This window comes from Pavona decussata, unplaced genomic scaffold, assembly GCF_977016875.1.
Source record: "Pavona decussata unplaced genomic scaffold, jaPavDecu1.1 SCAFFOLD_207, whole genome shotgun sequence".
Lineage (NCBI taxonomy): Eukaryota > Metazoa > Cnidaria > Anthozoa > Scleractinia > Agariciidae > Pavona > Pavona decussata.
Window position 1 is genome coordinate 2,597,588 of NW_028145612.1, and position 143,210 is coordinate 2,740,797.

Below are 143,210 nucleotides of genomic sequence, written 5' to 3' on the forward strand. Positions count from 1 at the left end.
CGATCTCAAAGAAAAAGGGACTGACAGGGATTGTTGCATAGGTGCACAACGAAGACTACAATAGGGAAAGCGATATCTAAAGACTGATTACCGAGTCCACTCCACCGAAGAGAGCTCACCTTGCAAAGACTACTGCCGAAAATTTCCCTTGAGTGACCCAGTAGAGAAGGATTTTAAAGAGGAATGTGATCATGGGTATCATTTGAGATGTAACATGTGTGGAGACCTTAAAGATGTAATGAACGTTGTAAAGCACCAGATTCTTGAATCATCTGACTCTAGTTACAGCAAACAATACCAAGAGGATCTCCTGTATGACTTTGAACAGGCGAGAACTAATATTCTTCAGTGGAAAGCCCACATTTTGCGATCGGCGAATCAAGACAAAGCAAAGCAAGACATTATAACAAATCGGGGGGTAACTGTATCCGTGTGTGCCGTCGACGAGACAAAGAAAAATCTAAAGGTCAACAATATTGATGGCTAAAGCAAACTACATAATTTCAAGTACGGTGACAAAGGCCTTCGCGTTTGGAAAGCGTATGACATAGGACCAGGAAAAATGATCCCTTTAGATGACTTAGTTGTAAAGCAGCAAGACGCAACAGGGTTTATTGTTCTTGAGAGTGGCGACCTTTTTACGGTGAGAAATACACGCCGTTTGCGTTTCAGCACCCCAGAAAGTATACTGACACGAAAGAACCGACTGAAGAAGGGCGACTATTTGAATGTCCAGAACCTGGATGCCAGAGAGTTTTTTAGAGCTTCTGTGAGCTTGAAATACCTTCTGAAATCGGAAATCACGGAAATAGGTCTTTGTCCGAAAGCTTTTAAGACGGCATGAGGAGACAATGGGCCGAGTGTTTTTCCACAGTTGATCCCGTACAAGATCATGGTTCAAGCGTCAGCTGCCTTCGCAGCTCAGAAGAAACGGCAGATGCGTCGCCTTCAGATCTGAGCCAAGGCTGGGCTCTTTCGAAGCCACGTATTGCAACGCGTCAGTTTTACTCTACAGTTTCAGGCATATTTGAATGCAAAGTTTGAACTTGGTGAGAAAACAGAATTGAAAGCAGACCCCAATCAATTTCTTCAGACATAAGGAACGCTCGAGATAAAGAGCACAACCGTCGCTTTTCCAGAGAGGAGTGGCTTTCAAAAAATCAGATTAACAGCGCTTCTGCGAGGAGGAAAGGACAAGAAACGGATGAGGTAGATGACCAGGCAGAACGTGAGGACATAATTGGCGAGGAAGAAGTAAACAGTAGGCAACAAGTAATAAACAACATTAGTATATACCACAAAAGTGAATAGTGCCTTTCGCGCGCGCTGATTGGCTAGCTCGGAGGCGATTAGCCAAGTACTATTCACCTCCGAGCAGCCGAAGAGAAACAAGATGGCTTCCCGTTTCGCCACGGTCACTAAAGAGGAATTTATTTGGATAAACGAGGTAGCTGTTACAAAAAATACAAAAATGGCAACAAAGTTTAGATTGACGGGATTAAATGATAACTTATTTAATCTTTCCAACCTCGTATTCTAAGGCGAAAAATGAAACTACAATGCCTTGTTTACGAAAACTGCCGAGCACTATAATAACAATATAAACAATGAAACATCTAATGTTTTGCAGCATGGCAAATTTCACACAACAATTGAAGAAATGACACCTTAGCAACTAAAAAGGTGCCTCGAAAAGTTTTCTAATTGTTCGCAAGAAGCGAGACGGAACCGTTTCTTCAACAAGAAATCGCTTACGGCGCGGGGCGCGAGATTTTAAAATTTCCCACCATTTGTCGGTATACTGTCAAAAAAAGGAATTTTTTGGTCCGCTAGTTATTCAGCTTGTGTGGTATATACTAAAACAATTATTCACCTTAGTGTCGGTGAAAGTGGTGGATATTTACCACCACTTTGGTGAATAATTGTTAATTATTGAAGAGATTGGTCTTCGCCATCCAATTTTCTACGACGTGTACGACTTTTGCGAGTACCATAAGGGCAGCAAACTGTCAAACTTCATTGTTGTGATGTTGAAAGCCATCCTGAAAAACTTTGATATTTTATTTAAATCATAGGACAGAAAAAATATTTGGTAGAACACTTTTAGCTGCTTTTGCGCAGAAATGTCTTTGGTTTGGAGGGCCTGGGTAAACCCTCATTTCCTTCTAAATAAGCCATATCGATAGTGTAAATATGGCTGATGCCCATAAGCGTAGACATGCAGTTGCGCATTTCAGTTCTGGTAAAAGCTTATGTGAGAAGCCAGCACTTTTTTACTCTCTATAAGCAGCTTAGGCAATGTATCAGACGGCAAAAACTACTAAAAGTTTATTGTTCTTTGACTGAGACTGGCCTGAGGAGAAAAATAAAATAGATCAATCCAGAAAAAAGTGTATTTAAAGATCATTTGACTGATTTAGAAACTGCAATTTTGATCAGTTGTGTTACATTTCAAGCAAAACAATATTACACCGATTTGAGCCTGATTTTATCTGTCCACTTTCGACGATATCTCTGACTTCCCTTTGGAGATAGAAGTTAGCATTTTCCAGTTAGCATTTTTCAGACTAATTATGGATTGAGTATTCCTATTTATAACAACTTTATTTAAGAAGTAATAAGAATGAATGACGAGGCCTTAGTTCTGCCATATTTTATTTATATTAAAGTTTATTTTGGCAATTACAATGCATTACAGAACTTGCAACACTAGTGTGGCTACAATGACATGTGAATTATTTACAATGTTGCTTACCAATATTTATAAATAATTATATAACAAAACAAACTCCAACACAAAGCACCACATGCCTCCATAAATTCTGCGAGCGTACTATTTGTTATCACACTAAATCACAGAATGATGAGGCAAACTTCTAGAATCGTTCGAAAGCCTGGTAACCATTGCATATATACTTTTTGCATAGATGTATTATTTGACGATTAAAAGTGTACAGTTGAACACTGGCTTATTATTATTATTATTATTATTATTATTATTATTATTATTATTGTTATTATTATTACTATTTTTTTAATTTTTTTATCTGTTATGTAAACCGTGCAAATGTAAATTTTCGTTTTCCGAAGATGTTGACTGTTTGTGGAACATGATGTGCCACCAATGAGAAAAACAGTTCCAAGGAAATGGGCATTTTGCGTTAACTGGTCACGTGGTACAAAATCCGCCATACTGGATGGCAAAAGAATGTGGTATATTCGAACACAAAGGAATTCCAACCTGTAAAGCTTGACTCTCCTTTGTTCTCGATGTCCCAGTGGAGGATGCCACGCCTTTTGCCATCCAGTATGGCGGATTTTTCAGTTAATGCAAAAGGCCCATTCTGCACAAGGACTCCTTAAAGTGATCAGCATGTGGTTCAATGACTGACCTCCAGAGTCACATGGGAAAAAGTATCACCGCTGGTGAGACCAGCGCGACACAAAAGGGACTGTGCAGGGAGAACATTATCACTGATTTTTGAACTGAAACATTATAAAGCTTTTATATTTCAACACTCGGAAAGGGAGCAAGTAAACATCGTGGATACTTTCAGTCTTTGGCAAACCTTGACGGTTGACGTTGAATAGCTTTTGCCAAAACTGAAGTATGGCCACCTAAGCTGAAAGTATGGCCACCTAAGCTACTTCAGTGGAAGGAAGTTAATGAAATGAGTTAGTAGTGACAGAGATGCAGTATTGTTATCTATCACTTTCAATACGAGTGAATGCTTTTTATTTACTGGGATGGCTTTGATTATCCTTCAATATATGGTAAGTCTATTTATTGTAAGCGACCTTTTGTAAAGAAGTGGGCATGAGAACGAAAATGGGCTGACATCCTGGAATTCCAACAATATACCAAAAATGTCCTGACTTTTCCGCCCATGATAGTGTTACACCATATATGGACTGTCGAAAGCAGCCCTGCCAGCAAACACTCCTCCATCCGCATGTTTTGTTGTTTTTGTCCTAACTAGGTAACCACCCTCTTTGTTCAGTAGTATTTCATCTCCACGGCTGAAAATCAAGGATGCTTACATCTTAGGTTTACGAGATTTTATCAAAAAACGTGAAATCTGAATTGCTAATCACGTGAACATATGCTCACCCCACCCACTCCTCTCCGTTAAGCCTTCTCGTGTCGACTGAAGGTTTATGGTCGAAGACCAACACACTTAGCGTGAGTATCAAATCTAGAAGTGCTGAAATGCAATTTTTAGTACTTCTTCTTTGATATTTTTTTCAAAAATCAGTCTCGATCAAGTGTACAATAGCCGCTTCATTGCTTACAAGTCAACACTATTTATACTCGCTCTCGCTGCTGGTATCACACTTCCTTCCTGTTCCCTACCGTTGCTACGGCCAAGTGGAGTGTTGGAGGAGCATTCGGATAGGTTAAAACTATGGTTAAAAAAGCAGTATCAAATCCTCTAATTCGTAATAAGGTTGCTATAAATGTACGAGAAAAGCTAAATTGAGCGAAAGACGGAGGGGAACCCGGCGGCCAACATGGAGCGGGAGTCGTGCAGGACTTGCAACCAGTTTTTAATCACTGCACCTGATGGCTGTTACTCAATATACGCGACGATGGAAATCACGACTTCAACAGGGCCGGTTTGGTTTTCTACGAACTCACCTTTAAAATATGTTATATATATATTTGAAGAATTGTTGTTGACACACATTTAATTTAAAACAAATTTCCCTCTGGAATCATTTCTATTTTTCAGTAAATTCGTTAAACTTTTCGAGACGCAATTGTAAACTCTATTTGGGAATTATTTTTTGGCTAGCAATATATATATTTCGGGATAAAACTTAGGTGAGGCAAGTTGCTCGTCTCTCCTGCTCATGCAGGCTACAGCTCTGTCTGGCCGATCTTTTATTGCTGATCCATTCCCTGACGCTTCGTGTAGGCTTACCTGATAAAAATACCCATAATTCCAAGCTCAGGAATGACGTCACTAGTTTGAATATTTGTGAGCTCATGGCGCACTATAAAGTTTTTGGAGATTTCGGGTCGGATACGATCCATTAGTATATACTGCGATCTGCTCTCTCGGTTGCCAAGTAACGTGTGACGAATGTCTTGCCCAAAGATGTTATTACCTACAAACGAAATCACAACATATTTTAATGACAATCTCTTTGTGCTTAGATATTACAATGATTTGGTATCATTTTTATGCCACTATGATCGGTGCATTTAGTTCACGCTATCGTTTACGTTTTCAGAAGTAAGAATACTGATAAAAGATATGGTAATCTCCATTGCTGCTTATTGATGTCACGTACGAGAAAGTTGTTTTTCATTCGCCGAATGATTGGAGTGACCGCACGCTAAGTTATAGTAAACTTCACCGATCCATGTACACATATAAACACATATTTTCAAGCATTCACTAAGATTCAACGCAACTAGTATTTGAATTTATAGTCTGGATTTTTGGCAAAGCAAATTCACTCATATCGTGGTTTATTTTTTTAAAAGATATTTCTTTGGAACGACGAAGAACGTTCCCCTCTTTGATTACAACTAACACATAACACAGTTTCGGAGCCATCTGTTTAAAAAAAATGTCATCTATTTTCAAATAATTTTCTATTATTGTAACCGAAAATTGAAATAAATAGTTTTTGCTCATAAAGGAGTATAGTGGATGTGAAATCCAATTGCAATATTAATCTATGGTGGTTTACTAATTTTATTAAAGTAGTCTGTTAAATGGAAGTCCTCTAAAACCCAGCAAAGGTCACAGATTTAAACTCTGGTCGAAAAGAATCAATGGTGTTCGGAAGAACCAGCAATAAAGTTTGATTACGGAAAGAGGACGGGGGATCAGATCTATTGTTTTGTATGTCCGGTATTTTCACCTTAAATTTTTTAAGTACTAAAGGCTTCACATACCTCCGCCTTCCCTTTGAGGCTTCAGCACGCAGTTTTCGACCGTTTTCAGGCAACATTCCATGTTTTGGTCTCCTTCCGGGCCCTATAATCAACAGGAATGAGATTATTGCTTGTCACCTTTTTATCGTCGCTAATATCATGGTCTGCTTAGCATCACCTGTGCTGCCGAAGACGAGTCTAATAAACTATAAGAGTAGGCACAGATTCCGACTTCCACAAAAAATATACCAGGTAAACATAAGGCCACGAATAACATAGCTCTTTATCCGTCAGGCCAATAAGGGACTTCGCAATTGAAAACATAATAAATATCACTTAATTTATTTATAATGTCACTACATAGTACCACTGTTCACTTTTCTTTCTATTTCCTTGTTTTAATCATTGCTGTTTGTCTAAAATCCTGCACAAACATTACCTTTGTTAAATTTAAAGGTTTCCAAAGTTCTGAGTGTCGAAAGTAATTCCGCATTTGCTTCGGTTTTGCTTTACTGCACTACCTGATTAATTGGTTAGAAAAACTCGCGCCATGTTCTTAACCAATGAAAAACATTGGCGCCAGTAAATTGTATTGGCTTCGAATTCTTTATATTGGTTCATTGTGTTGTTCACGTCTGTTGCAGTTGGTTAAGTGACCAGTTTGGTTTTGGTGTTACGACACTCAGTGAAAACGCTCCAAATCAAGTTGTTTTGTTGTTGTTCCCAACGCCTTTTTCTTTCTCTATTGTGGTTTATTGATGGCTACCTTTCAAATTACGCGAAGTTAAAAATAAAAAATTTTCTTAATTTAAAAGTGGGTTGTCCGTGTAGTTACCAGATCAAGTGTATACAATCCAGTGAAAGTTTTCCTCACTCTGTCCACTGAATCCTTGTCTGGTAGGAACCTAAAAATGAAATGTTATGCGGTTTTCACACTATACACTAAAATGACGGCTATGGGTTTCATCGTTCTCCTCTCAGTTAGCAATAAACTTAACATTATAAGTTCAAAAAAGGAGAGGCACACTGGCCTATCAGTTTTATTCCATATACGCTAAAAGTTGAGGTAATGCAGTGAAAAAAATGGTGTCCTTGTACATGAAAACGTTCGTGTAAATGTCACAGGAATTTAGTTTGTAAAAAATGGACACAGTCTTAAGTAACTTGGCAGAATTTTCTTATTCATTCATACCTTTCCAAAATTCCAGGACCAGCTAACACTTGCTGCATCTTCTTTGTTCCCACCAACTGATGCGCCACTGTTGGGCATTTAATGCAACGGGATAATTCTAGTGTTAAACGAGCTGACCATTCCTACGGCAGAAGAAAAAGTGGCAAGGCCGCCTCTGTTAAAATCAAAACGTAATATTCGGACTTGACATTGCAGTCAAATCCAACCCGAAACGGTAATCGATCGATCGATCGATCGATCAATCAATCAATCAATCAATCAATCAATCAATCAATCAATCAATCAATCAATCAACAAAATGGGGAGAAAGAGAGCTAGTGGGTTACTGAGTTTGATCATGTGATCATTTCTACCCTTCCTCTATTGAGCTTCCCTTAAGGTATAAATAAGTCAGCAAGCCCTTTATCTCTATCATCCTCCCCTCCTCCCCGCTTCCAGCTTGTTTTGTCCATATTAGCAACAGACCTGCCGCCTGATATTGCGTGCACAATCGTTATCTCACAACGCCGAGTAGCTTATAGGCGTACGTCACGTGCAAAGAAAACGAGACGCTATTCATGAAAAATAAAATCCTGAACACTCTTGTTAGTTATTAAAGTAGTGCTCCTTGTTATGTCTATTCATGTTTCAGAATAGTTTTAAAATAGACTCCTTCCCCAAATCAAGGCACTCCCCCCCCCCTTCCACCTACAGTAAGTACTAAAATTAATAAGCTCACAAGGGAGGAAATACGGTAATTATAGATCTACAAAGAACATTTGAAAGTATGTAGGTCCTAAGACAATTTGTATTAAAGTTGCTAATTGAGCTATATCCACCCCCTTCTCCGCACAGATCGGAGGCACTAACTCTGACTGAGTTACAGGAATCAGCAATGTCTCAAGCGTCCATTTTTGGCGACAGTCGGTTGAACAAGTATCGGCACAAAATTCTATTCAAAACAGGAGAGGCTATGATTCGTATTAGCTCATCAGACGGCAGTACGAAAGTTTGCCGGCGTGGTTCATAGTGGGAGCGGATAGCAGCATTGTAAAATCCCAGCGGGAGATTCTCCTACCTTCTTAAAGTTTATGAAAACATTAATGATTTAGTTAAAAAGTTGTGTTCGCTGGCGAGAGGGGTGAGGCTTTTAGAGACTGGAGCATTTTTTATTTTTTATTTTTTGCTTCATTTCAAAGTAAAGGAATAAGTACTTAGCTATTGTCAAGCCAACTTTGATATCAATACCTAAGAGGCACTGATCTGGCAGTGAAGCATGCAAAGAGCTATCAAAATTTGTTTTCTTCGGAAGGAGGATAAACTTGTTGGCGACTTGACGAACAATAACGCTTATTGTCTGGCAATAATAACTAAGGAAAACATTCAACTTTTTTCTCGAAAACCAAATCAATATTGTCATTTTTATTGCAGTGCTAAAAATGAGTTGTGTTTACAACTTCTTCACCGCAACGCCAGTAAAAAAAGAAAGAAAAAAACATGAGCGGATTTTTAATATATACTTACTAGCTTACGTGAAGTTTTCGTTTAACGCAATACCACAACAGTCCATGGAATACACTCAACGGATAACATATCACCACGACATAGATGGTAAATCGACCGTGAGGGGACAATAGTATCATGCAATATCATGGCTGACTCAAGTGTCTAGAAGTCGATATGGGTTCGACTTCCTCCAACGATTCGTAAGTTATTGATTTCAAGCATCGCTAAAGGTTAGCGAGAGTAAAATGTGCGAAAATTAGTCAACGAGAAAGGACGTTTGTAAAACGTTTACTCCTTTGATGGTCACGATACACTGCAGAATAAGTTACGGAGAGCTTTTTGGATTAAAAGTTTGATATAACGACGACAACGTTCCTGATGATAATGATGATGATGATGAAGGAAAGTTACTGCTACTTGAAAACAGCAAATCAGATTCATACTCATTGACATACCTTTTCAGTTGGGTAGTGTCTCGGATCATAGCCTGCTCTAAAGTAAGCCACGGCAACTTCCATTCCATCTCTGTTTCCGGAGAATAAATTTGCATGGCAAATTGGTCATTAGATACATACATCGCTTAATTAGTTAAACAATACCTTGGCGAAAGTGCTTTCAGACTACCGAATAAGTATTCAATGTAACTCGTTTCGCTATTAGCATATCTAGGAGTACGATTCCCAGCCCAGCGTACCCCATTCCCTTCGGGAAAAAATGCCACGAAGTGTGTCCACTCCTCTGGCCAGCTGTACTACAAGTATGGTCAAGTTACTCAAGGTAAAAATGTGTTAAATTTAAATTAAATTTAATGTACGCGCATAACCATCCAAAGCAACAGTAGTAGATATTTCCCATTTTCTGGGTATTGATATCCACTCAAGAAATATATAAAATACATGATTTTCTGTTAAGTTTAAGCTAAATGTTTGGGGCAAAAGCTCAAAGCCAGACCAAACATAACATAAGGGGAACACTGAAGGGCAAGTTTTATCAAAGACGGATTTTCAACTTACAGAAACAGACACTTATCTTGGTCTGTTTCACTGCTGTTAAAAATATCAGTAAGGCTTCGCCTGATCACTCTCACTGCAGAGTTTCTGTAAAAGCCAAAACAAAAACAAGAAAACAAAGCGGAAGTAAAAAAAAAATCAGGTTTACTCAGAAACTACTTACAATAAAAAGCGATTTCAGATGTTGGCCATTATAAAGGGACCCAAATTTGAGCCTATAATTAAACTCCTTAATTAACAAACCTATCAACGATTTCGAAGTAAAATTCGGTTATAAGCACCACCAGTCTCTAGTAACCTTAACTGTCAAAAACTATTTCATGGTCATGTTAAAAAAAATGACGGGTGTAAATATTGGATAATAGGTACCAAAAAGTTGAGTTATCGAATAACACATCATAAATCATAGAAATTGAAACCGGCCGGGCAAATTTAAATAGAGGTGCAATTTGTATATAATCCTGGATATCCGTGTCCAAAAATATCGTTCAGCTTAGATAATGCACGTCACTGATCCTCCACGGAAAAACGAATGAAGCTTATTTAACGAAGCGAAGGTGGAATACATAGCCCAACAAATATTTCAAATAAAACATAACATGGATAAGAATCCGAACCGGGAGGACGCAGACCAGCTGGCTTTTTACAAGCGCAGCCGAGGAGTTGAAATCGGGGCTACCGAGAGAAACAGCTTCGTCTAGCGGGACTTGAACTAGGGACCCGGCTAAGGATTACAAGTTCAACGCCCTAAATTCTCGACTACCCTGCCACCTGTTCGTTCTGGCGTTCACCACGAAATAGAACTTATAACCCATCACTTCATTGGACTGAAATTGTATTTTGAATCAAATGATTGTTGTCTGAAACAACAACAACAACAACAACAACAACAACAACAACAGAAGCAGCAAAACAGGGATCATTTTATCCAGCTGGTTACCTTTCTTTAACGCGATGTTCCAGCATCCTTTGGTCAAAGATATTTACTTCATCAGGCTCAACAACAAACATAACGACAGCACTGGAATAAAAGTAAGTGTTGTTTGGTTGCCGACAAAGCAAGAAAATTAAACAAAAAAAACAACAACAAATAAACAAACAAACAAACACAAACAAAGCAACAAATACAACTGGGCCATGGTAACCTTTCTGATCCATATAGTTCCCAGGCCCTAATGAGCCCGTCAGCTGCCTCATCGAATGCATGGTTTGGGGGTATCTAAAAACGCAAAAATAGTCAAGTTAGCCAGTTTGCAGTTGAGCGGAAAAGGCGATATTTTTACGAAGCTCCCGGATCAATAACGACAACAAGATATGTTAAAGCAAACATACCTTGCTTTCTTGTCGACCGATCAACTGTAAGAGATATCTAGATTGCAAAGAAGGAATTTAGTTACATTGAATTAGTTTACAAGGGATTGTTTACGCGATATGCAATTAAAAGTCTTTTGCTACGTTCTCGTTAGAACGTATTGAATTTACGGTTGATCATTAACCGCATAATATGACAATTTCAATTCTGGTTCAGGTCCATACGATTTTCCACCGGTAAAAAGGTGCACGTGGCTGTCTTTGTGGCACGATATCTCTACTTACAACAACTTAAAGTTTTAGCCTGTACAGTGTGTGAAAAGAGAGCAGTATTTTTATGGTAGTCATTAAACTAAGACTCTCAGAATACTGAGTTAAAAAATCACAAACTCTTTCAAGCTCTGATAATTTACGATTTTCGTCAGCGAATTGTGAAGTTATTCCAACGTCATTTCAGCCTCCGCGGTGTCATTCCGTCTTCATTCTGACAGCATTCTGATACCCTTCCGAATTATTCGCATCTTCCCTATTACCAGAAATTACCGTAGGATTTGTCGGTCGCCCAAATCGTGCAAAATTGGCTTGTTGTATCAATTAAACATATCAACATAGTTTATCGCCGAGACATGTACAGGCACCAAAAGCAAACCTCTATAGACTAACTGTGGGGTTCATCAGTACCCTTTATTTTTTTGTGGTATGCAAGCGAGAAAGCACTATCTGTAGCTTAAATTTCGTGGGTTGGAGTACTGGTGAGGGCAGCGGGGAGGGATGAAGTGGGTTGGAAGGAAAGCTCTCTGAACTACAGATCTCATTCTGGTATTGCTGATATATGGTATTTCTACGGATGATATATTGACATACACTGTCTTGCAGCGCTTTGTGGCGCTAGATTGGTAACATGTATAGGGAAAATCATATATTGTAGGTGTGTTGCTACTATCAGTTCCAAACTGCACACCACAGCCAGGAATTGCTTAAACTCGGGAAAAAGGAGAACGAATTCCTGTTGTTTTTTTGTTTATTGAGCAAATCACGGATAATCTAGCCTAATCTTTCTATAATCCGGAGGCGACGAATTACCGCTTAACATAGAAATGCCACAGTAGAAACGTATAAATACGCATGGCTATGACATCATAAGTTTTTTAATAAAACAAATTTCAAGAAATTGATGTCAAATTGTTTAACTTGATGATCGATAACTATCGGCTCTATTTTCAATGATCAAAAGGCACGCCGTTTGTTGTCATGTGACCTACCAAACAGGTTGTAACTACAAAATCTTGAAAACCCTTTTTTATTGGCACTGACGTGGCCGAACAGCTTCTTAGCAGGTTTCTAAGAAATGATTGTAATAAAGTGTTTCTAACAACGATTTGGTAGTAAAGAAGCTCCCTCCTTTATTTGTTGCTACTTATTAGCAATATGCAAAAAAACCATGCGACAGTTTACTAAAATCATTAAAGTAACTCCAACCCCCATTTCGAATTCCACCCAATTTCGACCTCATTGAAATTAAATTCAATGTTACCTGTGCATTAACGGAACAAGGCAGGAGAATGTAATACCACCAAGAGATATGGTGTTCATTTCAACCTGCTTGATGTAGATAGGACTAGCATCATCTTTTAAAGCAGGTTGATTACCACAACTGCAGCATTCATCGTTTAACCCACCAGTTGTGTCAATTAAATAATCTGAACGAAAGATGCCCAATGAGATAGGCTGAAAGAAAGATTGAGAAATGTAAGATACGAAAATGCTCGGTAGGTATAGACCCTCAAAAGTGGAGCGCAATATAAATAGAGCGTTTTCTTTAGAATGCCTATCCTCACATTCATAATGCCTTGCGATAAAGACGTCACAAACTACAACTATTATTAAATGGTAAATATACTCAGCGAATGAATTAATCTATACAATTAATCTGTCAGTAAGTAGTGTAGACTCCTGCCTCCATGAAGGAACTTCCATTAAGTGGGATTGTCTTTCTACAACTGTTCCTGTGCTCGGAAAGATCTTCTCACGCTCTAGAACGACTTCCCAGTAATCCATAATACCGTTTAAGAAAATGCTCTAGAACACTTACAGCTAGAGTATAAGCCATAATTTACTGAAACTGCGCTCTCTAAGAAAGAAATTCCCGGCTCACTCCTGTTCAAGCTAGAATCCATGTTGTAAATGGTTTGAACCCAGGGGTCATGTCATAAGTACGTAAATTATGATCATCCGTGTGAGTGTAGTCCTGAGAAGGACTGTTTGTGGTGCCTTTGACTGATGTTTCGACAACCTGAGCGGAAGTCATCTTCAGCGTCAAGTGAATTGTGGAACGTCAGTAGGTGGTATATACGTCTCTGGTTGTTAACCTGATTGGTCAACGAAGTCCAGATGTTATTGGTCGTTTGTCAGTAAGCTGTGATGTTATTGGCTGTGAAGACTGTAAAAAGTGATTGGTGCGTTTCGATCCGTCTTTTGCTAGTCAAAAAAGTCCATGGGTCTATTGTTAGTAAAATGTCTATTGTTTTTCTGTTTCGTTGTTGTTGTCAATAAGTCGTTTGTATGGTGCAGGTAGTTGTAGGAAACGGTTGAGTGGCGTTTGTTCTAAGTTAGTAAACCAGCTTTCCAGAGTGAGTCTTTGATAGTAATTTGTACTGTAGGTAATGCACTTGGCAGAGTCCCAGTCGATTCTGTGGCTCGTTTGTAAATAGTGCTCAGGAATGTGATTGTTGATATCACCATTTCTAGTTGCTTGTTTGTGTTCAGTCAGTCGTACGTTTAAATTTCGGCCGGTCTCACCAATAAAAGTGGCCTGGCAGTCGCAGCATTTGATCTTGTAAACTGCCCCCTGTCTGCGGTTCGGTTTGTCTTTATCCTTTACCTTCGTCAGTAGTTGTCGTAAAGTGGTTATAGGTTTGTGAGCTATTCGGACATTGTAGGGTTGTAGAATCCGTGCGATAGTCTCAGAAGTGCCCCCTTACGTAAGGTATAATTACAGTAGTTACGGGAGTCGCGTCGTTGTTTGTGACGTTAGGTTCAGTGTTCTTGTAAGTGTTACGTCTAACAAAGTCCTTGTTATAGTTGTTCTTGTTGAAAACGTTGTCTAAGTAGTTGTTTTCGTCTGCGAGTCTGTCTGTCAAGAACTGAAGTGGGACGAAAAAGGAGTAAGCACGATGATGTGACGCACAAAGTAACGAAAACCTACCTGAGCGTTGCCTTGTTTCCAAACCTTGTCATAAATGTCAAATAGTTTTGATGTGAAAGGGTCAGCGGCGATTGTACTACGGTCAGATAAAATAGAAACAACTACATTATGGTTAATTTAAACTAAAAGAAATCTGCTATAGCAAGGTCTTTGCAACTGCCAAGATCTTTCGCTTATGAAGAGGATTCTCGAGCACTGTGATTTGTTACCATAAAAAGCCAAATATTCGGGGAGGATTTATTTACAAGGGTGAAGACAGGCTTATTATAGAGAGGAATTCTGCCTTTCAAAATTGATTGGGTGAAAGAAGAATTGAATAGTTAGTTTGTCATGATTTTAGCGAAATATCATGATAGATAGTGAAGTGGTAGTTTTCTGTTCTTTGGTATGTGGTGTGGACAATTCAATCTCTTTCCCCTCCCCCCCCCCCCCCAACCAAATTCACTCCACCTACATAGACTAATGTAGTTAATACCTCAACAATGCATTCTTGGTAAAGTGATAGTCCTGGCTGACTTTGTGAACTAAAAGGTTAAAATCCATCTGCACTTCTTTCGCAGCTGCAAAAAGCTTCTGTGGAAACGGTGAAGGATGCAGCGTGAAGGGAATATGTTGAACATTTCCCTGAGAATCCTTATAAAGCATGCCGTGACAAAGGCAGTAATCCCTTCCTTCTGACTCAAGATATTTGACTTCATCTTGGCGAATCCCAACATCACTGATGAGTGAAAGAGCCATTGTCGTGAGATAGGAGGTGTTACATGCACCTGATTTATAGATATCCCTTAAAAATAGAATACACAAAAATTAGAAAATACACAAAAAATGTCAGTTGGTTCTGCATTGTATAAAGCCGTGTGAATATTTGGTGGGCAATAAGCAATTAGCCAAACAGTTCAGCGCACATTTAAAAACGAGTCTCCTGTAGCTCAGTAATAAAGCATCCGAACAAGTAATCGGAAGGATGTAGGTTCGACTCAAGTTGGGAGGGCTCGGATTTCCTTTTCCTCTCTATGTCTGTGTCACTGCCTGAATAATACATCATTCTCATTTTATTACCAGGCTTAAAACATACCACCACGTCTATTTCATTGCGCAAATGCGCATGAAGCTGAAATGTGGGTAGAGGCAAGCCTATTAAATAAACAGAGGTGAGAGGTGATTTCATGTAGACTGGGACGCCAAACATGCTTCGTAGCAAACATATCGGTTCACGAGTGAAGATGTCTCTCTGGCCCTTCTGCGGATGGATTTCAGGACCTACCAAGGCAATTTGGGCAAGTTTTGACGGGTAAATGAAATTTCAATCGATGCGATACTTTGCTTGAAGGACTGAGTGGCCCAACACTAAATCTATAAAATGGGAATCAGAGGAGTTTCATGCTCGCGGTATTGCGCATACCCCGGCCATGAACGAGGCAACTTGAGATACACGACCCTGGCCCTCATCAAATGGTCGAAGCACGAGCGGCAAAAAAAGTGAGAAGCAAATTTCCAGCCAAATACCAAGATCTGGCCTTGATGTGTGCTATTAACGTATACTTTGATTTCTGAACAAGCGTTTATCTTAAAAAGCTGACGACAAAGAAGTGTACTTTTTAGTGTTGCTGTTGGAGCTAAAAAACGGACTCTTGGGATTGTTACCAAACGAACGGCTTAATGCCGTGGAAATCGGAAATCATGGTCGGACTTTTAGGCTGCGATAAGTGTTATACTAACCAGTTGGCACTATAAACACACTATCATAACGTTTTAGAAAAATTTCAGTAAGAAGGAAATGTTAAATGATGTTTTGGTATTTTTGTCACAAATATGTGTCGTTGGACTTTAAAGGGTTAATGACTTCATTTATTAAATATGTCAAGGATCTTTCCAAATGCAGTCTTTGTTTGATAAAATTATTTTCTTGTCTGGCATTTTCAAGCTTTTTGTTCCAGTCAGTTGTTTAGTCTGCTTTTCTTCCGAAATAAATGCTACAACAGCTGCATTCCGAATGAGTTGAGTTGGGCAGACTTCAACTCGTGAATCCAACATGGCTGGCCTCCATGTGTTTACCTTATTTGCATGCATTTGGCAATTTGACGCAAGTTTGCCAAATTCGTGACATTTGCCCAAATCGCCAAATCGGCCAACATGGCAGGCTTCCATGTGTTTAGCTAATTTGCATTTATTTGGGAATTTGACGAAATCTTGCCAAATTCGTCACCGTTATGACTGTGGCAAGATTTCGTCAAAATTGCCAAATTCGCCATTACCTGCATTTCTGGACATAAGTGGAGTCGTTATGAAAAAGGGCCATATGATGATCAGAAACATTACACGCAACGATTCACAAATCAAATAAACTTTAATCGGTTGTCTTGCGGTACGTTAAGTTGTGTTCTAGGAAGGAGGACGCTTTCTAATTGCATGGGTGGGGCTCCAGATCACAATCATAATGTCTTTTTTCTTTTATTTTCAGTCACAAAATACCATAAAGTTTTCCACGGCATGTCAAGTTTGCATTTTTTTACATCAAAAGTAGGGAAAGGAAAAAGAAAACGAGACCGGCGGGTTTCCTCAAACCAAATTCATAAAATTAAACTAAAACAGTGCCGTCTCTCGTTTATTTCTGTCGACAAATTAGTAAGACAAAATTAGATGTTTCAAAGGCTTTTAGAGACATTTAAAAATGTCAATGTAACGTAACATATCCATATAAACTATAAATGGAATAGAAAATAAAAACGTTGCTAGGGAAATTGATTTTGTTTCAGCAACGGTGCTTCAACTCTTAACTGTGAAACGGTACGTTGCAAGATTTTTACATGAAGAACAAAAAGATTCCCTTTTGTATTTCTAAAATGAATTTTGTATTTCCTATTGTATATATTTTCCATCCGTGGTGTTGATTTTTTCTTAATACCGTCTTCCGTTGGCAAATAGCAAGTGACTTGATCGCCCCACTGCATAAGTGCTCGAGGCAGACAAATTCCCGCTTTCTTTATTCTTTGCGATACCTTAACTGACATTATTCGCTGTGATTGGTTCCGAGGTCTTCGACCGAAAATGGTGCACTTGGCGTTTGACAAAACCCAGTTGCAATCGGTGCTGGCCGATCGATTTTCCAGCAAGCACAAAAAAATGGAAGTGATTGAAATGCTGCACAAATCTGGGTCCTTCATACCTCTAGCTGTCACCCAGTATCTTCACGAAATGCAATTGATGAACGGTACCTGTTAGTCACAATTGTCTGTTCAAAAAGTTACCTGCCCTATCAAACCGGGTAAAACTACCCAAGAATATTGCATAACATTTTCAGTTAAGGTCCAGTAGATTTTACGATCACCAGGGTGGGGTTCCAGATGTTTAGAGTCATATTGGCGTTATTTATATTGCTATTACAAACTCAGTACCACAACGCTAAGTTTGTAGTCTTACACATCAAAACAGTAGAATGGAAAAGTACGATAAGATCACTGAGCTATCTATCCTCAATTTCATAAACTTAATTAAGACAATAGTTTCCATTCCTCGTTGATTTTTGTCGGCAAATAAATAATACAACATTACAAGTCGTAAAGGCTTAGATTTCACGTAATGATATACATACAAGCTACAAATGCAATAGAAAATAGGAATGGTGCTATAGTTATGAAATCAACCCTTAACTTAACTGTTAAATTACACGATTAAACTGGTTGTTATGTTGCAAGGCCCTTATTTCCTAGTGCTCATTACTTTTTTCCTTTTTTTCCGGTAAAAGGTTTAAAGGTTAGAAACCGACAAATAAAAGTTATTTTACATAAATTCCGCCTTAGCAAATTCATCCTTGCGGCATCGTAACACTAGACTCCATATAGTCAAGCGCATTCATACGTTGAACACAAGAATATTACGATACAATAACAAACAGACAAGCGAAAGCACTATAAAAATTGTAACGTCTTTTTCCCCACGGCCAATCTAAAAAATATCCTGAAGAAGCATTTCAAAATATTGGGAAAATATATTTATCTGGCCATAAAATTAGCCTTGCTCTGTTTAGATTACAATTTATATTATTCACAATTTGTTAATTTGTTGTGATTACATCCTTTAGTACAGGATATGTTACTTTTATTTTGTCGCGGTTGTCCTTCCAAACAAAGTGCCTTTTTTTACTGAATTAACACGAAGACAACTTTTTACAGCGAAAAAAATATTAACGAGTAAAGCATTCACTAAATTTAACACGATGAATTTAACACGGATGATATTCGCATTCATTAAACTATGTCTTACCAGTTTAGATATGAGCCGTTATACGTTCTCTAGAAGATGACTGTTGTTATAAGCTTATTACCTTGTGCAATTCTTGTTTCAAGAATATTCAGTTTCCCACAGTCGACTGACAGAGCTTTCTAGCGGGAATGACTCTCCAGGGCTTGCAATGGGCTGTTCAACGAATAAACCCTCTTGTCGCGCTACAACTTCGAATTATAACGAAATGGAAGTTTGCCTTGATTGGTGTCGTGGATGCTTGTTGCAAATTATACCGACGTAACGTCGCTAAATATTCACATGCAGCTTTCTATATAGGGATAACACTTTTAACCGAGTTAACGCTTTTCTTGGTCGATTCGCTAAGGTTTCAACGCTTAGACTAAAAACAAGTTTGGTGGTTAATTAATTATTACACAATGTCAGAAAGTCGCAATACAACTGGTTTCCTGAAGAGGATTCTCTTCAGATGGTCATAAGGCGTAGCAAAAAAACAATTGTCCCTCGTTTCTTTCAGGGACGTTCGAGAGGACCCGCGAGGAGACGCGTGGATAGATTTTCGAAAGTGTCCGCGACGTTTGTTCGATCGCTCTGCTATCCTTGTAAGAAATAAGAGTCATAGCCATAGCCTAAGGAAGGCGGTGTTTCACTGTTACATCATTTTCATAGGATTGGGAAGAAAAAATTAGTGTCGTGGAAATTCTTCGTCAAGCTCTGTTATTAACGGACTCCAACAGATGCGGACTCCCAAACAGTGGATTCTGGGACAAGCATGTAATAAGGTAATCTGGCCACCAGAATGATATTCGAGTGCTTACTCTTCGAGCGTTAACTCTTCGTCCCCAGTGATTCGCTCCAGGGCGATTCGCCCCCGAATCCAGAGCAATTCGCCCTGAGGACGGGCGAACACTATACTGGTGTAAGCATCCAGTTGCCAAAATAATTACCTTATCAGTAGGCCATTTCCGAGATGCTTTGCACTTCATTATGAAAGCGAGGCAAAGTGCAAAGTTTTTATTGTGGAAATTAGTTTTCATTCACTTTCAAACAAAACTAATTTTCATATGAAAACTTTGCACTTAGCCTCGCTTTCATAGTGAGGTTCACAGTAACTCGGAAATGGCCTATTCTGGTGATAAAGTTGTAACTCTGTAAGCCACACGGTAAGGTACAAAAGCAATACTTTTAACATGGCTGTAGTGTAGGATGCATTTTGAGCAGCTCGGTGTTAGTGAAGTGACCATCTGAGCAGATGTTTCTTGAATTAGGTTAGCGAAAGAGCGTCGTGACTGAAGGGTTTTCCGAAGGGGAATTTGTTCGTGTTGCTGCTCAGGGAAACTGTATTTTAGGACTGTGGTGACACTTCATCTCTTTGCCACAATTTATAAACAAAACAGCTTTAGTGGAGAATCAAGGTTAACTTTCATTTCGGTCACATAGCGATTTGACATATAGTTTTTGAAGACTCGTTCTCCATCATACCGGTATTGTTTTTTTTTTCTCCTGTGAAGTTTCTGCAGTGACTACGTACTGTTCCTGTGTTTACGGTTATAGTGATCACAAGTCCACGTTTTTTGTGCTTAAATAATTCTGACTTAAAAATTAAAAGGACTTCTGCAAAAACAAAATGTATTTGCTTTATCTATCCTGGCGAATTTCAAGGTTCAAGGCCGTGTTTTGGGGAGAATTTGCCTATCGGCTCTTGTGACTTCTATCCCGCGTCCGCAAAATTTCACGTGTTCAGACGTGAGCCCGTGTCTCGACTCGGGTACCGCGGTATATACCATTGAGAATAGATATTTATGTAAGGCGCACAAAACTATCGTGACTGCTTGTTACGCCTTCATACGAAATGAAAGAAATGAGATAGACGATAAATAAGTTCATCCAGTTCGGTGAGATTAATTAGCAGGGAAAGGAACAAGGCAAAAGCAGCAACTCGTGTGTAAGGTATAGTTTTATTGTTAATTTCGCTTTAGAAACCTCAGTATGTCGTGATTACTTACTACTTAACTCGTCTTCTGTAATTATGTAAAAAGGGATCGGTCTGACTTCATCTAAGGAGAACTGGCCTCCTGTAAAAGGTTTTGAATACAGCGTTTGACTAAAAACAGATTGAAACGGTGGTCACTCAACGGGGACTATTTATGACACAGTAAACCGACAGTAATTTGCATCGCGCTGAAACATCTTGTTATTGCGAAGTTTACAAGCTCAGTGAAAGCGAAAGTTGAAAATGCGGATAATTTCAACGCTAGTCTTTGATAAGATTTTCTTTAAACTGCCTCAAAACTCCAAAAGCCGAATTGAATCTTGATGGACAGGATTCTGTGTGAAGGAAGACGGTTCTGAACATTTACAGCAACAAAATAGATTTGATTTATTGTCTATTCTAATCATGTCACGCAATCTAAACACACATTAAAATTCTGAGTTGCAACCACTACATGGGACCTTCGTGACAAAAACTCATAAACCAAATGTAGTAAACTAAATTGCTATCAACTATACCAGTTCTTTCACATTGAAAGTTTTCGTCACTTCACTTGTTTGAAGCAGAGTATGCAGTTTTAAAATTTGCCCTCTTTTCAGGCTTATGTGAATAAATTTGTCGGATGAGGTTGTTTATGAAGTCATTTCTGGTCGATGTAAAGCTTCTTCGCATCCACTTTAATTCAAAACGACAAGGGATTCCAGACCACAGGAGCCTATTTATAGGCCCGTTTCAAACACTGTTCCACTAATGCGCCGAACCTGACCCAACTAATTCGCCAAACCTTGCAGAAAAGAAGTAAACAGTTTTCACCGAGTCGCATAATCAGGAATTCTGTAAAAATTATGAGCCTGGTCTTTTTTAGTTATCGCTATAAATAGCCATACAATAAGAGAAAATTAAACTTTATCACTGGGTGATTTTGCATGACTTTTTCTGAACATTTTTGTTTCGTTCCCCTCGCTCGCTCTCCTTCGCGTCTCTCGAGGGGCCTGGAACAGGCTATCTAAATTAAGCACACTGAAATCTTAGCGACTTGAAAAACAGAAGAAGAGTTTCGCGGGGATCAAGCGATGGTCACGTTTGGCATTATTTCACGGTTAAAACTTCAGGCTGAGGGATTTTGAGTCAATTGCAAGCCCGCAAAACAATGAGTAAGGCACATGACAGGAGCGGCGTATGAATCACTTCCGCTCCGGTGTCGAATCAGATCGGTCGGGCAGACATTGTCGAACTCAACGACGTTTGCCGAAGAAAATTAAAACTGTCACACCATACTGATTCAGTCGTCGTTCGTTCCCGAACTTAGTTCACCAGTCAGGTTCGGCACATAAGATTGCAGCGGCGTCCCGGCGGATCAAACTTCTTATTCCCTTTGGTTCATTTTAAAGGGTTCAGTATGCCCCGGTTGAAATACTGTAATAATGAGTTGTGTGTTGGTGGTATCGAAAACGAACTGAGCACTCGAAAACGAAGACCGAAGCACGAAGCACCCCAAAACTCGAAAACGAAGCACCCAAGGTCGAAAACGAAGCACCCTAGGTCGAAAACGAAGCACCTTAAAACTCGAAAACGAAGTACTCTAGGTCGAAAACGAAGCACCCTATTTTCAATCAATTACAATCACATCAACAGAGGCGACAAACCAAGTTTATGTTGATTGGATAGATAGATAGATTGTTGTTAAAGAACTAAAAAGCTTTTGCAGAAGAAAAATATCAACAAAAGGTAAAGCTTGACATGCTTTATTCACGTGGAAAGCAGGAAATGCCACTTTGAAGTGTTTACTTTTAATTCTGTCAGGGCTGCGGAAATTCATTTTCAACAACTCGCAGTTGAATAGTTTTGCGCAGCACTCTATCCGTTATCGCGCTTGATTCGTGACTAAATTTCGACCCTGAATAAAACAAACAAAACCCTAACTGTGAGTCGGCCTTAAAAACTGAGTGCTTCGTTTTCGAGTTTAAGGGTGCTTCGTTTTCGACTTAGGGTGCTTCGTTTTCGAGTTTTGGGGTGCTACGTGCTTCGGTCTTCGTTTTCGATACTACCGGCGTTGTGTGTTAGTGTGTTCATTGACCTTTGCATTTCATTAAGAGAATTGAGATAAATTGCGTAGTGTTAGTCACTGAGAATTATTAAGTAAGCTTAAGCCTTGTTAGCCCGGGACTTCCTGCAATCGTCCAGATTACCTTTCTAAATACATTTTCTAACTATTGCGATCGAAACTGCGTAAGATATCTCTCGTTTATGGAATAAATATGATGGCATATTTCAAGCCTGGTGAATCAATGAGAATGATGTATTATTCTAGATACATCATTCTGTAATGATACATCATTCTCATTAATTCACCAGGCTTGAAATATACCAACACATTTATTTCATATACCACACGTTCAACATTCAAATCCTAGCAGTATGCAGGATATTTTTCCCATGAACCTAGTTTAATGGCATCAGCTCCCTTAGCTCTTAGTAAGTAAGTAAGTAATTTATTTAGTGTCAAATACACAGGGGGTGGTCTCCCAGTCCCCCGAGCCACAGGCTCATGATATAAGTGTTTGACAGTATAAAAAAAAAGATAATAACTACTAATTAAATTAAAAAGTAACATCTAAATATAAATAAATAAAAATAAATCGGGTCAGAGGCAATTGCTGCATTGACAGCCGTTAAAATTTAACTTAGTTAAAAGTCTCCGAAAGGATGATGCATTAGGTGCGTTTTTTACAGCAGATGGCAACTGGTTCCAGATGTGTGAGATCATGTACGCATGTGAGCCATGAAGGAATCTACTATTGTATGAAGTTTGTACAACATTTAGACCATTGCTTCTAAGATTATATGGTGTAACTCGGGATTTGAATAAATTGGCTACATAGCCTGGACCATTCTCCTTGAAACATTTAAAAAATATCATCAAAGATTGTTCTATGCGTCTATGTTCCAATGTATTCATGTCTGCCATCCTAAGAATTGATTCATGCCTCTTTCTTCCACCCTACAATTTACGAATTGTCCCATGGTCCTTAATAAATTGTGATCGCCTTGATACGCTTTTATTCAATCCTATCGAGCGGCCTGAATTATGCAATCCACTCTCTTGCTATGTTGACCCTGATTCAAATTTTGCTGCTCGTCCTCCATCTAGTAAATACGTTTTCGCGGAAGAACTCAATAAAGAAACTGACACTGCAAATAACACAGCCAGCTCCATTATCCATTTAAATGCTCGCAGTTTGACCAGTTTGCTCTGAATAGTAAACGCAAACCATTCTCTGTTGTTGGTGTGTCGGAAACTTGGCTAAATGACGCCACTTCAGAGCTGGTAAACATCACTGGTTACAATTTTGTCTCTAGCCATCGTAATTCTAAATCCGGCGGAGGTGTCGGTATTTATTTACAAAATGACCTTGATTACAAACTTCGCCCTGAATGTAATTTCTCAAATCCTGAATTAATTGAATCACTTTTTGTGGAAATAACTCAATAACTGTTCCCCAAGAGAAAAATATCATTGTCGGCTCAGTTTTCTTGACCACCGAATTATAAGGTAGCCTTATTTCTGGACAATTTAATGGAATTCTCTCTAATATATCCAAAGATAACAAACAATGCCACGTGATGGGTGATTTTAATTTAGATTTTCTTCAACCAATCGTCACTCGGCCACCAAGGAATTCGTCGATAGTTTATTTTTACACCCATTTATACCACTTATTTCGACGCGCAACACCTCTCACTCCGCGCTATATTCACAACCTGTTTTTCAAGAAATGTTTTAAGCGGCATTGTTATAAACGATTTATCTGACCACTTTCCGGTATTTACGTATTTTCGCGATGAAGATCTTCCACGTAGTAGTTTCTGAAGCGCATAATTATGGCACCAGAACAGCCAACCACTATCGATCGCATTCTTGTCGAAAAAATCTTAAGCAATTTACAGTCCTTTACCAAGGTCCCAAAATCTGGAACTCTCTCCCAATATCAATCACTTCTTCATCTATTTTTTTCACCTTTAATTTCACCTTTAATTTCTTCCAACCGAAGCTTTGTAAGTTCCGTCATTGTGGGTTATGAAGCCAGTGCATGGCAATTGAACTTCTTTGTTATATGTTTTTGTTAGCATTTTGACCTTGATCGGCACAAACCACATGATAGATTTTGAAATGTGTTGGAGCAACTGACCAATAGAAACGTGGCTGTTAAAATATTCAGGTGTATTGTGAACGTTAAAACAAAGGATTATGCACGGTCGCGGTCGCCTTCCAACATAAATTGCAGCTCCATTGTTTTCATGGCAAGCTGGTTGCCAATCAGTAACAACAATGGATTTTGTGAGGTTTTGACTTTCAGGTAGCCTCTTGCCAGGAATTGCCTGGAAATAATCCATTTACCCATTTTTGATAATTGTGGTGTAATTCCTCTGTTTTTCAAACCGTATTTACAAGAACACCAAGTACCACTTGTTTGTTACCTTGAATTACTTTTACCTTCCTTCTATAACTTAGAAAACTAACTAGTGTAATTTAATTCAAAGGAATGATTGTCGAACGAAAACCTATTGTGTATCAGTACGTAAGGTGGCTTCGACGGCTGTAAACACTTTCCATTGCGTATAATTTATGACAGTAGGCGTGGTCTTAAATCCAGCCCTTCTTGTTGGATAGAAACCATTTGTTGAGAGAGTGGAGAAAGCTCCTTCGCAACGACTTTTTAACTTAGATTTTCATCCGCTTTTATTAAGTTTTTATATTGCTCTCGTAGCGGTGTTATACCAATTGTTTCACATAGTATAACACAACCTGAGTTGCTCACAAGGAAGGAAGGAAGGAAGGAAGGAAGGAAGGAAGGAAGGAAGGAAGGAAGGAAGGAAGGAAGGAAGGAAGGAAGGAAAGAAGGAAGGAAGGAAGGAAGGAAGGAAGGAAGGAAGGAAGGAAGGAAGGAAGGAAGGAAGGAAGGGAGGGAGGGAGGGAGGGAGGGAAGGAAGGAAGGAACGTTTAGTCTTCTGCTTCTTATCCCTTTGTAAACTTTTGTTTTGTTCTCACTTTTAAGACCTAAAGAAATTTAGAAGACCGGCTTTGCCAACGCAGTATTTACACTTCAAACGCAATGAAATCTAGCGTAAAAAAGCTGCGTAGTACGTTTCGGCGAAAATATGCTTTGTATTGCAAATAAGGTTCAAAATAATACAACTCCAACGCTGCTTCTAGCAATCCGATCGTTGAGAAACTGCTCAATGTCCACCAAACAATCCCCTCTATTTTAGACCAACTGATTTTCTTTTCTTTTCAGATTTTCAAGGACTCTACAAATCAGGCACACGACAATGGCTCTTTCACATATCAGCGATGTTAGTATTTCCCAAGATGAAGTCAAATATCTTGAGTCAGAAGGAAGGGATTACTGCCTTTGTCACGGCATGGTTTATAAGGATTCCCAGGGAAATGTTCAACATATTCCCTTCACTCTGTATCCTTCACCGTTTCCACAGAAGCTTTTTGCAGCTGCGAAAGAAGTGCAGATGGATTATAACCTTTTAGTTCACAAAGTCAGCCAAGATTACGACTTTACCAAGAATGCGCTGTCAAGGTATCAACAGTACTATGTGATTGGGGGAGAGGGTAACTGTACTTTGTGATTCGGGGAGGGGGTAACTTTTACTATGTGATTGGAGGATGGGGTGGGGGAGTATAGAGGGGTCCACACCATGCTTCACAGAACATAGAATAATCATTTCACATAAATCATTCGCAACATTTCTCTGCGTAGAGACGTCACATTTTTCAGCATAAAAAATAATTTAAAGACCCATGTTCACCCAATAGGCCTTTCGCGCGTTTGTTATTATCTACAAACGCTTCTATTGCTCAGTATTTCGAACTGATTGGTTTACCAAAATATTCACGCTGGGGTGAAAATCCTGGCGTATTCAAAATATAACAGACCAGGCAAATCGGACTGATTGATTTTGCTCCAGTCGCTCCGATTTATTTAAATCTCTGCGCCAACAAAATATGTTTACTCCCCAAAGCGCTGGAGTTATCCGTAGTTCTTTGCTTAAAGTCTCGGCGAACGAAAGTCGATGGTCTGCGTTCCTTTGATCGATGCGACGGAGCACTCGAACAGTTAAAGCCCTCAATATTGTATAGTTTTAGTACGTAAATTTGATCCTATTACTGTACAATCTTAAGGGTACTTATTGGTCATTATAGAAGTTGGCATAAAAAGGAATTAACAGTGTTTGGCGCGATGGTAGCTCATTTAATGTCGCTTTCCAAATAGCGCTGATCCGGTCTATCGCACTACAGGTATCGATCATGACGTTATCTCTACCTTTGGTGGTATACCAATGATATGATATTCTTAATTCGACCGTTTGTGAACCTGCAGCTTACTTGGCAGATGAGTATTTTAATTCAGTTGCCTTTGCCACGAGGAACAAACGAAGGAAACCTTCCTGGAAAACCATTCAGTTTATTAAATATCTGTTCGCTACTCTATTTACATCAATCGGGCGAATAAAATCAAATCGAACTGATCAAACTTACGTGCAAAGGTCAGATTATCGTAGAAATCAGGAACATCGCTGCAACAAATGCATGGAATGAGACAACAAATCCTCCCGCTTCTTTTTTTCAGAGTGACAGCTATACGAAGAGTCAGAGTATATGCTTTCCCGATAACAAAAAATGTACATTTCTCAACTGTGAAATGTCAGTTAAAAGCGACTAAAACGTCTTGTTTTGCCCGCGCAAATAAAAAATTTAATTCAAACTAACAATAATCTGAAATGAAAGAATAATTTCCTACAAGATTACGAATTGAAAAATTATCTTCAAGATGGCCACAGAGTAAACGGAGCGGGACGCCTTGTTGGACATCCGATTTTCCTTTCCTTACGAATGACCCTTCGTAGAAAATATCCTTAGAAATGAAATGAGAGGATGTTACACAAAGCTTGATGTCACGAAAAAAAAGGCGCTACTCGAGGAAATAAGCTCAATGGACGTTGATTATTTTCGCTATCTGGTGCTCGCTGGCGATTTTCGGATTTTTCGTCTGTGTCCGAAAATCAGCTCGGCGCGCAATGGCGCGTAATCGGTGAACATGGTTCTTCCTTACGCCAAAAGGAACTACTCAGAATAGTAAGAACTAAACGGGATGAGTAGTTACAAAGTTATCATGCTTTATCTTCGATTATCTAGGTTGTAACAAACGAGAAAGAAAAACAAGAAACAAACAAGTAGATAAGTAAAGAAATAATAATTAAGATAGGAAATGAAAAAAAGAAAAAAAAAAGGAAAAAGTACCTGATAATGAGTGAATCAATATTTGTACAAAGGTGTATTAGAAGCCAAAAGGAAATTAGCACAATAAGAGTTGTGGCATAGGTATTTCCCCAGATAACCGGGCCATAGGTTAGGAAGGGATAAACTCTATAGCTGAGTTAGTATATCACAAGTAACAAGGTGTCTAACTCTAGAAATAATGCCAATACTATAAACAAAATTCTATTTTTAGACGACATTACGGCTTTATATTGACGGCTACTTAGGAGAAAATATATTCCGGAGCCCAATACAGAATATATTTTCTCCAACGTAAGAATAATAGCATGAACTGTTGAATGATTCGAGCGAAATCCAAACTGTTTGTCAAAGAAAATAGATGATTTCTCAAAATACTTAATAAAGCTGTTGTTCATTAGCCTGCTCTCAAGAATATTATCAGTACGTCTAGATAACAATGAGATGGGACGATATATGGATACAAGAATTTCTTCTAGTTTCAACCTTTTTTATTCTTTCACTTCTTCAAATTAACCACATTGTGTTTGTTTTTCTTTGTTCTCACCATAGTACAATTGCCGCTGATCCCTTCACATCAAAACTCTTTGATATTTATGACAAGGTTTGGAAACAAGGCAATGCTCAGGTAGGTGGTCTTTACTTTGTGTGTCAGTTCATCGTGTCTACTCCTTTCTCATATCAGTTCTGCTTTCATTCGGTCTGTCTTGAATCCCACAACCCAAGGAAGTATTAGCGATGTAATCTGAAGATTTAACCACTGTTTCAGTTGGGCAGTAGGGAGATTACCAAGACTGATATCCTGAAAGGATCGTGGCCTTGAACTAGAAGGAAGTTATCAGACAATCGTTCTTCTCAGTTATATATAGTTTTAAACTGAGCACTCCGCTGTGTTCTAATTGTACATCGCACCTAACTTCTGGTTTGAACCAGGGTGGTTCCCGGGATTCAATCAAGTCAGGGCCATTTTTAATTGCGACAATAAACTCAGATATGGATCAGTAATCCGACGTCTGATGTAGGATTGTTGCTAACAAATAGGGAACGCTAGAAGATCTATTGCAGGAAGCGGTTAAAGACAAGTAATACCGGCCATTCGAAGTTGTTTTATGGGACTAGTATTAACTCAGGAAACGAAGGTTTCGTTGAAAACAGTACAATGCATGATAAGTGTCTCAGTTGCCGCAGCGATTTAGAACGCCTTGAGAACAGGAATTGTTTATTAATAGTGAAGGCATTGTATGATGTAACCCATAGCGCGGGTAAACCCTTTAAAATCGGTTATGGTTTCAGATGCTTTTATCCCAAGGCAGTAAATTTGAAGGTAGGCAATCCAGAGAAAACATTAAAGGTGTGTATATTGCACTCCATTTTTAAGGCTTATACTGAACAAACATTTCGTACGTGACCTTTCTCTGATTTTCTTTCAGCCTATCTCACTGGGCCTCTTTCGTTCAGATTATTTGATTGACACAGCCGGTGGGTTGCGTCCTGAATGTTGCACTAGTTCTGCGGAAAAAGATGGTCCAATCTACATCAAGCAGGTTGAAATGAACACCATATCTATTGGTGGTATTACGTTCTCCTGTCTTGTACCCGGCATGCACAGGTAGCTTTGAGAGTTTTCAAGGTTTTCTGGTTGTGACCATATCTAACTGAACTCAGGAGAACACAACAGGAAAAATCCAAAACACAAACGGCGTGCCCTTTTAGTTATCAAAAACAGTGTTGTTCAATAAAACAATCCTAGCAATATCCGCAGCCACAAGATTATCGGATTTTGTATGGTGTGCCACAGGACATTCTGTAAAAATTGGAAGGTTTATGGGCGGCAATGAACATTCAAATTCTTTGTAATGTCCTGTATTTGAACGTCTGGCATTTGAAAATTTCTCTGGAAAACGTTCCAAAAAAGACGCGTTAACTGAAAAAAAAAAACTCCACTTCCACTTTGGAAGTAAGAAATTCATCGCTTTTCACTGTCAAAAAATAAGGGAAATTTAGTTGGGAACTCTGAAATCGCGCTGGCGATGTTCAATACTGACATGTAAATTTCAAAACTCCGTTGATATTTCAGGAATACTGGTCACAAGTCATGTAGATTGACTGTAACTGTTTCTTGTATTGCAATCTAGATATCTCTTAAAGTTGACCGGCCGACAAGAAAGCAAGGTATGTTTGCGTAAATGTATCTTGTTGTCGTTCTTTAAAAGCCAGGGACTAAAGATAAAATAAATAAACAGATAAATAAAAAATTACATATACCGAACTTATGGTTCAGTTTGCATCTTAGGTTCCGCCAAACCATGCATTAGATGAGGCAGCTGACGGGCTTATTAGAGCCTGGGAACTGTATGGATCAGAAAGGTTGTTATGGTCCACTTGTCCTTGTTGCTCCATTGTTTGATTTTCTTGCTTTTTTAACAACTAACATGCGCTTACGTCTATCCATTTCAGTGCTGTCATTATGTTTGTTGTTGAGCCTGACGAAATAAATATCTTTGACCAAAAGATGCTGGAATATCGTGTTAAAGAAAGGTAATCAGATAACTGAGCGATTCCCTGCTTATTTTCTGTTGGCTTAAACAACAATCATCTGATTTTAAGCAAAATTTCAGTACAATCTGATCGGCTATGGCAAACAGGCAGAAAAAGAAAATCATTCCAATCTCTTGGGTTATTCATGCCGCCTCGTTAATTTAGTAACGTTGATTTTTTTTCCTTTTATTTATTTCATTTCACTTTACTTCCTTCATTTCCATAATGGTTCCTGAAACGTTTGTCTGTAAAGAAGAGAGAGGGAGAGGTTCATTCCAGTTTGTCACTGTTCGCTGATTAAATTGTTTCAGGAGGAATGCTTTTCCTACTCAACGATGCTTCTGGACACTCACGCCAAAGATTCCTCTACAAATCGTGTAACATGTTTACCTTAGCCTAGCCTCCCACGCTGTCGTTTTTAGGGGACTCGTATGGGGAGGAAGTAATACGAGTCCCCTAAAAACGATTGCGTGAGAGGCTACTATTAGCCTTGAGGAAATAATTAAAAGTTTTATGATTTGATTATGTGCCGTTCAGTTCCGAATTATTTGGGAATCGTTTTCTACATTTTTAAACACATTTTTCTATTCTGGCTCTGGAATGAGTCTAAGTTAACAGAAAAACGTTATAGAAAGAGGCGGGTTTATTATTATATTGTTTTTCAGTTGGCTCGACTTTCTTTGTTCTATTCGGGGGAATATATTTTTAATTAATATTTCCTGGCAGTCTGAGAAGGTGGTGGCGGCTTTGATAGTTGATAATAACAGCAGTACAATTCAATGCATATTCCTCTCGACTTAGTTCGCTACGAAGGCCCTTCAATAAATAAAAACGAATAGTAATAAATGGACTTTCGATGTGTTTATTTAATACATTTCTAATGTTTTTTTTTTTTTGCAGAAACTCTACCGTGAGAGTGATCAGGCGAAGCCTTACTGACATTTTTAACAACAGTGAAAAAAACGATAAGTGTCTTTTTGTGTAAGTTGTTCTTCGTTCTTTGTTAAGTCTCGCCCTTAAGTTTTGTCCCCTTTTTATGTTTGTTCTTCGTTGACAGGCATAAGGTGTAGCAAACAAAAGATTATCCTTAACATTCCAACAAATCACATTTTAACTTTATACATGCATGTTTGCAGTAGAAGAGCGCGCACGAGCTGAAAAAATGCTCACAAAATTGGCGACTGTCTGTGACATTAATCCCCCCTCCCCTCCTTTGTACCTTGGATATCTTGTACGCATTTGCGTACATTATTCTTTCATTAATTTAACTTACTTTGAATAACTTGACAAGGTGGCTCAACTCTCGTAGGATTGAAACTTGTGGTGCACCTGGCCTCGGGAGTGAATCCACTGCTTGTTTAGTTTTGTTTGTTTGTTTCTTGTTGTTGCTGTTGCACTTGTTTTTTGTTTTGTTTTGTTTGTTTTTTGTTAAATTTTTTTTTTTTTGCAAGGAGGGAGGGGGAAGCGCTGCGCTGGACATCATGCTCCTAGATTCGAACTTCGAACGGTTTCCCTTTTTTCAGTAACAATGGGCTATTTTCTTGGGATCTCCTATGCTAGTATATAGCCTAATCTGAATATGTAATCAAGAGTTTCTTTCACAAAGGTAAACTCTCAATAATTTACGATGCATATATCTGATGACTAATTTGCCGTGCAAACTGATCACACCAATATATCTATCTAAAAATTCATTTTTCATGCAAACTTTTTCGTCAACAGAGATGGTCTGGAAGTTGCTGTGGCCTACTTTCGAGCAGGCTTTGCGCCAAAACACTTCCCAACGGAAAAGGTAGGTCAGATGAGCATGACTAGAAATGATTCTCTTTTTGCCATAAACACAAATTATTTTTCTCTATGCAGTTTTCAGTGGTGGTTCATCTAATTGCCATTATGTAATAAGCTGAATTCTACACGTATTTTGATTGGTACTTACTTATGATCTATTGGAGGACAGACGCATAGATGACGTCACCATACAAAACTTTTGCTTCTTTATTATATAAAACAAATAGATTCCATGTTGCCGTGAGTCTGTTCAGTAATAGATCACAGAAGGCGTCAAAATGTGGTAAAAACATCAGTGACACACGAGGCGCAATTTTTGTGTTCTTACATGTATTTGTTTTAGGTATGTTTACATTTAAGTTCACGACAAGCGTGCCAACTATGGACTCATAAAATCGCAAAATCGCAATTTTTTTCTTTCAAATGTCGTTTAGGAAAGTTTTGACACTTTTCCTTCTGCAATAGGAATGGTCAGCTCGTTTAACACTAGAGTTATCCCGTTGCATTAAATGCCCAACAGTGGCGCATCAATTGGTGGGAACAAAGAAGATGCAGCAAGTGTTAGCTGGTCCTGGAATTTTGGAAAGGTATGACTAAATAAACGAATTCTGTCCAGCAAGCAAGCAATTACGTTTTTGTACTACATTTCCGTGAAATTCCCAAGGATACATTTATGGAAGCTGATGAAGGAATAGGCCATTTCACAATTGTGTGCTAAGTGACCTGGCCTTGGATTGTAAGCGAGGCTGGCGGTGACCTTGTTTTGATACAAACCTCACTACTTTTCATATGTTAAACTAGTTAGCATAAAAACGGCGTGATCTACACGTGGAAACCGGTGTGTTTGTATCAAAACAAAGTCACGTGCAGTCTTGTTTACAATCCAAGGCCAGGTCACTTAGCACACAACTGTAAAATGGGCTATTTTATATCATTCATGAATAGTTTTCTTTTGTATTTGTAGCGGTTTGAACTCAATTGCTTAGTAGCCAGTATCTTTGTATAAACCAGGTGATATTTCATTTTCCAGGTTCCTTCCCGACAAAGATTCAGTGGACAGAGTTAGAAAAACTTTTACTGGACTGTATACTCTCGACCTGGTAATTATGGCAATAACTAGTGAGAGCGGTTTTCAATTGTAAGGCAAAAGTAATTAACGTACGTTCCCTTTGGTTTAAATTAAAGCTTTGCTTTTTTGGCTAAAATAAGCTAAAAACAAAAACACAAAAAATTCGCGCTACTTTCTAAAGCAAGGGGAGGCAAAACCAATCGTCCAATCCTGACTTACTCGCGCTCAATTCCCCTCACTTGACGCTGGCTACGTGTATTCCTTCGAGTTCTGATTGGTTCATTGCAATGTTTGCATCTTTTGCGATTGAACAGAGTTAGAGAGTTAGTATTTCTTTTTTTTTTTTTTTTCGGTCTTCGTTTCACGCCACTCAATTGTAAATCGCTCGAACTCTGGTGAAGTTTTAAAGTGGCTGGATAGAAATATATAACGTCAAGCAGTTTCTTGTCTTAGGAAACACACCGGCAAAATTACGCGATCAGCCCTGTACCTCTTCCAATCTTTTTAGATCTTCAATTTTCTGAATTGATCGGCAGATCGAAAAGGAGTCCAACTTACCACCCTGTAGACCCAGAATCCCCCACTAGAGTAGTATATGTAAATGTTTACGCCCCTGGATGAATACCTTAGAGCGTGTACCTTTAACAGGTTGAACTTCAAAATGTAGGCCGAGGACGCTTTTGCTACATTTATACATTTTCATGGGAGTTCCCCTCCAAGGGATTTTCTTATCAATTTATACGGTCCTTGCTGTCAACAGCCACTTTCTTGACTCAAGCGACCAGCACACTACAGAAAGGTTGACATGGAGATGATGACTTTTCTACGCTTCAGAGGGAAGCTTCGTGTAAAACAAGGTCAGAGACTGTGGTCTCTTTCGCGAGATGCCCAATGATACCGTCCAAGAGGGATGATAAACTTGCCACGAGCGACACCTCATACTTTAAAGAGTTGTTGTTGGCTTTCTAGGGGAAGGGGAAGGAAGGGGGGGGGGGGGAGGGGTGGTTTCAATCCCTGCCCCAGCCCCCAAAAAAAGAAAATTGGTTACACGTCCAGATTGAAAGAAAACGCACACGGTCCCGGCCTGTGATGTTGGCAAGAAGCGCGAAGCGAAAATAACGAAGGTCTCTCTGGAAAAAAATCAACGCGGAAAATGTCTCGCACACAACAGGCACAACAATGCTATTTACTCGGTCGTTCCTCTCGTAATACATTCATTTTTTAAGACCCCTTGTGAAATGGAGAACTCCGAGGACCGAAATTACACAGTACTTCATTAAAGTCGAGGACAATATCACTCAAAAACATCACAAAAACCACACAAGCTCACTAAAAGTGATCAAAATTGAACGAAAAACACCAGACGACTGCGTCTTGCACACCTGCTGGTTGTCCCCTTGGCTAGCTTTTGATCCAGTCTCGATCACTCCCTTTCTTTAGTACTTGCTTGATGGTATGTAGATCATGAAATTAGTGACGATCACTGAGAAAATGCCGTGAAATAATCTTAATCCTGTTGATTGAAGGGGCCAGAAGGAGACCACAACATGAAATGCTGCCTTAAAAGGGTAGACAAATGCGTGCTGAAGCCTCAGAGAGAAGGCGGAGGTAAGAATCATCTTTAGAGAGATTTAGCATCGCGTTTACGTGAAACGACAAGCATCATCTTGCCGTTTCACGTTTCATGTAAAATAGCGTGAACCTTTTGACTTTAGATGTAATATATCAAACACGAGGAAGAGTGTTTCATCCGATATCCAAACACCGAGAAGTAGGTTGGAAAAACGAGGCGCAGCCGAGTTTTTTTAACCAACTTCAAGGTGTTTGGAAATAGGAGGAAACACTCTTTCTAGTGTTTGATATAGCTTTTCAAACTATTAATAATTCTTGGAGAAATTCGAAGCAAAAGTTCACCAAATTTTATGATGATTAAGATCACATTTCCAAACCTCCTTCACGGTAGTGATTTGCCTTGTTTTGTCTTAACTCCAGAATCTTATTTAGGCAAAAAGTCAACGAACATTTTTATTTGTAATTTTTTATAGTAGCGCTTTTTACTGCTGTGTTTTCTGCTTGCACACTTTACATTTTTAGTTTTTACAGGACCCCTTTGATAACAATACTGTTTGTACTGATGGGTTTATCATGCAAGAGTATTACATTTAGCTGTCGAAACATTGAAAGCCGCGATTGAACAGACGAGTATAAACATCACAACCTCCGGCAAGAATTTTGATATTTTTATCACAGTGAGTTCAAAATTCCTTCAGTCATTGAAATCTACGTTCTATTTACTTTTAAATCACGTATGTAGTTAAGAGATTCGTTCGATGAAACGCGAGAAATAAATCTTTTTTCATGCAAGAGTCTTACATTTAGCTGTCAAAACCGCGATTGAACAGACGAGTATAAACATCACAACCTTGGCACGAGTTTTGATATTTTTATCCCACTGAGTTCAAATCCCTTTGGTCATTGAAATCTACATTTAGCTTTCTAATCACGCATGTAGCCAAGAGATTCTTTAAAAAAAAGGCGAGAAACAAATCTTAGCTTTTATATGCAAGAGTGTTACATTATATTTGAATTGAAGCCGCGATTGAACAGACGAGTATAAAGATCACAACTGCGGCACGAACATTTTGATATTTTTGTCACAGTGACTTTAAAATCTCTTCGGACATTCAAATCTACATTCTATTAGCTTTCAAATCACGTGTATTTCTTAGAGATTCGTTGGAAGTAACGCGAGAAAAAAATTCTTTTATGGAAGTGTATGATTGTGATTAGCCGTTGTGAAATTAAAAACGGTGAAAGACACGTAACGCGCGAGGTAACATTATCCGTGAGAAAATCGATACCGCCTAAAAATAACTTCAGAGGGATTACGATGGGAATAGGGCCTATATGGGGGATTACCTCTCTTACCTTCATCCTCTCTTGGTTTATCCTGTTTAAATATTCGTCTATTATTATTATTATTATTATTATTATTATTATTATTATTATTATTATTACTATCACTTGGATTAGAACATTGCTTTCTTTTGAGATTTTAAAGTCGGTACACACATGCGTACGAGGCTCCAGGACACCTTTTCACAAAATTCCATTTGGGGATTTCATTGATGACTGCCGCTTAAACGCTAGCCAAGCGTGTCTCCGCTAATTTTAGAAAGTGAATGATGGCGTGACGTTGTAAATTAGTATTTTAGGATCTTTTTAACAACTTTTTTATTTCATCAAAATTTTAGTCTTACTATTGTTAAAAAATTGTGCTTGAAAATAGCTCTGTTGTACTTGGAAATAGTCGCTTTTTTTTTAATCGAAATGAATTTTAAATATTGAATTGTAAATAGGTTTTAATAGCTCTTTTTTTCTACTTTTAACTTGTAAATATCAATTTTGCTTGGAATATTATAATAAAGAAAGATTATATTTTATTATTATTATTATTATTATTATTATTATTATTATTATGAATTTTTAATGAGTTTGAGAATTAATTTTGAAAGTTTCGATGTAGTGAGTTCATGAAGAAAAGTGCGGTAAGGAGTGACTTATGAAGGACTTTTAAACATGAAACTTAATTTGCCCTAGTATGACTTGCCGGAAAAATTATTGTTGTACTTGTTTTCAACAATAACTACTTATTTGTATAAGAAAAAAAAGGAAGAAATACTTACGTAGTTGTCACGTAGATAGAAAACGCGAAATAGCCTGTTTTCACGCAGAAACGGCAACTGGCAACCAGCAAACGCGTAAAATAGCGGGAATATCGTGGTCACGTGGTCATTTTTGCCGTTCGCGTTTCACGTATACGCGATCCTAAATCTCTGTATTCCCTAAGTTGCTCTCGATATTTCAATGCTCTATCGTTTTATACCCTTCTGGCAGCCTTTGCGAAGGTTTTGTAGGATACCCAACTACTACTAAAGAAAGGAATAGAACCTGCTAGGACTGGGCAGTACATATGGGTTAGAGACTGTTGAGAGTGTTTTGTTTACAAATACACGCACGCGCTGACCGTACAATGAACGAGGAATTTTCAATACTGCACGAGGCCTTCTTAGGCCGAGTGCAGTATTGAAAATTTCGAGTTCATTGTACAGTCAGCAAGTGCGTGTATTTGTAAACAAAACACGAACTAACAGTCTCTAACCCTTTTAATATACGATCTGAGTTCACTGTACGCGATACACGTTAAAGGGAAAACATAAAACGATAACAATAATTATGACAAGACAATTTTAATAAATAAAAAATCCGAAAAATAAGTACAGGTTTATTTCAATGAAAAACAAATTACAATTCACAAATACCCTGTACACAAGCTTAGTTATGTTCAATAGCTATAAAAATTGGAAACTACAGTCGGCGAGAAGCCTGTTGACTGTTTAAAGCGATTGTCAATCCCTTTTCTTTGTGACGTTATACGTCTACGCAAAATTACAGTTTTCAAATTTTGCATCAGTTCCCAAAGTCGACAAATTTGGGCGAACTTGTAGTAGTTGCGAACATGTTTTGTACGTTATTTCATTTCTATTGCTGTGCTCTATCTGCTGTGTTGGTTTTGTCGCCAATACCGTCGAAGCAACTGGTGCCGCTAAAATTTCAGAACATTGTTTTTGTTGTTGTAGCGTTTGTCGTTCACAGTACACTTTTACGCTTCCCTCGTTTCTATGGCCGGACACTTGCATTATACGATGGACAGGAACTCCTGCTCTTAATCTAACAATGTCACTGAAGTCGCTCTTATACCATGGTTTGGATAAACTTGGCTTAGGTTTGCTACTATTGATATTTCTTTCATCATGTTTCCTAAACTGTTCACGCCGAGCGGCGCTCTGTCAAACCAGATTTCATCGCTAGCACAGAATTTTCTTTTCGGCCTCTGAAACAGTGCCTTTTCACCTGGATTAAGAACCTGAATTAACTTTTTTAGGAACTGAACTCGACAGTTGGCTTCACCAGTAGAAAACATTTTAGGATCCGCTTCGTCGGCCTTGTCACTGAGCCCGCCAGGATGATTTTTAGTTTTTTATTGCTCGGCCATTTCAACATATTCAACTTCACTTGCGTCTTCCTTGGAAACAAAACTATTTTTTGTCAATCTTCGTTGGTTTTCTCGACCTCTTCCGAGAAATACAGGTTTATATTAAACCAATTCACCCTTAGTAACGAAAAAGGCGAATCGCCAGCGAAAACACCGCTTTCGATTCGAAGCATTTTTGTATGTCCTCGGGCTGAATGCTAACATGATGTTTGACTTTAGACGTACCACTTTCCCTTTCGTATTCAAGGACTTGTTTGCCGTTTTGAAAATCGGATATGTTATAATAGAAAATGTCTTTCCAACTGTTTCTGAAGTCAAGTAACGGTTAATTCCCGCTCTTATTGCTACATGAGCTGAACGGCTGTAGTCCTTTCCTTCGTCTTGTTTTAGTTCTTGGTAAAACTTACTCAGTCGCTCGGCCAATATTACTGCACTCAAGTTCTCCAACTCTCCAGACCGATATCTCAGTTGCAGCCATTCTAGATAGTCGCGAAAAGAAAAACAGTAATTTTACTACCAATTCATTCAGCTTTTTAAGGTTCTTTTTTAGAAGCTTACGCTTCAGAAAGCCCGAATGGCGAAATCACCTGTTTTTCGCAAACGACAAATAAGTTTTACAGAAAAGCACAGACAAAATTTCAGTTCTTTTGTTTCACTTTTACCTTTAAAAATGGGAACACTCCAGGCTGTTTGTCTCTTGGTGTTCGTTGAAATCGAGTCACTGATGATTTGAGGGATTTCCTGTTCTCCAACCTGTGCAAACCTCGAAGCCATTTGCAATAACGCACGATTTTCATGAGTTATCGCCAACACTGCACTTTCTGAATGTGGTTTCGTGACGTAAATGAAAATCACGTGATCGATTTTAACCAATGGGCGCGCGCGTATTTTGATAGAGAACTCAGATCGTATAGTAATACATGATAACGTGCGGATATTTTATAAAAACAATAAATTGGCATGCACACATTTTTTTATAATTCCAAATAGCAAATCTACTAAATTGATACAAATACGAGTTCCTCGCGATTTACACCTCAACAACTGTAACAAAAATATCAAACAGTAAATCTACTAAAGGATGTGCGGTACAAGTATGAGCTCCTCGCGGTTTGCACCTCAGAATAGCAATAAAATTAACTTCAAACAGTAAATCTACTGGGGGATACAAGCATGAGTTCCTCGCGATTTGCACGTCAGAATTACAATAACATTAACTTCAAACAGTAATTCACTGAATGATTTCTAGTATGAGCTCTTCGTGATTGGAAACTACAGTAGCTCCAATAATTTCAAACATTATATCTACTGAATGGATACAATTATGAGTTCTTCGCCGTGGTTGTACCTCTCTCCTACTTAAGAAAGCCTAATTTTGCATAATCGAAACTTATATTTTTTGTAGTTTTAACTTGAACCATAAAATAAATCCTATATTGGCCAAGCTTGTTCAGGCTTGTAATCATGTGTATCATTCTTGCAAGTCAAACTGTTTCAGAGAACGTTAAAGAAGCCTGAACTACATCGTTTCTCACACTCAAGCGTTAGGAAGTAACATCATTTTAATTTCTCAGGTTTTTTCGGACTAATTAAAATCTGGGCACGAGATAGCTCATCCTCTCTTGATCTGGGTCATTAGATAATGAAACTTCAAAGTTTTAATTGGCTCAGCGGCCATATGATATCAGCCATCACACCATGCCAGATTTTTCTTGCAAAATGACATTCCGTATAATTAATTGAAAAAAGTTATTTTACTCGCGGAATATTTTTTACTGCAGGTAATAACATTTATGGGGAAGACATTCGTCACACGTTACTTGGCAACCCCGAGAGCAGATCACAGTACATACTAATGGATCGTATCCAGCCCGAAATCTCCAAAAATTTTATGGTGCGTCAAGAACTCACAAATATCCAATCCAGTGACGTCATTCCTGAGCTTGGAATTGTGGGTATTTTTATCAGGTAAGCCTGCCGGTGTGGCAGGAAATGGGTTTTTAAGCGATAAGCCCTGTGGGAAACAGGTTATTTTGTCTTCTCGAATCTCGCTGCTTCCTGCGGGGCCAGTAATCCCAACTCAAATATGAATGAACAACAACAACAACAACAACATGCGTGTTGTCGTGGCATTGAATAAAACAGAAAAAACCTCGCTGCTTCGTTTGGTTAGCCCAAATTTTAAAGTTTAATGATCTAACCATTTGCGAGTCTGAAGTTTAAGTTGTTTTTCCCGTAGGGGGTTCCCCTTGGGAGTTTTGTTCTCACTGTTGAATCCGAAACAAAAACGAATATTTAAGTTTTTTTCCATGTTCTTTGGGGTTTCTAAAAACGTGCTATTCGTGTCCATTGAATTCCGATTTAACACAAAATAAGCGTACGGGTTCTTTAGCATTTTCGTTTTCAACGATCAAGCTTCCTTCAGAACACTCGCACGCGCAGTTTGTAGGTTTCCGGATGTCAGCAATGTCACGTTTCATGGTGACTTACGTTTCTGGTTGGTTTGTCGTTACTAACTCAAATGGCTTATTTTGCACAATGTTTGCACTTCTTTTAGAAAGGTGATCATGATTATGAAAACTTTTATCAATACAGGAGCACCAGTTGCAATTGTAGAGAGCAAAATCGCGACCTTTTTCCAATGGAGTGAACATACATCCCATGATCTCTCCTTTTCTTTAATATTCTAAGAGTACATCTTTGATTTTCAGCCGTGGAGATGAAGTGCTGCTGAACAAAGAGGGAGGTTACCTAGTGAGGACAAAGACAACTGAGCATGCGGACGGAGGAGTGTTTGCTGGTAGAGCTGCTTTCGACAGTCCATATATGGTATGACGCGGTTGTATAACCCACCTTTTGGCCACGTTTGCCTGAAATATCAGGATATCAGCCCATACTTGACATCACAATCACTTCTTTACAATATTTCACGTACAATAGATTGATAGAGCCTAGAAAACGTCATCAGATGACAATATCTTATTTTTTTCTTCAGACTGATGTAGAGCCAATGTAAGTTAAGAACGCGTCTGGAACTTAAGTCTGGTATCGTCATAGTTATAATGATAGAGCGGTTTCTTATTGGGTGTCGTAAAACGAAAACCAAAGTAATTACTCTGGCCAATCGCAGCGGATGCAACCAACACAACGAGCCAATCAGAATTCGAAGCAAATACGTGTAACTGGCGCCAAGCGAGGAAAACGCGTGCGGCAAAAACACGATTGGTTTTGGTTTGCATTCCTATTAGTTGAGAAAGTGGCGCGGGTTTCGTCAACCAATCACAGAGCGTAGTAATGCAAAACCAAAGCAAACGAGAAAGTACTTTCGTCACTCAACTGAAAACTGTTCTATAGTCAGCCAACAGCTGTTTATTAATTTAGAGGTGTTTAATTTCAATGATTTACAACATGATCTTCAACTTTGGCTAAAAGCAATTCAAGCTCTAGCTAGTTAAATGACAGTAAGACACTGAAAACTGTTCTATCCATCGAAATGTTTGCAGGTGATTTGGAAATTGTAAACATTTGAAGAACTATATCTGCACTTAAATAAAAGTGGAAACGTGTACTCAGCATAAACCTTTGAATAAAACCATTGCAATATAATTGGATTAAGATAATTGACCTACACTTTTTTTTTTTGACCTTGAGACGACAAACTTTCTGTTGTTTTGTTTTGTTTTGGTTGTGGTGTTTTCTTTCTTTTTTTTTTTTAGCTCCTGAGCCTAACGTGGGGTGGGGGTGACGGGGAGCGAGAGTTTCACTATGAAACCCAGCGGGCAAATGGTACGTCCGATGTTACATGGATTGGCGTCATTAATTATTGACTTTCGCCGTCTTGGAGTTCTCAATTCCTGTAAAGGCGGCTTCACAAGGCGACAAACACGAATTGAAAAGTCTTAGTTGGGAAACTCCTGCTTTCGCATATTGCAACATGGCATTTCATTCGAGCGTCTTGTCGCAAGGCATGCACATGTAAAATAATCAACATTTGGGGACGTAAAGATGAGGTCAATCAGATCAGCTGTTATGACTTCCCCCGCTTTCTTTCCTGACGCTTTGAAGAATTACTTTTTACCACTCGATTTCTTACTTTTCTTTTCGCATGACTTGTTCATCTCAAGTAGTTTAAGACCTGGGTTAAGGCCGGGGAAAAATGGTTTATTCAAGATATCGTTAACCCTATGTAGACCAGACTTTTTTGGCTTTTAGGGCCCAGGGGAGGGGGCGTTCGCCTCTCCCCTCAGAAACTTCGTGAGTATAAAAGGTATGACAATGAGAATTAGTGGATAGAGAGAACTTTGAATGGTGTTTCATTTCTGGTCCACAATGGGAAGTGATGCGGCCATCTTGTATCCGCCATCTTGGATTTCTTGATTTCTCTCAAACCTCAGAAAACTACTGGAATGGACCGAAATGCAATCAAAATGAAACGAAAAAAAAGGAAATGATATAAAACATGAAATTCACTTTACTTCAATTTAATTTCATCTATTCTAACCCTTACCTTTACCTACCAGACCAAATTGTTTCCAGTCAAGTGTCTGAAAGGTCACGAAGTTTCGTGACATAACACAAATTAAAGGGTTAACAACGCGAATAACATTGAATCAAAAATTGTTGGATAGAAAGGTCTCGTGATCCTTAATATTTCTAAGCACAATAATCTTTCAAGTCACATACGAGGTGATCGTTTTCCTGGAAACAGCAAATATTTGACGATTTCTCGAAAAACATCAAACAAATACGCTTTCCTAATGAAGATTAAATATCCCAACTCCTTCACGACTAATTGTCCACTGTTCCCTTAAAATAATTTATTAGGACAAAAGTCATTTCTCAGTCCATGGTGCTTTAAAAGCATTATCATTTAAAAGCAAGACGCCTGGAGGTGTTTGCGCAGGATGTTTTGGTACTCGGTCGATGTAAGCATTAGCTTTTATAATTTCAATGGCTATCCACAGTCACAATCTGTTTAAACGTGCAAATATACAAAAATGCAATTGTAAACACCCATTTCAGTATTAAAAACAGTGTTACTTGTACTGCCTCCAAATAAATGGTAACAGAAAGGGGTTGGTAGAAAGAGTAACACTTCTTTACTGTTGCGTCAAATTGCACAAAAATGACTCACTCCGTTCTAATATACCCACTCGACTCAAGACCGCCAAAAGGACTCTTACTTTACATGCAGCTTTATATCACTGTCGGGGATAAACTAGTTATTGCTTTGTGGCTAAGTGCCAACGTATGAATATTTGAAGAGGAGAAACCACACAAACTAAACTCAACAAAATTATTTTCCAGCTATATAAATTGAACAGTAACAACAACAAACTCAACTGATATAGCATGGACCATATTCATATCAAGTTTTGGCTGGAAAATTCCGTCGAGCCAGTGATGATTTGTGATCGCTTTGCGATGTCGTCGAAGCGTAATTTCTTCGCCGTGAATTCTTGAATCTCCGCTGTTCAATTTGTCGAGTACTCCTTAGAAGTAATTCTTTCGAATGGTTTGTTTTCTTTCTGAAAATGTCATATTAGAGGCTTGAAAATTTACTCGTAAACAAGAATGTCCGCCATTTTGATATTTATTTATGGACGTCTGGGCCATAGGTGAGACAAAAACTTTACTTTCTAGTCCCCACTAAGACCTACAGACGATAGATTCTGATTGATCAGTCTTTGTTTAAGACAATTGGAACAAACATATCTCTTCTGACTGGAGAAGAGGGTTTAGTCCAGGCTTTAGGAATAAATTCGTATCCAATTTTTGTCTTATATGAAAAATGAACACGACCGAAACCTCAATACTTTGTTTAAAAAAGAAACGGTGTAGTCTTACTTAGAAGCCAGCCACCCCCCTCCCCCCCCTCCCTTTAACCCTATCTAGACCGTTAAAGAGTGGGGGAAGGAGGGAGAGGGTTGATTCTGCCCGCGGCGGCTTTAAACCTGAATGACTTTTTCAGTAGTGTTTGCGCTTACATCATAATACTAAGGGGATTTTTAAACAATTTATCTGGGAACAATTTAATGTGGTCGGCTAGTGTTCATTGACTGATGTTACCATGGCTATCAATTTTGACAGGCCGGTATTTTAGAAAATGAAAATCCCATTCTCAAATGACGAAAAATTACTTTTCGTACGGTGACTGTTTAATTTTTAGCACATATTAGTGTTGCTGTAGTAGTTTTGATTACTTTTCGGGCAATTTAGGGCTTTCCTGAAGTTTTGGGGAAATCCAGAAATCCAAGATGGCGGATTCAAGATGGCCACCATCATTTATCACGTGTCATTGACATAGCCTTAATATTCGCGAAGTCGGGGGAAATGGGGGGGGGGGGGGGGGGGAGGTTTCGGAATCCCCGTTCCCCGTTTCCCAGCCCGGTCTAGATAGGGTTGAGAACGGTGTACTATGGTTCCATGTAATTTTTAACACTGCTCGGTTGGATTCAGTTTCCAGTGATCAACCACAGCAGGCCACGAACCGATTTGAATCTCCTCTCCCACCACAGAACTCAATTTTGCATTGAACCCTCAAACATATTAGTAACAATGGCTCCTCTATTCCTCTGACATAAGTATCGTCAGCTCGCATTATGTTCAGTAGCGACGGAAACTGTCTGCGCAAACAGGCGGAAATAGTATAGAAGACTTGACTTTGTTAGCTCTTTGTTGGGAAAAAAGAGTAACGAAAAACGTAAAAAAACGAAACAATATTCAAAAATTTTTTTTTTTTTTTGGTGGGGGGGGTGGGGGGGGGGGGGCTAGGCAAGTCCTCCTCGTAGGATAATTGCAAATGGCGTGATAGCTATTCCCACAAATTTATCACTGATTTCCCCACCATTCCCCCAAAAACCAACGCGAAATGATCGCCCAGTTATTTAATATATTGCATTAGATAACGAAAACGTGTGAGCGATGGAAAACTGCCTGTTAAAAACAAAATGTCTATCACCGTCTCTGTAAGGCAAAAGAGCCCACCATGAACATTTCACAGGGTAAAAATGAGCTTACCAATTATCCTACATACAGCAAATAAACACAAGTCAATAGTTCTCACCACGAAGCTATGCATTATTGAAGGTAGTTCCAAGTTCCTTTTGAAGTTGTAGACATTTCGATCTGTAGTAATCTCTTTGCTTGAGAACCTTTTCTAGCTCCACTTTTGTAGTAGATACCTCCTGCTCCAAGGTCACATTTTCTTCCGCCATTTTAGCTTTTTTCTCGGTGCATTTCAATCGACATTTTAAAGCATATTTGCGATTCTTGAGAATTCGTCTCCTTTTCTTGATCTTTTCAGCTTGTGATTTTGAAATGCCTTGAATATGGTTGTTGAGCTCTTTAGTGGTCATCTTTTCCAGTTTCTTGTCGCTCAAAGCAGGAAAACATTCTGAATCAGAGAGATGGCAAGTCTTGTTATGACATCGTTTGGACGCTGACTTTCGCTTTGGTTTGCTTCCGGCTTTTATGCGCGACAGTACATTTTTCTTGAATTTACCAAGGTCTTTCAGAGTCTCCGAGCCTTTAACATTTTTTTCGTCAAACAGTCGCAAGGTGTTATCGAACGACAGCGAAGGACTAGTATGTACTGGGAAGTTGAGAGGTAGATCCTCTTCTGTAGAGAAAATATAATCATCACACGCCATATCTGAGAACCTTGCAGATGGTAATGTTTCGAAAGTGAAAGCTTTTCTTTGAATAATTAGGTCAAAGATCGCGGAGCTTTTGAAAAGGGGGAACCCCCACACTTTGAATTGAATGGATCCGTATGACGTCATTTTTCAAGATAAACGAGCCGCTGTTGTGTCTGACGTTATAGAAAGGATATTAATATTAATGCTGTCATTGATAGCTCTACCCTTGTGAACTTCAGCAACAAGGCTTTTCGAAGTTTTTAAATATCTCAGAGTCATACAAATGTGTAACATGCTTTACTGCATGATATTGCACTTGGCGTCGATATTACTGACCCTTACTGTGCTACAACGAGAACTTCGAAATCTAAACGCACTGAAGCTTATAGCAAGTAGCTAGACTTCAGTCTATTAAACAGTACCTTATATGAATGAAGATGAGTGTTGGCGAACCACTCAAACATCGATCGAAGGGAGTTAAAGAATGAGAATTGTCGTTGCTTTTCGTATTTGAAAACGTAATGTATTTATGCGCCAAGAAAGCGAGGAGTCATTACTGCCAACAATCAACTCATCGAACTTCCTAATGGTGTTTGGAGATAATAGTATATCAATAAAAATACCACTGTACGATGGAGAGCGATAGAGGATTTTTGAGTGCAAGAAAAAACCGGCTTAAACGTTGATGCCTGAAGGAACAAAAGATTTAGGAACCCCATTTTGAGATATTTCGCTTCATGAAGTTAGAAACAGAAGCCTGGTTCCTCAGCGAAGTTGCGAGTAAGCACTTCTCCGCGTTTAATTCGTTTTAAGTTACATCACCGCTATCATTTGAGCTTGTTTCTTGAGTTTTAGGAATAATTTATTGATCTTAGGTACTATTATTACTGAGCTTGCTAACCGCTAACCCTCCCCTCGTGGGTTTCCCTCAATTCCCGGCGGTCACGGGCGGTAATGTAGCCAGTGAGTTTCCTCCTTCTCATCAGGATTTGATAGGCTTCATTGATAGACGTCTTACATAGCCAGGTGAAATTCGATTTCGAAGATCGCTTGGGAAATTGACAGCAACCTATATTTGTGGTTTCACTTTCCAGTGCCCGGGCGTGGCTCATACACCAGTTTCAGAGCTTCTCACTGATGACAAAACATGCGGTCTACATTTCTCATAACACTAAAGTTGGTGAAAGTATTGTATATTTTCTATAGCAATGAAAGTTTAAACGGCAAGACCTTCACGAAATAGCTACTAATGATAAGCATTAGCTACAACAAGCAATTGTTTGACAATTTATGCTTCTTTGCTTGATACCCTAGTGAAGCAGCTACTGTAGTAACGAAAGAGTCTCTCAGATAGTTCGCTGATGAAACAAAACTGTTATGACTTCAAAGAAGTCCTTTGACGCAGTCTTGGCGATCTTATCTTAGCTAAGATAAACTAAAATGTACAGGGATTTCACAACAACCATGCAGAGCTTCGTTCACAATTCATGGTAATCTGTTCCACTGTGGGTCTCCCTAAGAAACGTAGGTTGTACAGTATGCCGGAACGATTTGCCATAAAGTGGATCACACAAAATATAGTAGAATACTTTAAGAAGCAAAATGACCTGATTCCAGGGAGAAGTCTTTAGGCACCAAGTGTTCCAGCGTGAATTGGGCCCTTTTGCATTCAGATCGCAGCTGAAGGTATTTGCGCTTGTAGGTATCTCTCTCCTTTGTAATTTTTCCCAGTTTCTGTCTGTTTTCGTCCAGTTGCCTCCTTAGAATGTTAGTTTCGTTTATAAGATCCTCCTGCAACTGCATTCGTCGCTTGCGGCAGGTCAAAGCGTAGCCTCTATTTTTCAGGTTACGTCGCCTTCGTCGTATCTTTGCAGCTTCATCGTGCGACATGCAGCGGAGAATTTTATTGAGCTCCTGAACTCGAAGATTCTTTATTTCTTCGTCGCGGATTTCTTCAATACACAGTGGAGTGCCTGGATTGGAAATGGTCTCTTCGTCAAAGCCCTCGTCGTCCTTCGCCCTTCCGTTGAAAAGATCTGTTACATCTTCGTTCGAATCATTTAAGAATTCACCAAACAGTAAATTATCGCCTAACCATGGTGTATCGGCGATATTTACTTTTTCAAAGAAATCGTGATCATTTAAGAAATCATCATCCATACCTGTTTCGAGGAAAAGTAACAAAGTAAAGCACCTTATAACACGCGTAGGTGTCGGAGAGTAGAAGAAGTGAATGTCTTTGATGGAAAACAATCCAAATTGCATTTAATCCGAGCTTAGCAATGCAAGGGAAAAATCCCTTCCGACGGGGAAACCCCAGTAACCAAACACGCTGGATTATTGGATATTGGAACTCATTGACGTTATGTCACCTGTCCTTTTCTGAGAAATCAGCTGTCAAAACATGGCTTTGACGGCCTTTCAATTTCAAAATAGCACCTAGTAAGGTGAATTCCAAAAGGTTTTAATCCGCTTCTTTCCACGGTCTTCGTCGTTACTTGTCATAAAGCTCTGAAGTTTCATGGTGCTTGCACAAATATATTAAAAATATTATTGAGATGCAAAGTCGCCGCGGGCAGAATTCCCCCGCCCCCCTCCCCCTCTGGTTGTGTCTCGAGGCAAAGATGAGTGGAACCTGCCCTAATAAAGCCTGATTATAAGGCTTTTCTAAGACGAAGGGGGAGGGGAGGGAAGAAAAGGAGTTCATACCCCGCTCAGCCCCTCGAAATGCGGCCTGTCCCGAAAACGACTGGTAGTTACATTAAACAGAAACTTTTAGGCAAACCGAAGACTACTACAAAGTTCAATAAGGTGACCCAAAGATAGACTTCCACAAGATAAACTTCAATTTAACCTAGACCGGGGGAGGGGGTGGGGTGGGGGCGGAATCTGCCCAGCGACTTTGCACCTTAATAACTTATTTAATATTTGAGCAAATGCCATAATAATAATAATAATAATAATAATAATAATAATAATAATAATAATAATAATAATAATAATAATAATAATAATAATAATCGAATATTTATACAGGATAACCCTTTAGTATAGAATACTGTTATCAACGGGGTCCTGTTGACTAAGAATTAAAAACTTACAAATAAGAATAACTAAAATATGTAAAAGCAAAACATGCACTAATTTAGAACTACAGTAAAAATTTACAGGTAAAAATCGTCAAGGCTTTCCTGAATAAAAATGTTTCTCAAACTTAAACGCAAAGAATTAAATATCAAGGCACGATGAAACTTCAGAACTTTATCAGAAATTTATCTGGGAATAATTTCTTCATGTGGTCGGTTTGTGTTTGCGTTGACTGTAACGTTACCATGGCATGTTTTATAGGCAGTTTTTTCAGAAAATGAAAAATCTCTTTTTAAAATGAAGAAAAATTACGTTAATTGTCACGTCACATGACGTCATCAATTACCGCTGTGGACCTCAAATGAAACATGATTGAACGTACTATCAATAATCAAGTCTCACTGTCATAACTTTGATGGTTGTGAAGTTATGTAGGGGGTCGGAATCCGGGTCGGATATCTGACTTAATTTTACAACAGCATCTTTATTACCACTTTGAAACTTTCGATAGTGTGTTCGGAAACATAGCATAAGGAACTAACTTAAGTTTTATTGACACACAAGGGCAACTGGGGGTAAAGTCATTTAGAGCCAAAAAAAAAAAAAAATTAGCAAGGCGTATAGAAAGCATTAATAACTACACCGAAAAACATCTTTTAAACATAAAATATGTATCACCAAGAAACGAATGACAGATTATGTTGGTTTATTTATTTATCATATTTTCTCTGAGTCATAAGTTAAGAATATTGTCCTATTCTGTACATTTACTGTAATTTCCATCTTATTCTTGCTTTTTCTTTCCATATAATATTTTAAGGTTTTTTATCTATCTACCTTTAATTTGCCTCCATCAAAATTGATGATTCTTGCAAATCGGTCAGCGGTAATAAAACATCCTGAGTTATTGATTCTTTAGCTTGCTGCATAGGATGAGTCAAAAATTGTATAATTTAGCACTATTTTTAGGGTAAAAAAATTATAATCTAGCACTCCTTGCATTTACGCTAAGTATTGGAGCTGTATATCCCATGCATCAGGAATTTAGCAGTAAACAACACGTATACATGTTTAGCCTTGACTGTGTGGTGAGAGAAGGGCTCGTATTGGAGTCCACTTTGTTCAGATTTCATCACCTCTCCGTCAACTATGTATCTCAACAACATCTCTATACATCTGTAGACAACAGTTGGTGCGTTTTTAATTCGAGAAGAACAAGTTCTCTTCATTCCTTTGTAATGGATAGCAAATCAGACAGTGGTTGAAGCGAGTAACAGAAAAGTTAAGTAAAGGAAGTAAGATTCATTTAAAATTCAAAGGCCTTTATCATGATGATTTTCCCCCTTTGGGTTCAAAACTGGGCTAGTATTAAAAGATAGTACCTTTCCTCGTAACCAACATGCTTCTACACCACCAAATTAGCTGATGCTATTCCGATGTTTCCTGACTACTCATAAAGAATCTAATAAAGTATTTTTCCACAAATTTTACACATTGTCTTTGGTTTTCTTCTGATTAGTGGACTGTCATTTGTGCTTAAAGTAATACTAATAATAGAGACATTTAGCACCAGGCTTTTCGGCAAAAACCTCAGACGGCGAACGGCTAGAGATCACGTGACAAGGCTCTGGCGTTACGTTTTCGGGTTTCAAGGTGCGTTTTAAACGTGCAGAGGTAGGTTTTCACGTAAGTCATTTACCCCAGCGATTTGTGTCGTTAGGTACTTTTCAATTTTCTGAAACGTAAAAATGTCAGATTTGTATGTAGCAAGTCTTTATGTTGATGTTTAGGTGTAAACTAACGCGAAAGAGCGAACATGGAGCTTTATGTTGCTGTATGAAAAACAGCACTACTGCTGTTCGCAAATTCAATATGGCGGCCACTTCAAGTGATCGGTGTAGCTAAAGCGGTAGACGCCATAAACGTCAAACGCCAAACGCCTAACCTGAAACTGCCGTTTCCAGTTTGCCGTGAACGCAAAACCCTGGTGCTAAATTTTTCTAATAACTGCCCTCGACTTAGAAAGAACGCACTCCTAATGCAGATCAGACTCGAGATTGTATAGGACAACGTATGAATGCATCTTGGGAAACGTATCTGGCGTTCCCCCCGGATATTTGAAGGGGCGGATGACATCATCGCCAACTTGGCAAAGGAGAGAGAGAGGCGGGGATCGAGATCATCGAACACACTACCTAATCTTTGATTATTACTAGTACTAATAATAGGTGGCGTAGCCTCATTAACATAACAGCAAAAGCCAACGCTTTCTCGCTCAGATAGCACCTACACTGTAGACTTGATGCTGTAGACATAGAGGTAGGGGTTATTTAGAGAGATCTAATTATAAAGCAGGTTATTTTTTAATGCTCAACTCCAACACGCAGACTGCGTTATACTGATGTAGAAGTATTTTGTTTGTTTTTCCTGTTGTAGTTTGTTACGGAAAGTCTTGTCAGCAAACACTTCCTCTCTGTATTGTTCCTGCTTTTATGGTTTCCGTTCCTTCGGGAATCCTTCATTTTGCTTTTCTAAATAACAAAATAAAATAGAAGATATAACCCAGAAGCCGTAAGGAAGCAGAAGCAAGCTTATAGAGATACAATCATATGCCATTGTTTACCATGGTGTTTATTGTGGGTTCAGTTTAAAACCTGTGGGTCATGAAAAGTTTTCACTGTTCAAACTTTAGCTAGCCAGCATGACTTTACCACTTTCACTATACCATACCGCAAAAGATAGTTAACACTTTTGCGAATACAAATGATCTCCTTCACCAACAGACAAAGATGTCTCCGATTATTCAAGGTTTGTTTCTTACCTTTTCGTTTTTTAGGCTTGACTCAATAGAATAACGATTCTTTACTGCCTTGATTGATCCCCGCACCTGAAAGAACAGCATACACATTAGCAGATCATTGTTCACACTAGTCGGTAATGACATGACCGGTGACACGAAACTAGCGCCATTGTTGCAATCTATGTCACTGAATAAACAACCACCTTCAATTTTCATGTTAAAGTCGATATGAGAAAATTTACTGTGAATCATGTAAACGTGAACAGTAAATCTCACCTCGCTACTTCCAATACATTGGAACAGAAAAATAAAAGCACCCTGTCAATGCAAAAATATATAATAAGGAACTGCACTGAATTTGAAAATTCATAACTTTTACTCTTCTCAATACAAGTATTATTTTCTAATATAAAAGTTTCAAGCTTCAAAATTTCGAAATATTTTTGGCCAACCAGATGTCAAGGATATTTCGGCGAACTTTCTTTCCTTTCATATGGTGAAGATCTTCCAACATTCAGGTAACAGAAGTCAATTTAATGTGAAATTTTGGCGAGGAAAAATAAAAAAAAAACTCCATTTCGACAATGAGAAATGGGAGCGTTGAACATGCCGTTAATGGAACATTAGCCGATCATCTCAATGATTTAGTCTTAACTCCAGCTGGCGTCGTGTAGTTTTTTGTGCATTGTGTAAGGTAGCATTGATTTATTGTGTAGCGTAGACAGTGTAGTGATTAACTGCGTGGTTTTTTTTTTTTTGTTTGTTTGTTTGTTTTTTTAACAAGTGAAACAGCTTCGGTAGTTGTTCTCGGGAGATTCAACTCTTTCCCATCTGTTTCTGACTAAATTATTAAAATGTATAAGTGAATTACATACCTGAAGGGAGGAAAGCACTACAAAAGCGTACAGAAATGGACGGTTTTTTGTTACTACTGCCAGTAAACCAAAAACCCAGCACAGGCCAAGAAGCGGAAACAGCACTATCACTGTTTTGAGAGCGGCACTAGGAGAAAAAATCAATTTAAGGACGGTGCCTCCTAATACATATATATTTTTGCACAGTTTATGACTGTGCGGGAAAAGCAGATCTTAGCATGGGCTACTGGAATCCAGAAAGAAAATTCGGGGTTGCGGGGCGTTTCTGAGAGATAAGTAAGCAACAATTATTCTATAAGGCAGTAAAATACAAAGCAATGTATGGCGGTTTTATTTTCTAAATTGAAGCTTTATTACCCCTGAAAATGCATGGTTACCCCCAATTTTCTTTTTGGATACCAAGAGCACTTGCTAAGTTCTGCTTTCTCTGCATAGATTTAAACAGCGGTCCCGTATTAGTAGGCACCACCTATAGGAAACACGAGTGTCTCCAGATGCACAGAACGTATTCGCAGTAACAAAAGTAGGCACCATCATTAAGTTTCTTATTACACTCGTCTTGCCTATATATCTGCGGTTCATTTCACACAAAACGTTACTGGTAAAAAAAACATGTAAATATTGTTAGGAAAGGTCAATAATATTTCTGCCGGACACTGCTTTTCATCTGGATAAACTTTTTGCTGGGAACACAACACACATTTAATTTCAGCCGCGTCGAACATGGAATTCAAAGTCCAAAACGTTTGGTTTTTTGACATTCATCTCTCTGATTTTTTGCTAGTTTTCCTGGGTTCCGAATTAAATTCAATAGAACTGAAATATATGACATAAATTGGGCCCATGAAAGGAAACAAAGCAAAAACAAGAACAAAAGAAAACAAAAACAAAGAAGAGAAGCAATATTTTCACATTTCTATGCTTCAAATTAAGAGAAAAAATGCAGCAAATCTATTCATAGAAAGATAACTTCCCTTTTTTTTTTCAATTATAAAAATTAACTCCACAAAAGTCCACATAATACGTGCGTTATGCGACCTGCACCTACTGTGTAAACACCACAATTCATGATATATGAATGAGGTCAGCTTAGTATAGACAGTACAAAAGTGATCATGAGAAATAAAACACGTATCAATAATAAGCGAAAGGAATAATTATCATTTTTTTTTAATTTAGTGATGGATGGTTGTTATTCATGAAGATAATTAAAGCGAAGTATTTCTCGCCATTTCACTCACGCGAATTTTTTGTTTTCCCTTGGTGTCAGCGGATTTCCCTTTAAAGAGACACGAACAACTACAACAGCTATCAAAACTGCAAGGTTGATCTAAAATGAAGAGAAACAAAAAGTAAATATAGCAATTTCATTCCATTGTGCTTTTCCTAATGGTCTTTATTGCATGGCTGAAAAGACCGGTAAAACGGATCTAATATTAAAGAGACCCAGCATACACCAAGTTACTTGTAAGAATCAAAAATAAAACCTAGCGATAGCTAAGTTGGTTTGTGTACCATTTACCTAGGCATGATAGTGGTACAGTCCATTTCCACGAATCTGCTTCCGTTTATGAGTGAGTTGAAATTCAAATCAAAAATATAATTACTTTGGTGATCGTTTTAGTTGGCGACTTCAGAAAGCCATCTGGGTCTCAATGGAAGCGACTTTGTTTAAATACAAGCCTCTCTGCTTTTTATATGTAAACGAAAACTAGTTACCATAAGAACGTCATAATCTACATATGAAAAGCAGTGAGGTTTGTATAAAAGAAAAAGAGTCACCCCAGCCTCGCTTACAATCCAGGGCCAGGTCACTAAGCCTGGCACAGCAACACAAGATTATCACAATGATTATCACGTGGACACCATTTCTTGGTATAAATTACGCATCCGACGCTTAGCCATCCTGCGTTTTTATTTGCATGTTCCCTATACCATAGAGTGTTAATTAATTTTATTAGTTCTTTATCCGGCCTTACCAAAGCTATGATTATGACAGGTGAAATGAATGCCCAAATGAAATCTCCTTCGAGACTCAGCCAGCATCTAGAAATTGAGACAGGAAAAGGTTAGAGCAACATGATACACAAATTTACACGGTTGTTGTTGCTGTTATTACTTTTTTTCAAGGTAAAAAATAAGGCGATAAAACATAGTGACTTCAAATTCTTTCCCTGGCACCATGTTCAACAATAAAAAGGTGATATGTTAATTATTGTTATATAGGTCAAATACAGTTGCATGTAAGTTAAATTCTTTGAGAGCCAATGAAAAAAAGAAACAAAGAAACAAAGGTTTTCATATTTCATTGTAAACATCAGCTAGTTGTTTGGTATTACATTTTACTTAAATGCAGTGAATGTAATCCCTTACAAGTAGACTCCTTGAGTTAAAGACTCCAAGATGTATTATGTGCTGGAAATAAAACGTTCTACATATGCATGTTAGTGACTGATTAAACAGGAAGGATCCCTAGCCACCTAAACGTATAGTGTCTATTCAGTTATCCTAGAGAAGGCAAGGAAAAACAAAAAGGTTTTTCCTATTACTAACGACCAAAAGAATAGCTAAAACTCACAACAATTTAAACTGTGAGTTTTGCATTCACCAGGTAATCCAATCAAACCATGTTGAAAAACCTAATGGTAATAAAGAAAATAAAAGATAAAACAAAGAAACCATACAAAAGCCTAAGTACATACAGTTCTGATCCGGTGTATCCATTTAAGTGGACGCTCACTGATATTATCACTATGACAGCTGGTATTCCTGTCATAAAAACAGAAAACGATGATTAGCATAATTGCGTCTTAGAAGTGAATATCCAGCGTATTGACTCATTTGTTTGTTTGCTTCTGATCCTCAAAAATTTAGTAAAACTGAAATGGCAACTAGGCAAAACAAACGAAAAACGTTTGAGATATATATTTCGCTGTAATTTGGCCATTACATCATGGCTGACCATTTTTAGAGTATGAAGCTGCAATAACCATGGGAAGATTATTATTTCTTGTGTAAACTACGGGCTCGTAAGTGGGGTGAAATCGTCCATACCCAACGTAACCTTTCCTATTCTGTGCAGGGAGAGGGAGAGTCCTGCCGAACTAGTTCATTTGTGGACACAATGAATTCAGTATTGGCCGTTTTGAAGGGACTGGCCGTAGTTTACAGATTGTTCGAATTGCGTCATATCACAAAATTAACCCCATCACCAAAAAGATCACATAGACATTAATAAGTTTACCTAGTTTGGTTATGTTTCATTGCGATGTAACCAGGCCGTCGCCTGTCAAAAGTCGCCCAAATCCATACAAAGTCTAATTTTTCCAATTTTTGAAAGCCTATATACATGGAAAACCATACATGGTTGCAATTAAACGACAGGACCTCAAACTTGATAAACTGACTAATTTTAATGTGATCTTTATTGTGATGGACTCCAATATCTGGTTAAATAAAAATTTCAAAACTCGTCCCCAGCAGGAGCCCAGTCTCCGTTTGAACTTTGGAACGGGCAATCCAGTTTATCGAGGCTGAATTTTTATTGTATTAAATAGTATTGAAGAAAACAAATAAGTTGAAACATACCCCATCCTAGTGCAAAGTAATGAAGCATTCGAATACGTTGCGCACTGAACACGGAGACAATTTTCGTGAACAAGTGAAACGCTTCCATGCACATCCAGGAGAATGATGCTGTGAAAAAGTAGTGCAGCATAATAGCTACAGCTATGCAGACATTCTAAAAAGGAAAATCAAAAGTAAAGTGAGTTCAGGCGTGTGGAGACGTTAGATTTTTGTAGACAAGTTATTTAAAAAGATCACTCTTAGACGGGTTATCCAGACATTGGGTAATTCATTCGTTCGTTCGAATGTTCGTTCAATCGTTCGTTCGTTCGCTCGCTCGTTCGTTCGTTCGTTCGTTCGTTCGTTCATTCATTCATTCATTCAACCAATGTTCCATTTGACTACCCATTCTTTGTCTCCTTTTTTTGTTTATTTTCTTTTCCAGTAAGCTGTTGTAATCATAACCAAATGTCAAAAATACAGTCCTTAAAACGATATCCGATGTCATGAAATCCAAGTACTAAAAGTCAACGTTACAAATTAAGTAATGAAAAATGTACATATGAAACATGTAATGAAACATGAATTCATCAACCCAGTCACTTACACTACATATAGTCGTACGCATTTTTCCATAACAGAGGGTATTTGAAGTTTAAGTATAATTTCTAACATTAGAAATACTACTACTGATTAGTATAACAAAGTATGCAATTCTCACCTTAATGTAGGTTGCCTCAATACCAGCAATAAATACTAATTGTGCAGCGGCTAACGCAATACATAGATTTAGATGGATTCGGTATCGCACTGCCGATAAACTCCTGTAAACAAAGGCAACAAACAAAGGGAAACTGGAAACTTGCTTGTAATGTGCAAAATACCTGTAAAATACCTGTAAACTAGCTGGTGAGCCTAGCTTGCTGGTCTCACAAAAGCTAAGCGTATTTTCACAATAAACTGCTTTCAAACTGCTATCGTAATGCACATGTGTGTATCGTGCAGAAAATGACTGACTTACTCACAGACGGGAGAAAGTGAGTTGTTGATAACAAAACTGCCGCGCTTGTTATTGACAACTAAAGTAGTTTTTGCTTTTGAAAAGGAAAACTACAGTCGAACCTGTATATAACGGCCCTGTATTAAGCGGCCAGTTTTCAAAGTCCCGATTGTTTGCTCATATAAAAGCTGCATTTGTTACCTGTATTAGGAGGCCGGCCGCGGCCACCCTGTAGCAGTCCTATGTTTGTCTTTCTTTGTTATTTTTACCTGTATTAAGCGGCCACCCTTGAATGGAAACTAGGCCATATGTTATTTTATGCGGTATTTTATTGTGTTTAAAATGCGATCCAGCATCACTATAAAGAATAACACGTACAAAGCTACTGTAAGCTGCTGCTCGGCCGTTTAATATCGTTAACGCTTTTCAGATATCCACAATGTGTTAAAGTACAGTACCATACCACGAACGCTAAAAGAAATTTGCTTTGAATATGGTTCACTCTTTAGCAAGAAATTCCTCTTTAATTAGCTTGTTCTTCAGCCATGTAACATTTAAAATTGAGCGTAACAACTATGAAATGACTGAATGAGATATTTTGTTGTGAACTGTAAGTCATAGAAATAGAGCACTGTCTACCGTATTAGAGTAGAGGACAATTTTTTGCATAGTACTTTTACACAATGTCACGTACATTATACCGTTAAGTTACAAGTTGGCACTGAACTTTTTTTAAAATATTGGTCCCTTGAAAGAGTGTTGATTGTCCTATTGTTTCCTTGCATGAACTGTTTTTGTACGATATGCCATTAATATTGACATTAGGCAACGCTCAGTGAGTATTTTTAGTGATCCTGTATTAAGCGGCCACCTGTATTAAGTCCCGAGGGTGGCCGTTATATGCAGGTTCGACTGTACTTTGTTGATGTTTTGTCATTGACAACCAAAGAGTTATCGGAAAGAGCTTCCGTCGTCTGCGGAAGCCCTAAATTTCACAATAAAGAGTTCTGCAAATGAATTCTCTGAAACACTTTATCCACAATGACTGAAGCATTCGGTTATCAGGAGCTAAGGATGACACAAAACAAATGAAATTTAGTTTTGTTTTTATTTTGTAAACTGTTACAAACCTGACACACGCGAAGGTAAATATACATGCGGCAAGACAGACGAGAGTAACACCACAACCAATTTTAGTAATGAGGTCCAATGCTATCCTTTCACCCTTGGATAACTAAAGAACAAAATCGTCATACAGTTGAATTAGGTTCTGCATTAGTTTTTTTCACACGCTTTGTATGCTAATCTAAATCTAATTGAAAAATAAAAAATAATTGAAAACGATATTTCTCGAAGATTCAAACGCAAAACTGTGAACGTATGAATTTAGAAGACAGGGAGACTTCTGTCAGAAACTTCATTTTTTGTTCTTTTAAAAGTATGTTTAGTTCAACAAATGAACAATAGTACTCAGTCGAAATCAGCTAAAAAGAATTGACCTTCCAGGTGCCCTCCATAGCTCAGTGTTAGCGCATTACACTGACTAGTGGTGGGTTTGGGGCAATGTGACAGATGTCTGACATTCATTTTTCGTTTTGTTGCTGGCAACGTTTGGTGACCATAACTTGTTTATATAAGAACCTCACCAACTTCCATCTATCGTAAAAACTCCTCCATTTTATATTAAACTACATTTATGTTGTTATTTTATTGGCACGGAAATTATTCGTACCTGATTACGAAGTGAATCTTTCTGGTAATCAATAAGAACAGCAAAACTTGTGAAGTGGTCTGTTAAACAAGTTGTGTAATGTTTCTTATGACCTTGTACTAACGTCATCCCTTTACTAGACCAGGTTGGACGGTTGGAGCTGCGTGGAAAAGACCAACAAAGCAACCTTTCTGTTAACTAACTCATTCAAATTAAGCAGCTAGCATCAAGAGCCGATAAGAAAAAGAAACAAAGAAACAAAGGTTTTCATATTTCATTGTAAACATCAACTATTTGTTTGATATTACATTTACTGAAATACAGTGAATTTAATCCCTTACAAGTAGACTCCTTTAGTTAAAGACTCCAAGATGCTTTATGTGCTGGAAATAAAACGTTCTACATATGCATGCTAGTGACTGATTAAGCAGGAAGGATCCCAAGCACCTAATAATTAATAATTTCAAGTTGGCGTCCAGGAGCCTTTTGGCATTTTTTTCGTCGGCAAAATTTATCCGCGATCTTGAATAACCGTAAACATGATTGCCTAATTTATCAACATCGCATACGTAGCAGTTTGGCGTCGCTAAGAATTCATCTCATCTCGAGATAGGCATTCTTCTACAACATGAAACGCAAGAAAGAGAAAACTTAGATAAAACTTAGCCTCACCTAGACCGGGCTTACTTTTTACTTTATGGCGGATGCCGACCCCAACTACACAGCCCCCTCCATAACTTCGCAACCAATAGAAGCTATGATATTAAGGCTTATGACCTCGCTTGGAGTCCTGGAACTCTAGCTACGTCTCGCATTATGGAGTACCTGTGAGCTATTTTCCTTCAATTATCGGTTGTTAGCCATCACCCGTAATTACAACTACCAGCCTTGTAATCATTTCCGTCTTGTACGCATAATTGCGTAAAATTGCGTAAAATTGTGTCCCTTTTCATTTGCCCAGCCACTTGTTAGTACTCAATTTAGCGTTAAGTGTTGCTGTTGTGATTGATTGATTGATTGATTGATTGATTTAGTTATTTAATTGTCTTTATCCAAATCTGGGGGGAGGATTCTGCCCGTGCTTAACTTATTAAATATTTGCGCAAACGCCATGAAACTTGAGGACGTTTTCAAAAATTTAACAGGCTAAACTATGATGTGGTCGAGTACTGTTCATTTACTTTGATTTTGCCATGGAAACCAATTTTTGACAGGCGAGTTTTTTCAGAAATCGGAAAATCCCTTTTGTAAATGAAGAATAGTTATTTTTCTTACTGTAACCTTTGTGTTTTTAGCTCATGTTAGTGTTGATTTTATTGGTTTTTTTATTACTCTTCGTTTAATTTCGGCGCATTCCTAAAGTTTTGGGGAAAATCCAGAAATGCAAGATGGCGGATCCAAGATGGCTGCGATTTGACAGTCATTGCGTAATTGTTACATCATGCTACGTCACCACTTTCACGTTGCGGACCTCAAAGGAAACTTATTGGACGTATCTATCTATCCCCTGAAACTATTCTCTCCTAATTTTCATAGCTTCTATAGTTGCAAAGTTGAGGAGGGACACCTCTTCCCCCCGGTCCCAAAAGACAAAAAAAACAACAACAACACGGTCTACATGGGGTTAAAGGGACACAGTCACCTGGTGCACATGCGCATTAGATACCATTTCTTAGCTGATTTGCATATCACACTTCATCACAAGTCTCGCGCTGAGAAGCGCATCCTTTGAAAAATATAAACAAACCTTGTCGAGTCGACGAAGTATTTGCCAGTCAAAATTATTAATGTGATTATAGACCTAATGTCATTTTAAAACGCTCATTTTCTTGATACCATGGAGAATTTACTGATGGACTTGTCCCGGGAAAGTCACGTCAACGAATACCTCTGAAGTCGAAGAATCATTTAATCGTTTATTTCGGTATCCGGTCGGGTGAAACATTATCTTAGCTGTTTCTACGTTTCACAGTGTTTGCATGAGAAGCAAATTGAGTTCAAATATTAGAGAATATGTCAATTTTAAAACGTAGCGAATCGACTGAACTGCAGTGTAGCGAAACGACTTTGTAGCGAAACTACCGGTAAGCTTCATTTCTGCTTTCAATCATATATTTTGCTTTCACTATAATTTCGTTTCCACAACTTCTCCGTTATCTAAATTTAGGAACCAAACGCATGTCGTTGCAAGAACGCTTCCTCGACCCGTAGAAAACAAGGTTCTACTGGAGGTTTTCCTTGTCGAAGAGATAATCGACTGTGTACCGAAGCTTGTCTTCGTCTGAGCTCAAAACCAAGCAGCCCTGACGCGTAGTTCGAATCGTTTACGAAGATTCCCACCGCACGAACCTTTCGCCAGGTTGAGAAAATGTAATTTTCCAAATATATATGATGGTGATTTGTTCTCCAATGTTTTTGATTGATTTCTCTCGTTATTTTAGTCAACGCAGGCGATTTCTTCCGCCCGGTGCCTTCACGTTTCCCACCTCTTCTTTTCATGTTCCGTTGGAGACGCGATCCATACTGTTTTTAACCAAATATGATAAAATAGTATCATAGGATGAGCAAAAGCATACTCGGAAACAGTTTTCCAGTAAAAGATTGAAAATCCAATAAAACACTGGGAAGATTGAAGCGGATTTCTAGATGCCGACGCGTACTTTTGATTTCGGGTTGAGGTGGACGCTTTTCAAAATTGACAAAAACTAGCGTCCAGGTCAGCGCGGTCACAAAGGTGACTGTGTCCCTTTAAGGCGTCATCGAAAAACATGCACCACTTCTATTTATAAGTGTCATTAGCATGGCACAGATAAGCTGCAGGGGTTTCCCCGAAAATCATTGACACCTGCGCTTAGACCAGGAGAAGCCCAAGAATAAGACAAATGTCTCAAGTCTCAAGCGAGCGAATTGGGTGTGTGGAGCAACAGTGTTAGTCAACTTTTTCGTGATCGCGATTTCATAAGACCGACTGCGCAGGTTTAACATTTTTTTTTTCCTGGAAGGCTTTTATACGGTGATCTGCAGTGTTAAATCAAAAACCATGTGACCCACATGCCTCAAATACTTTTTATTTTCATGCCATTTTTAAATAATAGTTGCGCAGAAGACACTTACCTAGAGGAGCGGTTTAGGAACACGCACTTTGTCGATGATGGGTCGGCACTCTAGAGAAATTTTCGAAAAGTTATAGTTATCGAAGTGAATGTATGAAGTAATCATAAATATTTGTCCAATGAAAGTCTGACAGCAAAGTGATGTTAGCAACTTAAACAGCTGCGTAGAAGCCCGGGACAAAAAGAGGTTTCGTGGAATGGGATTCCAACACTGGTTGGTATTATCTTATGTGTGGGAATAACAAGCCTTTTGCCAAATGCCGTTCTCATGGGGAAATTCAGGAAGTTAGGGAAAAGTAAATTATCAGTCACATCGCAGGTTTAATTCAGCTGGTTGTATAAGGGCTCTTTTGCGTTCAGCAAAAATACAATCAATGCGTCAAACCCGTCAATTATACCTTTGAAAGGTATTCAAATCCGATATAGGGTGATACCAAGTAATGGGAAATCTTATGTTTTCAACAATGATACCGCCAAGAAGCATAATCAGTACAGTAATTTACCATAATTCGAAAGCTTATAGTTGCGTTGTCTTGAAGAGCATTTATGTTTCCCTCCGTGTTCATAGCTACCACGGAAACTATCGGAGATTGCAATGACGAAGACCTAAAATTAAAAAAAAAAATTAACGAGAAAAAATACATCAGCCAATAAACGAGAAAGCGAGAAGAAACATTTATGAACAATCCTTGTTCTCATTGTCCGCCCTAGACTTCTTCGGAGTAAATGTCCAACTCGTCGCTTACGCTTCTCAACTTGGCTGAAGAGTTGAACTCTTGTTTAGTCTATGCCTTGCCAAACGAAACTTTCTTTACATAAATTATTGGTGTAACAAACGACTGTGTGAATGTAATGAAAAGTATTTAAACAATTATTTATTATATGCGTAAACTTTCAATGAGCTCTATTTGACGAGATCACGTGTTAATGTGAACAGTGTGAAGACATGTGAGAGAAAATAATGGCGTTATATTTGCTTTATATTAAACTCTTAAAGCGGTTTCCAATAGGCCATGTCCGAGTTACTGTGAACCTCACTATGAAAGTGAGGCTAAGTGCAAAACTTTTCATATGGAAATTAGTTTTGTTTGCATATGAATGAAAACTTATTTTCATGACAAAATCTTTGCACGTAGCCTCGCTTTCATAATGAGGTTCAAAGCAACTCGGAAATGGTCTATTGAGTGTAGTAAAACCAAAACCAAAGTAATAATTCTGGCCAATCGCAGCAGATGTCAACAAACCAGCGAGCCAATCAGAATTCGAAGCAAATACATGTAACTGGCGCCAAGCGCGGGAAAACGCATGCGGCGAAAACACGATTGGTTTTGGTTTGGATTCCAATGGTTGAGAAAGTGGCGCAAGTTTTGTTAAGTAAAGCAAAACCAAAGCGAACGCGAAATTACTTTCGAAACTCAATTGAAAACCGCTCTATAGTCCTAAGACTGACCCATTTGAGTTTGATGTATCCAAATGTAATCCTTCTGTTCTATTGCAGAGACGCTCGAACATAAACACGTATGTGAATATCCCCAGTCGGCCTACAAAATAAAACAGAAAAAATGTTGTGAGCCTTTCTACTAAAATATACTCGCTTGCATAAAATGCCCGTGAAACTTTCTTGTGAATTAATGTCCAAAGAACTCTACTAAAATTGGTATGCACCACAGAGACATAAACCATGGTGTAATCACAACTGATATATTTTTGTTGTTGTTGATTTTTGTTTGTTTTTTTTAGTAAAAATTCAGTTTCATCACCTTATTTTCATGACACTAGCACAAATTCTACATTTTTTGTAGCAGGCATTTCACTTCGTTTGTTTGTTTGTTTGTTTTGGGGACAAAAGTGGAAGCCCTGTATTCCCCAGGGAGTGCTTTGAAGGACTGACGATTGATGCTGAGACTTTTTGGGAGTAAATATTTTTGCATTAATATTTCTCAAGTGCCCTTTCACATAGACTTTTTCTTTTCCTGTAGCTTATGCAACTATTCAATTCTATTCATTTTAAAAATCAAATCTGATAAAACGTATTCACACGTATCAAACTGCAATCGATTGCAGAACCTACCATTTGAAAGATCAATAGAGCCAGGTAATAAACTGACAGATCCTTGTGACCCATCATCTTGTTCTGGAACTGTTATCGTTTTGTTGAAGTCTGCTGTGGCTACTACATGGAACTCTAAATTAGAACGGAGACAAACAAAGTCATTTAGACGTATGAGAATTAATATTCAAGACACGCATAAATTTGATTTCCTGTTAGCATCATTTCTAAAACTACATACAAAATGAAGTAGATATGATTTTTTTTTAACCAATTTTGTTAGAACACGTTGTTGTTATTTTTTTTTTTAAATTCATTCCACTAAAATCGAAAGCCTAGGTTAAGTGAAAAATCATGGCTTGTATTTAGAAAGCACGAAGGAAAAGCCCTGCCCCAGTAAATCAATCAATCCATCCATCATTCAATCAATCAATCAATCAATCAATCAATCAATCAATCAGTCATATCATATCAAATCATATCAAATCATATCATATCATATCATATCATATCATATCATATCATATCATATCATATCATATCATATCATTTCATCTTATTTACATGTTGTTGTTGTTTTTCCGGGAAATATGAATCAAATATGAAGTAACAGCCACTCCGAGTGAACTGGAATAATTTTCCAACAGAAAAGCAGTATTTACCCCAGCATTCATTTCGAAAAATCAAAAAAGAAAGGTTCCAAAGTAAGGTGTTAGTAATATATTGCTCCTGATAACTTGAATAAGAAATGTTTTAGACTCCCCTAAAAAGGCAATATCATGCGGTCAGTATATTATAGGTGGATTCTTTTTTATTTACTTTTGGAAGGTAACCATCAGCTGTGAGAATAAAATGGATACCAGGAAGCCTTGAAGCTGAGGAGCTGTAGCTCAAAAAGTGTGTAACAGCACTTTACTCGTAAAACAAAATTACCTATAAAATCTAGACGATACGAGAGTGATAGCCTTCCAGTGTTGCTTGCTTTAAGAATTGTTCTCAGCAATGGATGCACCAAGTCGTCTATGTTCACAAGTAACTTTTGAATCTGTTGAATAGACCACTGTTCTACAGACACAATTTGTAAGTTATTATCTAGTTATTTATTAATTAATTAATTTATTTATTTTACTTGATTCATTCATTCATATATGACTTGTTTATACATTCGTGGAAATTCCTATTACTTTAGATAACTTCATTTTAAAGCAATATTCTGCAAGGCGCATGTAGCTTAGGCTACTAGGCTAGGTGGCGGGTTACAAGTTAGGATAATAATAAATTAGTGAGAAGTGAAAAGAATAGGTAACATCTGTATACATAAATAAACGAAATGACTAAAAGGGAAAGAAAAATAATGGGTTTTCCCTTAACCAAATGGTTTTTCTCAAAGTTAAACAGATTTAATAAAAGTGGCCATAACTAAGCAAAACGTTGGCATAATGACAAGAGGGCGTAACTGAAATCATCATCATGCAGCATCATCATAATCATTCTCTTCTTGGTCTCCTTCCTCCACCTTATCCTGGCCTTTATTGTCAACGTCACCATCGCTGTTGTCATTATCATCGTCATTATCGACCATTGCCCGTGCCATGCCACACACGCGGGAATTATATTTTTTGTGTAAAACCCTCCGCGGATGAGAGACGTCTTGTTGCAAGGGGCACAGAAGTTTGACAATCATCAATCAATATGAAAGGTAATTTACAATATGTACAACTCACCGAGGAAGCTGTGCAGTTAAAAAGGCTTGTTTGCTCGTTCACTCTTTTGCCCTGAGGATAAAAGCAACAATAAGCAAAATGCTATAGGTAATATAACAAATAAATATAGCTATAATTTGTTTATCTACATAATTATACTAGTTATACTTCTATTTCTTTCTGTCTTTGTTTTTTTTAAATGTGTTTTCGCTGAACATGTCAAACAACGGGAGCACATCCAACAAAATTAGATATAAATAAAACAAATTATATTCGGATGACAAAAAATCTTATTTCAATAATCCTTATGTCAGCACTAAACAGTCTATTGATTGAGAAAAGGGGGAGAGAAAGGGGGGCAAGGGAGGTGGGGGGGGGGGGGGGTTACCACCGCCAAGCTTCTGATTTTTGCAGAAATTTACCGAGGAGCAATTTGGTATGATTTGGAGATTTCTATTTGCTATATAGAGAAAAACTGAGTTTGTTTTCGTCTTTTCCTAAGACGTTCTTTGACATTCGGTGTATTCCGGGTTTGAAGTAGAAAATCGATCGCGGGTGCCAAGGAAAGTTCTTTTACATTTCTATCGGTAAGTTACTGACTAGGTTGTCACGCCGGTGTAAATTGGAAAGGGAAAACCCTAACCGTAAATCACTCTTTTTCACCCTTCCCACTTGTCCCCCACGCCACTGTTTTGTCGTATCCAGTCTTAGTAGTTTTATCTACTTTTGACCTCCATTGACCGAGATTTCCCATTATCTGGAAGAAAAATGACTTGGTATTCATTATCAATTTTTTTTTATGAAAAACCGCTGATCCGACCTGATGATTCATTGACTCATGACTCATGACTCATGACTCATTGACTCATTTGACTCATAAAACATCCGTTCTCTTTATTTGAAGTGTTTGTGATCAATTTTAATCAATTGAATGTTTTCTGTACGGAAAGAGAATTATGGAAATCCAAGATGGACCTTGAACGGTGTAGAACTAGTAAAGTCATGCCGATCCTTTGTGTCAGCGTCGTCCCATTTTGCGGACCTAAAAGGAACAGGCACTATATGCCTTCCGTTTTTAAACTGTCCCAACCTTAAAGTGTTCACCACCCCACCCTTAATCTTCGTTCTCAGAAACTCAAGAAAAGTCCTGGCTCAATAGGACAAGGCATGTTTGTCTTTAGTGACATATTTAAGTGTATCTCACACGAAGCAATTTCGCGCGTAGGGGCAGTCATTGCTAAAAGGGTAAGACCAAAATAGCCTCCTACCCCGATCTCACTCTGCAGAAATGTTCGACCTGACATGCAGTGGAAGATATGGGTATGAGATAAGGACCAAAATTCATAAAACTTTATTTTTCTTGTTGATACAAATTACTGTTTATGCCCATAGTTAGTTAAGTAGGTAGATGATTCAGATATAGTAACGTGAAGTTAGTTTAAACTTACAAGAGCTTTCAACGTTTTGTTTACTGAAGACAAATTATCCACTTCTCCTGTGTCTGTAGACCCTGACAAGAAATAAAGTGGCTATCGCATTAGCTTTCACTGAAAGCACTGAATATTATCACCTTAACTCAAATACTTTCAAGCTCACCAGACCAATTTAATGTCGCGATGAAAGCTATAAAATTCACTGCACTTCTGGTAGCGCTGACTGTGTACGTCTCCTGATTACTCAGATTTTTTCGATAAAGCTTTGGTAACATAAGCCTTTCAGGTGAGACGTCCATATGGAATAGCATTTTAGGACTAAATTTGACAGAGTTTTGTGTATCTAGCTACATGGTCGTATATAACTGCCATGAAAATTGAAGATGGAAACCTTGCGAGCTCTAATACTCAAATATGAAATAACGAAATTTTTCAAAGTTATTGGCGTTTTCTTTTGTAAAAATGGGGCATTAAAATATATTCTAATTCATCAAACTCTTGCGCCGCTGTAACAGCTGGTAAATTTTTTAAAATTCAAATTTTCGTTAGTTAGGGCGCCAAAAATAAAAAAAAGTCAATTAATTACATCTAGCAGACAGGACTGTTTTTGTCATCACAACTCCGCGATGTTAGACTCGTTTCCTACAAAGACAATAAACTTTTTGATTCTTTCATATGAGGCCCAAACGTATCAGATTGTATTGTACATGTTGAGTTAGGTGCAACTTCATGATTGTAGGGTACATATAAACACTAATAATCTGAAATTGACGTTTTAAAGTTATATCGATGTAGTGAAATGACGAAACTCATCTGAACAGAGTCTGCTTACCAGGTGGAAGTGATGTCATAATGGACTGGTTGCCTTGTGTAATTAGTTTTTCAGTGGAGAGATTTGTTGGTTTTTTTGTGCTAGGATTTCCAGGTTTGGTTGGTGCTGCTGTGCTGTAGTTTCCAGGCTTAGTTGTCGGCTGTGTTGTGCTGTAATTTTTAGGTCTGCTAAAGTTTTCGCTACTGGTCTTTGTTGTTACAGTTGAATATCGGTGGCTCTTGGGAGTAGTTTTGATCTGATATCCAGTTGTAAGGTGCGGGCTAGCCACAGTGCTTCTTTCAGGAATTGACGTTGTGTTCCCATTTTCTGAAGAAGGGTGGGTTTCTGTTGATGAAGTAATTGTAGAGTATAAACAGTTTCTTGTTACAGAAGGATTTTTTTGCATTTATTTACTTTTCTGCTTTAAATTGGAAAGGAAAGACGTTTTTATATACTATATACTTCTCAAATTTCACATTCATAGCTTTATTGTTCTTTCGTACATCGAGGAATAGCACCTGCGTAATGGACAATGTCGTACATACCAGTGCAATTTTGAAGATGAGAGCGGTTGTTTGGAGTATTACAGTCGGCATAATAAGTTGCTGTCTTATGACGTACAACATCGGCTGTTTCTTCCAATTTAGGTAAGATACGCAGAGAAGCTTGTTTCCAATGGCAGTCCCAGACTCGAATCGTGTCATTATCGAATCTTGTAGAAATTAGCAAACAGGATGCTGCAACAGATGAACATATGCTAGTTGAAAATAAGCAAAGAGAACTAAACCTAGGTAGGCAGCTTTTATTGTGCAAATGTGTGCACTCTGTCGGCGTGGTCACACTCCATCTTGATTTCGCATTGAAATTGCCCTGATATTCCCAAAAATTGGCCAAAAAATCACCGCAAAAGGGAACATGCGTTACCCCGACATTGGAAAAAGTTTGCACCAGAGTAGTATAAACCGCGTTGGTGCCTAGGTAAGTGCCTAGGTAAATCATTAAAATGCAGAATAATGTTATAAAGTTGTTTTTAGTAAAACAAACGGTACAAACTGGGAAGCTGGTAACTAAATGTATTCTGCGGTACCTGCTGCCTGCCTGAAAGCGTGCAAAACATTTGTCTCGCTTGCTTTGAACAACACATACACAATACTTTCAAAATCCTAAGTTATCGTCCTTCACAAGCAACGTGTACGTTAGGAGAGGGGCAAAGGACAAAAAGGTTGAAAGACATTGAGACTGGAAAAACGGGAAAAAGGGATTATGGTTGTGGATAGGAATTGAGCAAGGCGCTCTCAAAACATGGGAAGCAGTTGCAATTGTGCTTGTGTTCGCCCTCTCTTCCCCGTTGCCGGCTTCTCCCAACTGTAACTGCTCTTCCCAAAGTCTTTCCCTTTTTCATTCAGAGCTGTCTGTGGGACATCATGCAAATAAATGTAATACCTGGTCCTACTGTAGGTGTGGAGTTTCCCTTCTTAGTGATAGCTTCACAACACATTCTAGCCGTTTCTGATGCCTCATCTATTTCTTCAAATCGTTTGCAAGTAAGGTTAATGTAGACTTGCGTTGAAGAGCTCGCGCAATTCCATGAAATGCTTCCTTGCAGCGACTGAGTTATCCTTCGTAACGTAGTGTTTCTCTTTTCCGTGCACATTACTGCCGGAAGAGAAGATTAACAAGTGAGTGGTTATGGCAGGTTTGGTGATGACAATTTTAGTTTCCCCATTACCCCCGGTGCATATATCATGGAAGTTAAAAAGCACCTACAAAACTGCTCTTGCTAAGCTTCGAAATCAAATAAAGTTTTCAACGACTAATATCAATCGCTACAACAAAGATGCCAAAAGGAAGGCTATGGGGACAGTCTTGCTCCGAACTCGCTTTTCTTTTATACTGCTACACTTCCATTAAAGATAATGATACGGTTTAAAGGTAAACATTTTTGTTAAAAAAAATAATAATAATAAAATAGAATAAAACATGGACGATCGGGCCCAGACTTAGATCTTCAACCACTCTTCTACTTAAAACGACATGATTAAATAATGCCTTAAGACAAATGGCATGCTATTTACTTAATATTGAAAAAAAGGTGTAATGTTTTAAGATTGATGAATAAATGATAGATGTACTTTTCTTTTCGACAGAAACAGGGGAATACTCGGGTAAAAGAAAACACGAGTTCTCCCAGCAGGAGTCGAACTTATTTTCCGATAACTAGTTCGAATGCTCTACCACTGGGCTACAGCATCCTAACAGTATACAGGTTTTTTGTCACATGAACCTAATTAAATGGCCTTATCTTAAGGTTTTCCCCAACAAAACATTTTATTCTTATTTTGAAAACACCTTGACAGCTTAATGGCTAATTCTCCTATAGCTAATATTCTCTATAATTTGCCTTTTATTTATTTTTAACAAACACAGCTGTTCTGATCAAATGTGGATGCAATCATGATTAAAAGTTTGCTGCTGCGAGATCGCTTTAATTATGGAAATTTATATTGCTCAAGAAAAGGAATGGCTTAACAAGTTATGCTTCCAATTAATTTGCATATTTTAATTATGAAATGTTCACCAATACAAAAACTGAGTGATTGTTTTTTGTTGTTAATTATTAAAGACAAAACCCAGCATGTTTTTAAAGTATTATATTAATGAAAAGATATAAGTTCTTGCGTTGAACATTCGATTGACTAATTTCATAGTTCAAGCGCTAAGTTGTTGATCAAGAGAATCGTAATCAAACACACTTGTGGCAAATCCTTTGCTTCCATATTCATGATCGTGACAGGTGAAGACTTCTGGAAATTACACGAAGCGTAGCATAAACTGATGAGTCTGTTTCTGGAAAACATCATCTGTTTTCTTTTGCTAAAAGGTTTTTGCGGATTGTATGCAAATTTTGTAATGTGTTCGATTGAAAATTATTTCTGTCAAAACAAATTTACAGCTTGTTTTGAAAAGTACAAAATATATTTTTTTTGTAGGATACAAATATTTCTATAAAAAGCCAAATAAATTTATCAAGTGTTGTATAAAAATATAGTATCATATATATATTTTTTTGTTTCTTCTTAACAGACATTACATCATAGCTTAACGAAGCGTATTTCGTCTTTAATAGAATTGCACTTTGAATATTTTCAAAGAAAACCCGCGCCTTTACGAAAATTTTGAATAAAGTGCGATATTACTCGAAAAGAAGTGTAAAGGACAGTTTTAGTACAACAGACAGAGCTAAAGTAAGTACAGCCTTAAGTTTTGCAGGATCGCAAAGCATCCGGGTAAGAGATAGCTTAGTTTACAACGCCATTTTTACTCGAAATCCGTAAGATTTTACAAATGGAACGAGACGGATTTGTGAAGATGGAATCAGATGAGTTTACTTGTTACAGGATGGCTTTCATACGGGAATAATTTCTGGTCAGTTAAAGCACAAGGACTGAACGTGAGGTGTCTAGCCAAGCCTGTGAATATTAAACGATGTATTTTTTTTTGTTTATGTCCGCGAGGTCAAAAAATTAGTCAGCTCTAATGGATCTTAAATATTCCCTCCGGTAAGCAATGTCATTCGACGGGTTTAGAGGGAGTGTCAGTTGATTTTAATCTGTTGGTGCTTTGTTTTAATTCAGTCTTTGGTAGAAATATTTCACACCGTGAATTTTGTTTATGCTTGAAGAATTATATTTAAAGGTCCCGGTTGCTAAGAACACGAATGTCTTAAATTTATCTTAACTTTATAAGTAGAAATTATTTTATATTCATACCCACACATTTGACTCGGATATATTAAATTAATCGAAGGTGACGATTTTTCTCTGCTCTTGTCGGAAAACCGTCGAGCAATAATGTCCCATAGCAAGAAAAACCAAAATCATTTATTAAACTCACCTGTGTGCAAAGAGCACTTTTTCTGTTGCGGCAAACTTGGCTAGACGTAAGGAGAAGGATAAATTTGAATTAGCTGAATTGAGATGATAATATGAACTGATACAAAAATACAACGAACCTTTCCGCATAGCAATATGACTAAAGCCAAAAGCCCGCTTTTCTTGATGATGGTAGTTTTCATCTTTCTACAGCAAGCAAAACCATCGCTGTCATTGAGATAAAAGAGTGTTCTAAACGTTCCCCGTTGTTTGGTCTCATTTCCATTCGGACAGCGGCGCTTGCACGTCACCGATAATGCATTCGTGACATTTTAATTCATCGCAATCACTCTTGTTATCGCGTTAATTGGACCCATGTCATGATCACCAAATGATCATAAATTTGAACCGGATAGGATTTTAACATGATATAGGACAAATGTTGTACTTTAAGGGAAATACGAAAACTGTAGATCCAAGACTAGGATTCGTTGTAAAAATAAGTAAAAAAAAACATTCTCTGGTTAAAACACTTAAGGTTGAGGTCTCAGAAACCCGACTACTGTCTTCAACGGAAAAAATTTAAAAATCAGATGAAGACAACAGTCATGGTTGACAAAAGCTTACAGTTAGGAATATCAAAGGTCTTCAGAAGGGAAAAGGGTTTTTATTATATCTGAGATATGAAAAAAAAAACTTGGAAAAATGAATAGCAGGATGGATAGTAATGGCATTTGCATTTAGTTAGTCCAACTGGAATTTAAAAAAATTCTGGCTACACTGATTATTTTCCACTGGAATCCAACCTTCGGAGATTGGATAGTGATATGTCTTGAACATATGAAAATTCTAAGGCAATTTTAGACCAGGAAGTGAAACACACAACATAACCATGGGTCGCACTTAGGCAAAGTTTAAAACTCCGCAAAAAACTGAAAACGGCTGACCGGAAAAGAACATTTTAAGTCAAACTGAGTGGGGTCGCGCTTGTGGGAGGTAAATGTCTAAAATCTCGGCCCACAAGCTGATCAACCTTTTTCTCTTGATTGGTCGGCCATTTCTCGTAAGGCCGCTTTGGCTCCTCAAGCTCAGGAGAAGTTGACGAGGGCAAACTCTGCGAAGTGCTCGCCTGGGCTTCACTCGTTGCCTTACTGTAAATGTGGTCGCCACTTAGCACCCGAAGGTATATAAATTGCCAGTATTCGGCGCCGAAAAAAGCGGGGAATTGCCAGGGATTTGTAGTGGTTAGAAAATCCACGTCCGTCCATGACAAAGAAAGAGCGCGAACTGGAGCAAATCCCGTGCTTTTTTTCAACTTTATTTCAAATGTTCTGTTTTATATTTTAAGCGTTTACAGCTGTGATCCCTATTGTTCAACTCGATTTTCGGACAATCTGCCTGCCCCCAAGCACTAGGGCGTCTTTGACGTTTTTACCGATTTTAACAGACTTTTGTAAACTGGAAAAGTAAAGGTCGCACTGTGGTGTCTTTTGTTGAGAGCTTTTAAACGCAAAGTTAAGCCTGGTTTACACTGCGACATAAGCATAAGCACAAGCATAAACATAAGCATAACGAACGTTCACATTTGTTGCATAAGCATAAGGAAAGCGACATACGCAAGCGCAAAGAGCTCCAGAATGAAGCGGCGGGAGTATGGGACGATTCACGTTTTCAAAATGGCGGACGAAGAAGAAATTCTGCTGCTGCTATTGCCGCTCCGCAGACAAAGAAGAGAACAAGGACGTGTAACCAGAAAGAGGTCCTGTTGGTGAGATCCTCTGAGGATTTGTCGTAGAGATTTGTCGCGAACTGCCTCAGCAAATTTCTCGTAGAAAACAGTATTCTCAGACGCCAGACATGACGGAGTAGCATTGGACACTATTAACGTAAATATCCGCTGGCATAAAACACAGCTGCTTCCTTGGGATTATGCTTATGCTTACGTTACACACGGTTTACACACTTATTTTAGCGACATAAGCATAAGCATAAGCGCAAGCATAAGAAAATAGAAACGATTCCTTTTTCGTATGCTTATGCTTATTTCACTCCCGGTTTACACTGCTTATGCTTATGTCGCAATGTAAACCACGCTTAATCACAGTCTCGCAAAAAAAACAAAAATTGCCAAGTGCGACCCATGGTGCCTTCCCCAGCCAGATATCCAAGTTAAATTTTCAAGACCTTTTGAAAAGATTTGAATTCACTTAACAAGCGAAGATGAGTTTTAGTTGTGAAAGTAATGAGTTGCGTCCTAGTAAAAATGCGTTAATGAACGAAGTAGATTACTGTTACAAAAAAATTGTAGAATTTCAAAGTTGGCTGGGAATTTTTTTGATAGTTCAGGGTTCAGGTTGCAGATTTCTTTAAGGACACCATCATCATTCATCACTTACAAGGATTGACTCTATTATGGCTTGCATGGTTTTGTTCCTTCTCCCTTGCTGGGTTCTATTTGCCTGATGAAAGCCGTTATCACCTAAAGAGTCAAAGTTATCCTCATCTTATTATTTTGACACTGTCAGTCCTAAGATGGATAATTATACCCTTCTCTTAAATTAATAACTCTACGTTATATTTTGCCATGCTTTGTCCTATAGCGGGACTTTTCCATTCGTCTGGAACAAACTATCAAATTCGAGGCTGGAAAAAGTTACCTGAGAAAAACAAGAATGTGCTTTAATAGTTTGATTTGAATTGTTATGTTGGGTGCTTTCTTAAAATCGAATTGACGTCACGCATAGGACGATAGACTTACACTCTTTTCTTTTATAAGAATCTTTTTTTATAAGAACGTTGAGGCTGAGATTACTTAAAATTTAAGAACATACTTAGAACATTACTCAGGCTGAGAGTTAGACTAGTTATAAACATTTTTATTTTGACAACATGTTTTTTAAAATGAACAGTATAAATACGGATAAAATAATACATGTAAAACGTCAGTCTATATTGTCCAATTAGCCCAAAAAACAACGAGAACGAGAACAGAGAACATCTTAAGAACTTTTCAGGCTCAAATTGCCAAAACAAATAAGAACGTTCAGCCTCAGCCTCAAAATTAGACGTTCTTATAAAAAAAGAGTGTATTTAATATTTGCAGATTGACGTTTCCAAGAATTCGGACTCCCACAGAAGACTTATGACAATTCTTATGCGGACCAAAATTTTCGTAGCAATAGTGATCTAAATGGTATCTGAAAATAACCCGAACTGTGAAACTGATGTGACATATGGGCCCCATATTGGCAGCCTGTTCCAGGCTCGTAGAGAGACGCGCGAAGGAGAGCACGAGGGGACGAAAACGAGGGGGGATATTGGGAGCTCCGAATTGTGGTCTCCTGGTTACGCCAAATACATAAACGACATAGACAATTAACACAGAAGGCAATCTTAAAAACAAGCACCACTTACAGTTACGTTTCAGCTTATGTAATTGTATGGATCGTCCATGGTCAATGAGTAGACACATTTGATCCCATCGGCAGGTGAACGTTTCATTTGAAAGCGATTCCTCTCCACAGCCTGTCAAATTCATTCCGCAGTGTATTCCAGGAAGTAAAATAAGTGAACCTACGGAAAATAATTTTGTGAGAATGATTTACGGTTGTTGTTGCCATCGGTGAGAAGCTCTACACATTGATCTACCCTGAGGTTAAGGGGGGACTAAGCCACACGTGAGGAGAGGCGTTCTGTACTTCCCTTGTCCCATGCCACTTTCTTTTCTTTTCTTTTTCTGTGGAGTGGTGGGGGGTTAGCTTATTACTCTCAGGTATCCACTTAATTCCCAAATTTGATACTGAGTATCCCGGATTCTCTGTCGTTAATATCCCCTAAATGTGTAGAAATGGCTAAGTATTTTAAATCCTGTACTATGGGAAGTGTATCGTAAAGAATAAGGTCATAACGTTTTTAAAGAGCACAGAACGTTGTGTTAAAACGTGCTCAAGCCGGGCATTTAGATATTTTACCTTCAGGACCCGGTTGCGCGCATTCATTGTTTTGGCATAAACCCCATGAAACATATATTCTTTTAAGCTTAATAATCCTAGGCAAAGGTACGAAAAGAACCTTTGCATATCTGACACTTTTCTCACGCTGTTATCCGGTGGACTAACTACTATGAGAAGACTAGTACGACTAAGGTACTGTCGCATCGTTTGCATTGACAGATCGAGCATTGCGTCGACGAATAAGAGAATTTTTGGCATTTTCTCCGGGTAACGTAGCTTTGGTTAAATAGTTTTTATCTAAAAGAGACCTTTTTCATAATTTTATACAACTAACTGCTGAAGACTGCACTAGTTCGTTCGAAATTCACTTAATGTTCAACAACGTTGTAATAGACACAGTTTCACGATTGGTCTCTTCAGCACACTCTTTCCTACTTGGACATCAGCAACTCTGGTCTTTCCCAGGGAATACCTGGAAAATTCGCCCTAGGTGCTATTTTCCTCTCGGAGTGTAAGGAGACATGACAATGACCTCATCACCAACTTTCAGGTCAGCTTGGTTGCTACGCCACTTCTTCCTTGCGCTTAGTCCTGGGATCCACTCCCGTAAACACCTATGAAAAAAGTGTCAAACAACACGGCGCCATCTCTTCCTTGAATTAAACGCCACAACATCAACACAGTCAGGTGCAAACCTTCCTCCTCATTGGCCGTGAAGGAAATGGTTTGGCGTAAGTGGGGTCAGCTCAGTTGGGTAATGGTCGATTGATATGTCAGTGGCCGAGAATTAATTAAGTCTTCTGCACCAACGACTGCGCTTAATATTTCCTCATTTGTGATGTCTGCAGAGCCCAAGATAGCGTTCCCACTGACAGGGCCACTCGCCTGCATCAATACAATGATTGAATAGCAAAAGCTTGCATTTCTCCGACTCGATTGGACACAAATGGCTGGAACCTTCGGCTCTGTCCACGAATCCAGTAAAGTGCGTCCAGGTTATCGGACCAGAAGACCCTTACTCGTCTCTCAATTCCAAGTGCACTGCCGATTGATTCACTGAGTTTGATTCCTATGACTGCCGCCATTAGTTCCAATCGAGGTATGCTTACAGCTTGGAGCGGTGCAATACGAGACGATAACTGACAGTCTCATCCTTGTAGAGGTGCTTTGTGTAACAAGCCGCACCATATGCCTCTTGGAACACATCCACCGAATGCGTGCAAAGTTACCTCCTTGACTGCTGCTTCGGCTGCTGCTTGGTAGGGCTAACAGTTCATTAAACCACCGCACAGCCTTCATCGAAAGGTCTCCACCAACCGGTTCATCCCAGTCAACAACGCTTACCCACATCTCTTGAAGCAGAACCTTACGGTGTATGGTGACAGCAGAACAAGAGGGTCGAACTATGTCGCTATCGACTTGAGGAAGCTGCGTTTTGTAAGGTCATGTTTCTTTGTAGGCTGGTTAACCTGAAACTTAAATACATCTTCCACTGGACACCACAGGAACAATTCCAAGGTTTTAAACAGGAAGTTCCAGTATAAAAGGGGCCTGGCCTGGCCATTCTCACCTTCAGATGCCAATCAACCGCCAGTGCGAAAACGACTACAAACAAAATGTGCCTTTTTCTTCGGCTTTAACAGATAAAATCGGCCTAGTTTTCAGAATAACCCTTGTTAAACATATTAGATTTGATATATTATACTGCTGTACTGATATTATAATGTTTCGAGGCATATTTTTCATTGTGAGTCAACAAGTTGCCACGACTTTACAGCGTCTAAATTTGCATCTCACGCCCGCAAAGGAGTGAAATGAAGGAGGGGCTTGCCCTTTTATAGCGGAACTTCTTGTTTAACAGGAGGTAGTTCATCACGGTCAAGATCAACCTCTGTGGCACAGTCTGAAGATCGTACATTCCGCAACACTTCAGGTTCATTTTATAACCACTTTCTGGATTACATTCTGGCAGATACCCAGAGCTGTGACAGCTGTCTGTAGAGTTTGACTGCGGTCTTCTTCACATCAGGTAAGGAATCCATGTAGTCATCCATATAGATACTTATCAAGACAGTTTTGGCAGCTAGTGGGAACTCTGACTAACGTTTCCTTGCATGTTCTTGGGCAACAAACTGGGCATGAAAAGGAGAGGAATTCACACCAAACACAACTCGGTGTCACAAAAATTCCTATTATTCAAGTTTTCGTTGTTTTCATTTTATGCGTTCCTTTTGCATGAAGAAATTTAATCGTTTCTTTTTATTATCTAAATTCGTTAGGGATATTGTTAATTATTTGTAGTCTTAATTCGTCGTATTTTTATCTGTAAAAAAATGTCACTAGTATATTAGTAGCTATTGTCTTAGGAAATTGTGTGTAGTATTGTAAATTTAAATGTACTCTAATTTACTATTATTATTCTCATCACCGCGTAATCAGCATTTATTGTACATTTTGCAGTTAGCGTTTTCTAGAATCTTCTTTGTAATGTCGTAATTGTGTAAGAGATAAAATAAAAAATAAAATAAAATAAAATAAAATAAATGGGAATTTCAGTGGAATCCACGGGGTGGCTCTTCTCTCCACTGTTTCCAGGTCGAATTGGAATTTGGAAATGTTGGTTTTTGTGGAGGGAGGAAAACTGGCGTACCCGGAGAAAAACCCTCGGAGCAGGGACGAGAACCAACAACAAACTCAACCCACATATGACGCCGAGTCCGGGAATCGAACCTGGGCCACATTGGTGGGAGGCGAGTGCTCTCACCACTGCGCCATCCCTGCTCCCACTCCCAAGAGTATTTAAATAGAGGTCATGTTGTTGTTTGTTGTTGGTTATCAATCTTGGCAAGGATTGGGCGAAGAAGTAAGGAGAGAAGGCGCGACACTGTTGATCGACATTAGCAGGGAGCTGGTCAAAACCTCGGTAAAACTCATTTGCCGGTGGCTAACTCTAGCCTTGTGTTGTGGTGAACCAGAGAAAGAAGCGCAAGCAAGCAGATGAAAGAACGTGGCAGATGAAGTGCAGACGAAGAAAGTAGCTAAAGAAACGCTGTCGTTCTAGAAGTAAGTTTGGATCTTAGAATGTGTAGCAAAGCGAAGAATTTTTTGGGATTGTCGTGGAGTGGAGAATTTTGTTTGGCGTACGCGAAGAACAACCGCAAAGGAACTGAACATTGTTTGTGAGTTAATAATTCGGCGTCGAATCGAACATTTATTCTCTTTTGTGTTGAACCGGGAAGAATAACCGCGAAGGAACTGAACTGTATAATTAATTTAGTTTAAGGTAATTAATTAGGTTTAGGATTAGTTTTTTACGTTACAGTTTATTTGTGTGATAATTCGTTTATGCATTCTAAATTAATTAAACTTGTTGTATTACTAAGTCTTTTAGTGTGTTGTGGGTTTTCGGGAAGGGTTTTGTACAGTCGCTTGTTTAATCGTGTCGTACAAGGGAAAGATCCACGTCACACTCGGGCAAACTCGAAAACATCAGGTTCTCGGTCAGTCTCAATGTTACGCCACAAGAAGCGATGATAGGGTTGATCTTCGGGTTATAACTTGATCTACAAGTACATTTCTTTGATATCACACATCAGTGCAACAGGGGCGCGCCGGAATCGGAGCAATATTGCGAATAAGTCATTTTGTAATTTTGGTTCTTCGATAAACAATGTCATTTAAAGAAGTACCATTGCATTTAGCAGAGGCATCAAAGAAAATTCGAGTTTTGGTTGTTGACTTGTTAGGCCTAGCTTAACGCTGGAAAGTGCAGCAGGAACCAGACTTGATCAGGTTTCTTCTCTTGACAAGGGACCTTGTGAATGTACCCTTTTTCTTCATAGGTCTGCAATACTTCCTTGTAGGCTGTACCCCATCAGGAGATCTCAACAACTTCTTTTCCGTATTTTGTAAGAGGTGTAAAGCCCTGCTGTAATTGTCGGGCAAGGAACACTTGCAAGGCATACCAACAGTGTAACCTGACTATCAACAAATCTCAAGGAATTAGCTACTGTGTTTCTTGCAAATTTGTCGTCTAGATTGACAACCTCAGTTTCTGGGGGTTTATTTATGTCCCAGTAGCGGTGAACAAGGTTGTCTAACTTGTCTGAGTCGTTGAGAAAAAACGTAAAATTGGTCTGGCCTCTCTTTGCATCCATCTCTAGGGTTCCAATTCTTTGAAAAGGTCATGTACAACCGCTTAGTCGAATTTGCCGAAACAAACGAAACGTTCTTTCTCTGTCAATTTGGTTTTCGTAAAAATCATTCGACATCACACGCGCTAATTCATTTGCTTAATAAAATCTCGTCTGCAATTGACCAACAACAAACTACCGTAGGTATCTTTCTGGATCTTTCTAAAGCGTTTGATACCATCGATCATGAAATCCTACTCACTAAGCTGCAACACGATGGTATCCGTGATACGGCCCTACAGTGGATAAAAACCTACTTTTCTTATCGCTATCAATTTGTTCAATTCAATCAAACTTGTTCTCCGATGCAGGCCATAAAATGTGGTGTACCGCAAGGTTCCATTCTTGGCCCTTTATTTTTCATACTTTACATAAACGATCTCCCAAATGCCTCAGAATTGGTAGAGCTCCTGCTCCCTTGGTGGCCAACGTTTAACACAAACCAACGCTACTAAATTTCTTGGGGTATATGTTGATGAGCACCTTACTTCGAAAGATCACATCAGCTATTTATGTAAACAAATCTCTAAATCAATTGGAATGTTATTCAGGTCCCACTTCTATCTATCCTCAAAAACTAAACTCACTTTGTACTACTCGCTAATTTATCCTTGTATCCCCTTCTGTAACTATACATGGTCACCTACATACGTAACTAACTTAAATAGAATTTATTGTTTGCAAAAACGGGCTGGCGAGCTATTACCAATTCAGACTATAGAGCACATTCTGCTCCTTTATTCTCCAAATTAAAAATTTTAGACATTTATCAAATCAACACGTTTCAAATAGCGAAATTTATGTACTGTTATCATAACAACCTCTTGCCTCCTTTGCTTTTCAACTTGTTTTTGACAAACAGTCAAATTCATGGCTATAGCACCAGAACTGCCAACAACTATCGCGTGCATCATTGTCGAACTAATCTGAAAAAATTCACAATTTTTTACCAAGGTCCAAAGATCTGGAATTCCCTTCCTGTTACAATCACTTCTCTGACAAGTTTTCCCAACTTTAAGAATAAACTGCTAGAGGTTTTAGTAAAATAATTACTGAATTGGCAAAGCCGCGCACTTGTTGCACAAACTATTGTTAGGTACGAGGTGGCCTCAACTATAAGCCTGGTGGTTTCTAGAGTCCACCTCGCCATACATTAAACAATGGATTAATTGTAAATATATTAGGAAAAAGGCAAATAAACGTCAATTGTCAATGTCCATCCCAAAGGGGTACGTCTAGCCATAGGCTCTCCAGGCCCTCCTATCACATCTTCCAAAGAGTACAATAAGTCAGCCTGGTTCACTCTAATAAGTAGGTCTACTATGGGTCTGGGTCCTACTCCAGAAAAGTAAACGTGCTGAACGACAACCAAGAGAGGCTTGACACCAAAATTGTGGAATTCACAATTAGCAGTTTGCATAGAAAAGTGTGTAAATCGGCCTATGCCTATACAACCGAGAGAGTGACAGGGAACATGTAAGTGGTAGATTGGAGTAAGGTGAACACCAAGTGAGAGCACTTGAAAAACATCACGTTTGAGCTGACGAGGTCTCCCCACGAGTCCGAGTTAAGCTGCAATGTCACTGTTTAGATAACTTCTACTGCTGGCATCATCCAGGAGATCATATACTTTCAATCTTTGTTTTCCACTGGTCTAGTACACTGGAACAGTTCTCAATGCCACAAAATCAGAAGACACCGTTGATTTCCCTCCAGTTGTGTTTGTGAGTGTTCGCTGATTTGACTCTCCTTCTCCAACCACTTGTTGACGCACTTGGTGAATTCAAGGCGCTTTCTTCTACAGAATTCGCTTCTGCTGCTGAGTTTTCATGAAGCATCCGATGATGGTGAGAACGACAGCCAGCTATTTCACAGACTCTACTCTTGAAACAGGTTTCCTCACGGTGTCCATCCCTGAGACATCTAAAGCACAGTTTGTAGTTTGTAGCTACCTTTCATCTCTCACTCACTGTCATTTCCTTGAAGCGTTGGCAAGACCACAGACCATGGGCTTGGTCACATACCTTGCACTTCTTTACATGTTTTTTCCTTCTTCCTTGATAAAGAAAAGTTCTTTCTTTCTTTTTTCACTCCCTCTTTAGTAACACCAGTTATCGTCTCAGAAGCTGTGGAACTCTGCCTCTCGGTCAATGAACTCCCTTAATGTTTTTACACTCTCAGTCCTATGGTTATCGCAAACCCATTGTTTGTATTTTGCAAGAAGAGTCTTGTTGGACTTGCATCGGTGAGGTTCACAACTATAGCATCCAGGAGCTCAGAAAAACTCTCTAAACCCCTCTCGTGTCCTTCTCTCAGCTGTTTAAAGGCGAAAGGCGAAATGTAAGCGCTCTGCGTTTTCCTCCATACTTCCTTTCCAGCCGCGCCATATGCCGCTGCAGAATGGCGCAAATTTTCTGTAACTTTGAGGGGTTCACCCTGGAGACACTCGCGCAGACGCAACAATTTGTATTCAGGTGTAACTCTGGCTTTGTCAACACATGAGTAGAATAATGCTTCTTATTTCCAGTAAAATTGGAAATGCTCGCTCTGTCAAGCACAGCTGAAGAATCAACATTGAGCTGTTCTTTAGAGGAACGACGGGGTTGGCTAATATCAGGGGTCCCAAACTGAACTTGGCTGCCACTTGACAAGGGCTGTGATAAGGTATGCGTTGTCACTGGCGGTACATAAAAGTTCAGAGGAGGTACAATCGATGGAGGTGCGTATAAGGCTAAAGAATAAACTGGGATGGGATGGGCCAAATCCTTAGGTGTATTCAAGGATTGGTGTTGAGAATTGAAGGCTTGCTCCACCATTGTTGACACCTGAGGCACTGAGGTTTGAGGAACAAATGGAGTTGATGACAAGATAAGCCCACTTAACAGTGAGGACGATGAGGCTAGTACCAGAAGTTGACATGCATAACTCTGAGGCTAACGTACAAGACTTCGATGGCAACAATCCCGGCGGGGGGAGGGGAGGGGGGGGGGGCTGTCCGAATTCCTGCGGAAGCACTGCAATCAGTTAACGGTTGTTCCGACATTGGCACAATGCCAACGTTCTCTCTTTGTCCTTCAGGTTTTGTCACTTGATTACTTGCTTTACTCTCAGCAGACTGCAAACTTTCCTGACCATGTTCCTTCAGTATTTGCTCTTTGCCAAGTTTCCGCTCCCGCTCTCTCTAGCACCCCTGATGGGTTTTCTCGAGCTCTTCAGCAACTTCACTGAGTTCCTTTTCTCGTCAGCTAATTTCATCCTTGAGTCTTTCCGAGTGTTCCCTAATTGACGATTGTCCGGTGGGCGTTGCTCTGGAAACACTTAAAGTCCCACTTTTGATCGGGCTGCTGTTCAGATTTCTGTTCAGCTCCACAGAAATCGTCCTCAAGACCTTCCAGTTTACTCGCTACGGCACAAAGTTTCACTGAGTCGCCCACAGTCTCCGAATAGATTTCTAAATTTCCGACTGCACGAGCCACATCCTCAAAAGCGGTAGGAAGAAGGTCAAAACTTTTCATTACCTGTATGCTGTATATCAGTTTGGTTCCTGTTCTTGTGTAGGCGCCTTTGTATTTCGCTTTATCTCGCTTAAGTCATTCAGCCATTTCGAATTAATAACTTTCCCAAATTTGCTGCTAAATCCTGATAAAATTAGTTCAAATCTTCAAAAATAGAACCTCGCTCTGCTACCAGATGTTTGTCAGGATTTTGGTCGGTTCATTGTCAACAATAACATCCAAGGCAGTTCCAACTTTAAGGTTTAATCTCATAAGCTTTTCATTCGTTCACAAAACATGGCGGACCTAAAATACTTCGTGCTTTCTCTTCAGCATACCGCACATACGCATACTATTACGTCAGCCTAATTGTACAGGAATACCACTTAAGTCTATGTTCTTCTGAAACAGAAAGTGAGGTTAAGTGCAAAGCTTTTCATATGGAAATAAATTTAATTTGCATCTGAATGAAAAGTAATTTTCATAATAAAAACTTTGCACTTCGGTCTTGCTTTCACAATGAGGTTCAGAACAACACGAAAATGGCCTATTTCCATCCGTTTATCCAAACGATCCCATACTCCCTTACTTGTACCAGTCTCCCCATAGTTTCTGATAACAAAGATGGAAAAATCTTTTGGAAGCAATAACCCCGCGCTGCAAAAATAAAATACTTCTCTGGAGTGTTTTTTCTTTTCTTTTTTTTTTTTTTACAAACAGAAAGTTTGGCTTAAAAATGAGCGCTTGAGGGAAAGATGATTAATTTAACCGTTACTTGTAACTACTAAACCAAACTTCCTTACTTTTCTCAGATTCTCCTTTCTCGCCCAAAGAGATTAATGCTGCTTCGCAGTTAATGCTATCTGCTGTCTTGTATGTGTCAATTCTTGAACAACTCAAATTCAATCTTCCGAAACTTCCTCCGCAAATCCATGAAATTTGTCCAGTTGAACCAGATAGGTGGACAAATCCGTTTCCCAGACACATTCCTAAAGAGATAAACACTTCGGTTAGGTATGACGAAAGAGGAGCGTGCGTGCTGTGTGCAGTCTGTGTTTTATCTCCATCCAACCCTCCCTTCCCCCCTCCTCCCCCTACCGACTTTGGAAAGACAAGGAACTAAATAAAGAAAAACAATTCCTATTTTTATTAACTTTTTATTTTGTAGTTCATTTAGCGCGTTCTTCGATATATTGTTTTGATAAAAGTTCAGTCAGTTTTGGGTTCACTTGTTTAATGCGTTTTGGGGAAAATCCAAAAACAAGAGATGGCGGATCCAGGACGGCTGCCGTTTGGTAATCATGACGCAGTTCTAGTTCTCACGACATATGACGGCATTACTTCCTGTTGCGGACCTAAGATGAAATATATTTGGACGTACTACTAATTCTCATCCCTGAAGTGTCATCGTCATACCCTCGGAGTTATAGAAACAGAATCTTCCCGCACTCAAGCAGAACATACTAAAAAGCACGGTTTGTATGCCGAAATTGCATAAATTAGGCGGAAGAGGAAGACACAAGGGATTAATTTTACTTAATTACAAAACAAAGGAGAAGCAAATTCTTCCTCTTAGTTTTTCGAGAAACTGCTAGCGACTATAATTTAAATGTAAAGCAACTTTGTGACATTTTTAAAAAAAATGATGAGCCACCCTCTGGCAGCCCCTACCCATCACCCCCACCTCCTCCTTTTAAAAGTCTTGTGAAGTCGATATTCAGCGAAAAGATTTTTAATCCATGCATACATACCTACATACATATTTAATAAACCTAGCAGTTGGACGACGACGTGTTAAAAATTGTTATTGAGTAACATAGTGCACAAACAACCTTAAACCACACATCGGCAACACATCGTAGGATTTTTATATGTTTTCAAACATGTGCCATGCTTTGCCACATTAACACAAAAATATTGTGTTAAAATGTCGAATAAAAAATCGTTCGTAAATATTCTCTCGTATATTGTATTACCAGAATCGCGTTTAAACAACAACAACTCACAAAAAAAAAAAAAACAAGCCAAGGCTAAGTGTTAAACCTGAAATCGTCTTATTTTAAGCCTACATGGCGGTGTTTCTTGTTAAAATGTAACAACAATATTTAAAACTTTCCTCACCTGTGTAAACATCACTACAGTTGTTATGATTCTGCGGGAAACTTGAGATCTGAAGGAAGGCATTGAATAGTCTCTAACTAATGTAAATTCAGTTTATATGTGTCATAAACACAAAATTTAAAAGGCTGGGTAAAAAAAAAAAATAACGTTTGACTTACGCATGCTGTCAGCGAAATAAGAAAGAGAAAATACTGTCCTTCCATATTATCGTTTGAAGTACTGAAGCCAACCTGGGTGTAAAGAATTGTGTTGATTAATGAGTCATCAATACACTAGCCATGCAATTAACAAATTGATGACTTTTCTCATATTATGAATATACATAAAATTACCTCTGTATTTCAATCATTTTATATGTCTGGCATTCACAGGATTAATTACCAACCGAGAATTTTCTTTGAAATTCTGACTGATGTCACAATGGACAGACCACGGTTTGGATGAATGTTTTAACGTTAAATTGATCCGATGCTTTGACAATAGTGTTCGCGTTAAAACAGGCAAGTTTGTTGTTTATGTAGGTTCATTTTATTTTATTGAAAAGTAATTTTTTCTGTAACTAAGCAATAAAGTCTTAAAAATTCGGATGCGATATGAAAGTCATATGTCACCCAGAGGATATTAAAACTCTTTATTAAGAACTGAGGCAAAAAAGCCGAAATGAAAATGAAAACGTTCCTCTAAACTGAAAAATAGCGATATTCTACGTCTCATAAAAGGGTTAATACGTTCAGCGTGTATATTCTTTTAAATGGAAAGTCCTCTAAGCTATGAACAGACGTTTTGATGAAGTTTAAATATTGTTGTTGAAAGCATAGAATCGTCGAAGTTTTATAAAATGCATACAATATTCATCCTTTAACAGCTCTTAATTAAAAAAATTGAAGTTTTTCAAATTACACCGAAAAAAATGACAAAGCAGCTAATATAAAAAGCACCGACTAATGTACAATAAGTCCAACATGTGTCTCTAGCTGACAAATATGGCGAGACCATCTGGTTAATTTGGAATGAAAAAAGGGAAAAAACATAACAACCAGCGGAGCAAAGCGGTGGAAAAAGCCGGGAATTTGCCTAATGCAAGATTGATTAATTTAGTTGTTGTAGAAGTTATAAACGTTACATTATACATTGCTTTATATTTTGGCGTTTTTTAGAGATATTATTGCTTAATTATCTCTGAAAAATGCGTGGTTACCCCCAATTTTCTTTTTGGATTCCAATAGGCCTTGCTAAGATCTGCTTTTCCCGCATAGTCATAAACCGCACAAAAATATTGCGGTATTAGTAGGCACCGTCCTTAATGTTTTTTCGCAATTTGTGTAACACATATTTTAAACGGAGGACCCGTTACTAGCATGAGACAAGATTGTAACCAACTGTTTGTTTCGATATGCTGCACTGATCCAGCAATTGTCACAAATGAAACAGGAATTTTTGGAATCATTCTTATCGAGAATCCTGTAAAGGAATTGATATCACTGTTACCTTGTAGAAATTACAAATACAAATTGTGACTAAAACAAAAAACGCCAACCAAAATCTTCGAGGCGGTGAAAGAAGGACAAGAATTTGTACCGGGCACCGGAGACACCGCTGGGGGTAACCCTACGATTGAATAGCATCCCATCCAGGGGGGAGCAGCAATGTTAGTGAAACCCTGGTTAAACTTTGGCCGCATGGGTTACTTAGGATCATAATGCGACTTTACTTTACAACATGGTTTCCTTCTACAAACGGGAAATTCCAGTGACACCAGAAGAGGAAAATTCCTTCCCTTTAGGAAGCCATAAACATTTTATATTTCAAAGGCCACGGTTTCTCAGAAAATTCGGACGAATCAGGATTTAACCTTTCTAACTTATTCCGTTTCGGTGAACTTCTGCCGATTGAAGATCTCCTGGGAGAGTTCAAAGAAGAGGCGAAAGAAAACATTGCTAACCACAAAGGCATTAACATCAAAATTATTATGAGCGAAAACGATCCCGCTAATCTACGCCTCTACGAAGCATTTTATATCAGAAAATACAAGCCGACACTCAATTCCCGAGAGGAATGTACTGAATCTGCTATTTTAATATCTAATTTTAGACACTACAATCCATCATTAGGGCCTTGTATAACGCTCGCAGTTTATTTCTATAGCTTTCACACATACGTCACATTTTTTACACATTTCACCCTTCACCCTACACTCTCTTTGTATATATATATATAGCGCGCGCGGAATATTTTCTCATCCCTGATGATGCCGTTGATCGGCGAAAGCTTGGATTTCAGTTTTTAGTTTTTAAACAGCAGTGTAAGGCCTCAATTGAACCGTTTTTATATATTTTTAACCATGCTGCTGAAGGACAACATGAACAGATTCTTGACTGCGTTAAGCCAATTGGAGGAGATTTTCTCTTTAAGTTAATGGATAGCCTGTGATGTGCTTCAACAGTCACAACTAATGTTATGGCGCTGCGGAAAGGAACTTACGTAATCCAAAATGGTGACCAAAATAACCGCCATCTTGACTTAATTCAAACTTGAAATTTCATCGCAAAATGAATTGAAAAATAGAAAATGCTTAAACAGAATCTAATGTACTTTAACAGTAGCTGTTTTTTGTTTATTCGTCAAAAGGTGAAAACACGGCAGGAAACAACTTGACAGTGTGCAATAGCCTTATTAAAAAAAAATGTAAAAGAGTGTGTAAGGCAGGTTTGCACCTCGCCATCGCCTCGCATGCGTTGCGTAGCCACCATGCCATTGTTATATAATTTGTTTCGATTTGCTGAACGACAACACCTATATACCAATAACTTACATTTCACTAAATTTAACTAGAAAGTACTATAACTCGTTATTTGACTTCATTTTGAAAATGTGGATTTCAGGAAGAATTTAAATCTTCCATGCGTACTTCCTCATGTTAAAATCTTTTGCCTTCGTGCAAACCGCATTTATTGAGTTTTCATTTGGGTAAGAAAGTCTAATTTGTTGGAGATAACATCATGCCAACCTTAAGACTACGCATTAAGACGACAGAATTGTGTGGCAATGAACAATATCATAATCATTTCATTTTTGCCTTCCAGAAATAATAGTTTGTTCCCATTCAGCCGGAAGAAGGAAATCGATTCCACTTAATAGAGTCGTCCCGCTTTATTTTAATTTGTTCTGAATGTCACAAAAAAAGTTAACTAAAAATTCAAATTCAGTTCCTGATGATTTTCCAGTGCCAGGCAATTAGTCAGAATGGAAATTGTGTTCGTCAGTGATGTTTGTATAGGATGAACGCTTGTCAACTGAATATTCTGCATAATAGCTCAGTTAAGATAATGCAAATAAGCAAAAGTGAGAAAACAACATTTTCGTTGTATTAATTTAAAACTGTGGGCTACGCTTTATCTGCTTTGTGTCCTTCAAATTCAATCGTCATTAGTAATAAAATTTGTTCTCACTCTACAGGATTGTTCTTTTGGTTTAGACTGGCTAAATTTTCACCATACTAATGTTTTAGGAAAACTATTTGACTACAGGAAACAAACGTTCACCTGGCAAGCTGTGTAAACATAATTATGTGTTTAGAAAGGAAAAATTTATTATCAAGAGACAAAATGTCGTTCGTATTATTTTTTCCACAAATCGTGTGTTTAAAAGATATTTACCTTTATCCATCAGCAAACGATGTTTTATTAACGGTTGAACTCCTTTGAAGAGGTCTGTGATCCGTTTTGTTAGAGAGGTTTATCGAACAGCTGAGAGGAACTTTATATGGTATAATAGGCCTTCCAAAGTTTTTAAAAAGGTAAACTGATATTGCATCCACAAGCTTGTTTGGTCTTGCGTTCGTTTGAAAGTTTTTTTTCTCCGATATAAATGATAACGTTTCTGCAAAGGCAAAATATTATATAATAATAAAGTCAGCTGTTGTTTAGACGCCTAAATAATTTTTTTTTTGTTTCAAAATGTGTTCCGAGCTTCGTTTAGCCTGAACTACAGACTAAATAATTTCTGTTTCACTTAGTTTAAAGAGAAACTACGCGCTGGAGCTTACTTCGCCTTAAGCATTTGAATATCTAAGTCTTTCATCGCAACTGAAGTGCCCGATCTGTATCTACCGCGTTTATTTAATGTAGTTAAACTAAGGATGAAAAATTTACATAGAAAGGAGACTATCGCAGTTTTGTTTATAGCGTAAGCGGTTGGAAATTGAAAATATTGAGCGGCTTTTAGTCTACTATTCGTCTACAGATGTTTGTGGCACTCAAAAATGTCACGCGCGTGGTCAGTCATGTTGGTGAAAGCGTGTTGCCATATTATACGAGGCTCACAATCGGATGCAGGAAGAAAGGAAACCAGTTGTAGGCAGGGAGCACCTTTCCACTGTATCTGAATGTCATAAATAAAAGCTAGGTAATACTTAATATTCAATAATGCTCATTTATGTTTTCAGTAATGGCCGCACACACGGAAAATAATTAAGACAAATTGCTTCGCCGTGATGTCTTTAGACTTATGCACGTTTTCTTTCTTTCTTTTTCTTTTGGTAGAATTTGCGCTAATTCTACAAGACGTGATTCAAGAGAATTGGCCAACCTGCAAGCTGTATTTACAGGCATCCTGTCATTGAAAATAAAGCGTCGAAGTCCCATACATAGAACAAAATTTCTTTTCTATTTCTATTTTTCCAATAAGAGTGTATGTCAGTAATACGAAAGCAAATAAAAGGAGCAAGTTTACCTCGCTTTATCTCTTGTGGAATAGAAAACCAAACAGTATGCACGTCTTGTCTTGGGAATTGCTGTAAATCAACTGGCGTAAAATTCGTCGTTTCCTGTTAACGCAACCGAAACTACAAGGTTTCAGTTATTATTTTACTTCAAGAAATAGACTATTTTTATGCCGTTAAATTAAAGTTACGCATCACCTGTCAGGAATAAATGTCCTGAAGCTATGTGCTGTAGCCCCCCAGTGTATTTAGCTGTGAAAAAAAAAAAAAAAACGTTATCGTGGGAGGGGAGGGCGGAAGGAGGGTGGCAAATTTTTCCAAAGAGACGCATCCCTCTAGTGATAACATTTTGAGTTGATCCAAAGCAAACCGTTTCACATTGAAGATGAACCTTTGCTTTTATTTTAAAGTTGTTCTTTGAAGCTATTTCGCAAAATCCCGCAGAATATCGACTGATACTTAGTCGACGAGGCCGTTTGGCCGAGTTGGCTAAAATCAGCGATACTCTGCAAGATTGAGTAGGATAATTGTTTTATTATTCAACACATTGATAAGAAAGTACAGTTTTATTGTAGAAAAGCTTGAGGCGATCTTCCCATGTCTTTACTTGTTTGAAGCGCTCTGCAATTTTTCTTTCCGACGCGAAAGATAACGGTTGTGTCACGGACCAAAAAAGCCATACATTAAACTAAGAAGTTCGCTGATCCTTAAGTCTCCATGTGCGGCTTCCAGGCCACTGTAGACAGCTGTTCTAAGAAAGTTCGACATATTCTCATGTAGGCACATTACAGGCAGACGCGAGTTTTCTGGGTATTGTTCATGGAAACAGGATGAGGCGTGGCTTTCTTGTTCACGGGATTGACAGCTTTCTGTTGTCGCACCAGTTGAAAAGTGATCAAGGTCTCAAGAGCTAAATGCCAGATACTGGGACAATTCGTGTTGCTAAATCCATCTTGGAACGCACCGCTTTTATGCTTCGACGGTAATGCGAAAATTGCCCTCGAAACGGCTGTATTTTAGAGCTTTTACACCCTCCATAGGTATATAAAAAAAACTGGATCATTGTATAATTTAGGCTCGATTACCAGCCGCTGTTCGGAAAAATGAGCCCGCACTCATCCCCCGCTGAGAGATAAACCGCTCAAAACGGCGTTTGGAAGCACTGAGAAGCCTTAAAAACACAGCAAAACACACCGGGTAAGCTTTTTCAGACTTTATTATAATTTTTGTGAGTTGTTGTGGGAATATTGTTGTCCAATTTTCGATTTAATTTTAACGCCATACAAAGTCTTATATCACGCTTGCGTGGTGATCTGTGTCACAACACGCTTGGGCGACCTGTGGTTAGAGAACATTTTCGAGATTAAAAAAATGTGGAGTGATCGTACAAAAATCGCGCTCGGAGAAAACATATTTCGAAACAATAAATTCGCAGACAATATTTTGTTGTTTACATGTTAAACTAGCTGCTGTCCACATTGGAAGGCAAACGAACTAATTTCCTTTGAGTTTTAGCTCTTTAAAGTGTCCTCTTCAAGTGAAAAAAGTGATTCGAGAAAACAGCGCTAAAAATTCGACAATTCATTTTATTTCAACATTTTTGGTGTAGTTTGATAGCCAGTTCCATAAGCCTTAATTTGATATAGGGGTTTAGGTATCTACAGTTTAAACCGGACGCGCTACATCGCTTGGACGCTAGACACCTCTAAAGGTATACTGTAACCTTAAAAGATATATAATTTCGCCGAGCATCGTGGCGTATTATGAGGACTAAAATTAGCCCGCTGCTCAATAAGAAAGAAAGGAAAATAAATTAACGTAGCCAGCCAATTAGAACTGGAAACCATTGAACTTTTCGTGCTCTGTTCACGCCGTTTTCTTGCTTGTTTGACTGGAATCGCTGCCATCTGCAATGAAATTGTTTTGAGCTACAAAATGGCTAAAAAGCCTAACGAAGAAGCAAATTCCCAGTCTTCTCAGCTAGATGAAGAGGACTTATAGAAACTCGTGGGCGATGGTGGAAATAATGCTTGTACTAGCTCCATGGCCGGTGCAAGGTGAACGTAAATTTGTCTTCGTCCAGCGAAACCCGCTTAATTTAGAAACTGCACGATTAATTTTAACACTTGTAAGTGACTATTCCTTCGATGTATACAAAATTATGTTATTTTTGTTTTGAAAACTTCGAAGCAAAGACTCTTTTGGCAAATTTTGCTGTGTTCTGAAAAAATTTTAAGCTTATGCGGCAATGAAAGCTTTTGTACAATAAAATAAACGCCGACGCAACGCCGGCAGCGTTCAAGATATCTCTTACTGTGCTGACTTTTATTCCTTTTCTGAATTCCCACTGAAATTATTATAAAAGTAATAGAGTTGATGTTCTAGGTCTTAAATGTGTTTTTAGCCCTTCTCAGAGCTCATTTTAGCCCTCCCCTGCGGCTCCAAAATGAGCCTGAGTCGGGCTTAAAACTATTCTTATATTGAAATGAAATGTGATGTAATATATATTTTTTTAAGTCTGGTGAACAAATGAGAATTATGTATTATTCAGTAAGAACACAGGAAAACTCGCAAAAAGAAATTCCGAGGGCTTATATTGTTATTTTTTAATTAGGGAAATCCCCTTTCGGTTTTTCTAAGAATTATGATCTTTTCAGCCATCTGTCTCATGTAACTGGAATGCTTTAAGTATTTAAGGTCAAGTTTAAAACGTAGTAACATTCACATTGGTGTTTATACCTAAAGTAAAAGTCCTACTCTCACCTAAAAGGAGGCAATTTAACACAGGGGACATTTTATTTGAGTATAATCTGACAAGAGGCAATTTAACAACATCGCTGGCAGTGCTTTAAAAAGACAGACTCGGGGAATTTTGCTTTTCATTCAGCTTTTGTTCGTGGAAGAACAGACTAATTAAGGGCGGTATTTATCCCGAATCAACTTTCTTATTACGAGGCAAGGGGAAAACCCGTATGTAGATTTCTATTGTTTTCGTGACAGCGAGAACTCGTGATTCTTAGAAATTTCAAAGAATTACAAATGATTCCAAAAAAGCTATGACCCGGCCACCAAGAATAACCCCCAATAGAATTCTTGGAAACGGCTCAAATACGTCACTCACTTGTAAAATACCTTGTTTTAGCTCTTCGTTTCACTCAAGAGAGCCGAAAAATGAATGTCTTATTGAACTGAATGGGAACGACATGACTGTGAGCAATTGAAGCAGGCTCCAAACCTTTTCGTGGTTTACGACATGACTAGGCACTTTTATCGCGAGGGAAATACCCCATTTAAAAATATGGTATTGTTCTTGCATTACTTTATATAGTGAGAACCACGGGATATTATCATCAGTCCTTTCGTCGATATGATGGACGAAACGTCGCATAAACGGATACAAATGGAATCAACTAATTCAAAACCGTCGAAGACATCACCACAAGGTGGATCAAAAGTTAGTGAATGTGAACAACGAGAGACGAGAATTACGAAAGACAACCTATACATGGTTCTAGCTCTTTGGATGGAGAGGTTTCCGTCACAGCCTTCAGAATCAGAGCTATATTTGAAGGCTAACAACTCAAAGACATTCAAGAAAGTAGGAGTTGTATTCGTTCTGCCAAACGATCGAGTCCTGTCTGCCGATTGCAGTCGCGATGGAGTCCATGGCGTTGCTCGAGTGATGATCAATCATGCTGGCAAGCTGCAAGGATGCAAAGTCTTCGTTTCTCGAAAACCTTGTTCCATTTGTGCAAAGCTTCTCGTACAGTCCAGAGTTTCCCGTGTGTTCTACTTACCCATCGAGCCGGAAATAGAAATCCAAGGAGAGCTCGACAGAGTAGACAACCTCTTCAAAAACAGCCCCGTCGGCCAATCTGTTTTTGTTCCATGCGTAGAGGAAAGAGTTTTGACGAAAGAAGAGAGGAAGCTTCCTGAAGAAATCACTCCAGATGATATTGGTATGTGCCGCGACGAACTTTTCAATGAATGGTGGAAAAACGAGTGGATTGAGCGTGCTCAAAAGTGTCTTCCTTGGCCAAGTCTAGATGACAAGATGAAGAAGCAGGTTGAGGAGGATTTCAGATCGCTTATGAAATGGATCGCCGTTGTCAAGGCACCACTAGACAAGGGTATTGCATTTAAGAAGGTGAGCCTCAGTGATGATTTCCGTGTAATACGGGGCTGTGATGCGGAAGAATATTCTGATCACCATTTAGCCTACCACCTGATGGTTTTTGCCAAGATGCTTGCTCGACAGACAGATGATCCCAAAACAGGTGTTGGAGCTGTAATATTGAAGGGCAGAGAGATTGCAGCTATCGGGTGGAATGGATTTCCATCAAAAGCATTGTATGGAGAATTCCCACGAGCCTCTGACGATGACAATGCCATCGAAACAAAGTTTCCTTATGTCATCCACGCTGAGCAAAACGCTCTCTTGGTGCGCAACATAAAGGATTTGACGGATGGAGTTATGTTTGTCACAAAAAGCCCATGTGATGAATGCGCCCCAATGGTCAAACTGAGTGGTGTGAAGACCATCGTTGTAGGAGAGACGATAGAGAGAAGCCAAGGAGGAGAACTGACCTACAACTTAATCAAAAGTTACATCAAAGATGGACATATCTCTTGCTTTGAAATGGAGGTAGTGAAGACACCAGCAAAAAGATCGGCTAGTGATCCCGAAATAAGGAAGAAATTTAAATCCAGCTAGGTTTGATGTTGTAAAGATTTCCCAATAACTTTCTGAAGTTGAACATGAATTGAGATGGGGTTAGTGTAGTTTACTAAATGTTTCGAAATTCAAGCTCGACTGTCTTTACTTCCAAAGGCATTATAATAATTTATTGTATTATGTAAATCGTCAAAAGCTCTGTTTCTTGGGTCAGTTCCCTAAAGTTAAAAAACTGTGTGACACTGATTGAATTTCTCGTAATGGAAAGTTCAAAACGGATTCGGTAGTGTTAACGGCTAATCCAGAAACTTCAATGAAAGTGAAGTGCTGCTACATGTACAGTTGCATAAGAATGGTTTTCGCTTCTTGTAGTCGATGAAGTCCATATTGTTTGAAGGCACGTTGTTCTGCTTAATTTTTATAGAATGTGTAGTATAGAGAGTGTAATTAGGGCTGTTAGAGACTATTTCTTTCATTGGGTGTGAAATGTTGTTCGATAATTATAGAATAAATAAGCACATTTCAAGGGAACAAATTATTATTCACAATTTTATTATTGCTAACGAGTTATATATTAATGAGATAGTTTTACAAAGGTGTTCTGTTAGATGCAAATATTTTTTAAATCTGTACTATAGAACTGATGAGCAAGGATGTGATTGACCGAGGCCAATCAGAAATTTCTCTCGTACCATAAACTAAATTGTAGATAAATTGTCAGGTAGTGGTGAGATAGATAAACTGGAAGTAAATTGTACGCTATTAATTTTGTCATCTTCAAAGAAATCTTGTAGTGTTGTTGCTTCCTTTGCCTTGTTGGACAAGTTAATAATTTATCATGTTGTTCGCTTCGGTGAAAAATTTACTTGCTTCATGGACTCATTAGGCAAGTTTATGTCAGTTGTCTCTTCTCCTAACCCACAGGGTCTCTAGGTTAGGAGAAGAGACGGCTGACATTTCAGACTAGTTTATGATTGGTTCCATCCGCTCGCGAGGAGATGTGTTTGTTTGCGTAATAGATTACTTAGTTACCACGTTTTATCAATGAAAATACAAAACAAAACAAAAACGAACAAAAAGCTTTCCTGAATGAAACATTTACTCAGGTTAGCGTTTGTTTCCATCTAAGCGAAAGCGAAAGCAAGCGATTTGAAAGAATTGCACGTCAAATTTGAAGCAATTAATTGACCCGTTCGGAGCACGCTTTTCAAACATTTCGCGAAAACTTAAAAATTGACAATCGAACCCATAATTGTTTTACGAGTAGGACCCGAACATTTTTGAAAAAGTCCGCGGCGCCAGCGATGGATTTGCAGGGCTTTTTGTGATGGCAGATTCTCTTCGCTTTTACGCTTTGAAGTATGTTGTCGAAGCGTAATTTGTGAATTCCAAGTTTCCACCGATTAAACTGTCGAGTGCGAGTATTCCTTGGAAGTTATTCTTTCTATTTACCCTTTCAAAAAGGTTTGTTTTCCTTCTAAAAGCAAAATATTGGAGTCTTGATAATTTACATGTGAACAACAAAAGCTTTTCTTTGTAGCCACGCCAGTGGCTACAATCTGATTGGCCAGTCTTTCTTGAAGACAATTACTAAGAACAATAGTGAACAAGGTCGACATCCCCGTCCACGGCAGCACGGCTACGTTTCGAAATTATGTGGTCTATTAGGACGTCAGTCATAGAGGGGCCTGGGTATTGCAATTAAAGTACAAACAACCAGAAATCTCAGAGGCTATCGCAGGACAGAATTAGGATGCACGCCCTAGCTGAGCGGGTAGCAATCATCCTTGTCTACGGATGACATACAATTACAGTCGACTCCCGATAACTCGAACCTTCAAGGGAAATTGAAAAAGGTTCGAGTTATCGGGAGTTCGAGTTATCGAGGGTAAAATTATATATAAAATGACCTGAAAGGAAAAAAAAATTGGTTCGAGTTAGCGGGAGGTTCGAGTTAGCGAGGGTTCGAGTTATCGGGAGTCGACTGTATATTACTTGATAAAATAAAAGTCTTTTCCTTGTAGTGTTAAGTACGTTGTTGAAGGTATTTAAATTTAGGAGAGGAACGGTATAAACATTTGAAAGGTTGTCAGTTGCAAATTAGATTTCTTGGGGTTAGATCAAATAAATAAACATTTTTGACTCCTTTAGTAATCTACATGTGTTTAATATTGACTGTTCAAATCATTTAAAGACATCTTTAGCAAAGAAGAGAGTAGGAAATACTCTGTACAAAAGTTCAAGTTCAGTGCTGGCAAATCACTGCGGAAAAAAGCAACTTACCGCCAAAGTTTGCGGAACAGTTGTTTCAATGAATTGCAAAACGAAAGAAGTGTGGTGACAGAGTACGTAGAACAGAACAATTTTTAAATGCATGACTTATTTTTTTACTCAGCGTGAGACTGCTGACGCTCTATAGTATTTTCATGATTCATGGAACAACAATATTGACAACAAATAAGATCAGAAATAAGTTAGGATACTGCTCCTTTAACTGACTGGTAAAATCCAAATGAAAAAAACAAATAATAAAGTTTCATAATGCCGTCCGGTTTAGTGTTCCAAGAAAATATGAAGGCCAATCCTTGTTGAGAGACTAGACAGTATCATATTATGACGCTTGTTATGCCCCTCAGTACTATATTCATGAAAAGAAATGTAATGAGCAGTTAACCCTTTTCTTAAAAGTATAAACTTACATTTCACTCATTCGATGACTGCTGCAGGTCAGAATACTGTTTTATTTTTGTTGTTCCTTTCAGTTTCTTCCAGGGTAAGTCCCATGGAACTGCTTGTGACAACTCTGAAGAGGCCACTTTTGAGCGCCGGATATTGAGATTAGAGTTTTGCAAGTTCTGTTTAACTTTAATCCGTAAACAACCTTATCCCGTGCATTTTTAAGCTGTTTTTCTTACCTGTGTAGCAGCTTTTGTTTAAGATTCTCTTGCATATCATGATTAGTTTTACCTTTTCTATATGTTGTAAACGTTGGAGAATAAAGTAGTATGACATGGTTAGTGAATTTCATTCTTTTGTTACCACCTATAAATTAGCCTGCGAATCAGAGAGCCGCATCTCATCACTCCTCGTTTAACGCGGGGGAGACTCCCTTGCGTTCGCGCCCGTAGCGGAAAGAAGCGATGGGATGCCGCTGTATTCGCAGGTTACCTATAAATGTGATTTACAGAACTCTATGTTCCATTTTTTATCAGCATGCTGAGCCTCAAACGAGCAGTAACATTTCCAGTGATATTGCACATGTCTATGGTGGCTAATGTTTTCTGTGGAGCAACTTAGAAATGTATTATTGTACTTCCAAGAGCATAATAGTGGAGGAGATTGTCAAGTAGAGAAAGGAATTGAATAACCTTAGGCGAAAGAGCTGGAATGTTGTGCTAACCTCAGACGAGAATGGTGTCGGGGCGATAAGGACTTATAACAATGAAGAGCACCTGATACTGAAATTTTACCTCGAAAAAGATTTGCTCTCATTTTCTCTCTGTAATAAGTGAAATAAAATATTCAGTCCATTCCAAAATGTCAGAAAAGCAGACTCGCCAATTAAAAGTATGCTTGGTGTACGTTTTAGGAAATAATATCCACTGTACATGTCGATTTTAACTTCACATTGTGCATCGCAAAATGTCTGACGCCCAGAAATGTACGTTAATGAATTCATGAACTGTATGATAGACATCACAAGGTGTCCCGCTAACCTTAATTCTCACAAAAACACACATAATTCTGTCAAACATAAAGTCATATGAAAACGACAAAACGCCTGTTTTATATGAAGTACCCAAATTCAGGGTTAGGTGCATCTCGACACAGCGGCAAAATGAGTGCGCATGCTCCAGAGATTTGTGATTCAAGCGTGAATCGATTACGAATGCTCCACTTCAATCGCCAAATTCACACCTGTTACCACAATATTTTTTTTGTTGAATAAGATACGTGATGGAGGAAGTACGAAGGAACCTATCCTGAAAGCGACAACCTTATCTATTTTGATTTGGGCTTATCCACGCGAAATGAGAACAAGCAATGGGAATTTTAAAAATGCCGCCGCGCCATTTTGCCGAGTAAGATTGCTCACGTGTGACGAGCATGCGCACTCATTTTGCCGCTGTGTGGTGCATCTCTGGACATAAGTGCGCATCCCTAGTTTACATCTTCATTAATGCACCTATCAATGTTTTCCCCGACCCGGGGGAGGGCGGGCATACACGGGCATTTGACTTGAGTTCTCATCCCGTGGGCAGGGATTTTGATTTTATTTGACATCACGGAGCCCCCTGGGTCGGGCCATTTGACTTTTACTGGTTTCCAGTCTCCAATCTGTTTTAGGAAAGTGCCGATCGCTCGATGGAAGATTTACCGCGTCGCAATATATATGTTTGTATGTAGCTTTTTGTGACGCAGATGGTACATGGTCGAGATTCCGTTTTAATACGTTTTAATCTTGTTGTTGTTTTATTCGTCTGCGATCGAAAGTTTTTATCAGTTGAGAACCGAAGTGAGAAGAACCGAGCTGCGGGTGTGGAACCGTGACATGGCGGACCCAACAGACTGGGATGCAGAAATAGCTAGAAACAGCTTCTATGGTTTTCAGTCCTCAACCCGACAATATTACACCGGATGAAAAAATCACCATAAAACGCACTTAAAAGCAACAGGGACGACTCTGGTCATGCTGAATACCACTGACATAATCGAGGAAGGTTTACAACAACTATCAGACGATTTATATAAGTTTTATAAACTTCTTACCTCACCTATTGTGGTAGAGACAGCCCGAAAAGTCAAACAAGTTGTTCTCAACTTATACTGTTCGGGACACATCGATTCAATGAGCTCCAAATGGTTAAATGATGTTCAGGATAAGATACACGCTGACTAAAATAAGCAAGAAAGTACCAGTCGGCCGACCAATAATCGCCGGTTGCAGTGGCCCAACCGAGTGTATTTCTCAGTAGCTTTGTCGATTCACTTTTTTCAACTGATCGCAGTTAGTCAAGGATCATATTTTGAAAGACAGTACCGATTTCATAAATTTCATTAAAAACACGCCTATAACAGACAACACTTTACTAGCTACACTTAACGTTAGTTCTCTTTACACAAACATCCGTCATTCTGAGGGAATGGAGGTTGTTTGCCGTCAATACGAAATACACTATGGGCCAGAACCTCCAATTCCCGTAAGCCAATTAAGGGAATTGATACGACTCATTTTAGAAGACAATTCTTTCAAATTTAATGAAAGACAATACGTACAAATTCACAGCATCGCAATGGGAACTAAAATGGTCGTCGCCTTCTCTATCTGCTAGTCCTTTCAAACCCTCTGTATGTAAAATTAGATGACGTCGTCAGTTTGTTGGACATACCATCTAGAGAAATCCGAGATTTCGATGACTTCGCTAACTCTTTCCATCGCACATTAAAATTTACATATGAGCTGTCATCTACAAATGCTGTTTTCCTTAACACCAAGGTCTTCAAAGGCCCACGATTTTCAACTCTTAAATTATTAGATGTACACACTTATTTAAAACCAACAGAAATGTTCCAATACACTCACTTCTCCTCCTGCCACCCTTTAAACACACAAAAAAGGGTTTATTAAAGGAGAAGCACTTCGCCTCCTACGGACTAACTCAGTCCAAGAGAATTTTGAGCAAACGAGACTTTAAATTAAACTGCGCTCTAGAACAGAGGCTATACTGAATCACTTATTGAAAATGTTCTCAATGAAGTTCAATTCTCGAACAGAAATGAGACTCTTCGGACAAAACCAAAGAAAAAGAATGAGTGTTTACCGTCACTACTTACAATCCGGCTTTACCAAATCTAAAAAAAAGATTCTAATGAAGCGCTGGCACCTCAAGATTCAAAACCAGCTTGGCTTCGCAAAAATATTTAAAAACGAACTGATTGTAGCCTACAGGAAAGAAAATCTCTCCCTTGTCCGCGCAAAACTCCTTCCACCAAAACAACAATCATAAAAGAGCAAGGAGCCTTACCTTTACAGTAATATGCACAATAAGGAACGGTTTACCCACCGTTACTTCACAAAGCGGTAATTACAAATTTGTTTACTTAATTTAGTTGATTTCCCGAGTGCGAGCGTAGAAGCTGAAGACTTGAAGACTTTATTAAAAAAATGTCTACTGGTCTTTCAAGTTCATGTTTGTACAAGAGATAAAATGCAGCACTTTGTTATTCTCTCTGCAGAAGAGTTCAAAGATTCAGATTGCTAGCTTTATTAATATGTTTATCAAACAAAGGTCAAAGTTGACTTGTACATGTATTTCTAGAGTGAGCATTTCATAGTTTCTATTAAAACCAAACAGGAGCATTATATTTCAAGTTCATGTTTTTACAGGAGATATGACAGCAATAAGATGCGCATTTCAAAAGAGCGCCTTAGTTTGCTCAAATACATTTACCACGCCCAAACCCAGGGGTGGAAGGATTTGACCACAAAGTTGCGCCCAACAGTAGGGGCTTTTGACACGAAAAAAATAAAAATGTCAAATGCCCGTGGGTATGCCCGCCCTCCCCCGGGTCGGGGAAAACATTGATAGGTGCATAGCCTCTAAGTTGCTACGATGGGCTATTAATTTTCCCATGGAGGTTCCTCTCCCTAGTACCGATCCTCTACGTTTGCAATACGGACTACCAATTTATTCATCGGTCAATAAGTAAGAATCACCTACAGGCCTAAATGTACATGTGTTTGCGGGCGTAGCCGTTCCCGCTTTGATTTGAATTCAGTTAAACTCTTCCAACTGAAATAAGTTTCCATTGTCTTTGATTTAGGAAAAATCCTGATCGTGGATTTCAAGAACTCCCTTGCAGGATCATGGAAATCTAATGCAACAATTATGGTAATACCGTTTCTGATCTTCTATAACCTTGTGAAACAGATATTAGTTGCGGTTACATTAGACCCTTTACCCACGGGAAAGTGAGACCTTACCCACGGGAAGTCTGTGTTTTGTGTGTAACCTCTATTCCCACAGTGAAACTGCCCATGGGAAATCGCTATGGATACATCAAAAAGAACAAAAGAATTACCCATGACGTTTCCCGAACCAAGTCGTAGGTAGACTGCAAGCAGTCCCTTTCTGGTCAGTCGAGATGATGCGCTCACAGCGCAGCGAGACTGGAGCGAGGACAAATAAATAAAGCCCTCCCTCCGCTCGTTTGCTCCAGTTTTGTCGCGCTTGCCTATTTCGCGCGACCCCTCGACTATCCAGAAAGGGACTGCTTGCAGTCTAAGTCGTAGGGTTTAGCAGTGGTTTATCTAACCCCAAGAGTAGTTCAACCAATCGGGTGGAAGAAAATAGTAAATCCGGAAACCGCAGCACATGCTGGGCACATTTTTGTGGTGTTGCGCTGATAAACAGATAAACTCAAAAGTAGCCCGAGACACTCGGTTAGTTTGGCCGTTGATCCGTTTTCGTGCATTCGTGTTAATCCGATCTCAGGAGCTACGTAACAGCTGTCTTAGCATGTTTCAGCAACACACGCATTTGTTTTGAGTAAACGTGGCCTCCACATTGGATTAAACAGCAGATTTTCTCCAGATTCCGCCGGGTTGGGAAGGGGGAGGGGGATGGAGATTCCCATATTAGAGGCACAATTATTTTCCAGAACGTACAATCTCGTTTTCAGGGCATGTTTCTAAATCCATTTTAACTGTAATATTATTGCTAACAGTTTTGTTGTTAGTGTTTTTTTTTTTCTTTTTTTTTTTTTTTTTTTTTGCGTGTACGTGTATATCCAACAAGTCTGAGAGTGACGAAATCCAACTAGTTCTAAACTGATAGAATGTCGATTATGTTTCATCGTCACTGAAACTAAAATGTGAAACCTACCGTCGCAACCCCTCAGCTCAGTCCACCTCCTACCACCACCCAAAACCCCCTCCCGCACCTCTTGGCCCAACTTTTTTCCTTTTTCATTTGTATGATCAAGAGCACGTTGTTTATAAATACACGAAGGAATCTGCGAAAGATGATACTTTACCGGATGTATCTTGCGTCATAGGATGAATGGAACTAAGGTTATATTCTGCAGTGACGGGTCTGTTTTAGCCAGTTGTGCGTAGGCTTTGACGTTGAGCTCATCTGAAACCAGTCATCTCCGCCATCTCTGTTACACAAGTACAGTCACGACTATTGATCTTAGGAGTAAGGTATGTTATATACACTGGTAACGTATAGATGAAACATTATTGGTTTAAAAGCACTTTTAGTTGCCAATGTTTTAGTTGCAAAACGTTAATTGGCCAGTTTGACTGCCTTATTGTTCCAATTGAATCGTACTAGCCCATTGCTCAATGTTCACCCGACGGCGTTTCTAACGGGTTTGCTGAGGATCATAGGTTCGATTCCTGTCTGAGAAGTCTTCGCGCGCTTTGTTTCAGTTAGTCCCGTGTTCGTGACAACCGTTCATCTTTTCTATTTTATTTCGTCATTTGCCAAGATCGAAAATTAACCTTTTTTCTTTCTAAGGTGGCAAATCCTTCCAGTTATACCCCCCCCCCCCCCCACCCCCATGTTTTACCAGTGTCTTTGAAACCCGAATCATTTCTACCAGTGGAACCGTAGTCATGAAGCTTTTTTTTTTTTTTTGCAAAGATTAAATTCTCGCCTCAAATTACCAGGGAAATAGTTTTAATTTGTTTGCCGAAAGTCTCGATGACTATTTCTCGAGAGACCAGGCAGCCACAGGAAAGGAAATAAACAAACGGCAACTTTGCATTACTTTATTACTGTAATGTTCTTAATTAAGATGTGTGACAAACTCCTTAAAATAAACATTCACGCGAGGGTACATTTGAATTTATTTAAGGCCGTGTGAATACTTCCCAGTCTCGAAGTTAAACCTGAGGAAGCCGCAGCTGTATTAAACTAAAATCAATTGTTTCGGTGTTTACGTTTACTATCATTTATGCTTACACGAGACGTGCTCAGAAGACCTTGAGAAAACGATAAACAGCGGTTTCAGTACGTTCCAAATTCTACAAATAAATGTTCACCCCATAAGTTAAGCTGAGAGTAGATGTGATCGTACTTCGCTAATTTTAAACGCCGCAAAAATTAACAGTTTGGCGTGCCTTGTGGAAAGGAACAAGTGTTCCCTGACCTGCCCTTGATTGGTAAACTGAGAACATGTTTGCAGTTATTGACCTTTTACTCCAGGTTTGTAGGTCATTTCCATTTTCGAAGGCTGCTTCATTTAAGCCATCAGTAACGAGGAAATTAGGGATGGTGCGATTATTTCAAATGATGACACTCAAATGTCTTTTTTCTTCTGTTTTATAAAAGTTTGAACAAAAGATGTGAAATATTACATTTTTTAAACTGATCTACAACCGCAGTTCAGCGATAAATATGTCGGAAATGGCTTCTGTAGCCTGACGCAACTCAACAGTTAGCTCAATCTCGCTGAACTGGAATTCAATAGGTGCCCTTCCACCAAATATTTGCACTGATGCGGCAAATTCAATACAGTTTTGTCCATAATCTAGAATTTTGTTTGTCTTCTTCTACCCAGAGAGGGCGGTTCCGCTTCCTCCACCCCTCCTCCTCCCCCCCACAGACACCACCCATAACTGACATTGACACTTCAAGGATAGTTAATAGTATGTCGAATAATGTTTCTTTGGAGGTTGCAACGGGAAGTAATGTCCATCAGATATTTTGATGCCTGTCAAGATTAAGTTGCCATGGTAGCATCATAGTTTAATAATCATTGACGTACCATTTTGAAAGATGAAGGTCTACTGCATGGTCCGTCAGTGAGGGCAGAATTTCATCCCCCACCCGCCTTATCCCACTTAATGTTAATTATTGTATTCAATCATTTCATCAGCTGGCTACAATATCAATGGCGCGATCCTGTATGAATACACCGCTGATCACCAAGTTAGGCGTGCTGCTGTTTCTACAGATCACATTGTGTTCTGCAACTGACAAGGTGCGTTTACCATCAAAATCTTTCAGTAAAGGGAGAAAAGCTAGAAGGGACGACAATAAATGAGAAGGAAGTTGAACTTTCAAACATTAGGAGATCTTGGGACGCTGAATTCCAAAATATTTGGTAAAGATATACATGTATAACAAGAAAAATGTTTCTTCTGCCCAGAAAGAACCAAGTATTTCACATCCTAATTGCCAGAGGTATTGTGACAGAGAGGTCACGAAAGGCTAAATCTGTGACTCGCACAAAGGGACAATTAACGCATACTCGAGAGAGGGAATGCCTAACACTTTAATAAATATCTGAAAATCTCATTATCAACTCCCGTCGGGGCTTTTCAAGGATAATTTACAACACTGTGTGGGGGCCTTTGCCAGACTGCTTGTGGTGCAGTTTACAATTAATGAAATAATGAGTAACGACAGGAGCCATGGCAATGAATGCCCCCTCAGTAATGTGAATGTGAATTTGACTGATAGATAATATGCGTGGTCACTTTGTTACGTCCCCAGGAGTTCCTTCACGTCCCACAAGGTCAGACTATATGTGAAAGTAAGACGGGGTCTAAGGTTTTTCGTCCTTATCCGAGAAGAATTAAAAGTCATCTTAACCATTTACAGTCGTCAGAGCAAAGGCAGCACTTTCTCTTATAGGTTATTAAAGACCCTAAGTGTTGGTGCGGTCGGGAACAGAGCCCGGGCCTACCGCACTATAGTGTGGTACTCAAACAACTGAGCTAACGAGGCGGCTAACGAGGCTGTCACAATTACAATATATATATATATATATATATATATATACCATTCTTATAAACTGTGTTACCACGGTTAGTCCTACGCGTCTTAGTTAACTGACACTTCTCATGTACTATACAGGTTAAAATTCTGTATGTACATTTTACGCCAAGATCTCCCAGAAACGGGAATTCAAAAACTGGAATAATTTATACAAAAGAATAGCTCAGCCTTTGCAGGAATGTTTGAAACTTTTCAGTTATCCAACAACAAAGTTAACATCACAGTCCAATATATTTTTTCTTTTCGTATTCAGTCATCCCAAACAGCGGCACCTTCCGGGCCCTGTGGTCAGGGCACCTGTCCATGCTCACCAGGAATTCCAGGAATTCCAGGAATCCCAGGACCAGCTGGACCGGCTGGTGTTGCAGGAGCAACTGGCAACCAGGGACCTCAAGGACCTTCCGGCGCGGCAGGACCTCCCGGTAACAAGGGTGACGCAGGTCCTCAAGGTCCTCAAGGCCTCCAAGGTCCTCCAGGGTTCTTGGGGCGTAACTGGAAACAATGTGTGTATAAGAATATGAACGAAGGAAAAGACACTGGATTGATAACGGTAAACATTGCGATTATAAACACATCCTGTAATATTCACAATCAGTTATTCGAAGATAACGAAGAAGTTTGTTTAGTCTAACGGGGACAATAGTAGGTTCCGTAAAACTTGTTCAAAGTTTTAGTTTGCTTTTTTTTAAAGAATGAGGTATAGAGAGTTTTCTCTTACAAAAGAACGGTGCCGTATTGCTACAGAATATCAAGAGGCCGACTTTTACGCACGTGGTGCGTACGCTTGTTGATCACTCACGGCGTAAATGTTCAGTCCGAAAACTTAAACTGTCCAATATTTTACTTGCCCTTTGAACTTGCTCTTGGTATAAATTCATTTCTTCTAGGAATGCCTCTTCAACAAAACAACAGACATAACAGGGCTGCGTGTTTTCTGGAACGGCAACCTTCGTATCCACAACTGTCACGCATGCTGCAGGCGATGGTATTTCACCTTCAACGGTGCAGAGTGCGCTACTCCAGCCGCCATTGATGGTGTTGTCTACATGGTACATGGAAATGGAGGAAAAAAGGACTTACACCGCCCACGTCATATCGAGGGAGTCTGCGAGACACTCCACAGGGGCATAGTACGCGTGGGATTCTGGGTCGGTAATTGTCAAGGTTACGGTTCCGCTGACGCATACACTGGCTGGAACTCGGTGTCTCGGATCTACATTGAAGAGGTGCCTCCCTCGCAGGCCTAGCAAGAGAACATTTTTGTCTGTAAAGTCCTATGAAGAATGCTAAAACAAAATATAATCTTATGATAAATGTTCACTGAATAGTCTTTATGAGACTCTTTTAAATCAGTACTGTGGACAATACAAGCCTCCCTCTCACAGAAATGAATTCACCTACTGGAACAGTAAATTAAATACTGCAAGAGGAGGCCAGTTTATAATGTCCTTCAGCCACAAATGACCCTTGAGAGCTGATTCTTCTCAATTTTTCGCCGCTGTAACTTTCTTCTCTTGCTTTTTTCCTGCCTTAATGACCATTAGGAGGGGGGTGAATAGGGGTATGTAAATCCGCCCATCCGCTAAAACTAATGGCTGAATCCGTCGATCCGCTCAAAAAATCAACTAAATCCAAATTTGTAAATTGTTTGCCGCGTTAGATGATACGCGAGATACAAAGCGACTTCAGTTGTTGGAGTTGCCTTGCGTGATATTGTGTTTTAGCGTTGAGGATGACTATCAACGAAATACTAATGTAACCAATGTCTGTATCGAAACAAAATCTTGCAGATACGAGAAAAAAGAGCAAACTTGAACTTCCTAACAACCAAAATCCAAAATCCGAGCCCCAAAACTGGATAAAACCGCGATCCGCTGTGATCATAGGATCTGCAGATCCGTTAAAATTTCGCTCTGAATCCAGAATCCGGGCTAAAATATTTACCAAATCCGCCGATCCGTAGACCTATTCACCCCCCTCCATTAGTGATTAGAAGACAGGCATTTAGAGATTTATCAAAATACGTAAATGAGCGGGACCAGAAGATCTGGAGCCCCCAGCTTACGGTTTTTTACTGGCAGTCGATGGCGTAGCTGTAGCGGGACTTCCGCAGTCCTTAGGTCATCCGGTTATGGATTCACATAAACATGCGCAACAAATTCTAGTTGTGAAAGACCAAAGGTGTAAAAGGAAGGGGTGGTGGTGTAATGGCCGGTCACTTCCATCTAACATTTATTCTTTAGAAATAAATTAAATAGCCAAGTTGACTGGGGGCATAATGGGTGAAAGTGCCGACTTCGCAATTTCGTTCCTTTGCTTCCCTATCCCCACTGGGAAAAATTCGTTTTTTGGTTTCCCGACAGTTATTCATACTGAGGCTACCAATCGAGTCAGACATTCAGCGTGTCCGAAAACCTCCACTTGGACAACTTTAGTACCTCCCAAGGGACCCGAGAATCAAAGAAATACTCCTATTTAAAAAGCCCAGGATTAACGGAAATTTCGGTGATAAAACAACTAGTTTTAGCCGGAGGTCACTATTTTTACATAAAAATAAGTTCCCAGGGAAGTTTTTGGACACGCCGAGTTGACTGGGGACATAACGAAGGGAAAATACCGGCTTCACTTTTCTCCCCTATCCCTACTAGAGAAAAAAAATTATGAAGTATACTAACACAAATACGTTTCATTGACGTCTGCTCTCAGCAAGTGACTTACAATGCAAATACCTGACAAGGTTGCACGTGACGTTTGCAATGAGCACAATCGAGACCGCTCGCCAGACTCGAGGACTGGAATCATTTCACTTTTCCCTAGACTTGCTCACCAAAAATGTTGTCTGGAAATTATTTTTCAACCAACAAGATATTTTCATTAACTTTTGGGAGAGAAATTTAGACGAGGTAAGTGCCTCCTCTTGCCTCATGCTAGCTGTGGCCCTGCTGAGGATGCTCAATCTTTGCGGTGGCGGCTCGTGAATCCCCGAGCAGAAACTGGGGATGAGTAAATTCCCAGCACGCGGTGCGATCAAAGGACCTTGGTCATTCCCATGTTACTTTGCAGTCTTGTTAAAAGCGCGTGGTCTTTCCTAGGAGTTTGCATTGTACCTTGTGTGAGTAAGCTTATTTGTTATCAAAAACTCGAAAATTGTTCCTTATTTGTTCTCAGAAATCTCAGATTTATTGCTCAATACATCTGGGAAACGAAATAAGTCATTTTATCTTGAATAGCTTCCCAAGGAAATTGATTTTGAGAAAAGATTGTCAAGAACACGTGAAGCTCAAAGCATGAGGTCGAAGTGGTAAGCAAGGTTTTGAACAATTTAGACTTACAGCCTGTATACGCTTGAAGTTTCTTTTCTTTTCTTTACAATCCACAATGATGACTAGAATAATCCCAGCTCGCTTCGAGTTTCCCAATGGAAACGTTGAAGAAAAAAGCATTCTCTAAATTTCGTCTGAGTGGGTTTGCAGGCAGGCCATTTCTTGGCACATGCATGTAACACTTTGTAATTACGCTTATTTTTATAAGCTTGTATATAGCCACCCAGTAACAGTATGTTCTGTTGAAAGGCAACGGTGTAATTTAGAATTTTCTGACAATCCACGCTAAGCGAGTGGAATCGTAGCAGGGGACACCTTTTACATGTATGTGAGTTTAATTGTTTTTGAGTGACTGCACACTCTAATTCCCTATACCAGGAGAGAAATCCTGGATATTTCTTAACAAAAACCGTTTGTTTGAACGATGATAGTTTTCAAAGCCAAGGTAATTTTTGTCATGCCATTATGCCCCAAGAGATAATCTAAAGCCAGGTATTACCTCTGTCTTGTGCTACGATCGTGTGTCAGTACGCCAAACGATTTGGACATAAAACGCAAGTCTGGCACTAGTGTACCAAACCTACTTCAGTTAAGGTTATTCCAAACCTTTGCAGGTATTCCTCAGGAAAGAAATCATATGTGCCCTGCTTTTGCAGAAACCCAACAAAACTTTTTATCACTGTAAAGCTAACAAACCACTTAAAATAAACATCATTTTTTTCCTTTGGTAGGCAAGTACATGTGCATGCCCTGAAACAGAAAACTGACAGTGTGTGCTTTGATCTGACTGATCAGGTGTGTTTTTGCTAGGTATATAACAATACACTGAAGGAGAATAAACTCTATCGGTAATTTTCCATGACTTTTTCTTTTCCCGATATTTTTACCTGTTAATCTTAAATCTTGTGCCAGAAAAAGAAAATGATGGGTAAACCAGTTCATAATAAAATAACTAGAAGCACCAAGCATTGGAATTGAATCCAAAAGACAAGACTAGGGAAGATTAAGCACAAGTCATGTTCAGTGTCATTTTGTGATTAAAAACTTCATGCATAGCTTGTCATGCTATAAGTCCTTCAGCCAATCACAAGCACCAGGGTTTGAGCCAGCTCTCAGGTCAAGAACAGTTAGAGGAAAAAAAGTGTATGGAATATATATCACAACAATGTAAATATATATTGATGTAGCATACACGTAATTTATTTTTTCAGTAGTAATTTGAACAGCCCTTATCACATGCAGAAGGGTTTTTATGCCCAAGCAAAAAAAAAAAAAACAATGACAAAACATAGCTTGGTTTTCATAAATTAACCACAATGTGTTCTTTCAGCCATTTTGCCTGAAAATTGCAAAGCTCTTTTGTTAGATGTTTTCCCCACCTTAGGATTTGTACAAGTATTACCATCACCTTTTTCAATGTTCAGTTTGTCTTGATCTCTCATTCTCTTTATCTTTTATCTCTTTGCCTCCAAAATACAGTGTAGTTCAAGATTTTCCTCTTAGACATTTTGTCAAAAGTGCACGTAGCATCTGTGGGTTAGCATGAAGTATAAAATCATGCAAATGTTTAAATCATATTTCCAAATATGGTCATGCTTTCAAGTTGTCACATTTTCATCTCGGCTGTGGCAAATTAATTTTGTCTGATCTTTCACATCTTTAATTTCACATTCACTTTATCCGAAAATCTGAAAATACAAGGAAAACAATGTATGAATTTTACACACCATTTGGCAGACCAAACAGACCAGGAAGGAAATCATTGTCAGTTTAGAAGTCTTTATTTCTTGCTGACATTTGTATCGACACCTCAACTTTCCTTGCTAACAAACTCTACTTAAACTCTATAATTTTTGTTGTGGGGAACAGCACGGGAATGCCATAGGTTTCTGCTCTGGCTCAAACCCTGAAGCGCTTTAAACATGAGTAAATGTAGTTTATGCATCAGGTTCAGAACCTGAGAGGAGTGGTGCATGAATGAAACTGCCACTCCAATATTGTATAATGTGGCAAACCAGTCTACATGTAACTAAACAATGTTTGCCACACCAAATTAAAAGTGTCATGCCGACCGTATTCAGATACCGCTTTTTGATGGACTAAGTTAAACACATGTTTTTGGGTGGAGCAGCATCAGGATCAGGCCTTATAATAATTTACTGAAATCAGTGATTATCTTTTGATGACATCATTATTTGATTTCTAATGTTGATTTTCTCAAGCAACCATGCCTGTGTTATAAAAATATGGGTGGGAAGCCGTAATTTACCATGAATATCAAAATATATACATCACAGCATGCTTTCCCTGTGTATTTTATCTTACAATCCAGATCAGTGGCAGTTGTGCTGACATACATTGGCTGTCTAAATGGTTATCTTTCACAGGAAATATTGCTGTTGTGAGCCCATGGAAAATGTTGTTGCCAGGAGGGATTTATATGACAAGTCAGCATGGAGCAACTACATGTACATGTAAACCTTACTTGGTGAGCATGGTTTGATAAACTCTTACACTAGCTTGTCTTTTTTTTTTTTTTAGAAATAAATAAATACCGGAAACTGAACAAAGAAATATTAATGACCACAGTGATGACTAGAATAATCCCAGCTCGCTTTGAGTTTCTCAACAGAAACACTGAAGAAAAAAGCATTCTCTACATTCTCGTCTGAGTGGTATTGATGAAAGTACAGTGCATGCACTGCTTACCTCAATGAAAGTTCCGCTGATTGATATTTTTTTTCTTACATGGAACCATACCGGTAATTGTTAGGCTTGAGGCATAACTGATCTATAGCGCATTTCAGATAGCTTTTTGTTGTTTTGGCTCAGATTCACAGGAGGTTTTGCATGTGGCCTTGAATTCCTTTAGGAAATGCTGCCCCAATGTTTTATCTGCTCCTTAACACTTCCATTTGTGATAGCAATGAAAATCTTGCCCATGATCATTGCTTTTTATTGCTAATGAGACACAAAGCAGCTGATTAACCAATCCAAGGCCAGATGCAAAAGCTCGAGTGAATCTGAAAATACACCATAGGTTGGTTATGCCCCGAGCCCTTCGATTCTACGTTTTAAAAAAATGAGATGCAGCCAAATTTTTTAGGCCATCTGTGAGGTGTTTAGAAATCGGATGAAACACTCTTTCGAGTGTTGTTATACATGTAGCTTTTTAAAGCATTAATAATTCTTGTTGAAAAGCAAACATTCACCAAACTTAATGATTCTAAAGATCACTTTTCCAAACCTCCTTCTCAGTGAGGACTTCTTTTTTTCCTCTTCGTGAATTTTTGATAAGTTTCAGAAAATATTGATGGCACAGGAAGACGAAATGAAAGATGGGGAATGAAATTAATGACCATGTAACTGAAGTCCATAATTTGTGAAATTTCTTGTATTCTCTACCCAAGTTATTGATAATGCATGCTGTACACCGTACATGTATTGTATATTTCTGTTGTATGGAAAAACTTGTTTGTGGATCAATCTTATGCTACATGCTGTGGTCATCTGTTTTTATCTTCAGAATGTATACCATCAACACTGAACGATGATTCAAAGAATATCTTTTCAGTTCTGGGCATTTGATGGTGAGTACATTATTTTTATATATTTTTTTATTATTCTCAAATACTGTGTATAGCAATCCCTTTCAAGAGAAGAATACTGTATAAATTCTCAAATTCATACATGTACATGTACGTGTACATGCAATCATTGCTGTTGATGAGGAAGATATGACAAGCATATGACAGAATCGTAATGTTGAAAAAATATTATCTGAGACAGCATTATTTTTCTTAAAAGTACACAATGTACAAACGTGTGGTTGCTTTGTAAAGTAAAAGGAAAGAGGCACGCCATCAATCATTGAATTGAAGATTACTTCCTTGTGAAGTGTCTGCTTTACTGTGTTCTTGTGGTTTTGTGCTAATCGTCATCATTATCACTGTGGTGTTGTGGTTGCTCCTGGTAGTGTCTTTGCACGTCTTTACCATGCCTCCCTGTTCTGAGCTGCCCTACCTTTTGTTGTCCTCAAACATTTGTGTCATCAAAAGGAACTTGCCTGAGGATTGTGGCGGAGTTTATCTCCAACTATTTTATTTGTTGCTAATAAACTGTTCAGGAAACATGGAGAATATGTAGGAGTAGGGAGTACATATTATTGTATAGTACCATTACTGGTTGTATCATGCTAATCAAACCTGACAGCTTTTTGTTTTATCTCCCACAGGGGCTACATGTATACATGAATTTCAGGTGCTCATGCTCAGTGAAACAGGGATTATTCAGGTCAGCTTTTGTTTAATTTTAACTTATTAATGATTCCATGCTGTCAATGAAGAGTTTTTAATGACAAGCATATGACTGAATGTTTTTGTTGAACATGTTAAATCAGAGACAGCATTCCACTTAACTGTTACATGTAAGTTGGTGTTGATTTGACTGCAGTTTCTATCAGGGCTTGAAACTAACTTTTTAGCTCACTAGCCCAGTGGCTACATTTTAATAGTAGGTCTGATTTTACTAGCCAAAGCAAACTTTTCATTCATGTGTGGCACGGGAAGTAGATTCTGCCATTTGTTGTTTTCATAACAGGAAAACTCAGAAAAGTAAAACCTTTGTTTCCCTTTAATTTAGCTGTTTCAACATGTGAACTGTGTGAAATCCATTAGTAGTCTTTGTTTTAATTATTATTAGTTTCTCCTCTCTCAATTTACAAAAAAAATCTGTTTGACCTTACAGTGCCATACAATATTATTATTTTACTAGCCAAAACTTTTTTGTTGTTGTTGTTGTCTGTGGCTACAGCTGTAGTTGGCTACCATTAATATTGTTGTACAATACAAGGACTGAGTAGACAAGCTTTCTCTTTAAGTCCTTTAATTATTCTAAGAGGACTCAACAAACTGAAGTGGATGAAAAGAATAGCATCAAAGCTGCTTTGGCCTGTAGTAGTATATCCAGATGTCGAGTGTTGTACTGTAGATTTTGTTGGTGTTGATTTTATTTGTTATGTTACCCTGGCTAATTTAACATCATTCTGATGTTTTTGTGTTAAACTTTACTGAAGTTAAACAATATTTTTATTGCTTCCATAGTCTAATAGCTAATGGAATAAACCCAGAGAAGCCCAATGCTCGGTTTACTTCATTGTGTGTCAGGTCAGTTATGATATTATTATTTGTTGTTAAATGTTCTAAAGAAAGCAAGCACTATGTGATGTTGGATTATTTGACCCCATCATCTTGTTTGGGTGTAGACAAAACCTACCCCCCCCCCCCCCCACCCTTCTGGACCCCTCAATTTTATGCTAAACCCGGCGTTCCTCACTGGTCTGGGGCCCGGTTTTCGGGTCTTTTGACAAATGCCAGTAGGAGATACTAGCTGGTCAGCGGAAAAATCAAGATGGCGGAACAAAATGGCAGGAGATCAGCTTGACAGTTATGGGACGATTTCGGAGGCAATTACTGGAGCAGGCAGCTGTCAAGAACGAATTTCAACTTCACTAGATAATTACCTCTGAAACTACAAACTTTAGAGACGGTAGTGAAGCGTTTTTAAGCTGTACGGTGAATCGAAGAAACCTTCGTGGATACCAAGCAGTAAGTATGTTTTTACTTAAATTTTCTTATGTATTTAAATTTTTTTTCCCCCGAAATTTTGAGGGGTCCAGAAGGGGGTCTAGAAAGGGGTCCAGAAGGGGGGATCCAGGGTTTGTCTACACCCATCTTGCTTTCCATCCTGACGGTATCATATTTCAAATGATTCAAATTTACTTCAAAATGGTTAAACAAAAAAACCCTTCAAAAGTTCCCACCAAAATTTTGTGTTAACAAAAACAGAAAAAATTTCTGGCCACAAACAAATGCCCTCCGTTACATTGCACTTATTTCAAATAATAATCAAAGGCCTTCTCACCCCTTTTTAACTCGTGAATGCGCGTAGCGCAATGAACGAGTTATAGCGATAGGTGACTTTTGACTTGGTCGGTCGGTCGGTCGGTCGGTCGGTTTTGTCGTTAACTTTCGGGCGTGCGCAGTGAATGAGTTTTAAATTCAATTAGTGGAAAAAAACACGCGAACATTTATTGTTCACGGCACATCAGGAAATTCTCATTCAATATGTAGAGAATAATTTGACGATCATTCAGTGCAAGAATGGAGATTTTTCGTTCAATCTGAGCAAAGTTACAAGTTTTTTTTAGTTTTTCAGAAAGTCCGGGGTCGTAAACTCAATTAGTGAAAAAAAAAAACGTGAAAATTTTTTTTCACGACGCGTCAAAATTCTCTCATTCATTCTGTAGAGAATAATTTGACAATCATTTTAGTGTAAGAATTGAGATTTTTCGTTGAATCTGAGCAAAGTTATAGGTTTTTTCGTTTTTTTCTACAAAGTGCGGTTTCTTTTCAGAATTAAAAATAATTTAATTTAGAAATAATTTAATTAAAGAATAATTTAATTTGTCAGTTTTCACGCGAAAGTGGAACGTGCCATGTCACGCATCATTGACGTCGTAAACAAAATTATGCAAATGAACACTTTAAGATCTTGTCAGCTTTCATAGAGGTTTCAAAGGGAAAACATGTTTCATTTTCGAAATTTACAACTGGTAATTTATGGGAAAGCAAAAGGACGCGGTCGATAAATAATTCTTATTTAGCAAGAGCTTGTCATACTTCATTATTTTTACTTGACGATTGCGTGGACTGAACTCCAAAGGAAAAATTTCACGCATTTATGTCGGGCATGAAATGTAATGCGATACTTTGTTGAACATATTTCCCTTTGTGAGATCGGCTTGCCCTACAGTAATTTTGTAATTTTAATTCCCAAAAAAACTTCACTTGCCGGGCAAGTGATGGTCAGAATCCACCAGCCCGATCGCAAAATCCAGTAGCCCCGGACTATCGGGGACACGAATTTGCATGACGTAGCTGCACATGGCGTGCCTCTATGAACTTTGAAAAAAAAAAAGACACATGATTTTTTTTTTTAATCGGCGCATCAAAATAATCTTATTAAATCTGTAGAGAACAGTTTGACAATCATTTTTATAGTACAAGAATGGTTATTTTTGGTTACTAATCGGGCAAAGATATAATTTCTTTTAGCTTTCAAGGAAGTTTCCGTAGCCGTCTAAATTTCAATTACTATGTGTCATCTGCATTCACGAGTTGGCTCACAGGAGCCTTTGATTAGTCATACACGGCCCTCCCCCCCCCCCCCCCCACGTCCTTTAAGTATAATTATGTTTCATTTTCAAAGAGCGATACAGTACTCTGGGAAACACTTTCCTGTTGTTTGCTGAAGTACAAGGATTTTGTTGACATTAACTGACTCTTATTTCAAACCTTGAAATTCCACATGTTAAACTAAACATTGGTAGACCGTGAGCAGTCTGTTCTGATCTGCGGAAAAAAATACGACTGCTTGCAGTCTAAAACATTATTTGGCAATCAAAATAAAGTTTGCGCAGGGTTTCATTTAGGACTCGGTTGCTTCCCATGTAATTTCTGGTACAGTCGAACCTCCACTAACGGCCACCTCTCCACAACGGCCACCTCTCTATAACAGCCACTTTTTTCTGTCTCGGCGGACAGTCCATACATTAGCTCTTGTTTAAACCTCTCCACAACGGCCACCTCTCTACAATGGCAACGGCCACTAAAGTGCGTCCCCAACTGCCAAAATAACCTCTCGACAACGGCCAGTATACAGTTCTTTTTGACATGTGTAAAAACCTTTTTCTATAAACTGATGCAGTATTCGACATTTGTCTTCGAAAAATTACGTTTCTGTATTCATTTTAATGATATACGTATTTTAATTGTGTGCCATTTATATGCTGCAGTAAGCATAAATTGTCTACAATAATATAGCAAATGTTGCGAACCTTGCTCGTTTCGTCTTTCCGGTTAACATTTTGATTCAAAACATTATTTACGTTTTATTGTGTTTTTTATCTATATATATATTATTTAAGATTGGATTGTCATTATAGGCTACAGTAAGCATGAACTTGGCACAATAAACATGTTGTACTTCCCGAAAAAAAAGTGTCATATTACACCCCCACCTCCCCATAACGGCCACCTCTCCACAACGGCCACTTTCTTCTGTCCCCAAGGTGGCCGTTGTGGAGAGGTTCAACTGTACTCTGATTTTGTATTTTGCTTGTATAATGGCATATCTGTATGTGAAATTCACCCAGCCAGGGCTGGCACTGATTGGTGACCGATACAGGCTGATGAAGATTATAATCCAAGATGCCTTGTGTTTGTCAAGTGATGAGATATTTCACAGACCTGTTCTGAATGCTAGTGAGGAATGTGAGTGTCTTCTGATGACAAACTCACAACAGCTTAGTACGCAAAATATGAGAAAGTACAGTTCAAATTAATGCTCAACCCAGATACTCATTTGATATACTTAATGCTGTATGCTCCAGGAAGAAAACAAGAAAGGAGAAGGAAGCCAGAACAAAATTTCATGAAGAGTGAAAGTACATGTAAGTGCATTTGGTAAAAAATTACAAGCATCTACATATATGTAGATATGTGCAAAAGATTAAAATAATAAATATATATACCTATAAGCAAACCAACAAACACTAAAAAAAGCAGTAATATTTTGGATTAATAATATTTAACATGGGGAGGTATGTATTTGATGTAAATTTGTGAGGCACAGTTGACTGTGTGATTGTCTATCCTGCATGGTTTTAGTTTTGTTGTTGTGATGAGCAATGATGATAAAATGAGTCTCGTTCGTATGAACACTGATTAAAGCAAATGATACAGAGCTCTCACAAAAATTCCAACCAAAAGTGAGATACATGTATAAGAAAGCACTGTTTGAGAAAACATTTTTGATCTTGTTTCTACAGGTCTGACTGTTTATTGGCAAGAAAGAAAAGAGAGAAAGGTAAGGTATTAGCTGCAACTGTATTGTGAATCAATAGCATACAGCTGTACAGCCAATACCACTTGCAGTGTGGACACTCAGTTTTTTCAAAGAAGATTTTCCTCTCATGATTTGTTCTTGAGAAGACAGTGATGAAGTAATAGATGTTTATGCCAGATGGGCAGCTGTTTGGAATTGCAATGCAATGTGGGTTCCCCTGGGGTAGAGCTTGTGAATTTCTTAGTAAGAGAGAGTGCATACTTTTTTGTTTTTTTTTTTTTGGTATAAAAGTGAAAATAACTCTAGGTTTGAGAATGATGTATTATTCTTAAAAGTGACACAGATATACTCGGAAAAAAAAGAAATCCAAGTGCTCATCTCAGGAGTTGAACCTAAGACCTTCCGATCACTAGTCTGGATGCTCTACCACTGAGCTACAGGAGACTCGTGGGAGCTAAGGCCACTGAGCTAGGTTCATGAGACAAATATCCTGCATACTGATAGGGTTTGAATGTCGAACACATTCCCCAAACACATGTGATGGTATATTTCAAGCCTGGTGAATGAATGAGAATGATGTATTATTCTAGGAGGTGACACAGGCATAGTCAGAAAAAAGAAATCTGAGTGCTCCTATCAGGAGTTAAACCTAATCAGAAGGTCTTAGGTGGGCGTTTCATACCCAGTGAGTCATGTTTGAAGAATCTGGCTCTGCAAATTGCAGGAAATCGGGGGTGCTTACCATTTACACAAACCACCGGATGGGAATATTGAGCATAAATGTGAAATGATTTGGCTTGTCTTAACAGAAGATGGATAACATGCAAAATTATGAACATCAGTGGTAAATCCCAAAAGGAGTAATAAAAATGCATCACTTTGACCAGAAGCCCCATAATTTCAGAAGTCCTCCAAATGGAGTGATGCATGCCATTTGATTTTCCAACTGGAATTTCCCGGTTTTCCATGTACAGTGTAAATGGTAGGCACCTCAGCTTTCATTACGACTGTAAACGGGAAATGAAAAAAATTTAACAATGTGGGAGTTGAGAAAATTACCACAGGCAGTGGCTAAGGGAAATGGTTGTGAATTTCTGTGCGAGATCGTACAGCTGGATGAGGTTCAAGACAGATAAGATTCAAGATAGCAAAGTCTAACGTACACATGGTTTGATAATTCTTCAAGACACAAAAAGAATTAGAAGCCAAGTAGAAGACTGTGTGGCCTATCACTGTTCTCATTTTGTTTTTTGTTTGTTTTGTTTTGTTTACGTTGGTAAGGGAGTGAATTTTGTTGACCCATAACCAAGTTAAAGTAACTGCAATTAATAGTATTGTATACCGTTAAAAGCAATATCAAGAAATAAACAAAAACAAACATAAAAATCTTTGAGTAGTAGTGCTCGAATGGAGGCACATTATTTGCCAAAGCCTTCCCTCGATGCAAACGTTGAACATGATGCATGTGTACACTAACTTGCTATCTTTTCTTTCACAGGGAAACAAGGAAATGAAACCATGTCAAGAGTTCCAGTTTACCCCAAAGATCTTTAGTCTTGTATTGATACAATGTACTGGCAGTTTGTTGGCAGTCTGAAATTGGCCCTTGTGGTCCATATTACTTCATTGTCATGTTGTATGCTTTTGTAATTTTCAAATCAATTGTTATCAGTCATTCAATCAAAGCTACTTACTGATTGATCGTGGTCTAAATCACAATGCAAGGGCAATTTGTTTTTTAATTCAGACTGAAATAAACAATTTAAAAACATCGTGCCTGACTGTTTCACTTTCTGTCCACAAAACCGTATTGCGGAAAGTTGAAGGTGATTAAAGAAAAGCCCTACTCTGAATACACCATGGGAAACCAATCAATGTGAAATGGTTTTGTGTTGAATAGGCCAGTGAGTCGGTGATGTATCCATTTGCAGCATAATATATAGTGTACTGCTACAAATAAATTTACCTTTGTAGTGAACCAAACTAAGGCTGGGTTCGATTGACCTTATTCCGGAAAAAGAATAAGCGGAATAGCTGTTTAATTTATGAAACCATTTCTGCAACCCATTTCGCTAACACATGATAATTTCAGAGCCATCCCGTGCTCCAGTAACTCCTAAAACCTCTTATGAGAGATTTCCTGTCATTTCGTATTCTGGAATAGGGTCAATCGAACACGCCTTAGGGAAGTGGTGAAAACTACTATACGCGAACAGGACCCACCAAACCCCAAAATAGATGATGGCCTCTGCCTGCACCCCCCACCCCCCCCCCCCCCCTTTCTTAACCTTAAAAGAGGGTGTCTTTATTGCATAGCCACCACTCTATCCAGAAGTAAAAATTGACAGCGAAATTCAAACCTCACTTTTCTTATTTATCTAGCAATGCTGACTCTTGCTAGCTGAATATTTCTGTGTCAACTCAAATTTTAAAGCCAGGTGGTGTCTGAGATAATCCCCCTACCCCAGACGAGGTGGGTCCTCTTCGAACAAACTTATGACCAGTTCCCGTAGAATGAAAACCAGTGTTGCACCACGCCAGATGCGAGAGAAAAGAAATACCTTGTGACCAAAAGATGTGTACCTCAAAACTAGCCTGTACCAGGCGCTGTTCAGATAGTGGTGGGAGCGGCGCAAAAAAACGAGAAGAGACTGGCCAAGTCTTCCCACCTAACAGGCCATTTCCAAGAAGTGGTGTTGTCATGTGCGTGGCTCGTCGCAATTTTGTTCGCGCTGTTGCCTACCATCTGAACACTGGGAACTGCCCTCGACGGTCCCAGGGCCGCCGAGGATGTGTATAGACGTTCCGCAGGCTTCTGCATACGATATATATATATTTAGCTAAACTTTTCTTGGCGAACGGCCGCGAGCGATGAGAGGCAGCTGTCTTCACGGGCTAGCCTTGGCCAATATTTTTCTTCAAGAGTAACTTCTTTCTGGTTTATTTAAAAATATATTTAATCATAGTATTCAAAAGTAGGTTATTAGAGATTATAGTGCCGTTTTCAAGTCAGTGTAAGTGCTTCAGTGGGTCGATCGATCGGCTCCAAAAGTTCCGTCCTAAAATTTGTCACGTTTTAACGAAATCTTTATTGTTTGAATGAGGCGAACAGTTGCTAAGAAACAAGTGAAAAAAGGCACTCGTCTTGATCATGTGACCAATATCATATGACCAATATCGAAGCTTGTCTTCAGTTTGGAAGCTGCTATTCCCCTAGTTTGCCGCTAAGGCCATTTGGCGTAATTATTTTTTAACCTTATTCTTACATTCTCGATCACAAGTGAGTCACGGTCGCGTTCAATGGTCTGTAGTAACTGAAGATAAAAACTGATTGTTAATTAAGGGCGGTTAACTTCTACGCCCCCCACCCCCACCCCCCTTCCCCGGGGCATCTCGAGATGGTCCGCGCGAGAAATTCAGACTTCGTACACTGAGGACAGGGCGTACAATTACTAGAATAGAAATAAAAGATAACTCCGCTCCGCCAATTAAGTTAAGTTGGGCTTATGTAAAATGTGGGATCGGAAGCCTGCGGAATTCCTGTAGAAACTATGCAACAAAATGCAGAGACAAAAAATGTACGCAAAAATTAATGTTTGAGAAAGGTCGTTATTTCGACTACAAGTCAACGTTGGGTTACTTTCCACACCTCCTACCTTCTCCCCCCACCCCCACCCCCCAGTTGGAATAACATTTGTTTCTTCCCGCTTTCTCAATACGGACTGTGGACTTTCACAAATTCGAGAAATCAGGGAAGGGGAGGAGGAGCGAAAAAACACAGGGAGAGGGGTGGGAACGTTACGTGACTAAATAAAAAGAAGAAAGCGAACGAGTAGATTTTTCTCTTCGCGCTGTAGCCTAGCCTGTTCGCAGGCTACATTGTCATAGCTTGGAATTGATTTGCCACGTTATCTGGCGATTTCAAGCTGGAGAGTTTTTTTCCTTCGGGTTATTTGCTGTTTCAGTGTTCCTGTATAAAAAAAAGAAATATTTTCATGCAGCCGATTCAGACTGGAGACCAGGGAAGTTTCCGGGCACAATTTTACTGGTCAATTTAATTATAAATTCAAGAGATTAGAATCATAAATCGAAACATTCAACAATTTTGGAGATAAACTACGTTTGAACATCAACTTGAACATCAAATGCTGTTGTTTGCATTTTTTTATCTTTGCATGTTATTTTTGATTCTGTAATTATTAGAGAATTGCCCGCCCGGTTCAAAGCCGGGATGTTGGATTAGTGTCTCTGATGGCAGACTTTTCATCTTCATAGGCACGCCTTATTTTGTTTTGGATAAAACTGTACACTTCTGTCAGTCGTAAGGCCTTAATACCCTAAAAAAAAAAATCGGATTTAGTTTTAAACAAAATCTTAAGTTTTCTTTGGCAAAATGTCAGCTCAAAATTTCTTAATACTCCAAATACGTCGTTTTAAATGCGAAACAGGGTCAGCTATAGCATTTTTGTAAATTTGAGAAATTAAGATTCCATCTTTTTGCTTCTTTGCCTTAGACCAAACTGACTGTATAAGCATACACACATATGCCTTGAAAAGGTCACAAAAACATCTGGGAAAACATGCTGGAATGATGGATCAGAGAATTAGTGAAAGTGCTACGGTTAACCCATGGAAATCCTATTGAGCGTTTGTAAGGAAATGGGAGACCGCACGAGACAAACAAACCGGAACAAGGAGCACCAAATGGTTTATCTCGGTGTAATATCTTCCGCCTCAGAGATACAGATTAAATTGTGAAGAAAACTTCGAACTTATGCAATGATAAAAATCTAATCCCTGTAAACGCGTTGTTAAATTTGGTTTACGAATTCATGTGTATACTACGTATACAAGCTAGCATGTAACTATCACTTGTAAAACAAATCCCTACGCTCAAGTCAGTAAGCGTAGTCTAACAAAACGTGTAGGAGTAATAAAAGTTTCACAATTTAAGTTCGTTCAGTGCTGCTCACTAGTTGAACCTTTTTAATTTTTTTTTAAGAATCCTTCATTAGATATTTATCCACAGGATCATACATCACAATTGTAAATGCTCTCCATATGAGAGATGCTAAGGAGAACGTGGCTTACTTAGCTGCAGGCATCAGAGCCAAGAAACTGCACCTCTTCATGAGAAACATCTTTTAAAACCTTCAGTGTTTGCCTTGGTGTTGATCCCTGATCAAGTTAAACTTTTCACTGGTACTTACTTGGCCCAGCAACAAGTCCTTCTTCCCTGCAATTTTCCTTGAAATATTCCTGCAGCGAATCCTTAGAAAGATCCCTTAGTTTTCAACCAGGCCTTCGAGATAGACTGCAGATGTGCAGTTAACTTCGCTAGTTATCACATGCTCATTGTTGGCACTTCCAGACCTATTGTGCGTTTCCAGAAATACCATACTCCCTCCCCCCCCCCCCCCCCCAAGGAAGGTTTTTTTATTGTTTTGCATCCCCCCTCCAACTTGAAAATTCCAGTTTAGCTTCATACTTTGCTTCCAAAATTTTGACTTTAATCACCCTCCCCCCCTCCCCTCAGCCCTACAAATTTCCGATGATCTTCCATGAGGTAAGTATGGATTTTTTTCTGGAACTGTACATTGCATACTGTTGCTTTCTTTTGCTGCCAGTAAATAGCCCTGAGTTCTTCCGGCCTTTTTTCATGCTTGCATCATCGATGTACAATTGTGTCTCTATTCTTTCTCTCTTTCTTTTTTATAAAAATACAATATTGTGGTAGAAAGACTCCGAATTTTGCTTAATGCGATCTTGTTGTTACAACGTCCACGAAAAAAGAGAGTCTAGCGCGACTTGTGCAACAAACAAAATTGTCACATTTACAGTATGCAGTAAATAAAATATCCCAAACTTGACACGATTCTAATACTTTTGGCAGGAACTTCAGTGTTTGCGTCTGTGCTGCGATTCAAAAATATTAAATCGCCCTAGTTGCTTATATTTTGAGTGGTTCAAATTATAATTAGTCTGTGAAGACTAAGGAGTTAGTATTCGAGCAAAAGAACCACTGATGTCCTCGAACCAACGCTACGAAACATGACAAAAAGCATAGGGGAGTACCCCCCCACCCCCCTCCTCCCCGCGGTTACTGGTTACAGCTCACGTGGGTAAAACGCGAGCATTCCTCGCGCGTTTGATCTACCAATCGAAACCTGGGATTCTGTTTCTCTCTCAGTGTGAGTGCTGGAACTCCACCATTCTGACCATACATTATAAGACGCAAACGTGCAAAAGAGTTTTTCTTGCTGCAGTTAATGATTAGCCATGGGTGATTTCAAGTCACCGTAAACTCCTTAGCTTACATTTTTTTCTCGGCAAAAGGCTCGCTTAGCAGAGACTGATTTTCTATCAAATGCCTTTTACTCAACAGAACTTTTTTTTTAGTTTTGGAACAGAAGGGCGGTACTCTGTTACAAACAGAAAAATGTTTATGCCCATTTTTTGTTTGTTTTGTAGGGGCGACATTAGACGAATGCACTTCGTAATCATTGATTATTCCTAATACAGCTGTACATATAAAAAAGAGTCGGTATGTTAATTAAAATGCCATAAAGTGAACCATGAATTCCCCAGTGTTAGCTCTAGTACAGTAAGAAAATGGGGAACCACACGAAAGGAAACAGGAGATAACATTTTAAATAGTTTCCTTAAATATTCTGGACTCAGGGCCAAAACTACATTAGTTATATTTATTTAACCTAATAGTAGTTAATTGTTAACAAGCTTACTCGAGTAAATGTTTGCATCCTCTGTTACTCTTGGTAACAAACCTCGCTGTCAAGAATTACTAACTTTCTCAGATTACATTAGCATATGACAACAGCTCTGCCCTGTTTGGTTTGCAAACGGAAAAGCTTCAGCTTGTGCAGCCATTTCGCAGCCATGAACCTTAGCGTCTTGTTTTTCGGTGAGTAGCTAAACATTTAAGGGAGTTCCTTAAAACAGTTAGACCTCATATTTTGTTTTGTTCCTGTTATGAATGATACTCGAAAATGTTGTTGGAGTGTACATACGGCTCATGATGTCTGTATTTTCGCGTGATTTCTAGCTCTTTTTAACGCATCAGCAATTGTAGCTAATTGTCGTTGTTTTCTTTGCCTTTTCCTCTTTCTTTGTGCGCAGTGATTATGTCCTGCACTTTGCATGTGCACGGCAAAGTACTGGAAGCTGCTGCTAGGACCCGAAGAGAAGCGGTGAGTCTATTCAATTAGAAGGGTGTGGGGATGGTAAATTGAGACAGTAAGAGCGAGATTAGCATCAGTTCTTGTCTGCATGCCCGAGACTTTATTTAGCTGCCCACATTATACAAATTTTGCAGTGCGAAGAAAGCGACGCGGCTTCGCGGCAAAGTGTAGTCAATGAGAACAGTAAAACTGGATGAATATTTTGCCAGCAGCGGATTGTTTCGAAAGACCTTTCGCGATCGCCGCCCTCCAATTTAGACAACAGACCGTCTATCCGTCTCTCAGTAGGACTGTAGCTTTGTCTATCACTTGCGAGGAGTCCATAAGCCTGCGATGTGCTTTTGGTTCTTCCCTGTACAGAGACGAGTAAATGCGTATTAAGCTATGCTTTTGAACCAGCTCGGAGATGAAAAAACAGGACTGGTAATCCTGTAGTAGGCGTCTCAGCGTGCTTTGCCTTCTCCAGTATTTAGACATGAAACGAGAGAGTTATGGATTAAAATTCAAATCACTAGTGCCTTCAGTTTATCCGGTCGTACATCTTTAAACGAACCATTTTATTGGGATGGCCTAATTTTGAAACCCATAAATGGATGGACTACGGACTGCGGACTTCAGTACGGCACGGTCTATAAAACGCGAATTAGAATAAAATTTAATCTCGTACACATATATTTTGTCTTCGGAGAAAACGTCTGGTAAAATGGGTCACGTTCATCCATCTGATTGACCAATAAAAATGGCACGTGCGCACGAGTTTTCAGATCTTTGCTTTGCACGCGATCAGACAAATCTATCTCGACACTTCTATCCCTCTGTGAAAGTTGTTTCTCATATCGGCAACGTTTCATTAAACTGGGACAAGTTCTTATTAACATGCAATTTCTTTCTTTTGTAGTTTTGTGCAAACTTTTGCTTGGCAATGTGACGCGTACAACTAACTTGTTCGTGCGCACTTTGTCCACAGTGTCAACAAAACTTTAGCGGCGTCTTTGTTCTTTCCCAGAAACTTGAAATCATCGATTCTTTTCTGACAGCTATTTCCAGATGAAACAAGAACGATAACGTAGCAAAGTAAAAGGTCAATAAGAGGCACAACAAAACAAACAACAGAAGACAGTACATGAGAGAGCTATTGTTTTTTCCATTGTTATCTTAAAGATTTTCATATAAATGGAATAACACACACGCCGCAGGCCCAAAATTTCGCAGCTTTTACGATGTCTGTAAAATGTATGATCTCATTTCTAGGGCGATATGTAAACTTTGAAAACTTCGTGTTGCGCCTAATTTAGACAGCAAGTGTGAACGTCGCCTCGCGCGAGGCCCGCGTGACGCGCGATAGCTGAGGAAGAGGCAGAAGTAATATTTCTCAAACTCATTAATAATTCAAAAGCCAAAGACAAAGGAAATCATGCACCGTGACGTGTTTGGATATCTGATGATAAACTCCTCGTTTTTGCATCCTTCAAAATCAGTTTTTTTTGAGAGGTTATATCAAGCACTTGTCACAGTGTTTCATCACAATATAAAAAACCTCGAAGTTCGTCAAAAACACTCCGCTGGCTTCTTGGAGAAATAGACCTTTCTCACTCGGCGGCCATGTTGAGTCTCAGGAGAATAAAAAGCTTTTTCGCACTGAATTCGCGTGTGGGCGAAGCTAGCCGTGCAAAAGCAAAGCTTTTTATTGTCCTGAGACTTAACATGGCCGCTGAGTGAGAAAGGTCTATTCAAGGCTAAAGTTGGCAACATTTTATGATAATTAGGAACACATATCCAAAACCACGGTCACATCATCGATTCTCTTTATGAATTATTAATGAGTTTGAGAAGCCATAATTAGCAACAAAAAAAAAAAAAATAGTGACCTCGTGTCTCTGTCTTTTATTCCATTATAGTCTTTTTCTTTCGGTGTCTTCAGTTACAAATCTAAAACGGCCCATATTGTTCGGCTTAGAATTGCTTTTGGCCTTTAGAGAGTAAAATGGACCTTTTCGCCCGTTTAACGTTGAGATCCAACGTCAAAAGAGAAACTAATTAAAGAGAAAGAAGAAGCTTGCCACTGAGTTGTGTGACATTTACTCTTTGTTTGATTTCAGAGTCCATCCTTACCTAAAGTGAATACAACTGAGCGTCTGAAGAACCTGAGACAATTGATGATTTCAGAAGGAATCAAGGCTTACATCATTCCATCCGTAGATCAACACATGGTATAATATATTACTATACATAGTTAAGAATCTTATCACTCTTAGTGATTCTGCACTTTACGAAAAAGTTTTTTCTGCGGCAACTTTGTATCACGGTTTGATATCTTTTACGCTTTTTCCGTTTGGGTCGGAACAGGGGTGGGGATGCCGCTAAGGGTATCTGACCTACTAAAGGTTAAATCGCCCCAGATTTTGGAGGAAATTGAAACGAAAAGCTGACTGATTTTGGGCGAACAACTACCTCAAAGTTTCTTAACCCTCTCTTGACAGGGCGGATCCGCCCTTCACCGACTCCAAAACTCCGAGACCATTTTAATATGACTATTAATAGTACGTCCAAGGATGTTTCCTTTGTTATTTTTTTTTCTTCGTAAAGCAACTCGTTACTAACAACACAGTGAATTTTGTTTTCTCCCATCTGACTTAGAGTGAATATGTGGCTCCTCATTTCCAACGCCGTGAGTACATATCCGGATTTACAGGATCTAATGGCAAGTACTCTGTTTATTGAACTTCATAATTATGATTTATTTTTTAGGCAACGCTGCTAATCAATGAGGGCAGTTTGGCCGCCAAGTACAGTAAACACAAAACCACTTGAAAACAGTACCGTTCTCGATGAATTCATGCGTCCGGTTAAAGGGCGAGCAAACTTTCGCGGAAACAGAATTGCCCTTAAATATGCGGTGCGATTTGCCTCTGTTGTATTACTGACCCTGGCCCTGGTACAATTCTCATGACGAGTTACAGGGGTTATGCTTGTTAGTTGACGTCTTGACAGCAAGTCTCACCAGCAAGTCGTAAAAAGATGGGTCCTCTAGACTGCGTGAACTCTAGTATGAGGCAACCAAGTGATTTGAAGCTTTAAACTGTTAAAGGGCCAGTTTTCACTAACAACATACAGTATGATAATTGCAAGCACAGGGACAGCTGAGGGGATGGGATTTTTTTTTCTCTCCGTGGTTGCTTTTACTTTTCGTATTCTTGCTTGATATAACCGCCACATGATCGTGGGTGCGTAGCAAGGGTGAAGCTGTCCAGTTTACTTGAGTTTATGTATGAATTTTTTGATTTATTTATGAATATTTTTATTTATTTATTTATTTATTTATTTATTTATTTATTTTCTTCACGTGTAGGTGACGCTGTTGTAACCTTGAACAAAGCTGGCATGTGGACAGATGGTCGGTACTTTCTACAGGCCTCAATGCAGATGGATAATAACTGGAAGTTGATGAAGGATGGTAATATGCCTTTTCTACCTATCAAGTTCGAAAAATGTGCCCATAAGTATAGTTACTTATTTTTTATCAGATCGCTTGGTTAGAGACATGCGGCAGTGTTGTTTTGATCCCCCCCCCCCCCCTCTGCCCCCACCCCCCATCGCGCAGTGTTTGTCTTGATAGAAAAGATTGCGACAATGTCGTATGGTACAGGATAAGCCAACCTTAACGGTAAAAGGGGTTGCTAAAGACACAGAGAATAAACTATCTCTATTTCTTTTTTAGGCGAGCCTGGCACTCCAACACAAACGGAATGGCTGGGACAGGTAAAGTAAATAGCTCGTACGTCTTTAGTATGTATTTAAACGCGTAAATAATTGCGCACCAGAGTATCTGAGTCATCTGCTCTGTGTTAGGAACAGCCAAAACAAAATGAACTTGAGAGGCATCAATAAGCTCAAATCTCCCTAGGTCTTTCGTAACGCCGTGCGCTGCATAAATGATTTCTTTTTCATGTGATTAATATAAGAATTGTTTGTTTCTCGGCATATTAGCGTTATTCTTGTCTAGCAGTCAGTTGCGAGAGTAGATAGTTAGCAAAGAAACTATTTATCTAGTGGATGATGCTACGGCGACATAGCATTTGCCAGTTACTATAAAGCTTGTTAGGTCAAAGTCAGCGGTAACTGAAAAATGTGAAAGATGCTCAACTTAAAAACTCGGACTGCTGCTAGGAGTTAATCCTTTGAGCGCGTGTCGAGTGGTCAAATGCACTACCGAGAGCGTCAATTACGGATACTACTAAGTGAAAGACCCAAGGAACCAGGCTGAGTTGAATTTTCTTATTTCGTTTAAAAAAGCCAGCTTTTCATGATATGTCAGGCAGTGATACATTATCATGTTAATACGCTTTGGGCAATAAACCAGTCATGTTAACAAAAACCTGTATTTTCTTGTAATTGTAAATTGATAGTCGGCATCTATATTTCCACCGGCTCGACCTTCTTTTTATAATTAAGAAAAGACAAAGCTGCTCATTCGGTTACAGTTTTACATCCAGTTATTTCTGAAGGCCCTTAGTGCTGCTAGGGTATCGGTACTTTACTAATCTTATCGTCTAATTCATCACTAGGAACTCTCCTCAGGACAAAACGTTGGAGTGGATACGCAGCTTATGTCGATCGGTAAGTCAGGCTCAGTTGTAGCCAGATCAAACTTTACCGAGGCAAATCGAGAAATAATAATAGATTACAGACGTGTGCTTTCTTTTTTTATTTTATAACAAATCAAAGCTTGATTACATGTTGTTTAAGGCTAATAAACCGCCGCGGGTTTATCTGCGCGATAATTAGGTTCCATCACATGGGCCAATTTACACGTGACAATTTCTCGGCCGATTTCTTTTCTGTTGGTGTAACACCGGGTTTAAGTCGGTCTGATTCAAAAAATCTGTGGCATTGTCACAAAGGTTTATAAATATGGCCGATTTTTTTCCACTTTCTCATTTTCTTTGCCCAATTGGTCCAAATCGGTACGTGTAAAGAAGCCGTTAGTGAACTAATCCACTGACCACCGCCCGAGATATGAAAGTTAAAACGTACAAACCTTGATTCTCAACGACACAAAAGGCTTTATCCTCTGTGATATTTGTACAAGAAAATGAGCCCAAGGCTGTGACACAAGAATTACTATAAATTTATTAATTTACAAATTCGAATATTTTTTGTTAAACAAGGCGAGTTTACCCTTACACAATAGCAAACCCTGTTTTGCGGATCTATCTAGACTGGTGGATCGATCCTAAACACGCTGACTTTCCGAATGTGTACACGTTGCTTTATTTTTGACTGCGCTCCAAGTTTTAACAAACTTTATTTTTGTAACCATTGCAGACAAGTACGAGAGTATGAAAAAGGTAAGCAATATTCACCCCTCGCAAAATCACTCCTTTTTACAAACAGTTCTCAGCTTTTTGACTTTCAAGTTGTCGTTCATATTCCTTGTTAAGAAAACAAAATGAGGTATGATATATACGAAAATGAACACATGCGTACAGTTGAACCTCCGGTAAGCGGACCACCAAAATGCCAAACCTGGGTGGCTACAGTCACGAAAGGTAAAAACAAAGGCGTCTAATTTTGAGTCAATAGCCTGGGACAGGTTCAGTGGCATTTAGTAAAGGCAATTCAATCATTTTCATCTTTAACGGCTGAGCCAAACAATTCCCAGTATAATTGCCGAACCTGAAGCAGTTTATGGCTTATGATGTTCCTAATGATGTTCCTAATACGTCTTACGAGTCAGATTTCATAGCTAGCCTTTTCCCTTGTTTCTGTGCGTGCTCTTTGCCAGTCTTCTGTACCCACTGTTTCCCTAGCCTGCTTCTCTTTACCCAAAGTTCCTATTTATCTAATGTTCCTCTTCTGTTCCTTTCTCCCCCTGTATTCCTTAGCGTACCACTCTATCCAAAGTTGCTGTCCTCCTTTAGCCTATGGTTCACCTGTTCTAAAGTTGATGTGTGCCAGTTTTAATTAAAAGATCGTGACAGTCGAGATATCTGTCGATATTTTGTATAGTACTCAATACGATCGATAACACGAAATGTCGAATAGTTGTGATATAGACATTTAAAACAGGCTTCCCTTTTTAAGCCATTATACTTAGTAATTTAACACTGTTGTCTGTTCCACTAGAAATATTAATCTGTCATTGGGAATACCGAACTTATGGGTAAATCTTGTGTTGTTTGTGAGACATTTTCCTGTGTATCGAAGTCATTGTTTGAAGTCTTTGCTCCACCAGATTTGTCCACAGAACCCTCAAAAGCCAATTTCAAGTGTAAAGTCAAACTTAAACAAATAGTTTGACCCAAATTAGTTTGTGAGGCATCGTTAATTCAGTTGGAGGATGTCGTGAAATCGTGTCATGCGCCAAGTGGTCGCTTATGGGAGGTTTAAAACAATGGAATATTTCCAACCACCAGACCAAAAAATGGTCCCGCTCACTTAGATAGTTTCCAGATATAGTATTAAAATGAAAATAGTAATTTGACAGGGAAAATTTGGTTGGTCGCGTACGAGAGGTGGTTGCACTGAAAGGTTCGACTGTAACTACTCTTTTCCCTGTGTATCAATCAGACTGTTAAAGGTTTGTGACTATTTCCCCAGGCACTCCAAGTTAAAGGTATAACGTTGAAGGCGGTATCTAAAAACTTGGTTGACGAAGTATGGACAGATAGACCAGCGCTAAGCAACGCTACAATATTCCCGCTGGAACTTGAATTCACAGGTTGGTGAAAACACAACAAATAGTTTTCTGCTCGGCCGTGCGTCTGTAGCTGTATACGCTTGTATTTTTTAAAAGCAAAGTTTACAAAGTTCATGTTTTATCTACTATCTTACCTACATTTCAAGTTTCTCTTGTTATCAGGGATTCTTCTTGCACAATATTCCTCCTCTCTCCTCCGCAGAGGCCTATTTCGAGCTCGAGTGGAGACAAATAAGGACTGGAGAGAGTGAAATGAATAACGATGAGCAAGGGCGTCCCTCGCGCCCCCTTTTACTCAATTTCCGTTTGTCTTCCCATTTCCCATTCGCTTCTTTTTTTATGAAGGAGGTTCTGCGGCCAGAGGAGAGGGGTATTCCTTGATATTTTATGTTTAGGAAATGTGAAAATACAAGGTTGTGGTACATAAAAGAACAAACCAGAATTGGTTATTTCATTCCGTTGTTGTCAGAGTACAGCTTAGAGACATACCAAGGTACATAACGCGGGCAGAATGGCATTCCACTGTTCCTTCTCGTCTTTGCTGCGTTATACAAACTGCTGATTCATCAGTAATTAATGCTCATCCTCATCCTCTTTAAAAGTCCTTAAAAAATCGCTTCTTTGCAAAAAAGCTCTTTTAGTTATCAAACTTGACCCCGATTTTCTAACGCTTTTAGATATATTTACTATTATTAAACTGTTTATTTTATTTTTATATTTCTGTCTAGGAAAAAGCTGGGGAGACAAAATAAGAGATCTCCGAGTTGAAATGTCTTCTAACAAAGCCACCGCCGTCATTGTGTACAAGCTTGACGAAGTAGCTTGTAAGTGAATCCCAAATTGAAGGTTTCTGCCTATCGTGCCCATCCGAAAGTGTTTTTGCATGAATCTGGATACAAATAATCTGGATGAAAATCACATATGTGCGTCTCTTTAAACAGCACGAGATGAGTTTTAAAAATGCTGGGATACGAGACAAGTTGAGGGGAGTGGGGTTGAGGGGGAGGGGGTAGGATTGGGGGAAGTAAACCGGGGCAGATGGAGGCTGTAGTATTACCCTAACTGCTCATGCTTTGAGAATGGTAGATACTAAACTATAAATTTTAAAACGGCCCTCTATTTAACTTTAATAAAGTTGTTTAAACGTCTGCTCTGAAACAACAAGGGCATTTTTAAATACTGGTTGGAAGAAAGCAGGCCTGCAAACCGCCAGAGAGGATTATAGTATTATACCCGATAAAGTTATTGGCATAAAATAGGAAAAATGAGCCTTTTATAGGTAGAGGGGGTAGAATTTGTCACCTTGGAATCCCGGAACATACCGCCATTGCAGTTAACGTTACCGTGAATTTGCACGCACAACAAGAAGAACGTTGGGTTTGAGGCTGGTGGTAGCTTGCCCTTGTTCACTGAATGTTTAAAAAAATATAACAATTAAGGTACGATTATGCTTCACATAAAGCAATAAACCTGTGTTTGTTTTCACGAAAAAAAAATAATTGTTTATTTTCACGACTTTAGGGCTTTTGAACTTAAGAGGAGCTGATGTGCCTTCAAACCCGTTCTTTTTTGCATTCGTCATTGTTACTGAAACTGCGGTCAAGTAAGTATGCCATTTCACTCCCTCATTAATGTTTTGAACATTTCTGGGGCCTCGACCTACTTATATGATATAACTTTGGCTAGTTGATGACACACAATGAAGGTGCGGAACTGGTGTGTTTTGGTACACTATTCTCTAAACTTGCCCCACTCGGCCACATCCCACAAGCCTCACATTTTTCATTGCTTGCTATATATCGTTGTGTGGGTTCCCAGGGACCAGGTGTCTGTCATGTTATGTTTATAAAGCTAACAGGACCGAAACAACTGAGACTGGGCACATCATTTAGTTTGGTAATATATGGCAATGCCCGCTACCGGCTTGCTATAGTACCTTGTTTAGTGACTATAGTCTACCAAAACAACTGAATTTAAATACAGTCTTAGCTGAAATAGCGACATATCGCCAAGACATGGAATTTAGATGTGAAGGAAGATCCGAATCAGACGAATTGGCCGCGTTTTATGCGTTCTTTGTCCATCACTCGATCTATTTATCCATTTGTACATAAACCATGAATATGCAGCAAACAGGGGGGTATTCTATTGTTCGTCAACAAAACTGAACCATTTTATTAACGTTTCCATCGATATAAATTAATATGCTATTTGGCCATTTTAAATAACAGTATAAATAGATGGCATTGCCCCTTTAAAGGAGGTTCCATATGAGACGTATTGCCATTGCTCGTCAGGAGACGGTTCGCAGAAATACCTGAAATTAATTTTTTTTAAAGTGAACAAGCTTTTTAGGAGAACTATGAAGCCACGTTTTGGAAGGACTCAGGAACACTTTTATAGTAGGGCAGCTGTTGACACCATGCTCTTCATGTTGTAAAAGTTTTTCTCAGTAATTACCTTCAGTGTAAACCCCTACTGAATTGCCGCGAGACGCCTGGATAGAATTGAATTTTTGGACTTGTAAGGTGATATCTTTTCGTCTAAGAATTTCTGTAGTTACAAAGGTATCATTGGTCGTCGATTTTGATACAAATAGAGCATTCGGTAACAAGAAAAACCAACGGAATGACTGAGGGTGGAGGGGCATGTAATTGACTAAAGCGTATTTAGGGAGGTGAATTTAGGGAGGAGGAGGGGGGGGTGGGGGAGGGGGTGTAGGAGCGAAAAAAGTGGGAGAGAAGAAGGGTTGTACTGGAGCTGCCCCACTTGTCTCTTTCCCTCACCCCTAAAACTACACTTATATTTTGCATCGTTTCGTTTCTTTTTTGGTCAGGGTGTACGTCGATGATAAAAAGTTAAATGATGCAGCAACGCAGCATTTGAGTACAGCCACAGTTCTCCCGTACAACATCTCTACATTTATTAGCGGCATTATGGCTGAAGGAAATGCCAAAAGTGATGCATTGCTTTGGGTAAATGTTGCTTTTCTGCTCAATCCGCAAATTGCATATATACCTCTTACCAACCGAGTTCGAGGTCCGTACTTTCAGTTACGGACCAAGCTTCCCGCTTGGGCCATAAATCAACGAGAAAAAACGAGGATCCGTAACTTACAGTACGGACCGAGAAAACGAGGTTAGTAAGATATTTATTATATCTCTGAGGTTAATCGGGCGCGCGGGAAAGGAAAGTTGTTGAAGTTTAGTGGGCCGTACAGTGAAAATAGGGCCCGCAAAATCTACCAATCACACCGAGCGTAATAACAGGGATATAATTAAACATGCATATTATCCTTTATGTTATGTTATGTTTTGTTATTCTCCTCAAGCCCGTTGTTGTTTAGCAATGAGTTTATGAGCTGTATACGTAGATTGCGTCTGATAGTTGACTTAGGTGGAGCCCGTGTCAGCTATAACGCATAATAATGAAGAATAAATAGATTATCCGTTTAAAAATAAATACGAAATACTATTGTTCTAAAATGAAAAGTTTTACCTCAGCTTACAAAAAAGTCTACAATGCGGGAGTCGAATGCCTTTTCACGATTCACTGTCTATCACAAAATATTCTTTAAAGCAGGAATCGGATAAGGGCATTCCTGAAGAATGATAAAAGTCTACAGAAACATGGAAAATGAGTTCTGTACCTAGAAGGTCTGGATACTAATAGACATTAGAGAGATACGCAAACGGTACAAATGAGCACGTGACCAGGTTTATCAGGCTTACGTTTGCCGCTCGCTATTTCAGTTTTTCAGTGAAGAGAGTAAAGTTAAGAAGTTTTGCGTTAGCATCAAAGGCCAAAATTATTTCTGACTATTCTCAACGATACTCATTTTTTTTTTCATGAAAACATCGTAGGCCATTTTCTAAATCTCTCTGTTGTTATTGACTGTTTATGTCAACAGTTGAGCCCGTATGCTAGTTACGCTATGAAAGAAGCAGTTCCCCAGGTACGTACCAATTAAAGTTCTAACGCATTTAACAGTTCAACAGCGATAGTTAGTTGTTATTAGTACAACTATTCAGGTGATTGTACATATGCCCTTACACTCAGAAGTCGTATGTAACCGGCTTAGCTATAATCACTACGCGCGAGATGACGGGGGCATAAGATTTTGAAAATGACGGAATCGTGATTTGGGGCGTCTTTAGGAAAAACTAAATGGTATGATCAAAAGTTCAATTGCGCCTCCTAGTGTTCTTAAAGCATGTACAATTCCTGTTAGTTAATCTACGTTTGCTGTTGTTCAATGCCGCCTGGTTTTAACACTTGTGAGGTATAAACACAAGCAAAAGCATAAGAAAGATTGTTTGTGTGAACTGGCGTGAGACACATTGCTTTTGATTTTCATTGCCGTGTTTCTTTATTGCATTTGAAAATATGTTTGAGTAAACCTCTGACGTTCTCTTGAGGTTTTGATAGAAGCTGAGGGAGGGACCAAGGGGGTTTTCCATTTTGTCACAACTTGTCGGCCAAAAATATTGGTTTGTACAGTCGAAATACATGAATTGCGCTATTCTCGGGCTATTTGAAGTTATAGCTCCACAAAATCTTCAAAATGGCGCCTCCTGCCCCATTTTGAAGTAATTCTAAGGCCTTTCTTTCAAATTCCTGACTAATCTACTTGGGCAGTTACGACAACTAAAATGCGCGCTATTGCGCGCTGTTTTAACATCATGAGGTTATTCTCATGCCATCAAGTGACGGCATCGTCAGTCTCACTTCACAGTTGCTGACAGTCTCAAAGTGTAAGTGAAATAAAATAAAAATAAGTAAATAAATAAAATCGGTGCAATTAACTCGAAACGAAATCTGTGTTAAATAAGAATCTTGGCAAGTGATTATATTAGTTTATTATAGCCATTTCTGCCAGCACATGTCGAATAAACAGTATAATGTACAACACATTGGCTAACAGTTCTATACGTGCAGGTTCTATTACAAACCATTACCCTGGAGTTAGTTTTCTCGTGTTTTCATTGGACAAAACACGTCACGAGGTATAAAATTGGATGGCAGCAATAAAAATATCACCATCCTCTTTTTTTTCGGTCCCAAAAGAAAAAAATTCAAAGATAGAAGTGACAGTTTTTTTAGTGCTTTTTGCATTTATGTACCTGCACCCTACCGTGACCATCACTTTCTGTTTTGTCTTTTCTGCCATGAAGAGCGCATGTTTCTGGGTTATAAAATAAATGAACCCCTTCTAGCTTGCTCAAAAATATCGGTCTTAGTTTCCCTCGAAGCCTTGCTTCTCAGCCAGACGTTGATTTCTTAGACTATCTCTAACTTTCGAGCAATATCACCCTATATTCCAGCAACCTGGTGGGGTCACTTTTACTACTTAAGTCACTGTATCTGTATATACATTTCATTCCCAAAATATGGTTAGTGCTGTAAACTTTCTTAAAACTAAAAACGTTTTTATGATATTAAGCTTATCGTTGATTTTTCTGATATTAGGGCAAGCTGTTGTCAAAGGACTCCCCAATTGCACTGCCTAAATCTATTAAAAATTCCGTAGAGATCGAAGGAATGAAAAGAGCTCATGTAAGTATAAACTATAATTGATTGAGTAATTAACAATCAGTCACTCAGTTAATTATTTATTTAATTAATATGTTCATGAAAAATGATCCTGAGGAGACGTTTTCGTTTGCTCGATGTCTTCTTACGCAGAAAGGCGTACTCTACAGACGAGTGGGCACCTACTATACTTTGCGTCGCAATCTCTAGCACCTAACACGTCATTCACGGGGAAGCTGTAATATTTCTTCTCTTAGCTGGCTCAGGATAGAAAACAGGTTGGGCTTCTGCTTATTCAAAGGGCCCCCGTTTGAGGCCGAGGAAATTCGAATTAAAACTTGTAATCAGTATGTCCAGTGCCAGTACGTCTTGATAGAAACTAGAAGTTGACACATTATGCCGGCATAATTTCGAGCATTAAGATAGGTGGAGCATTGAGCATAATGTCGGCATGATAGTGCTACTTTTGCAACGTATTAATGTTCAACGCGGTTTTTGTCAATATTTATTACTATAGCCTTGTTCCCAGCGCATCCTCAAGCAGCCCTTTAATTTGCTATCAAAATTGTGTTTGTTTGTTTGTGGGGGAGGGGGAGGGGATGGGGATAACGAACATAATAGCAACAAGTCGACCATAATTTGGAGCATAATACTTCAGTTTCGTAGATTATGCAAGCACGGTCTAAATAGCAAGCTATTTCGAGCACATTGCGTGCAATATGTGACTTTCATCATGTCCTTAGTGTTTTTGGAGATGCGGTGATGTTGTGGTTAGCGCCTTGGACCTTGGTCGACCTTCGATCGGACCGATGAGATGGTTGGTGGTTTGAGGCTAATCTCAATTACTGGGTTGTTTCCTTGGACGAGAAACTTTGCTCCACATTGTCGTTCTGCACCCAACTATATGAAAGGGTACCCATCCAAGGGGGGAGGTACAATACTCCTAGTTACTTCATGCTACAGAAACCGGGTTAAGCTCCCTCCATGTAGGCCACTTAGGCTTGAGTGCGCTTTACATTTACCAAATTGTCCCTAGCATATTATTACGCATAAAAACTCCCGTTTGTTATAGAAAAATGGCGTAGTATCGCAAACTTCAATACCGCGTCCATTTTTACGCCGTGTATCGAGGATTAATGGCTACTTTTCTGCATCTTCAGCTTAAAGACAGCACGGCTATGGTGGAGTTTTTCTTCTGGCTCAAGAATGAGGTATGTGTTCGACATCAATAGTTATGAATAGCTTGTTGCCTCTTATACACTGAGGTTTGAACTCTCCCCTGACCTGACGTGGAACACTGGCGCACTTTCAAAAGGGAGTTTGAATCTGTAGTCGAATCGAACTTGCAACCAGTAAACGCTATGGAAATGTACAAATCTGATAAAAAGAATATGCATGCTATGGGCTGTTTTAATCCAAGCTGTAGTTACCATTGTGAGATTGTTTCAGCAAAGTCCAAGTTTAAATAACAGAAAGGAAAATAGCATCTTCTCTTCTGGTTAAAAAGTTCTAATCTAATGAATCTATAAATCTGAAATGGTCCTCATTAATCGAACTTAGTCCAAGTATTACACTAAGCAGACTTAGTGGACCTGCCTAGCGATACTGAAAGGTCGCCTGAAATTCTATTAGCGTGAAAGGAAAATAATAACCTACCCAGTCCAGTCTGGTGAAGATTACTTTTACTGAAAAGAAGGGGATTGGTCACATGCATTTTGGCAAATGCAGACTTGCCAAAGAAATCTCGCTAATGTTTACAGGCAGCCTTGAATTTCTAATATAGCAAAAATGCCTTTAGCGGCATTACAAATTTGTAATGTGTCCCTTTAGTTCGATTTAGCGTGAGAATGGCCCGTTGAGCCTGAAGGCAAGCTTAGCTTTGGTAAGGAAGGAAGCTGCTAAATTACGTCCTCCCTTTTCTTTCAATTTGCAAGATTTTTTGCCGCCGTATTTTATACAGTAAGACCACACGACACCTGCAAACCAGTTATAAATAACTTACGCAAGGTCAACTTTCGCGTGAAATGGGACCGAATTATTAAGTTTGAATCAGTTCCTTGGAGTTTTCCGACTATGTTCAGAGAATAGAGTCCCGAATGAAACTTTTGCTCTTTTTTTTTTTTTTTTTTTCATGTTTACTTCTTTCTTTCTTTCTTTCTTTCTTTCTTTCTTTCTTTCTTTCTTTCTTTCTTTCTTTCTTTCTTTCTTTCTTTCTTTCTTTCTTTCTTGGCATTGGCTTTTTTTTCCTTCTTCCTTTCTTTCATTCATTCATTTCTTCATTCATTATTTTATTTTATTTTTTTCATTCTTCCTTTCTTTTCGTTCTCTCCGTTTTTCTTCGTTTCCACTTTAAAGGTTCCAAAAGGGAGTAAAGACCTCACAGAATTATTGTCAGTGAAGAAACTAGAGGAGTTTAAAAGGTACGTTAACTCATTTCCATAGTACAGGAAATCTTTCGATGAATTGAATTTTCACTACTTTGTGTCTTCTTGTTTTTCAGCAATCAAGAAGGTTACATGGGGCATAGTTTCAACACCATTGCAGGGTTTGGTCCCAATGGAGCGATTATCCATTACAGGTGAAAAAATAAATGTTTGCAACGTTTGCTTGCAAGTAGACTTTAAGACTCCGTTTTTCGTGGGAGTCCGTCATCGTAACTTCGTCGCTCGCTTCGCTACACCGCAAAAGAAGGCGACTTGCAGCAAGTCATAAGTTGCAATCTGTTTTCTGTCTTTCAATTGGTTGTCTACATACAGGCCAGAAGAACACACCAATTTGCAGATCACCGACAAAAGCACTTTTCTTGTCGACAGTGGCTCCCAGTTCAAGTAAGGAGTTCCTATGTTGTTATTTTTTAGGACTATTCCGGAATGCGAATACTTGCAGTGATCAGTATTTGTGTTCTTTTAGGAGCTTACATGTGTAGCGTCTGTGGGTTCAGGCTTTTACCATTGTTTGGACAAATCGCAAAAACATATTGCCCGCGAAAGTTTTTTTTCCACAACAATTTTCTCCCGAATAAAAGATTTGTTCCGCCGTAGAAGTTTCTAGTTGTGATACAAAAAATTCTTGGCGTACTCTTATCTAATTGATCCTCTCAAAACAAGATTATTGAAGTCAAAGGAGACTACTAACAACGTTATGAAAAAGAGCTAGTGCGGTTTCCGTAAGTTTGCAGCTTTTACGCTGCAGACTAAAATCTTGAATCGCTGACATTTGAATACAGAAATCAATCATGTGTCTCCTAAATTCTTAGTTCCTAATGCGTTTTAGCAACTGTATACTGATCTGGCTTGGTATCTTACAAATTAATTCCCCCTACACCAATCTACTAGTGCAGTACTGCGTCTTCGGAATGACTGGGCTGTCACTCTTTCCTGACATTCTGCTCCAGATGACCGGATGCACAGAGCAGATAGTTCATCCAGAGTACACAAAATTGCTTCTTGGGGCGAACTTGGGTTGGGTGGGGTAGGGTTGCTGTGAGAGATTATAAGTCCGCTTAGATTTGTCTTCCTTTACCAATTCAAAGGTTCCCTTATATTCTAATTGGAATTTTGAGATTTAAACGCTGTTTACGATTATATCAGTTGAACGTATTATTTCGTACTTCCTTCGCTAGTGTATTATGTATGAATCAAGTATCGATATATCAATACTAAGAAATGGCTACGCCACTCTACCAGTCCCTATAAATATGGTAGGCGAATTTTTGGTTTCATGAATTGATAGAGTAATTTGGCCACCATACTAAAGAGATTCCAGTGTTGACGTTTGAAGTGTTAGCCCTTCGTCAGAGGGACCAAATTCGCTCTGACGAAGGGCTAACGCTTAAAACGTCAACACTTCGCGAATCTCTTTATGGTGGCCATGTTATTATCGTACATGTAACTCTGTTGACAAAACCAAACATTCCACTCCCCATAGACGCACCACCACAATTTCCTTTAGAAACTAACCCAGTTTTGGAATAAATGTGATGGAACATTTTTTCTAACCTGCAAATAGGTACTTAGCTCTGAATGTAGACTCAGTGGCGGTCAATTTTACTCATAAACCCCTTTAGTCACTTGGTAATCTTAAATATTAGTGACTTCTGATAAAACCTTTGTTGGGATAGGCTGCCACAGTTCTCTTATGCAGGTAACAGCTTTTACTAGAATTATGGTGAACCTCGTGCTACGTACACAGAGATAAGAGAATTATGTAAAAAAAAACCCTTCGAATTTAATAGATGTTACCATTTCTTCTTCTTCTTCTTCTTCTTCTTCTTCTTCTTCTTCTTCTTCTTCTTCTTCTTCTTCTTCTTCTTCTTCTTCTTTTTCTTCTTCTTCTTCTTCTTCTTCTTCTTCTTCTTCTTCTTCTTCTTCTTCTTCTTCTTCTTCTTCTTCTTCTTCTTCTTCTTCTTCTTCTTCCCTCTTTTTTCACCTTCACAGAGACGGGACGACAGATACAACTCGCACAGTGCATTTTGGGATGCCCACAAAAGAACAGAAGGTAACTCTTACAATTATTTCCCATAATATCAAAATACGTTAGAAACCACTCCCGCAAATAGGTTCTTTTTTTACAAATGTATGGTTTTATCAACAGAGTTGATAACTAAATGGAAATAGATTCGAGTGCTGACGTTTCGAGCATTAGCCTTGAAACTCTGTTGATAAAACCATACATTTGTTTCCACTCCCCACCGACACAACACCACAGTTTCTTTAGAAACTAACCCTTTTATCCACTTTTTTATATTTATTATTATTATTATTATTATTATTATTATTATTATTATTATTATTATTATTATTATTATTATTATTATTATTATTATTATTATAGAAATAACCAAAAATAAAACTAGTTTTTCTCAAGACTTTCCTCCATACTCGATCTGCCGGGCCAATCTTGAACGTTTGCTGGGAGAAATTCTCTGCAGAAATCCTCGGTAGCAAAATTTGGATGTACAGGAATATGAGTGGTTTGGATGATACCATTACACAGTTTTAATTGTCATGCCCGAGAAAAAGCGCTTATTGTAAATGGTCTTTTTGGTCGTTCTCGAGATGTAAAATCAGCAAGTTCTAATAATACTTAGTATAATTACTCAGGTGATTATAGAGATTCTGTTGATGTGATTGGTCGAGGATTGCGTCATATCCTGCTATAATCACCTCGCGCGAGGTGATTATAGCGGGAGCACTAACTTTCAAAATGGCCGTTTAGCTATTTGTTGACATTTCTGAAAAAGAAGTAGATAGGATGAAAGAAAATGCAATTCCGAAAGGCACTAAAGATGCAGCTAAGTCCAAGGTGATACTTTTCGAAGGCAAGAGATGAAAATTTTGCTAATTGTAATAAAAAAGAACCCTTGTAAATTGCATGTTGTCGATCTCGATGACTTAAAATGAAGACAACAAATTAAGTTAAATTCGAGCACGATTTTCTTTATTAACAGAATGATTTCACAAACAAAACGAGTTAATGACAATTTGAAAGCATGGAAGTAAACAAGATGAATAAATGTCTCTGTAAGTTTTACGTTTCAGTGACGAGAAAAGAAAACAGTTTTTATAATCTGAAAACTAGTTTGTTGTCAGTTCGAGCGACTCTCGACCACCATCTAAAGTCACTATCTCACAACAAAATATTTTCGTCTGCAACAACCGTGTACTTGTTTAGTGAGGCCAACAAATGACTTAATTCCTACCTGAAGCAGCTTGTCTCCGAGGGCAATGTATGAACGTCCGTTAACCGGCGAAGCCATCATGTCAACAAGAAATTGTGCAATAAAATGCTATCGCTAACACTTGTGATCCCGGCTCGAATTTTACACCAAACAGCCTGGTTTATCTC

The 143,210-nt window shown here is 38.8% G+C and overlaps 8 protein-coding genes and 1 pseudogene across 15 annotated transcripts in view; 4 read left to right on the top strand and 5 right to left on the bottom strand.

Annotated features, from left to right (window-relative positions):
- Positions 1-3,640: 3,640 nt before the first annotated feature.
- LOC146460895 (glutathione synthetase-like) lies at positions 3,641-19,098 on the bottom strand. The gene is made up of 14 exons (XM_085087664.1): positions 18,418-19,098; positions 14,569-14,877; positions 14,094-14,169; positions 12,423-12,616; positions 10,910-10,946; positions 10,723-10,796; positions 10,518-10,598; positions 9,581-9,664; positions 9,023-9,092; positions 7,083-7,204; positions 6,726-6,795; positions 5,912-5,993; positions 4,926-5,112; positions 3,641-4,020 (listed from the first exon to the last, which is right to left on the bottom strand). Exons 2-14 carry the CDS (start codon positions 14,829-14,831, stop codon positions 3,897-3,899), a joined length of 1,464 nt encoding a protein of 487 aa, XP_084943790.1. The 5' UTR covers positions 14,832-14,877; positions 18,418-19,098; the 3' UTR covers positions 3,641-3,896.
- A 1,048-nt stretch (positions 19,099-20,146) lies between these two features.
- Positions 20,147-41,697, top strand: LOC146460896 (glutathione synthetase-like). Of its 3 annotated transcripts, none has more exons than XM_085087827.1 (14): positions 20,147-20,285; positions 25,626-25,922; positions 28,193-28,268; positions 29,071-29,249; positions 29,776-29,812; positions 29,934-30,007; positions 30,098-30,178; positions 31,079-31,159; positions 31,901-31,970; positions 32,432-32,553; positions 32,997-33,066; positions 34,562-34,643; positions 39,873-40,059; positions 40,803-41,697. In XM_085087827.1, the coding sequence occupies exons 2-14, from the start codon at positions 25,660-25,662 to the stop codon at positions 40,924-40,926; spliced, it is 1,446 nt and encodes a 481-aa protein (XP_084943953.1). In that variant the 5' UTR covers positions 20,147-20,285; positions 25,626-25,659; the 3' UTR covers positions 40,927-41,697. The 3 variants fall into 3 exon arrangements, with proteins under 3 accessions (XP_084943953.1, XP_084943954.1, XP_084943955.1); XM_085087828.1 differs by having other exon boundaries at positions 20,156-20,285; positions 25,635-25,922; XM_085087829.1 differs by having other exon boundaries at positions 20,206-20,280.
- Positions 36,482-38,583, bottom strand: LOC146460897 (uncharacterized; annotated as a pseudogene).
- An 859-nt stretch (positions 41,698-42,556) lies between the features above and the next one.
- On the bottom strand, positions 42,557-45,826 carry LOC146460898 (transcription factor MafK-like). Its single transcript, XM_085087830.1, has one exon. The coding sequence runs from the start codon at positions 45,741-45,743 to the stop codon at positions 45,165-45,167; it is 579 nt and encodes a 192-aa protein (XP_084943956.1). The 5' UTR covers positions 45,744-45,826; the 3' UTR covers positions 42,557-45,164.
- A 662-nt stretch (positions 45,827-46,488) lies between these two features.
- Positions 46,489-48,007, bottom strand: LOC146460899 (uncharacterized). Its single transcript, XM_085087831.1, has one exon. It carries the CDS (start codon positions 47,994-47,996, stop codon positions 47,322-47,324), a length of 675 nt encoding a protein of 224 aa, XP_084943957.1. The 5' UTR covers positions 47,997-48,007; the 3' UTR covers positions 46,489-47,321.
- Positions 48,008-49,509: 1,502 nt separating this feature from the next.
- On the bottom strand, positions 49,510-90,429 carry LOC146460900 (uncharacterized). Of its 2 annotated transcripts, none has more exons than XM_085087647.1 (28): positions 90,246-90,429; positions 85,673-85,744; positions 85,515-85,563; positions 84,197-84,382; positions 75,168-75,326; positions 74,150-74,232; positions 71,776-71,815; positions 69,325-69,537; positions 68,427-68,618; positions 67,903-68,226; positions 67,086-67,147; positions 65,659-65,709; positions 64,868-64,979; positions 63,956-64,069; positions 63,335-63,425; positions 62,388-62,490; positions 61,886-61,935; positions 58,793-58,931; positions 58,191-58,294; positions 56,782-56,884; positions 56,082-56,235; positions 55,196-55,262; positions 54,473-54,539; positions 53,735-53,823; positions 52,494-52,620; positions 51,895-51,936; positions 51,640-51,705; positions 49,510-51,349 (listed from the first exon to the last, which is right to left on the bottom strand). In XM_085087647.1, the coding sequence occupies exons 2-28, from the start codon at positions 85,715-85,717 to the stop codon at positions 51,212-51,214; spliced, it is 2,970 nt and encodes a 989-aa protein (XP_084943773.1). In that variant the 5' UTR covers positions 85,718-85,744; positions 90,246-90,429; the 3' UTR covers positions 49,510-51,211. The 2 variants fall into 2 exon arrangements, with proteins under 2 accessions (XP_084943773.1, XP_084943774.1); XM_085087648.1 differs by lacking the exon at positions 90,246-90,429 and adding an exon at positions 89,171-89,300.
- Positions 90,430-93,113: 2,684 nt separating this feature from the next.
- LOC146460901 (cytidine and dCMP deaminase domain-containing protein 1-like) lies at positions 93,114-95,758 on the top strand. Its single transcript, XM_085087663.1, has one exon. It carries the CDS (start codon positions 93,602-93,604, stop codon positions 94,946-94,948), a length of 1,347 nt encoding a protein of 448 aa, XP_084943789.1. The 5' UTR covers positions 93,114-93,601; the 3' UTR covers positions 94,949-95,758.
- Positions 95,759-102,965: 7,207 nt separating this feature from the next.
- Positions 102,966-119,704, top strand: LOC146460902 (collagen triple helix repeat-containing protein 1-like). Of its 5 annotated transcripts, none has more exons than XM_085087788.1 (14): positions 102,966-103,115; positions 104,798-104,902; positions 105,956-106,252; positions 106,590-107,253; positions 107,696-108,814; positions 108,933-109,003; positions 109,757-109,820; positions 111,358-111,513; positions 112,552-112,615; positions 113,260-113,318; positions 114,128-114,190; positions 117,478-117,537; positions 117,916-118,941; positions 118,984-119,704. In XM_085087788.1, exons 2-4 carry the CDS (start codon positions 104,813-104,815, stop codon positions 106,947-106,949), a joined length of 747 nt encoding a protein of 248 aa, XP_084943914.1. In that variant the 5' UTR covers positions 102,966-103,115; positions 104,798-104,812; the 3' UTR covers positions 106,950-107,253; positions 107,696-108,814; positions 108,933-109,003; positions 109,757-109,820; positions 111,358-111,513; positions 112,552-112,615; positions 113,260-113,318; positions 114,128-114,190; positions 117,478-117,537; positions 117,916-118,941; positions 118,984-119,704. The 5 variants fall into 5 exon arrangements, with proteins under 5 accessions (XP_084943914.1, XP_084943916.1, XP_084943915.1 ...); XM_085087790.1 differs by having other exon boundaries at positions 117,916-117,958; positions 119,431-119,704; XM_085087789.1 differs by having other exon boundaries at positions 117,916-117,953; positions 119,431-119,704.
- A 4,992-nt stretch (positions 119,705-124,696) lies between these two features.
- The window catches only part of LOC146460903 (xaa-Pro aminopeptidase 1-like), a 24,696-nt gene continuing 6,182 nt past the window's right edge, over positions 124,697-143,210 (top strand). The window contains exons 1-19 of the mRNA XM_085087815.1: positions 124,697-124,854; positions 125,070-125,140; positions 127,231-127,341; positions 127,769-127,832; positions 128,481-128,585; positions 128,850-128,890; positions 129,697-129,748; positions 130,457-130,479; positions 131,732-131,852; positions 132,560-132,655; positions 133,353-133,434; positions 134,668-134,806; positions 135,742-135,786; positions 137,301-137,387; positions 138,524-138,574; positions 139,719-139,783; positions 139,864-139,941; positions 140,120-140,191; positions 141,800-141,860. Of these exons, the coding sequence (XP_084943941.1) occupies positions 124,761-124,854; positions 125,070-125,140; positions 127,231-127,341; positions 127,769-127,832; positions 128,481-128,585; positions 128,850-128,890; positions 129,697-129,748; positions 130,457-130,479; positions 131,732-131,852; positions 132,560-132,655; positions 133,353-133,434; positions 134,668-134,806; positions 135,742-135,786; positions 137,301-137,387; positions 138,524-138,574; positions 139,719-139,783; positions 139,864-139,941; positions 140,120-140,191; positions 141,800-141,860 (1,458 nt within the window). The 5' untranslated portion in view covers positions 124,697-124,760. The remainder of the gene's footprint in view (positions 124,855-125,069; positions 125,141-127,230; positions 127,342-127,768; positions 127,833-128,480; positions 128,586-128,849; positions 128,891-129,696; positions 129,749-130,456; positions 130,480-131,731; positions 131,853-132,559; positions 132,656-133,352; positions 133,435-134,667; positions 134,807-135,741; positions 135,787-137,300; positions 137,388-138,523; positions 138,575-139,718; positions 139,784-139,863; positions 139,942-140,119; positions 140,192-141,799; positions 141,861-143,210) is intronic.

Coding starts and splice junctions, on each gene's coding strand:
- LOC146460895 (XM_085087664.1), bottom strand. CDS start 14,831: ATGGCTCTTTCACTCATCAGTGATGTTGGGATTCGCCAAGATGAAGTC. Junction 10,797..10,909: donor TCGGTCGACAAGAAAGCAAG/GTATGTTTGCTT, acceptor TTGCGTTTTTAG/ATACCCCCAAACCATGCATT. Junction 9,093..9,580: donor CAAGATAAGTGTCTGTTTCT/GTAAGTTGAAAA, acceptor CTCCGGAAACAG/AGATGGAATGGAAGTTGCCG.
- LOC146460896 (XM_085087827.1), top strand. CDS start 25,660: ATGGCTCTTTCACATATCAGCGATGTTAGTATTTCCCAAGATGAAGTC. Junction 31,971..32,431: donor AACACTTCCCAACGGAAAAG/GTAGGTCAGATG, acceptor CTTCTGCAATAG/GAATGGTCAGCTCGTTTAAC. Junction 34,644..39,872: donor GCCTCAGAGAGAAGGCGGAG/GTAAGAATCATC, acceptor TTTTTACTGCAG/GTAATAACATTTATGGGGAA.
- LOC146460898 (XM_085087830.1), bottom strand. CDS start 45,743: ATGGCGTGTGATGATTATATTTTCTCTACAGAAGAGGATCTACCTCTC.
- LOC146460899 (XM_085087831.1), bottom strand. CDS start 47,996: ATGCAATTTGGATTGTTTTCCATCAAAGACATTCACTTCTTCTACTCT.
- LOC146460900 (XM_085087647.1), bottom strand. CDS start 85,717: ATGGAAGGACAGTATTTTCTCTTTCTTATTTCGCTGACAGCATGC. Junction 63,426..63,955: donor CTCTATTGATCTTTCAAATG/GTAGGTTCTGCA, acceptor TTTATTTTGTAG/GCCGACTGGGGATATTCACA. Junction 58,932..61,885: donor TTCCTAAACCGCTCCTCTAG/GTAAGTGTCTTC, acceptor TTTTCCACGCAG/CTCCAACCGTCCAACCTGGT.
- LOC146460901 (XM_085087663.1), top strand. CDS start 93,602: ATGATGGACGAAACGTCGCATAAACGGATACAAATGGAATCAACTAAT.
- LOC146460902 (XM_085087787.1), top strand. CDS start 104,813: ATGGCGCGATCCTGTATGAATACACCGCTGATCACCAAGTTAGGCGTG. Junction 104,903..105,955: donor TGTGTTCTGCAACTGACAAG/GTGCGTTTACCA, acceptor TTTCGTATTCAG/TCATCCCAAACAGCGGCACC. Junction 106,253..106,589: donor AAGACACTGGATTGATAACG/GTAAACATTGCG, acceptor CATTTCTTCTAG/GAATGCCTCTTCAACAAAAC.